This window comes from Bombus vancouverensis, chromosome 18 (assembly GCF_051014615.1).
Source record: "Bombus vancouverensis nearcticus chromosome 18, iyBomVanc1_principal, whole genome shotgun sequence".
Classification (NCBI taxonomy): domain Eukaryota; kingdom Metazoa; phylum Arthropoda; class Insecta; order Hymenoptera; family Apidae; genus Bombus; species Bombus vancouverensis.
Genome location: NC_134928.1, coordinates 3,281,526 through 3,403,421, shown reverse-complemented (window position 1 = coordinate 3,403,421; position 121,896 = coordinate 3,281,526). Strand labels below are relative to the sequence as shown.

Below are 121,896 nucleotides of genomic sequence, written 5' to 3'. Positions count from 1 at the left end.
CATCTATTATTACCTTATGAAAGGAACGAAACTTTCTGGATAACTTAATACTATCGAATCAGTGAATATAACATAATACAAGTGAAAATGTCGTAAAATGCAAGACACAGAATGAAATTTATACCAATCTTCGTTTCAACGTCCTCTAAAAGTTGATATTACAAATAGGAGACATTGTACCGCTATTGAGATATGTATAATTGTATGTGCTAGACTAGGTTAGCTGCGTGGTAGTGATACTTGTATGCGAATATCAGTGTGTGGAAGTATATGTGTGCGTCTCGAAAACAAATGAATGTAAACTGTTCAGTCGGTTAACAGTCGGATATGGAAGAAAGTACTGAGACGTGTGCAAGTGTGTATCGGTGAATATCTTTGGAATCGTTTATCAAATAAATATATAACTATTCTAATATGAATTCTAAGTGTAAATTTAGTGTTCCTATACCATTATTTCGGCTATTAAGATCCAAAACTCTCAACAAATATAAAACAAAAATTGTTGCTCATCTATTACCACCTTATGAAAGGAACGAAACTTTCTGGATAACTTAATACTATCGAATCAGTGAATATAACATAATACAAGTGAAAATGTCGTAAAATGCAAGACACAGAATGAAATTTATACCAATCTTCGTTTCAACGTTCTCTAAAAGTTGATTTTACAAGCAGAAGACATTGTATCGCTATTGAGATATGTATAATTGTATGTGCTAGATTAGGTTAGCTGCGTAATAGTAATACTTGCATGTGAATATCAGTGTGTGGAAGTATATGTGTGCGTCTCGAAAACAAATGAATGTAAACTGTTCAGTCGGTTAACATTCGGATATGGAAGAAAGTACTCACACGTGTTCAAGTGTGTATCGGTGAATATCTTTGGAATCGTTTATCAAATAAATATATAACTATTCTAATATGAATTCTAAGTGTAAATTTAGTGTTCCTATACCATTATTTCGGCTATTAAAATCCAAAATTCTCAACAAATATAAAACAAAAATTGTTGCTCATCTATTATCACCTTATGAAAGGAACGAAACTTTCCGGATAACCTATACTATCGAAGCAATGAATATGACATAACACAAGTAAAAATATCGTAAAATGCAAGACACAGAATGAAATTTGTACCAATCTTCGTTTCAACGTTCTCTAAAAGTTGATATTACAAATAGGAGACATTGTACCGCTATTGAGATATGTATAATTGTATGTGCTAGACTAGGATAGTTGCGTAGTGGTAATACTTGTATGTGAATATCAGTGTACGGAAGTATATGTATGCGTCTCGAAAACAACTGAATGTAAACTGTTCAGTCGGTGAACAGTCGGATATGGAAGAAAGTACTGAGACGCGTGCAAGTGTGTATCGGTGAATATCTTTGAAATCGCTTATCAAATAAATACATAACTATTCTAATATGAATTCTAAGTGTAAATTTAGTGTCCCTATACCATTATTTCGGCTATTAAGATCCAAAACTCTCAACAAATATAAAACAAAAATTGTTGCTCATCTATTATCGCCTTATGAAAGGAACGAAACTTTCCGGACAACCTATACTATCGAAGCAATGAATATGACATAACACAAGTGAAAATATCGTAAAATGCAAGACACAGAATGAAATGTATACCAATCTTCGTTTCAACGTTCTCTAAAAGTTGACATTACAAACAGAAAACATTGTATGACAAATGTAAGGAAACAGAAAACTTACAACATAGAAAATGAAAATTATATTAATTTTTATTTCAATATTCTCGACAAGCTTCAATTTCAAACACAAGACATTATATCGAATGAATGATTACTTTTGACCATACCCCCTTCAATTATCACTGATACGATGATCACAAGATTGCGCATAGGATGCCTGGAGGAACGTCTGAATTTCGAGGATCCCTTAGCTGTGCTGGCGGAAGGAGGAGCAGGCCGAAATGTATGTATTCGGATCGGCGTTTCCTGCGAGCTCCGTGTCAGCGAAGGGAGCGACGATGATGGATGACTCGAAATATCAGAGCAATCGAACTGAAATATTATTTTTAGCGCGGTTCTCTGGAGCGGCGTGCACGATCCATATTTTACCAAGGCGATGCGCCGCATTTATCACCCTATTAAAATTGATTCGCGCGCGCAAATTGCGCGCTGTCTTCGTATATCGTGTTCTTTGGCCAATCGTCTGTAGTTTCCTGACGCGAGACTCGTCTGTTTCCTCGATACGAAAACGTCGGACCAGTGTATACTCTTCGAACATGTGTATTAAAAGTAAATTCCTGTAACGCAGGCTAAAACGAAGGTACAAGTAATTATTTTCTCATAAGAGGAATCGAGCGTGGAATTTTTCTCTTGATCATAACCTATTCGTAACTGCTGCGTTGAGTAGTAAGCGAAATGTATTTACTTTCGAAGCAGTCGCTCTTGTAAGTAATTAATCACTGACATAATATTCTATAGATGGTAATAAAGCATTCGCTTTATTTATATTATCGACAGGATTAAACAAAGACAAGGTGGAAGAAGGAGGGGAGGAATAAAGGAAACGAAAACGAATCCTGTTTAATTTTATAATGATATTTTTTATTATCATCCATTTCCATGTCCACTTATCATCTGCTTTAGTGCTTAATCCGTCGAAAGGGGTTAAACGAAATCGCGAGCGCTCGGAATAGGATGAAACAATTCTCTCTGTTTTATAAGTTTGTATGAACGAATGTACACAATGATCGCCTCCCATTTACAGTTATCTCTTTTTTTTTGTCGCTTTTCCGTTTTTTTTTCTCCATTTCACGTTCAGAAGATGGAATCTTCGGATCGCGTGGTTATTCATACATTCAGAATCGAATAAACAATGTGTATTTCTCATGTATCTATGTATATGCGTGTACGTGTCCGTGTGTACATGTGTCCGTGTGTACGATTATCGTAAGCGCGCTATATACAAAGAAGTCCTCGTGTAAACGATCGTGGCTCCTTAAATGCCATTTGTTATTTACTTTTTCGTTTTTTTTTTCTTTTTATACAAACCAGATACGACGACTGGCGCACTATTAAATATATTCCACTGTCGAGTCGAGGTGAGAATCAAGGTTTCACGCGTCGCTAGCTACGTGATCTAATCTCGTAACCGTTTTATGCTATTGTTTCTCCGATAACGACGCGAGCCCCTTTATTTGGTTCGCTTACATCTGTAGAGTCTAGTAGAAATTACGACGAAATAGATGGATGATCCTGGCGAACAAACGATCAAGTTCTCATCGTAGCGTTCACATCTCGCATAGTCTAAGACCAGAAGCAACGAAAAATCTGTCTTTCCTTGTACAATTGAAAATAAACGTCGAGAGAGTATAACTGCGTGCAATGTGTACGAACTGAAACTTCGTCGACGTTCGACGGATCGTTCAAACTCTTTCGTGACGTTTAATGTGAAAAAAAAAAAAATTCTTGAAAGATGTGTGAACGAACTTCCCATAAAGTTCCGTCATTTTTTTCACGAAACGTTCTCAACCTGCTTGAAAAACTACGAGTACACCTTTCATCATCCTCTAAAGCGTTTACGCTTCCGCGATTACTGTCTTCTGTCCTTAGCTTGTGTCACGACCCCACACTATCGATCTTCTCTTTCTTATTTCATTTTCTGCAAATCTTCTGGTTAACTAGCTTCCTATATGTACACGCGTTATTTCACTAAGAATTATTGCTCGTGAATTGCTAATTCACTTTGCCAAATATTGTATAGTATTTGAAATATTTTTCGTGTTTTCCTTTTAACCGTTAGGCGAACAGGTTAGGTCGATTTAGAAGGAAATGGCGTCATCGATACGGTTGCTGCTTCGTTTACGCAACAATATGGCGTCGCGTGAAGCACACGCGAACTCGAACGATTGGAGACCGGTGCGATCATCATGCAATTATCTATTACACGATAGAAATCGTGTTTGTTTTAAGTTAGAAAGATTGCACTTGCACCTGGTTATTTTTTCTATTTTTCTAAATTTCTAATTTATTTACACACACACACACACACACACTCTGTCACATGAACGTGAAATCGCACTGTTTGAAAATCACTCGTCGGTCTTCTCCACGCGTTTTCAACTTCTTCCAGTCGATGGTCGGTACAGGTGAAGCAATCATTGATACGGACGGAAATGATTAAAGTGCCCGGTACGAAGATCATTGAAAGCGCTCCATTTCCTCTCTATTGAAATTCATTATCGAATTATCCAGTCAAATGCTCTCTCCACGTTTCTATTTGCATCTGTTTAAATCGAGTCCTGTGTTAGAAACTCTGGATCCTTCGTATCTACCAAATATTATTTACATTTTCAAATAATCATGGGTTCATTTATATCTAGAAAGTCCATCACACGTAAACTTCGATTCGAGTCGAAGAAACAAAAGCCCATCTCGCGGCTGCAACAAATTGTTTCCGATCCTGAAACCCTATTTACACGATCATAGCCTATCGACTCTATTTAGGGAAATATTTATAATGAATTAGTCGCTCGGTTTATTCGAGAAAATCTCAGCTTTTAATCAATACCATTCTTAAAATTTCTTTCAACAAAACAAAAAGGAAGAAACAATCTTCATTGCTACTTCTTCGACTATGATAATTTCTAACTCGCAGAAATTCACATCCACCACCCACACGACATTCACATATTCCGCGGCTGCTTTCGTTTCACGTCACTCTAATCCATCTAAATTGAAATCCGAATCTTCCTCGACAACCACTGCCTACTAATCCAACACTTGCAACGGTCACAACGATCACAAGGAGCGCCATCAGTACAACGCGTTCAGGAGACACTGTTCGTCGCTCCAGTCCAGCTGACAAGGGTTCTCGGTCTCGTGAACTCAGCTGAGTTGATAGTATTCCGGCGCAAAATCGTTGGCCAGGTTCGTCAGGAAGTTGAAGTCTGACGAACTGTTGCTATTGTCCGCGGATTGTGGCGGGGCAGATGTGTGCACTGGTTCCGCGTAGAAGTTGCCGTAATTGTAAGAATCGGCGTTGCCCTCCGCTTGGCTGGCGCTTCCTGGCGGAGTGATGACAGCGGCAGTGGCTGCGGCGATCGCGGTTGCCGTAGTGGTCATCCCTGGCGCTGGAAACGGATCTGGCGAAGACACGTAACTGTTGGGAATGTTGGACGCTTCGCCGCCCTGATGGACGTGCAGTTGACTGGTTTGCTCGTAGTAAGCGTTTGGGTGGCACTTGGTGCCTGCTCGATAGTCTGCGGAACTTGGATGCATGGGAGGCTGATGCGTGACGTAACCTTCTGCCGTGTGTTGCTGTTGATGTTGTTGCTGCTGTTGGATGTCGTTGTAATAATGTTGCGCAGTTTGAACAGACACAGCAGCGTGGCCGTGAGAGGCAAGGTTTTCATTAGTTGCGTGATAATTCCCGCTGTTAGGATAGCCGTAATTACCCGGTGTCATGTAGTTTTCTGTTGCCTGGTCGTGTTGAGCAGAATAACCTTGGCTGGTGTTGTAGGCGTTGCTACCTTGCATGGTTCGATGATAAGGCGCATGATAGGGTGGGCCTGCTTGTGTATAGCCGTTGTACTCCCCTGCAGCGTTGGCGTATTGGTTTTGTTGTTGATGAAACTGCATGGTAGAATTGTACATCGTTCTGGAGGCGGCGCCCGTAGTCGCACGGACGTGATGACCCACTCGGGATCCCAGGACTTGGTTTTGCCTGGCGTATAGGGGATGGACGTCACCTGGGTAGGAGATTCGAGGTTGTTGATAGGTATCCCTGGAGCAATAATTGTTCTGCGACTGAGTTTGTTGCGCGGCTGCTGGAACAGCTTGTCTACTAGGTACTCCGTTTCTGTATTCGATGGCAGATGTCGATTGGTACACGCTTTGTTGCGGGAAATGCGTTTGTTGATTGTTGCTGATATTCCTGCCGCCGTGAGGAGACATCGTGCCCGCGTTCGTCGACCCATGCATCATGGGAGTAGCCACGGAGCTGGTAGACGAAGGAGAACTTCTTGGTCTCTGCATGTATGCTGCGTGTGTAGCTTGAATCCCCAGAGGACTTCCCTGCTGCAACTGAACGGATACTGGCGTCCCAGGTGTTGAAGATGGTGTGAGACTTCTGGTAGAATTTTGACCAGGCAGTACAGGCGTACTGACAGTCGAATCGGGCATTGCCAATAAGACACCATTGCTGTTTACCGAGCAGAGTTCCTTGGTATTCGCCGATGGAGACTTCTTGCTGACGGAAATTTGCTGCTTGCCCGGATTCGGACTCTTGTGGCCGCTCTCCACTTTTACTCTGACATCGCTGGACAATTTCTTGGTAGCCACGCTCGGGGATGTCACTTCACTACCGTCTTGTGATCTCGAGTCATCGTCTGCTATCATCTTTTCAAATGAACTGGACACGCTGTTCGTGCTACCAACGCTGCTGGCTCCATTGCTGTTCGCGTTGAAAGCTGGATTACTGTTGTTATTATTCGTTGCTGTGGGCGTGTTATTATTGTTACTGCTGTTTCGCCGACCCGACGAGCTCAGTTCGGTCACGTCACCAGACAGTGTGCTGCCCACGTCGCTCACGCCAGATATATCACAGTTGTGGCAGCTCTTCTTCTCGTCGCTGTCTATGGCCAGCATTTTCTCGCCCTTCGACTTCTCTATACCTTCAGAGGTCGAGCCATCCTTCTCGTCACCGTCTTCTTTACTTAGTGTTTGACGTTTGTGTTTCATTCTTCTGTTTTGAAACCAAACTTTCACCTGCAATCAGTGGAACGAACGGTTTGCTTACGCTAGAAGCCAGTTGATACAGAAAGGCTGTACATCGAGGATTTCTTTTTAATCATTCTTACCTGCCTTTCCGTCAGGTCCAAGGATGCGGCAATCTCGATTCTTCGCGGTCTACACAGGTACTTGTTAAAATGGAATTCTTTTTCTAGCTCGAGCAGCTGTGTGTTCGTGTACGCCGTCCGTAATCTTCTTGGCAGGCCATTTTCTGCAACGTAACAAAATTGTCTCTTTTATTTCTTTTATTCTTCCACAATATTTTTGTGATCGAGAACATTAAATGGGAGAGTACTTAACAGAGCGTAAATATACCGCCGAGTATAAAGCGTGTTATCGAATTGTAAATCTTAGATCGTTTGACAGGTGTACGTCGCGTCGGATAAGTTACAGACATTCGGATTCGCTAATTAATCACCTAATCGCTATGTTAATGGGAATTGCTTAGAAATTGTAATTGCGTTTCATGCTCATCGCGCGTTAACAAATCTACGCGGACCTTTCGGGGAAAATACGATTCTTTCATTGTCATCGTCGATAGGGTTGAGCTTTACATTTCTCGACAATCTGTCATTATCTAATCATTCCTTTTGTCTATGATCAACAGATTTCAATTACTTAACATCACTTACTTTTAGAAGATTGATATGTATCTTCAAATCTATCAGATTATCTTCTTCTTCCCTAACTAATTGTTCGTAGTCGCATGAATATTTTCTTCAATCTCTTTCTCTTCTTTTATAATCGACTGACATAAAAATGAGAAACTCAACAAAAATGGACTTGGTATTATTGAGATATGTATAATTGTATGTGCTAGACTAGGTTAGCTGCGTAGTAGTAATACTTGTATGTGAATATCAATGTGTGGAAGTATATGTGTGCATCTCCAAAACAAAGGAATATAAACTGTTCAATCGGTTAACAGTCGGATATGGAAGAAAGTGCAGAGACGCGTGCAAGTGTGTATCGATGAATATCTTTGGAATCGCTTATCAACTAAATACATAACTATTCTAATATGAATTCTAAGTGTAAATTTAGCGTTCCTATACCATTATTTCGGCTATTAAGATCCAAAACTCTCAACAAATATAAAACAAAAATTGTTGCTCATCTATTATCACCTTATGAAAGGAACGAAACTTTCTGGATAACCTAATACTATCGAAACAGTGAATATAACATAATACAAGTGAAAATGTCGTAAAATGCAAGACACAGAATGAAATTTATACCAATCTTTGTTTCAACATTCTCCAGAAGTTCATATTACAAACAGAAGACATTGTACCACTATTGAGATATGTATAATTGTTGTGCTAGACTAGGTTAGCTGCGTAGTAGTAATACTCGTATGTGAATATCAGCGTGTGGAAGTATGTGTGTGCATCTCCAAAACAAATGAATGTAAACTCTTCAGTCGGTTAACAGTCGGATATGGAAGAAAGTGCAAAGGCGCGTACAAGTATGTATCGATGAATATCTTTGGAATCGCTTATCAACTAAATATATAATTATTCTAATATGAATTCTAAGTGTAGATTTAGTGTTCCTATACCATTATTTCGGCTATTAAGATCCAAAACTCTCAACAAATAGAAAACAAAAATTGTTGCTCATCTATTATCACCTTATGAAAGGAACGAAACTTTCCGGATAACCTAATACTATCAAAACAGTGAATATAACATAATACAAGTGAAAATGTCGTAAAATGCAAGACACAGAATGAAATTTATACCAATCTTTGTTTCAACATTCTCTAGAAGTTCATATTACAAACAGAAGACATTGTACCACTATTGAGATATGTATAATTGTTGTGCTAGACTAGGTTAGTTGCGTAGTGGTAATACTTGTATGTGAATATCAGTGTGTGGAAGTATGTGTGTGCATCTCCAAAACAAATGAACGTAAACTCTTCAGTCGGTTAGCAGTCGGATATGGAAGAAAGTACTGAGACGCGTGCAAATGTGTATCGATGAATATCTTTGAAATCGCTTATCAAATAAATATATAACTATTCTAATATGAATTCTAAGTGTAAATTGAGTGTTCCTATACCATTATTTCGGCTATTAAGATCCAAAATTCTCAACAGTTATATTCTTCCTATGTATTCTTCATGTAACTATATTTACAAGATAAGAAATAAAATATTTCAACACATCCCGATTTGATGAAAGAATGTCAGGTACGATATCTAAAGAAGAAAAGAATTAAAGTAAAGCAAAAAAACACTGTCCTTGTCCCTGTGCTATGTCACACTACTTCTTTCCATCTCCATCTAGTAGAGTCAAAGGATGAAGCTGCAAACGAGCTTCGTAAACATCGTCACCCCTGAACACCCATTGAACGTTAACATTAGCATCGAGTAAAAGCGAACATTCGCTTTTTGCTCGATTACGACACACTCAAACGGCAGCTTAATTAATGATTATTTAGGCGTGTGAGCGAGGGGCGACGTCGGAAACCGATGGCGCGAACAATGCCCCATGTAGTTGAAGATGCCCCATGTAGACGTCGCCACTGTTTCGCTCGACGTTCCATCGAGTTTCATCGTTCCTTGGCAACTTTCGGCTAAGTTCTCAGCCGGCGGTATTCCGTGTCGATGCGAAACATCTCTGGTAATTATTATCTGGTAAGAAACTTGTCGTGAGATAACGAGGGAAGCTTCGCGACGAAGGAAGAGGAAGTCACGTACGGTTGGCGATCATCTGAAAAGGGCTTCAAAGTAAGAAGCAACGTTTATTACGGCTCTGTGTTGCTCTTCCTGGTTAAGGGCGTATAGTAATTTACGTGCTGCAACGATGTAAACAATCATTAATAGTCCGCTATCGTAATTACAGGATTTTACCAGGCGGCTGACACGCGGGTAATATTTCAATCAAAGTCTATATGCTTGCACATTCGCGCGTTCATACAGCCAACCTGGGGAACCTCGCAAAGGAGGGAATATTTAAATGGCCGACGCACGGCTTAATGCAAAATTCAGCTGGGAAAGCGTGTGGCCGATAAAGCAACGGTAATTAACTGAACGCGTTCGCTGAAATCGATTTTTCCACCTCCATCAACGTGATCCACATGATCCACGTTGTAACAGCAACAGGACGATTTTTCTCGCTGTTTTTTTTTTCTCTTCCTGCTTGTGCGCCTCTTTTTCCGTCCTTTTCGTCTGGAATTCCTTTTTCTCTGACGATGACGAAATAGCACTCGCGTAACAGTCGCCGGTACGCTTTGTATGAAAATCGAGCTGGCTAGAAGTGGCTCGCCTTGGACACGACGTTTAGAGCGTTTACGATTGTTCACTGTCGCCACAGTAATTGAATCGTTCCTTTCTCAGAACGCTATTTTTCCCCTTCCTTTTTTCGTCATATCGTGTCCCAGAAGCGACAGGATCTTTGATTGCTACGCCGGATAATTCAAAGGATACGAGATTTTGCGGTATCTCTGACACGATATTGTACACGATAGGTATCTAACGTTCGAGTATTTTACATTCTTCTTCTAAGAATTCCATTCTCAAATGATTATACCTGTCGAAAGGATTCGCGTTAACAAATGGCGCAAGCCAAGATTCTGAGAGTTCGAATTTCCTCAGCTACTTCGAAGTATCATTCCCTTGGTTTCATGATCGATTAAATTATTATACAATTTCATTCTCTGCTACAACCGGAGGAAACGCGACCGTACAGTCTTTTATGAAAACTAATTTCTTCCGATTCTCGTCCTTCCAAACGTCGTATCGGTCATCCTTCGATAGCATTGCTCTTCACCGAGCAACCAAAACCATCATCCTCCTACGATACAAACGAACAGTTCGATCACAGAACGAATTCTCCACCCAGTCGACGCTTCTGTACAAGACATAACCGATCACCTGAACGTCCTAACATCTGGCTGCCACAATCCCAGTATTTCGCAATTATTACGCGAGTTTGTTTTCTCAAAAACGACGCACGTATAATAAAAACAGAATAAAAAAGCAGTAGAAGGGAAAAGGGACGAGGAACTAGCTGTAGCAGGGTGCACGGGGGTGGGGGTGTGTTCCGTTTCGCAGGGCTGAGATGCTAAACTACCCCATGGCGTGCAAGTGGATCGGCGGGCGAAGGGTGGTTCCGCGCCGCGATGAGTCGTCAGGGGTCGAAGGAGAGACCGAGAAAGGGACGAGCCAGATAAAAAAGAAGCGCTTGCGGAGGGTGAAGGATGGACGCGGCGAAGGGGTGGGGGCAGCTAAGTCTGCACGTGGAGTTTTCATAGAGTAACCAAGAGTAGGGGTGGGAGCGTCGCGTGAGTGACACGGCCCTTATCGATATTTCCATCTTGGGATTTGCCGTGGCGAACCGTCGATACTTCTATCTGATCGCTTTCAAGACACTGTTTGTGTTTGCCTTGTATGCACACCTTTTGTGTACGTTTCCAACAGATGGTAATTTTCTAGTTTATTGTATTAGGTTGTCCGAAAAGTTTCTTTCGTTTTACCAGGAAACAATGGACGCACAATGTTTTTTCTTTTATATTATTTTGTCGAATTTTCGTAAGATAACCTAACCGGATAACCTCAAAATTTGTATATGACTTTATCTCATATCATATCTTTGTATATGATTTCTGAACAGTCTATCTATAATGTACAATTTGTTAATTCGTTAATAATATTAGTTAGCAAATTATCGCTTGTGCGTTTCTAGACAATTTATAAAACATTTTATAAAATTGTACAATAGAAGTGCACAAATTAATTGCGAATTTTTATGAACGTAACTGAAGAAATGGAAACTAAATTAATGTTTGTTTCACAGTTTAGATATTGCAACAGGCAATTGTTACTTCGTGAAGGCACTAATTATACGATATTAGTACTTAACCTCTTAGATTTTAGGTTGTCCGAAAAGTTTCTTTCGTTTTACCAGGAAACAATGGACTCACAATGTTTTTTCTTTTATATTATTTTGTCGAATTTTCGTAAGATAACCTAATCGGATAACCTAAAAATTTGTGTATCTTTGTATATGGCGTGATTTCTGAACAGTAATATATTACTAGAATTTTAGGAAGCTAAAAAAGTTATATAAAAGTTAAAACTGAGATAATATACAAATTTATTTGTAAATTCACAAATTTTTCCACGTGTTTACGTAATTCAGAAATTTACTAAATCTGTACGATCCGATCCCTAAAAATTTTTTACACATATTTACGTAATTCGCAAATTGCGATAGAAAGATACTTTCCGGACAACCTAATACCAGATTCTGAAGAAACTAACGTTCCAACGAACAATCAAACGTACAGATTTCTACGAGGGTAGCTGTGTCATTCTTCAAACGTTCCATTCGTCAGAACACGCATCAATTGTAATACGGTGCATGCCATGGTCTAACGATATCCAAGTTGTTACACGAGTAGGTATTTCTCAGTGATATATTACTATCCTGAAGGATGAATTTGTGGGGATGAAGTATAGTGTGTAATGGTTATAAAGGGTATCCATTACCTTCCTCAATTGTGGTTTTAAGGGGTGAATTCAATGTAAGTAGGATTACCTCGTCAGTGTCTCTTTTCCAGCGTATCCATTGTCATCAGCATTTTTTGCTTGCTTTCTATCTTACACTAGGCAGCTTGCATTAATAAGAAATTTCTCGTCGCCTGTATAAACTGGCCGAAATAATTACACCATCGCGTATTACATTCGTTATTTCTACATTTTCTTAATATCATAATAATCTTGGTAGCTACAATGTTGGTAGTTTGTAAGGCTTTCTCGTTTCTGCTGTCTTGGTTGACGCAATAAAATCCTTCATAATACTGTCTCATTTTTCAAATCTGTAATTACCCATTCTAATTATTACTTTTAGCAATATATATATTATCAAATCCGCTAGAAACCATAAATCCTAACTTATGAACGAAAGTACACGTTCGGCTGTTACATGAAAATTCTAATATAGCTAATCACGTGGCAAAATACACAGGCCAGTAAATTAGCAACGAATCGGAGATCCCATCGAGCAACGTGATCCTTCCTCTTCTTTCACAGCGTGTCGCGGATTCGTTAATTACGCTGCTTAAAAGTCAAGGTCGAGCTGCCTATTAACGCGTCACCAGCCGACATTTACGTTCAGCGCCGGAGACGTATCCTTGTTCCATCGGGCCGGTGCAATAACGGAACGCTGCAGCCGACCATAAATCATCCGGGCTCCTATGAAATTAGCAGCACTGTTTTCGTGCGAATTCACTGGCGCAGCCTACGCGCCGCGCGGCCAGAATTTATAGAACTGCGATAAAACGAGCTTTAGGTGAAGTCTGACTTAACGCGGCACGCTTCACTGATTTCTCTGTGCTCTCCATTTCGCTCTTCTCTCTTTTTTCTTCTTTCTATCTTTACCTCCTTCTTCCTCTTCTCGCTTTTCGATGTTCCACAGTCGTGAATCGATCGCGTTTTCTCGTCCCATTAAGTATCACGCGGCATCGTTATCGCGACTCGCATCGGAACGCGGTTCGATATTGCTCGAACGACGATAACGCGCCAGAGATTCCGGGAAACGATCCGTAATAGCGTGGAAATTTTTGTATTCATTGCTAAGTATTAAAGGCGTGGATCGTGGTCACGAAGTAGAATTTGTTTAAAAAACGGGTTTACCTTTTATCGACACAATGTCATTTATCAACCGGCCGATTCGTAACTAAAGCTTCTGCGATTTCAGAATTAACAACAGTCGATAAAGAACGATTAACGCGAGGTGGGCTAATGTTAGATTCTGCGACATACGACTGTGATAGAATTTTTTCTTCGCAGATATAATACAAAGGAAAATAAAGAATTATTTTTCGGTCAAATGAGCTTGAATTTTGTTTTTGATATTCTTCATAGTACTTTGATTTTGCTTTCTAAATACAATGTACGAATTAAGTCTTTGATTATTGTTGACAGGTTTCTGGAAGGTTATGGCCAGTGCTAAGTAAAGAAATACAATCCAAAGGAAAATAAAGAATTATTTTTCGGTCAAATAAGCTTGAATTTTGTTTCTGATATTTCTCAGAGTAATTGATTTTGGTGTCTAAATACAATGTACGAATTAAGTCTTTGATTATTGTTGACAGATTTCTGAAAGGTTATGGACAGTGCTGGGTAAAGAAATATAACCGATTTCTGGAAGGTTATGGACAGTGCTAAGTAAAGAGATATAATACAAAGGAAAATAAAGAATTATTTTTCGGTTAAATAAGCTTGAATTTTGTTTCTGATATTTCTCAAAGTAGTTGATTTTGCTTTCTAAATACAATATACAAATTAAGTCCTTGATTATTGTTGACAGGTTTCTGAAAGGTTATGGACAGTGCTGAGTAAAGAAACATAACCGATTTCTGGAAGGTTATGGCCAGTGCTGAGTAAAGAAATATAATACAAAGGAAAATAAAGAAATATTTTTTGGTTAAATAAGCTTGAATTTTGTTTCTGATATTTCTCAAAGTAGTTGATTTTGCTTTCTAAATACAATGTACAAATTAAGTCCTTGATTATTGTTGACAGGTTTCTGAAAGGTTATGGCCAGTGCTAAGTAAAGAAATATAATACAAAGGAAAATAAAGAAATATTTTTCGGTCAAATAAGCTTGAATTTTGTTTCTGATATTTCTCAGAGTAATTGATTTTGGTGTCTAAATACAATGTACGAATTAAGTCTTTGATTATTGTTGACAGATTTCTGAAAGGTTATGGACAGTGCTGGGTAAAGAAATATAACCGATTTCTGGAAGGTTATGGACAGTGCTGAGTAAAGAGATATAATACAAAGGAAAATAAAGAAATATTTTTCGGTCAAATAAGCTTGAATTTTGTTTCTGATATTTCTCAGAGTAATTGATTTTGGTTTCTAAATACAATGTACAAATTAAGTCTTTGATTATTGTTGACAGGTTTCTGAAAGGTTATGGACAGTGCTGAGTAAAGAAATATAACCGATTTCTGGAAGGTTATGGACAGTGCTGAGTAAACAAATATAATACAAAGGAAAATAAAGAAATATTTTTCGGTCAAATAAGCTTGAATTTTGTTTCTGATATTTCTCAGAGTAATTGATTTTGGTTTCTAAATACAATGTACAAATGAAGTCTTTGATTATTGTTGACAGATTTCTGGAAGGTTATGGACAGTGCTGAGTAAACAAATATAATACAAAGGAAAATGAAGAAATATTTTTCGGTCAAATAAGCTTGAATTTTGTTTCTGATATTTCTCAGAGTAGTTGATTTTGCTTTCTAAATACAATGTACAAATTAAGTCTTTGATTATTGTTGACAGATTTCTGAAAGGTTATGGACAGTGCCGAGTAAAATAAAATTAGGTAGCTTGCAATAATTCTTTTGTAAGCATGATAGGCGTATCTGGGTTAATCGTTGATGATCAGGCGTGAAGGATACCTTTTTTTGGTTAAACACGTTCTTTGTGATATTTTTTTCGAGCAACCTTTTCACGACGAGAAGTGCGGTGGCGTAGTAAATTAACAAGTGCACTGACTTCTTACGGTAAAAAATACCGCTGTATAATTACACTCCTGCCATTACTGGTATAATATTCTTTCTGACAATTGATATTATCAGTGTATCTCGTAATCGTCCTACCGCATGGTTCTCAGAGAACATGAAACTGATAATAATCATTAAACCGTACTACCAGCTCTATAATGTCTTCATTTCCTGTATAAATAATTACAATCTCAATTAACTTGCCCCTACCATCCACTTTAACGCGTTTGTGGCGGATCTGATTTTTATTACCAACACATCTATTTATTCCATTTGTTAGAAAATTTTTACCAATTTTATTTTATTGAAAGTAACATGTTGCAGATTTATAATAAATCCAATATGAATATTAAATAAATATTAGCAGTCGTCATAATATCCATGACCAGCGTTCTATGTGTTAATACTACTAATTAAAATTTCTCAGCAATAGAAAAATAACAAGATCGAGAGTTCAGAATGATCCATAAAACACAGCAGAGCTAAATTCACCTATTCGATCTTCGCTACTGCCTACGTCCAATTCTGTACTTTCGAAGTATTAGGTTGGCAACTAAGTGATGGCGGATTTTATCATTAGATGGTAAACTTTTCTCACAATTTTGTTTTTCACAATTATGAAAGGAGAATTCACTTTTAAGATCGTGTTATTGGCTTGGTAACTAAGTGATTGCAGATTTTGTCATTAGGTGGCATTGACAATCACTTAGTTGCCAACCTAATATGAGACCGCAAAAATGCAAAAGATGCAAACAATATGAAATGGTATATTAAATATCTGATATATGTATAGTATTCACTATGGTATTTAATGGACGCAGAAAATCTCTGCTTATTCACAGTCCAATTACTCGGATTCCATAATGTTTTCAAATTCACCCATAACTGATAAGGTAAAATCTATGAAAACCTAGGAATTTTTATTTTCACAATTAATTTGGAAGATATTATTCATAAGATATTTTATCGTCAATCAATGCATAATTTACCGACTACCAGTGTATGTAAAGCTCACAATGTCAACTTTCGTTAATTTCTGCACATATCTGTCTAGTTTCCAACCCAATAGTTCCATTTGGCTTCGCTTAGTTTTCTTTTACATTTTCGTAGAAGGAATTTTGTAGAATAATTATAGTATTTGGAAATGGTTTACGCAGCTTTTTACTGCAATTCAGTTTCGTTGGTTTCCTTTCTTCATTTTATCCGCAGTTGAATTTTCTACGGTGAGTTTAGTATCTGGGCATTTATTGCTCGTTGAAAATTAAGTTAAGGGGAAGAAACAAGATATGAGATGCCGATGGCTGACAGATTTTTAGATACACAGTGTGTGATAAGAATGGTTTGCAACCAATAACATTGTTTTAAGTGTTCCTTATTGTAATTATTAGGTTGGTAATTAGGTTACCATTAGGTGGTAATGACAAAATCCGCAATCACTTAGTTGGCAACCCAATTCCTCCATCCTCCACTTTATTCTACAAAAGTTCGTCGATAGTAAAGAACAATCTTCGGTCGACATTTTGAACGCGAAATCGCAGCTTGTCTTGGTTGGAACCGCACGAACCATAATTATTGAAACCGAATGGCTGTGGCCGAGGGGTAGAGGGGCGATGGTGGAAGAACGAGAGCGTGCAGAAAAGAGAGGGTGGCGTGCTCGAAACTCGGCAAATCCCGCGCGTGGGCTTTTCAGAGGATAAGGGTGGTTAGAGGGGTGCGTGCCGGGCGAGATGGAAGTATCGCGTGATTGACGTGGGCCTCATCAGCATTTCGGTCTCGCGATTGGCTGGACGAACCTGTCAATCAGCCGATATTCCACGCCTATTGGTTGTGTCTCGTGCTACTCTGTGCTCCCTTTTGCAAACGTTTGTACCACCGTTCAGCCGAATCTTTGTGCCATTTTGGTTGTTTAATTTCGACAAAAATATTTTCCCCCACATTTTCGATATATCGTTACTCTGATCCGATGGTGGGATAATTGACAAAATGTGAACTTCAGAGCAGAGACGTTTTAGAATTTACAAAGAAACGTGTTGGTGAGTCATTGCAAAGACATTATATGGCTGACTTAACGTAAGATATGCGATTATTCGCGAAAGCAGTACGACCTTCCACTTGTGGCGTCGCAAAACGACTGAAGGTGAGCCGGTGTTGTTGTAAAACTAAGGCCAACTTGATAGCCACGTAAATAATAATTTTGCTCTCTAACGCAAAACTGACGCATTTATAAATATGCAAGCAGCGATATGAACAATTTATGGCTTTCTATAGTAGAAATTTTAATATTAACATTTTTATTTTCCTAGGGTATATCATATTATATATGTGGCGGCACTCGACACCACAAATACCGCCGCTCGACATAAACAAATAACGGACGACGGTAGCGCAGTGGTTAGCGCATTAGGTTACGAACGTTCGGAACGCGGGATCGAATCCCAGCGACCGAAGTTCAATTTTTATTCCATGATTCTAAATAGGAAGAAAATATAGCAGTACCCCCACCAGCCACAATCATCACGGACGCGACTTATACACCTCATATACGAAGACTATAGCAAAAGAACACACGTGAAATTTCCTATTTCTTACAAAGCTATTATATTGCCAAAATTGCCTTCGTATTTAGACCTGGAACTTTTCTGCTTCTTTCAAAATTACAAAATATCTCTCGCCATAAACATTATAATTGAGGATCTTTGGAAACTGTGCCAGTTAGATTGAAACTGGCCTAAAGTGCCAGGATATATGGTGGTTTTGCTCAGGTATTGCGCGAACACGTGTGGAAAAGTTCAGAAAGAAACGAGAGGCGGCTCGCGACGAAAGAGGAAACCTGGCGGATAATGACGAAACGATGGACAAGAAATTACTGATATAAACTACCGAGGCGAAAGCTATTAACCTTTCGCACCGAGCGCGCTTTTTCACACACTAGAAATAAATGGCGGTTTGGCGCGGTGTGTGTCCGCGAAACACGACGCCATGCCATCGAGATGTATTAGACGGACAGAAAACGCGTCGCACGCGAACCTTTGTTGCAACCGATGGAACGAAACGCGTCCTAAATCGCGCGATAACAAATAACGTGCGGGGAGAGCCGCCTCACTAAGTGATTCTTTCCTCGCGTACCACCCAGGGAATATATTAGTCATCGATGACGTAAGTGTCCGTAAGGAATGAAAATAAGAAGTCGGCACAAAAGACGTGATTTATCGCTCGTCGCCGTTTCGACGTCTGATTTTTTTCTCCTCGCTAAGACGGTTTCGAATGATTTCTGTCCGACGGCACTTGCTGCCTCTTTTGTTGCTGATGGCATGTCGGAGGTTATTCTGTATTGAACGCGTCTTTTGATTCGCCGGTGATGTAATAGTGGATCTTGAAAGTCGTGTAAATCTCTGGTAATCTCGACTGGATTTTCACTCGAGAGCCGATATATCGGGGCATGGAAATTTTGTCATTTCTGCACTTCGTCAGAGTCTGTGTGCTTCTATTTAATATCCACGATTTTATTTGTTTCGTTGATTTAATGGGAGATTATTTATGGCAAGGATTTTGTAGTTGTTATATGTAGAAGATAAATGGTAGAACTCCAATGTTATTGGTTTGTGGGAGTCAGAAGTTTTGGAAAAATATTCAAATATGCCAAATTAGTGGGTTGGCAACTAAGTAATTGCGGATTTTGTCATTGGGTGGTATTGATAAAATCAGCAATCACTTAGTTGCCAACCCAATATTATAACCTGATATATGTATTTGAAATATTTTACATATTTTTGCATATAACATGTACTCTACGGAATTTTGCATCTTTAAATTGCCACGGTTTGTTCATTAATTTTTTGTCAAATTTCCATCATTCTACTGAACCACGTTGATTCAGAAACCAGTGCTATTAATGGGGTGTCCTGAATTAGAATGTTCTAAGACAGCGTTTTCTTGTGATTTTTTTTTAGAAGGCAAAGAAAGAAATTAAGTTATTGAATTTTGAGGTATGGTTTTATATGAGGGTATTTGAATATTTTTATACATTATGACTCAAATTCTGCATATATTGGGTTGGCAATTAGGTAATTGGGGATTTTGTCAATATAACCTAACAACAAAATCCGCAATCACTTACTTGCCAACCTAACAGATTGAGTGTCATACGTAGAAACGGACATAAAACACAATACCACTAAATATTGCATGAAATTCCAAGGAATATTTCTGCAATCCAAAAACAAAATTCCACTCATCATCGTCGTTACAGCTTGAAATTTATTCATCATTCTCCAATGCCAAATAATAAATATAATACCAAACGAGGATTATTGGTGTGAACTATATATTAGGTTGGCAACTGTGTCAATACCACCCAATGGCAAAATCCTCAATTACTTAATTTCCAACCCAATAATTTAGGATATTTGAATATTTTTATGTATTATAACTCAAATTTTATATTGTAACTCAGATTCTGCATATATTGGGTTGGCAATTAAGTGATTGGGGATTTTGTCAATATAACCTAACAACAAATCCGCAATCACTTACTTGCCAACTTAACAGATTGAGTGTAATACGTAGAAACCGACATAAAACACAATACCACTAAATATTGCATGAAATTCCAAGGAATATTTCTGCAATCCAAAAACAAAATTCCACTCATCATCCTCGTTGCAGCTTGAAATTTATTCATCATTCTCCAATGCCAAATAATAAATATAATACCAAACGAGGATTATTGGTGTGAACTATATATTAGGTTGGCAACTGTGTCAATACCACCCAATGACAAAATCCGCAATTACTTAGTTGCCAAGCCAATATATACAGAATTTGAGTTCTATTTAAAAAATTACATAAAATTTGCAATTCCAAATTTGTCAAGCTTGAAATATCTATAAGAGGAAGAAAATTAAGGAAGTTTCTTGACGATTCGCAAGGAGGCGGGCAAAGTTTTGATAGAGCTTTGACCATTCGTCTGCGTACAGAAATAACAGCCGGAATGGCTACTTTCGGTGGCAGCAAAAATACCATGGTCGATAGCGTCGAGTCTCATTCTCGTCTTGAGTGGCCAAGGGGATGACGGACTGTCAGGTTTTGGCTCTCAGAATGAACAGCGGCGAGTGACGCGTGAACGGTGGAGCGTGGAGCAACACGCGCCACAGAAATAGAATTTATATTTCGAAATACTGTGACACGCTTTCGAAAATGCTTCTCTCTCTCTCTGTGTTTTCCTGCAACACCTTACAGGAAAAATTTCCTGCCTGTGATTTCCCGTGAAAATTGCCCAATTCCTTCGAATATAACATGGAATTTAGAGAAATTGAATTTGCAAAATAAATTGTTCCAAATTCTAAATTTCTAAAGTTGTAGCTAGAATTTTGTTAACTAAGATTGTACTAAATTTATATATTACAATATACCTATTTATGTTATAGTAAATGTTTTGTACATTGAAAAGCTCATAGAGTAGCCCGAATTATAAAATAAAAAAATTATGTAATACAATTTGCAAAGACAGCAGCGTTCTCGAGATGGAAACTTCACGATTGAAAAATAATGACGGTAAATGACATCGAAATGAGTTTCAGACAGTTGCATTAAAATAACTGTGGTCTTGTTAAAGCGGTCTTCGTCATTCATCGAGCGAGTACGGGCCGTCGGCCGTCGCTTCGCATATTCTCCTTTGAGCGGTTGTTTGAGCGGTTCAGTTGCAGTTTCCTTTGAGCAAAACGAAATGACACGCTCCTTCATGAAAATCAGAATTTCTACGTCACCATTCATCGCACCATTTTTATTTCTTCTCTTCGTTCTCTTAGAAGATTTATGTGGAATTTCTTACTGAGCGCTCGGACATTTCGTCTAAATGGGTCAAGAAATTGAAAGCTTTGCGATTATGATACAAAAGAAACTTCATCTTCCTTGAGAAATTAAATTTTCTAAAAAATACAACATATTTTGTAATATCACCTAATGACAAAATCCGCAATCACTTAGTTGCCAACCTAATAATACAGTTCCCTCTAACTGTCCCAAAAAACAATTCTTTACGTCCAAATCTTGAATTTAAAATCCATACGACTATGTTGCAGTCAATGAAAAAACATCCTCCAGGTATTTTGTAACACTGAAACTATCAATTTTTAATATGTATGTTTGTAAATATACTAGTTTGGTTATAATAATATAATGAATATAACCAAGTAAATAACACATTGCGTACGAGTCACGAGATGTGTGGTTTTTAGCAATTTGAACGTTGTGGCCGGGTCACGAGATATCTCATTTTCATGTTTTTTCGTCTGAATCGATGACTTAAGCAACCAGAGACAATTGTTTTTGTTACGTTACCAGGGTAATGAAGCTACGCGCATTCTTCTGACAAATGATTAGCAAAACAACCGAATGTTGACATTCCAAGCATGTAAAAACAAGCAGTCAGTATAGCCAGTACATCGGTAGATCTGTGCCGATCGTCTAGCGCATCTTATAAAGTGTTTTATCGTTGTACATTTTGTTATTTCAAAGTTGGTCTTTTAATTTCTAAGGAAACAGCTTCTTAAAAATCATTTCCATTTTCAATCTGCTACCGACAATTTCTAACAAAAATTATTCTACGAAACAGACCCTAATTCTATAAAAGCATCAAAATGACACAAAGATGTAAAAGAACGAAAGTCAAAGTGAATCGTCGTTCGATGATTTATCCGATGCAGCGAACGACACTTGCGACGAAAACGAATTCAGTGATAGCAGCACCGTTCTTCGATTAAGCGATGCGATCAGACACAGAGGAAGACAGAATAAAAAATATAATAACCAAATACAAATTAAAAATCTGCACATTTGCATGCCAAACACACTCCTACAGCGTTCAAAAAAGCGCAGGAGCGCGCTAAGCGCTCCCAGCGCCATACGCCATTTATTAATTCTGTCAAAAGCGTTTGCAGTTGTAAAAGCGAAAAATTCGAAACTCGTCATACTGGGAAATTTGTTGTTTCGTAGTACCAAAAACTAGATGAAAACAAGAGAAGAATACGAATGGAGAAAGTGGTCCTGCTTGGAATTCTTCGTATCTGGTTCGGCTCGTTGGCCGGGCCAGTTGCCTATAGACAGGTGGGAAGGGTCACATGATGGCCGTCTTTGTAATTTGTCTTTTGTTTCCCCTTGGCCCGCAGGAAGAAAACTTGCGGGCTAGAACAAAGGACGGAAAGAGCCGCTCTATCGACTGACGTGAACAACAGAGCCGCTTCCTTTTCCTCTTGCTTTAGTATATCTCTCTTGTTCTGTTCCTTTCGGCGTCGAGGACCGCGTAAACGCATGAAAAATGAGTGACGAGACTTGGAAACAAACGAGAAGACAGCCGGTTCCGTGTCCGAAACAGGTAGAGAACCGATAGCACGCGGCCCATCCGCAGTTAATCGATAACCCCTCGATCATCTCGACTGCTCGAAATTCTAGACCGCTTCGGGTGAGCGTGAAATCTCGCCATCGCCTGTTCTCCATTAACTCTCACAGTGACCGGTTTATTGAACTCTATAGGTTGATCTTTCGATTTCGTATATGGCGATGAAATTATCTAGAAATTACATTTTTCGTTCACTCGAAACGTGAAAGTTGAAATAAGGTTAGCTGAGAAACTTTCTGTCGTTCTTTCTGATCTTTTGATATTGATGTTTTATAGACGGAGATTTCGAAAAAATTGTAAGTAGTATAGCGTAGCTGGTTGTTGAAAAGAGCATAACTTTCCCCTCGGCATCAAAAGCGCAAATCAGTTACACGGAAGTTGAGTGGACCAGCTTCGTCAAGATTAATCGGTTGGTCTCTCAAGTACTTATTATACAATCAGCCATTTTGATACTAAAATTGAGACGTTTTTAAAAAACAAAGTACAAGTAGGAATATAATTTGAGCTGAAAAGCCCATAACTGAAACCCCATAGCCATCGTCGCCTGTCTACTGTCTATGGTCTACCTTCGTCCCAGTCTATTGTCCATACGCTGTCGATGGCTTCAGTGGTTGAGAAAACTAAAAAGACCAGATGTAGAGTTTTCTTAGAAGCGATGACCACTTCAACAATTCTAATCAGTTTCATTCTAATAATAAAATTCAATAATTCAATAATATTAGTAAAGTGACGTAGATTTTGCATTTACAATTTCAAAGTTCTACGCTCAATCGAATATTGTGACTAATAACCTATAAGATTTCGTTACTTGTAACCAATTTCGTTACTTGTAATTTCTAATTTCCAAAATTCATCGTCGAGCGATTTTGCAAGAGATAATTCTAATTTTCATAAATGTAATTCATTTTTCCAATGATAAAAATCAATAATAAGAAAAAAGAGTAAAAGAGAAAGAAAGGTAGATTAACCTTCAAAGCTCTGTCGATCAAACAGATAATTATCGACTGTGAGACGTATTTGGAGAAACTTGATCTAACGATGGAAAAATTATTCATTGGCTGATGACGGGGTGTACGGGCGATCGGGTAATTTGTGGCGGATAAATCGCCGGAGGAAACGCATGGGGGAGAAAAGGGGAGTGTGGGGGTGGAATCGTCGTAAACTGTGGCTCATTACAGATTTATACGAAGGCGTAGCCTGGAAACGGCAAGGGAAACGAACAAAACTAAACGCGAAGGGTGGCGCTACCCGGAATGGCCGCGATGGTCGCTTTGCTTTTTGGGGTTCACGGCCCGTACGAGCCATAATCAATTAACGGCAAGCCAGGCAAGAACCGCGCTTGGCCACCGCAGTCCGCAAAATATTTCCCACTTTGCTGCTCCAGTTTCCAGCCACTCCGACTGTTTCCCACTTTCGGACCTTCGTATCGCGATTCTTGTCGATGGCAAACGATCTCTGTACAATTTTTCCTGATAGTATTTACATACAGTGTATCAACGACTTCTCTCATTTTTTCCAAACAATTATACTATTATAACAAAATGTTACATTATAACAATTGCATTAATTATAAGTTAGTGGATCAGTGAATTTGAAAAAGAAGTTGGAAGAATTTGAAAAAGATTTGAAATATACTGTTCTAAACAATTACAGGATTAATAAGAGGGTTACTTACCATTGGTTCTATGGAACTGATTATGAGAAGAACACTGGACAACTGTTTTGTAGACAGGTTAGGTTAGTTATACGATATTGTGGTAGAGATTAACTAATCTTCATTTTGAAATTTTAAGATACTACTTTTAGAATATTTGACACATTATTATTAAAACACAGTCGTAAGAAGTATCATAAAAATTAATGTGACACAGGTCCTAATTCTGTAACTTTTTAGCACAGTATATGTCACAACCGTTCGCGGAGAGACGAGGAAAACGTGTCAGCGAGAGGCGTAAATTCTCGCTACGATTCGGATAACCGACGCCGCGAATTAGTCGTTCCCCTGTTTCGATTAAGATAACAAATGAGTTTAACACTGAATTAACAGGGTTAATATGAACTTGCATATTTAACAATATTTAATATTATAATGAGCACGTCACAAATTATTTAATGATAAATACAATTAGTTTGATACCGGAATTCGACCCGACTTTATGATATTTCTCGGTATATTCGTTAGACTAATCGACTTTAATTTTATTCGTCTGGACCTCTCGATGCACAACGTTTGAATCCTCAAATGATACTGATTGCCCTTCGATCTTTTTCTTTGTCTTCTCTCGGAGACGACCCCCCACTACGCTCGGGTCACGCCACCGTTCGCGCCTATGATCACGTATGCTTTCGTATGTTTTCGTATGATTTCGTATATTTCGCCGGTCATGTAAGACGATCTGTCTGCGACACTGTAGTACCATGGTAAGCCTCGTACCGTAACAGTGTAGTGCTTTTTAAAGTGAATAAGACTAACATTGCGAATAGTTAAATATCAACAAAGTTAAAATATTTAACAAAAATTCGCAAGAAGAAAGCGGAAGAAACTCGGTTCATGCTCAACTTCTCTTGTCGAAGTATCTGCATGTTCAAGTGACATCGACATAAAGTTTCCTATGTAGATTCATGACTTCGAGTTTGAATAACCCTGATGGTCCATTCCACGGAACATTCCAGCTTCTCCCACCGCCATCAGCTCTTAACGAAAGCAGGAGATCAGGGAACAGGTCGAGTCGGTGAAAACGATGAAGAAATTGTAGCGCGAGTATCGAGGGGGAAGATACGAATGGCGTTTCGTTTACCCAGCGGAGGTTTACGTGCAGACGGCCGCTTTCATTAGACAGGGTGGGGGAAGTCCTTTCGTTCATTAGAGCAAGTTCAGTGGGAGCACACGCGTGATGTCCTCGCGCTGCTCGTAATCCGCTCTAAACCATATGCAAGAAGCACGTAACGACAGGGCGCACCTTGTTATTACCTGCTTCCTGCGCTCGACTACGGCCGCAACAGCCCTCTCGCGTGTCCGTGTGGCCGTGGCATTTTTCGCGAAACCGAGGCTTCTTCCAAGAACTCGAAGCTCGCATTAGCATAACTTCTCGTCGCTTTGTTCCTTTCGTTCTAGTACGAGTGACGCAAAAACGCGGTTAGTAAGAACGAACCGGTAAGAGGAATCGCGAGATAACAGTAATGAAAGAAGAGAGAAAAATATTCGGAAGAAAGAGCGAGAGGGGGGAGGGGGGAGGAGGAGGAGGGGGGAGAGAAACGAGAGAGACAGAAAGAAGCAACGTTGAAACGCACGCATCGAAACGAGGCAAGAGGAGGGCCGAGAAAGAGGAAAACCGCGACGAAAAATTAATGAAAGGGCAGAAAAGGCGAAAACAGGGAAAAAAGGCGCGGAGCCAGGAGGAGCGCGGCGCTGCAGCTGGCGCTGCCACGCTACGGCGGCCATGTTGGCCGCGTGCAACGTGATTATGGTGGCCGCGGACGAGTACAGGCCCTTCTTCCTGCAAGAAAATTGGATGCACCGAAGAAAGAGAGAGCCGGAGACCGCGAAGGGGACGTGTGTGCGGCCGAGCGCGCGCGCGCGAACCACACTGGCCAAGCCGAGTCCGAAGGCGTGCCGATGCAACCTGCAATCATCGGGGTGGAGCGACCACCTTCGACCCGTGCGTGCATCTCCGTGAGTGCCTCTCTCGGCTCCTTCACCACAACTCTTTCCACCAGCCACCTTCCTCCGAGCTGTCGTCCCTCCTTCTTTTCGAATTTCGTTTCGTGGCCGCGCGATCCTTGTCCTTCGTACCGCGAACCGCATTTTTTTTCCAAGGCAATGCTTTGATACGAGGGATGCGGCAATTGATGATAGGGTTGGAGAGAAGACCATGGATGGGCATTCGGTTTTTCGGATGAGATGTTCTCGGGGCCTCTTCTTCGTTGGGTGGGGCCGGACGTGTTGTTCCAAGGATACCGAGCAGATTGCTTTTCGGATACTGTATTTTGGCAGATCATTTGTTTTCTTACGGGAATGAGCAGAGAGAAACTACGTATTTGTGAGAGATTGGAACACTATGTTTATGTGTACGGCATCTCTTTATGTATAACGTTGGTAGATCTAAGGTTAGGATTTTAAATATACAGGATGGTTCAAAAGTTAATGGTACTTGAACCAAGTACAAGATTCTTAATCGACCAGATGAAAATTTGTGTTATGATTCTATGCTCTGATAATCCGACGCTATACTTTCATCGTTAAGTTTAATATTGTAAAAATGTGTTGCAGGTATTTGAAAAGATTCCTGTGGAAATGACGAAATCCATGGCAATGTTCGGCCAAAAACTAACAAGTACTTGCAATTCGATCAGGCTTCCTCTTGGGCAACGGAGCGAGCAAAGAAATGCAAACGACTGGTGGAAGAAACCACCCTCTTCCGCCTGCAACTCGGTTCATCAACCAACTAACTGTAGGTTCTTATAAAAATGTATGAACGTGTTTCAGAGACCTTGTAGCCGAGGCCGCGCTAATTACGACTAAAGGATATATCGATGTGGATCGCAGGTTTTCAAGCGGACCCAGGGATCGGGGAAAATGCACGCGTCGAGGAAGCGGATCTGAACGCCGCGCCGCGCTGCCACGTCGCTTTGATTCATTGCCGGCAGCTCGGAGAATTGCCGGTTACACGGCGGCCGTTTCATTTTTTCGATTCTATCTGCATCGTCGCGATAACAAATCTGTGCTCGCGGCACCGGCGGCGTCGCAGCCAACGTTATGCACGAGGATCCCTCGGCTGATCACGCGAACCACCACCGGCAAATAGCAACGAAACCGCGACCCAGGACAGCTGCCTGGTTGCACGACCGCTACCAGCCGTGGCTCACGATCGACTCTGCACGCCTCTGAAATTACTATACCACGCCGTGCACCACCGGTCGAGATAAACGTCACGACACCGCAAACGCAGACCACTCACTAATAATTCATCGCTGCTCTTTGATCCTTGATATACCAACGTGTGGGGCAAGTTGTGGCGTGGCGCTGGCTTGAAAGGTTTGCACGCAGTGGTTTGTCGAATCGTTGCAGTGGTTGGTGTTTTGTGACTTGGCCAGGCTTGAGTTTGTTGGATGAGGTTTGGATGCTTGACAACTTTTGCCCCTATTCTTGAAACGGTGGATCGAGTGAGACTGCATAGATACTATTGGGCTGGCAACTAAGTGGTTGCGGATTTTGTCATTAGGTGGTATTGACAAAATCCACAATCACTTAGCTGCCAAGCCAATAAATATTTAAATAAGGTAATTGTACCTCTTGGTACTCTGTTTTGAAAATATTTTGTTAGGGGGAAATTAAAGTGATGCATTCCAATGAGACAAGTTTCAGAAGTGTAAAGGGATGAAGGATAGGTTTGATGTAGTTACTCATTGCTTGATATTGTTTTACTGTTTGTTGTAAAGCAGGTAGAGAAATTGCACGTGGAATTGTTTTTATTCAAGTGACTATTTGTATTGGCTTGGCAAGTAAGTGATTGTGGATTTTGTTATTAGGTGGTGTTGACAAAAACCACAACCACTTAGTTGCTAAGCCAATACTTGATCCCTTTACGCAGATTGATAATGTAATATGTTCTTGGTCAATAGTCATCAATAAAAGTAGATAACAGATATATTTGTGCATTGAAGGAATATACTTCATATACACTTGTGTGTGGTAAATGTTGAGATTAAGGTTAACTGATTGAAGAACGAGTGGATGGATTTGTAATAGAAAAGTATATTGAAATAATCAAAGATATAAGTATAAGTTTATACTGATTCAGATCCTTACTCTCTTAGTGTTACTAGACAATAGAATGATAAGAAGCACGTTCATGTATTTATAGCAAAGGGACATTACCAAAAAAGCTAACCTTTTTACGTCAAGATCAAGGATGTGTTGTTTAACATATTCTTAGGATTCATTCTTGTATCGTGCAACGCGGTAAAGTTTATATTTAGCTTGAAGCTGCTCAAAGATTAGTCAGTGTTAGTTTCATATTCTGTTGAGGTTGACTGATAGAGAAACCAGTGGATGAATTTGTAATAGAAGAATATATTGAAATAAGTAAAAGTGCAGGTATAGTGTATGCTTTTGTGATCCTCTCTCTTTCAGTGTTACAATACAATAAGAACATGATAGGGAGCACGTTCATCTATAGCAAAGGACATTACCAACAAAGTTAACCTTATGGTTTTAGCTAAAGGCTACAAGGAACATAAATAGAAAAATGTTCATCAGTTCCTTTGTTCCTAGACCTTGCAACCCAAGACATAATGTATACTCAAGGGTACAATAATATGCACTGCTCCTCATTTAGAATGTTTCTGTGTAATAGTACTCTCCAGGTCACGGTTATACATACTTGAAGTAGTTACTTCAACAGTAAATAATATTCTTTCTTATATTTAGCCTGACTGGACACTACCTGATATCCTTGCGTGGGTTAGTTTCATTAGTTTGGAATATTCAGATGAGTGGGATCTAAGAGGAGATACAAATTTACCGATGGTTTGTCACGTTACAAAAGGTACTGATCGATGGTGTATCACGTTTTTGGATAGCAAAATCTACTGTAAAGTTCATACCGTTACAATATTACGAGAGTCAATAGAGGGAGCAGGAGAAGAGCAGTCATCAATCGATCAGAGCACGCACAGTCTGCTTACACTGCCTCGTATATTGCTGCTAAACACGATACGAGGTCTAAGATGAGTGCTCCTTCATCAAGTATCAAGCACAGCTACGTCAAACAACAATTCACAAACTATGACTGGAACCGTTACAATGCTCCAACAACTTTCATCAGATTCCCCAACTCAGCCAAACGACATCACACGATCATCGACGAACATGACCCTCCTCAACCAATGCGTACCAACTTATCCACTGAACAAGGAACACTGTCCATCCAAGGAAAGCCAAAATAAAAATCAAACGATCATTAATATTGTGCATGAAGGAACAACACCTGTACGAAGTGAACTGTGAAACAAACTGCGATTCCCAGCAAATAGATTCGTGACGCAAGAAACATTCGCGACACCGGTAGAATAAGCAAATGACCAAGGCACGCTAATAGGAAGGTTCGGCCGGCTGGGAAGAAAGCGTGCGGACGGATGACCGATCGTGGCCATTCGTCAGAATTTTTGCGGTATTTCGAGATAGAGGCGCCGGTTAATACCCGCGGATACACAGCTAGAAACACTGCTCACCCGTAATCCTGGCGATTTGTACGAGTCGTCCTCGAGCTGCTATCTAATTACAGGTACACGCGGCATATTCTAATCGCAGCCGCCAGCAGGGACGTCGGAACGCGCCGCGATCAATTTCGCGTTCGTTTCTTTTATTTTCCCTTCTTTTTTGAAATCGTTCAGTTGACCGCTAGATTCTACGTACACCTTGTACCTTGGAACGTGGTCGACCAGTCGAACACTGTTATTGCTTCCGCGTTGCGAATTCTCCGTTTCGACGGCAGCTCGTAGAAGATCTGTCATCGACGTGGCTGCTGAATATTGAAATTGTTGCCGATTATCGCGGAAGTGGTGGGTTGAGTATGATAGTTTGAAGCGAGTGCAGTGTCGTTTGACCCTCTTATACGAGTGAATCGAGTCCCACGTGGCTGGACGTTAGGAGAGGAGCATGAGAAAAGTCCAGGACTACTGTACTTTTGGATCGGGCTCTTGAATCTGTATTCTACACCGCTGTTCGATAATGTGTCACGTTCTGGGATGATCGTTCTCGGTTTTCGAAGATGATTCACGCAATATTACGTGTATCCTTCAATAGCCATAACAGGCAACCATTTTTGTAGGAGCGCGTAATCTCGAGAAGCCAAAAACTGCGTAGTGAATGAGGTGATTCTGATAACGCGTGTATGCGTCAATAACAGCGATTATGTTCAGCCGTAGAATAAATGTACTCGTGTGTATGTCGAAAATATGTATAGCCGACGTATATCTATGTATAGCTACTTATACTTATTTGTATAGTCACTTATATTATGTACAGCTATTTGGTGAAAAAGACAAATTTCATTTGTCGTTTATAGTAAACGTATACTTTATTACCAACATAAACAAATCCATATTTTTATCAAAATAATTTAAAAAAAAAAATGAAATCTAAATAGAAGAAATACAAGAAAGAAAACATAATTTCCCCTGCATATTTTTCTAGTCGTCCAAAGTTAAGAGAAGCTATTCTAATTGAGAACATTTAGTAGATACCGTTCGAACATTCGGAGATATCGTTGTATCGAGGAAGTAGGGGGTGGTGGAAAACGATTCTGGAGACGAAGGGTAGTCGGTACGCAAAACGGGAGTGGTCTCTGGGGGATGAAAAGCGCCATCTTCCCATTAGACGCGAGATTGATTTTGCGAGAAGCTCCTTACTGTAACAGGCGGATCGGCGTTACCGCGCGGATCGCTAATGTGATTAAAATAATCCGACGATAATCAAAATACAAAGGGCCGGCCAATTTCGGACGAGCTTCATCCCCGTAATACCATTAAGACCGCGCTGCGGCGTCCATAGAAAAATAAGCCTTCCCCTTAGCGAGCGGATAATCGCTCGCACACTTTCCGAACGATTATTAATCAGTCTTCATGCTGTTCGATTTTTTATCCCGTCGTGACATCAACGCGAACATGTTTTTTTTTTATTTTTCTTCCTGTGTTCTTTTCTTTTGTCAGAAGTCTCTGTTGCGTTTGGAGAAAATTGAAAAAAAAGAGTTTGATTGAATTTTAGTGATTTCAAAGATAATAACACTAATCAGATAATATTGGAATGTTATTAATGTTTTTTTGTTATTCCTTGTTGTCTTTCAATTATTTCACTGCTTAGCACAAATGCTATTTGAGGAAATTGTCAAATATAATATACCAGAAATATAGCATAAATTTCATCATATGTAATTGTTGGTTATTCGTGTGATTAATATTTATTTTCCATAAGAAGCTAAAAGCGCATATTTTTTATACCTGGTGTCAGAAGTGTAAGAAATCTTGACAGCAAAGAAATAATTATTTTCTAAATTGTTCATTCCGAATCCTTCATCTGTCAGAGGGCTAGACGTGTTTCATTGAAAAAACAATGATAATTGAACGTTTAAAAGTCGATTTGTAATTTAAGAAATGAAAGAGAACAGGTGAAACAGGTGCGCAAAGAAAGGAGAGCGCTTCGTAAGTTCTTAACCGTCTCAACAACGTTGCATCCAGGTTTCGTTCTGAAAGTTCGTGTCTCGCTCACCACGTCCCCTGTCGTTTCCTTCGCTCCACCCTGAACATCGAAAACTCGTAGTCGGATAAAAAGTTTATTTTAATCTATACAAATTTTAAGTCCTCTGCGGCCCTCCTGGCAACGGTGCAAAGTGTCACGACGGGAAATAAGATCGACCGCCCCTCGAACGCTCCCACCCCTACACTCTCTTCCGTCCCTGCAAATCTCGCGTCTTTTTAGCTTGTACCTCTCCGATATCCCCTTGAAACTTTTTCTCCACCTTGTGGAAAAAACGATTCCTTGTACAATTCCACCACCTGTTTTACTGCAGCAACAACATCAAACATGTCTTTGGTTGTCTTAAATAACAATAAAACTTGTCACTTGAATTTTAGCAATTCCTCTGTCTGTGTTATTGCAGCAACAATATCAAACTTGTCGTTGACAATCTTATAATTCTGCAACTTGTTAGTTGAATTTCGATAATTCTTGCAATTCCTCCACATGTTTTACATCAGCAACAACATCAAACATGTCTTTGGCTGTCTTAAATAAAAACAAAACTTGTCACTTGAATTGTAGCAATTCCTCTGTCTGTGTTACTGTAACAACAATATCAAACTTGTCGTTGACAATCTTACAATTCTGCAACTTGTTAGTTGAATTTCGATAATTCTTCGTACAATTCCTCCACCTGTTTTATACCAGTAACAACATTAAACATGTCTTAAATAACAACAAAACTTGTTACTTGAATTGTAGCAATTTCTCATACAATTCCTCTGTCTGTGTTGTTGCAGCAACAATATCAAATATGTCTTTAACTGTCTCAAATAACAACAAAACTTGTTACTTGAATTATAGCAATTTCTCATACAATTCCTCTGTCTGTGTTATTGTAGCAACAATATCAAACTTCTCGTTGACAATCTTACAATTCTGCAACTTGTTAGTTGAATTTCGACAATTCTTCGTACAATTCCTCCACCTGTTTTATAGCAGCAACAGCATCAAACCGACTGTTGATCATCTTCCAATTCTATTAGGTTGGCAATTAAGTGATTGCGGATTTTTCAATACTACGTAATGACAAAAGCCGCAATCACTTAGTTGCCAACCCAATGTAAATAGCCACTTGAATTAAAAAAATTCCACGTACAATTTCTCTGCCTGCTTCACAGAAAACATTAAAACAATATCAAGCAATGAGTAACTACATCAAACCTACCCTTCATCCTTTTACGCTTCTGAAACTTGTCTCACTCGAATACAACACTTTAATTTTCTTCTAACAAAATATTTTCAAAATGAGGTATCCAAGAGATACCAAGGTTAGTCCTTCCTTTCCTCTCATCTTCTCACGATCTTACTTATTACATCAAACCAACTCCTACGATATTCACGTAATAGCTCACCGCTGCATCATCGATTGATCGAAGATCGAGCAAAGAGCGCCGTTTCGATAGTCATGGCGGTAATCGTCGCTAATCGTCCGAGCGTTTCCCAGCGCCTCGATGAGCAATCGTCCAAGCTGCGTAATCATCGCGCCAACACACTCGTCTCTCCCTGTCGCGACGTTCATCTCGTTGCAAATTACACGCGCGTCTTATTATCTGACAGATTCTCACGTGTCGTCAGCGAGAAAGTGATGTCCCGTGCCGCATAACATCGATCGATATTCACGCAATTAGGCGTTCGTCAGCTGGCCAGCCTTTCGTTGCGACTAACAAAGACCTGACAATCAACGTATTAGTTTCAATGTCTGTGCCAAGTGAACGATGATTATTATCTTGTATTCCAATACGATCATCAAAGTAATATCTGGAGATTGTTATCTGGTTATGTTTACGTAATTTCGATGCTGGAAACATGGTGATGATCATTCGAGAAGGAAGGCTCAGTGTTTATTAAAGTTTCGGTTGTATCGTTACACTTCAGATGGAGCAGGTGCGAGCGCGAGTGAATTGACTGACGTGTAAATATTTTACATAGAAGTTTGTTATTACTGGCAAATGATAAATGGAATTAAGCATTGGTAAGTGTAGGTAACCGCATACCTGCGTCAGTTACAAATTTTCTTAATATAATTTTAATTTTAGGGCACAATTTACATTTTCAAAATAAACAAATTTGTGCATAAAATTTCAAGTATGCATTAGAGTTTCAAGCTATTATTATAGTTTTGCTTATCGATTGTGACACATGGTTCGAAGAAATAGAAAAATGGGGTTAGGTTAGCCCAATTTCATTGGAAAATATTGAAAATTGAAAATTCGAATATCTGCACCTATCGAAATATCGAAGTTAGGGACGATTGCTGAGTTAGGTAGAATGTTACTATATAGAATTCATACTAAGAACGATACACAGAGAAAGGGGAGTATACGTGACAAAACAAGGTTCACGGTATGCTTCATTAATCGCGTTACGCTGAATTATTGCGTTCGCGGTAATAAATCCTTCGGATGATTCCGGCGAGGAAAAGCGGCACTGCGATGTCTATTCTAAGTACGAGTCTATCGTACATCGTGATACATGAACTAATATCGTACTTAACGTTCCCAGACGTAAACTAATTATTTTTAATTGGGTTTCGATCCCCGCACGCCATCTAGCTTTCTCTTCCATGTCCTCATTATTGATTAATAGAATTTCTTTTTACCGAATTATTTGATATATTATAATGACGATAATTAACTCACAAAATTTATAAAATTATAGTCCATTTGAAATCAAGCGGAATTCAAGATTACTTAAAGTACAAATCCTTCCTTCTATTTGTTTTTATTTTCACGAAAGTGTAGGATCTTTTTATTGATCGATAAATCTATTTTCAATGGATTAAACAGAAAAACGATTATTTAACGCGAACTAAATACAATTATGTGCTGTAATTAAGATAACTAAATAGTTAATTCACAACTCTCCTCCTCGACAACGTTGGCAACACTGACTTCTCAACTAACTACTGACTGTTAATTCTTCCTTCTACCGCGGCCATATTTACTAGGTCTTATTCGACTGAAGGACCGATCGGTCTATTGAAGTTTCCTTTTGCAACACTTTTTCTCGCAACATTGTTTATGGTTCACCCGATATTTCTTAAACGATATATCCACGATACTACAAAAGTAATTATAAATCAAGCCAAAAAGAAATTAGTTGCAAGTAATTGGAAAATTATCACAGTAGGTCAAGCAGAAGACCAAACTAACATCCAGCATCCAGTTATGAAACATTTACCAGGATCCGTTTCACTTGTCATCTTCAATTCAGCCTTTGCTTGTAAAGCTGGATCACACTCGGACCAGGACGCACTTGCACGCGTCGTTTCTACCCCTACATCCTCTCCTAAGTCGTATCAGAAAGTAGTAAGCGGCACTTGTTCTTCGAAATTACAGTGGCGATCGTAAGTCTTAAAACGTGACTAGATTCCAAACGACAGAAACTTGAACCTTCGAACAGAGAGGAAGAGTGAAAGAGGAAAAAAGAGAGAGCGGAGGGAAAGGAAAAGAAGGGGAGGGGGAATGGTAGCAGACTTACAGAAGGAGGATGGAAAAGGGTTCCGAGGTTGCAGTTAAATAAAACCGACAAAAATCTTCCCCGGGGAGGGCGCGAAGGGTCGTTTTTGGATGGCAAGGCACGAAGACACCGGCCGATGGCAAGCGGCTCAGACGGTCGCCATGTGTATAATAATGTTAAAGAATGTTAAATGTGCGAGGGTTTCGAGGGCCGCATACATTAGTTGTTAACAATGCTATAAAGGACACTCGGCCCGTGTCTCGCACCCCCACACGCGCCACGACCAGATTTACGATCGCTCCTTTCCGCGCCCGATTCTTATGTAACGCTCCTCAGCGACATGGAGGGTGCAAGCCGCCTGCGGATCGCTTATGAATGAAAATATTATTTGACTCGCCTGCCCTCTCGCAGTTCTCTGCCGAAAATTTGTGATTCTTCGAGAAGAGTTCCTCTGTCGATTCGACTTGCACGAAATTATAGACATTTTTCATAGTGTTGGAGGATAAAGGATTTTAGTTAGCAGAGTTCTATTGGAGTGTTGATGTCATGTGTGAGCGATGCGTTAAGCTAATTGTTGTGAAGAATTTATTTTACAATTTCAGAAAGCTCCTAGCTACTTGCAATTGCGTGTATAATTGCGTGAATTTACATTTACATAATCATTGTGTGAAATGTGTACTCTTTTACGTATTGTTGTGAAGTCTCAATTTCAGGAAGCTTCTAGTGTAGATATTGTAACAGGTGTTTGAATCTGTATATTTTGCATGTTTTCGTACACTGTATGAAATTTGTACACTTTTACGTACGTAAATTAAATGTACATGCATCCGCAGCAATTCATCTTGAAAAGTAGTTCAAACGTTTGTAATTGATGATTGAGGTTAGGTATCGTGGTTTACTTATGGATACAGCTTTGATAATATGCAAGTTTTTGGAAGCATTAGTCGCCCCCAAAACAGTTTATTTTACGTGCATTAGAGCTAAAAAACAATACTTATAAAACAAGATCATTTTCCAACCAGAAAAATTCTGAGCCTTGTTGCCAGCTTTGTCTAGTCTGACTACGATGGATGTTTCTACTGTAGCATGCAGCTGCGCTGACAGTGTCTCTGCTCGCTTTTACATTACAATAATCAAGTTGTATAATAGTGAAGAATCACTTTAATAATAATTTCTCTTAACAATGATATTAATATAATTCCATATTATGAAATCGAAGAAAATGTTAAATTTTATTACCTTCTCTGTACTATCCCTATTTTTCTTCACTTATTCGTTATTTCGTAACAGCCTGTGCAATATAACTTTATTTAAAAAGAAAACTAGCTTCAGTTAAGAAATACAGGAAGCTTCAAATAATTCAAATTATCATGAAAAATGAAGAAATGTTAGATAGCATACTTCAGCTAAAGAGGACAGTATATCTAGCGCGATAATTCAAAGTAACCATAACATGTGTCCTTCACCGTAAATTGTCTAAGAAAGTATGATCGCCCTGTTTCGTGCTCATATCGAGCATAGTCGGCCATAATACACAAAGGCCTTGACGGTTAACTCGCAGTCACTGACGGTATACAGAGATCGGTTCGCGGCTGTTGAACACAGCAAAAGGTTTAGCAAGAAAGAACGAGAGGGGGCGCGGTTTCGCGAGAATTTCATTTTCCAGGCTAATTGGCCACGCCACACCGTGGCCTACAGTAAATTATGCAAGGCGTCATTTCGTTCGGATTAAATGGAAAAGCTCGCATCGAAGACAAGAAAGAAGAGTAGGAAAAAGAGAAAGAGAGTTGCATTACCGTAATAGATGTAATTCATCGTGGCCGGCGGCACTTGACCACGCAGCATTTCCTAAGCAACCCCACACGCGCTATAACTTATCACCCTTGTCAACTCGTGCAAGCTGCAACCCTTGTGATAATTGTTTAAACCGACCACTGGCCACCCCTTTTAGCAGAAAGGACCGAGGCCGGTCGCTCCGGGCGTCGCGCGTTCGTGTATAAACTTTATGTACTTAGAGGCAAGCGTGTAGGTACTTAATTACGATTAAATTACTCCCCTTAAAACCCGTGGCGAACTTCGAAGGCAGGCGCTACGCCCGATAATAAATCGCCGAAAGGTGGACGCTGGTCTTGCTTGTCCCGTCGCGGTTACAGAAATTCTTTCAGAAAACTTTCTTTCCTCTTCCCTACGGTTACGTTTCGTACATTTCTACACATTCATAGTCATATTCAGAGTAAATATGCCTATAGAGACACCACGACGTTTCACAGACTTGGTTTCACGTTTGTATAAAGGTGCACTTTTGTAAAAAAACGCATTTGCGAACGAAAGACACTTTCCGGATAACCTAATGTATCTTGTAAATTATTGCCTAAGTTCTATGTATAAATCTCCCAATAAACCTAACCTTAAATTCTCCATTCGTACTTATTCATTACGTTTAATGCTATTTACTAGCAAATAACTGTCGTACGATGCTTGTTTCTATATTGTAAAACTATACACAGATGTATGTTTGCTGCGAATCGTTATGGAATATTTTTAGACAACTTCATGTGCTTTGGTTAGTGTCCTATATTCACGTCAATATCATACACAATATCACTTAGGATCAAGTCGACCAATAACATCACTCATTACATTGCGATACTCGGCACTGACCATTCTTTTTCTACTAAATATTTTACCTGCTCAGAAATAAAAAAACGAGAGAAAAATATCGTCTCTCATAAACTTGAAACTGAGAAACTACGTAAAAATACCGTCGTAGACTAAATCGAAAAATAATAGAAAGGCAAAAAAAAAAAGAATAAGAGCGCGAGTCTTGTATCTCGTGCTCGAAAGCGAACATGAAACGCGATGAATAGACTTTGGACGGCCTCCAAAAAATATAGCGAGACAAGAACGGGGGCGATAGAGAGCGCGCTAAAAAGAAATGGAATAAGAAAGAAAGAAGAGAGAGAGAGCTTGGCTCTCGTAACGAGAGAAACGAGTCAGCCTGGAACACTCGAACGGTAAAGCGAAACGAGGCCGGACCAGGAAGCCTCGGAGGAGTGAGAACGCGATAGCGAGCAAATAATAGGGAAATGATTTGCTCCTTGTTAGATAAAGGACACTGTGAGGGGACTCGCGAAAAGAAATATTGCCCCGAATGAAAGGAAGTAGGCGAACGAGGAGGATCGAGCGACGCTCGGCCCCCGGGGGAGGAAGCGAATTCTTTTTCCTCGTAACCGCTCTTCTTCTTCGACTAGGTCGTGCCAGGTCATCCGTGTACGCATTCTGCTCGATTAGCAGCTAAATAGTGTTATTAAATAGGATTTGGATTTCGATATTTAATTCATCCACACAGATTCAATTTTGTATATTCTGTATTTCACCACCATGCACAGCCACTGACTAAAACACACTGGATACACTCTGATAATTAACACGTGTCAGACGTCAAAAACAAAAGAGTGTGGTTAGAAGTCGTACCAACTTTGCATGTGGGAACTAGTGATCATGCCAACCTAATATTTTCAACAACAAATAGCGGCCTGCATTTCTCTTTCCGATGGAACTTGTATCTTTCATGTGGGTTCATCGTATGCTGCATTTTATGCGTTCAGTCTTTCTGGATTTCTTAAACCTTATTTCAGTGAAAAATTCAGTCCTCAGAACGAAGGTATTTTACATCCGGTACGTGAATTTGGTAGTTTGTTGGAATAAGAAAATATTTTTAATGAATCGATGATTATGAAAGCAGAAATTGTGGAGTTTACAGTTTTCTTAAGTGGATTTATTGGCTTGACAACTCAGTGATTGCGGATTTTGCCATTAGGTGGTACTGACAAAAGCCGCAATCACTTAGTTGCCAACCTAATATTCAAGAAATAGCATTGCTGCAGAAGAACGTTACGTTTATAGTGAGTTCAGTTTACGAGTTGACTAATTTTCTTCCAGTCGACGAATGAAAACCTTGACTTCTTTACAACTACGGCCAAGACACTTATTTTTGTAGTGTAATTTACCAATTAAAATACTAATAATATAATTACCTTGTTCAAATATTTATTGGCTTGGCAACTAAGTGATTGCGGATTTGTCAATACCACCTAATGACAAAAGCCGCAATCACTTAGTTGCCAAGCCAATAAATTTGGTAAATAACAAACTGCTGAATTTTGTTTTTGAGAAATTTGATATAAAAATGATAAAATATGTGTAAAAAAGTAATGGTTAGAAATATAAATAGATAGCTTTTCGCTCAACTGATTTGTACCGACGGGATTTGAATTTGGTAGATGATAAATCGACATGGTTGGGTGTAGTTTTTTTCAAAACGTGTTTTTAAGTGGTTCAACGTGTAGTATTGTTAAAGAATCGATGGTTACAGTAGAAGTACAGGAGTGGAAATTGTTATATCATGACGTACAGGGCTGTTAGCTGGGAAAACACGATGGAAGTTCGATTTTCGTCCAGTCACGTTTCATCACTACGATATCGTGTCCCATCTTTCGTTGCTTATTCCAATTCATTATTTTAACATCGATCCGATCATATCACAGCATTGCCAACGATAATCAATAATGGACTGTTCACGTAATTATACGAACGTTTAACATTCGTTGCTACCGCGACATTTTTAGAAAGTTTCTTCAATTAAAGTTTCCAATTATTCATTGCGAAAAGAGATTCCAAAGGATTTTAATTTCTTCGTGACAGTGGAGTCTTCGAATCGATTCAACTTTTAATTAATTTTCCCGCAGAATCTTCTGGAATTTTTTTTTTTAACAATAACATTCCACGGAATATCGACTGCTTTCAAACTTTCAATTCTTTCCATGGTTTCTCCCTGATTATACTTTGAAAGAATTATTCCTATTTTATCTCTTCTGGAATAACAAGAAGACAACGAATTTGTTTAAAAACCTGGAAACTCTACTACTTGGATAATTTTATTTTATAAAATATATTCTTCTAATACTTTCAATTATTTGGCATTTTTTTCTCATAGTATACCCATCCTAGAAAAATTGTTCCAATTTCCACATTTTTTAATGATTCACTTTATACTCTAGAAATATCATTTCCATTCCAATTCTTATGGACAAACAAAAAAACTAAGAAACTAGCTGGAAAATCACACAGTTTCAAAGATTTGCAACAAATTATCTCACCAATAAAAATCTCAGCAAACGATTTCCTCCAGATATTTCATATTTCAAATTATTCTCAGACTGCCAATATTTTCTACACTCTCACTATATATACATTGGCTTGGCGACTAAGTGATTGCGGATTTTGTTATTAGGTGGCATTGACAAATCCGCAATCACTTAGTTGCCAACCTAACATATCGTTCACACGAATAATCCTCGTTTGGTATTATATTTATTACTTGGAAAATGATGAATAAATTTCAAGCTGTAACGAGGATGATGAGTGGAATTTTGTTTTTGGATTGCAGAAATATTCCTTGGAATCTCATGCGATATTTAGTGGTATTGTGTTTCATGTCCGTTTCTATGTATTACGTTCAATCTGTTAGGTTGGCGACTAAGTGATTGCGGATTTTGTCGTTAGGTGGCAATGAAAAAGTCCACAATGACTTAGTTGCCAACCGAACATTATACTGTGCTACACTATACAGAAATACCTTCTACGCTTCTCGCGAGCAACGAAAGCGTCGGTAATCTGCCGCAAAGATTTTCTCCCTTTTCCAGCAATTTCACGAAGCTCTCACGAACTGCGATCGTTTTCCAGTAAACTCATGACAGGTGCTTAGTGACGCGTTTCCCAGAACCGGAAAATCCTCGATTAGATTCACGAAACGGCGCGTTTAGTCGGGTTGGAAAACAAGCCTTGAATTCGTGTAACGACGAAAACAACGAAAAACAGAAGAGCGGCGGCAGGGGGTGGAGGTGCGAGATTCTGCGAACGAATCGGCCGGCATTTCTCCGCTTGGCCGAGCGAAGGGTTGACTCGTGGGATGGTGAGCAGCGTAGGTGGAGGTCGAGGATAGGGTATGCATGGCGGCGGAGAGTCCGGTAGCGATCATCAATCAGAAAGGCAGTCAGCCGTCCGTCGGTTGGTCGGCTGGTCAGCCACGTCCAACGCGTACGGAGTTTCGCGCGAGGAACGCATCTACCTACGAATCCGCGAGTCATGCTTCGACTACCGGGGCCCCTGACAATCGATCCGTGCCGCTAACCTACGCTCCTCCGCTTCTTCTTTTCCTATGTGTCGGTGAACAAAGAGGGAGACGGAGATGGGTTAGGGGAAGTTCGAGTTGCGAAGGTTTTACGTTGTTTCAGAGTTGGATTTGTATATTGCTTTCGGTGCAATCGTGTCTTTCATCCTATTGTGTCGTTCAGCTACTCAAATTTCAGGTTTGTGTAGAGGATTGCGGTTTCGTGAAGTTCTATTCGGTTCGTATGTGTTTCACGCTTGTAAAATTGATTAAGATTACTGTTGATCTTTGAATAGTACTTTGTAAATGGTTCATGTTGGTGTTTAGTTGTTTCTAATTTGTGATAGGTATTGGTAGTAGTACATGGATCTACAGATTATGCTTTTGAGAGTATTGGATTTGTCCGAGCTTTTACGTGGTTGTACTATCAATATAAATGAATTATAATCTTCTCAGTCATCAGATATTTCAAAAAATATAAACTTTTATCAATATCCTGAATTGTATATAATACGATTTTACATAAATTAATTTATATTTACAAATCCGAGCTTTTACGTGGTTGAACTACCAATCAAAACGAATTATAATTTTCTCAGTCCTCAGATATTTCAAACAACAGAAAGCTCTATCAATATCCTGATCTGTATATAATATGACTTTACATAAATTAATTTATAATTACAAATCCGAGCTTTTACGTGGTTGCATTACCAATCCAAACAAATTATAATCTTCTCAGTCATCAGATATTTCAAACAATATAAACTTTTATCAATATCCTGATCTGTATATAATACGATTTTACATAAATTAATTTATAATTACAAATCTGAGCTTTTACGTGGTTGAACTACCAATACAAACGAATTATAATTTTTTCAGTCCTCAGATATTCCAAACAACATAAACAATATCATTTATCAATGTCCTGATCCGTATATCATACGACTTTCCTTTACATAAATTAATTCACAATAACAAATCAAAAATTCGATGACTTTAACGCCTTTTCACCACATTTTCTATTTAAAAGAAAAAAAAACACACAATGTCAAATGACACATCTTCCAAGGAAAAAGTAACCTTCCTCTACATTTTATATCATCGTCTCTCATCCTACTCTCAAGCAACTTTACCCTTCGGGAATCCTCTTTCAAAACGCCATCATATCAAACGCAGGGGCCTTCAAGGTGATCACGCTTCGATAATTAAATTACGAAACTCTCTCGCTCCCCTTTTTTATACTCTCTTTGGATGTTTCATGTTGCATGACTTTTTATCGGTGGCCTGACATTTTCTAAACAGAATGGCTCGGTATTCTGGACATGACCCGTCACGACAAGCCGAGCCAGCCGCTGGGAGATCTTTCAACGCAACCATCGGCTAATTACCTCAGACAATCCCCTCTCCTGCCGCTGTCACCCACCCCCATGGCCATGGTGCGCGTCTCCGTTTCTCCCTGGAGGCGGCGGCGTTCGCAGCGTGGCGCAGTTTCCGCGAAAGAAAAGACGCGTAAGAAGGGAGCGCGGCTAATGTTCCTTAAAAGTAAAGTGCTTATAATAGTAGCCGCTTGTAACGTTGCCGACGATCGCTGCTAAGTTGGTTTTAAAGCCACCTATTCCACGCCACGCTCGATTCTTCCTATTGTTCGTTTGCTTTCAGAGGAATCACAAATTGTCTCGGGCTTTTATCAGCCTCTTGTCATTTGTATTTATCTTGAACTGCCTGAAGAGGTCCGAAATAGTTATACATACGGTACTTTCTCATTTAATGACTCCCCTTTATACCGTTCTTTGTATTTTGTAATTTTTTGGTAGTTTCTTTTCTCTGATATTCTTTAGAAAACTTCACCGTTTTTTAGATTAAAAAAAAGTGACAGATGTTACGTGGCCACGTACTTACATAGATGGCGAATATTCGCGCGATTTCTATATTTTTATGAATGCAGTTAAAAAAATGGGATTTAGAGAGAAATTTTTGTCCTACAAAAGCAAAACCGATGGAATTCCTATTTTCTTAAATGCAACTATACAGAAATAGGACTTGAACAGACATTCGTCTGATTCTCTAAATTTTCGACAAATACTTCGTATATTACATAAATTCTGTTATATTGCATTAGATGGTAATGACAAAACCCGCAATCAATTAGTTGCCAACCTAACAGATGGCGCAAGCACCCTCGATCTAGTAATCGCTCACACTCATCCAAAATATCAGTTTATTTCTCGACATATCAATCTATGATTTTCATTGTCAGAGAGAAGCACAGTTTGAGTCACAATTTGAATATATGCCGAACTTTAAATAAAAAACTAACCTATCCGAGAAACAATCTTGCAAGCCAGCTTTCTACATCCACAAAAACTGTCTTCTGCTCTCTTTTGGCTCGACTTCCTGCCTCGCTGCAACCTCTGCATGCCCATTCAGATTTGACAAAAGGAATGGCCGCTATCGCTCGTGGACCTCCGTCCTTTTTCGCTCGTTGTTTCCTCGTGTCAACGTCCTGCGCGCAGAACCAACGACGAATCAAACGACCATCAGAGCAGGCAGGGCCTTTGAAAGCGGCGCTGTCGAGCGAAGGCGGTCAGAGGAAGGGAAGGGGCTTAACACTTTGATCGGCGAATGACTGGCGACTTTACATTATGAAGCTAAACTGTTGGCGTCGAAGAGCGCGCGGACTAAGCTCCCGCGAAGTCAACTTTTTATCGCGTTGTGAGGCCCGTCGCGGGCAACAGGTTTTGCACGATCCTCGGGGACACGCTAGTTTCTCGATTATCCCGCTTTAAGCGCATCTCTAACCAACCTATTGCACTAAAGATTGTTATAGCTTCGAATATAACAGGAACATTGTCTTTATAAACAGCGACGCTTAACGGTTACTTCTCAGTGTGTTTTCAGATGTGCTGCACTTTTGCAAGCAAACTTTGCTTCACGTGTATTGCTACTCTCTCGTTGAGATTCACGCTTGAATAACTGGCAGAGTTCCAATCATGTGCGAATGATGCTATTTGGCTGTTTGGGTTTCAGATAGTTTTGTATTTTGCAAGAAAATGATTTGTTGATTTTCGAAAGTGTACTGTGTACGTCGTCGAGTAATAATATTTCACCTTGTATAAGGTATATTAGGTTTGTTACATTTTAATATACTGCTGGATACAATTAGAGAATTGCAGTTACCAATGGTTCTATTCTATCAATTACGCGAATGAAGGACAGGATGCCCTATAACCTTGATAGATTGTTTAAAGACACGCATTAAAAGTAAAATTAAATTAACATAAGGAACGAGTATAAAAGTCCAGGTTACATGGAAAGCCACTCTCTGATTATTTTGAGTATTAAATATCTTGTAGATTATATAGATATATTCTATTATATAGATTATATAGATTATATAGATATATTATATAGATATATTCTCAGTATATTTCAAACATAACAGTGGAGTTTCATTACAGCGCCAATCAAATTCTTTAACGTTTCCTATAAGACACGCAACGATATAACCAAAAAGAATATTTTCAAATATTCGAATAGTTTCGTGAACAGCTGCAGCTACTCTCCGGCGTATTCGTCGGAACGTTAGCTGGTGAAAAAACCGTTTCTTCCATTGCTGCGTGATTAGCGAAGAAACATCAGAGCCTTGCCACCACGAGACCACCAAAAGTGCAGAGGACATCTTCCATAATCGTCGTTAAAGAAAAACAATACCGTTCATGGTCCAGTATCGACCAAACGAGCCGCGAGCTCGAGAAATCGTCGGGAGTCGTAATCTCCGCTGAGAATCACGGTTTTTTCCTTGAGAAAGTCGCTTGGCGAACATCGGCAACGATATCAGCCCCGGCCTTTTTGCCGTCACGCCGAGGAATCTTCTTTTCTATTCCCGTTCGTTCGCGCGAGTCTCGTTTTATATTAAAAATGAACTGTCGCTTCCAACGACCAACGCAGACGGCCATTCGACTGTAGCGGCACTTTTATTTGATAAATCGCGCTACGATCTTCTCCGTCGGTCATCTGAATTTCTGATGCATTATTTTCCCCCGGTAGCACCGGCTACGTCGAGTCGCGCTCGGGGAGGTCGACCGGAGGGTGGAACACCACGATCCACGCGCGCTGCTCTCTCCGATCTCCCTCGTCGAATCGACGGGGGACGATTTCGAAATCGATAGCCGCTAGTTTAATCGTCGTTATTCCACTGTTTACTATAGGAAGACTACGTGTGTTTTTGTTGTGACGAAGAAAGTGGACGTTAGAATACTAGAACTTCAGCACGATGATTGTTTTGCACGATAATTTGGAAGATGTATTTTCATTTAGCAGCAAAAACGTTACGCCACGAGGCTTACCATAGGCCGTGTCCCTAACCGTCGCTCGTGGTACTACTACAGTGTCGCAGAAGGATCGTCTTACATGACCAGCGAAATATATACAATGTAGCGACAAGCGCATAGTTGTCGTCAAGCAGCGAATTCTAGAAACGTCGATTCGCCTTTGGGCCGTTATTTCATACACACACAGAAGGTGGCATACGTGATCATAGGCGCGAACTGTGGCGTGACCCGAGCGTAGTGGGGGTCGTCTCTCAGAGAAGACAAAGAAAAGATCGAAGGGCAATCAGTATTATTTGAGAATTCAAACGGAATGTATCGAGAGGTTCTGACGAATAAAATTAAAGTCGATTAGTCTAACGGATATATCGAGAAATATCATAAAGTCGGGTCGAATTCCGGTATCAAACTAATTGTATTTATCATTAAATAATTTGTGACGTGCTCATTATAATATTAAATATTGTTAAATATGCAAGTTCATATTAACCCTGTTAATTCAGTGTTAAACTCATTTGTTATCTTAATCGAAACAGGGGAACGACTAATTCGCGGCGTCGGTTATCCGAATCGTAGCGAGATTTTACGCCCCTCGCTCACGCGTTTTCCTCGCGACCGGTCGTAACAAAAGGAAAAATAGGCAAGCAGTGATAAGTTAAAATAAGGTTCAATCGTTTTGTCTGTGCGCTGCGCTTTTGTTGTCACCAAGTGGTGGAATTTGCAAATCAGAGGACAATGTTTATAGCTTTGAATCTCTGTTTTTACTTAAAAAATTAAGAAATAACGAATTCGAAAGACAAAGATGTCTCTCTTTGTGGGAGACAAAATGGAAGAACGGTACACGCAGAGGATCTGTGTATGTTTGAAAAAGAACAGAGTAATCTGAACATAGTGGAAACACAAGGACAATAGGAACAATATGAACAGAGTGTAGTGACAAAAGCATAATTTAAAAGAAAAATATAGAAGTGAGATCATAAAACGAAGATATAATTAGAAACGTCTAATTGTAAATGTATATAATGTGTATAGTGTAATAAATGTAATGACGAAGGGAAATTATTACATCAACGATCGTTTTCTCGCCGACGTGTAACGACGCAACTCTGTCAACACACTGATGCAGGGACCATCGAAGCAGAAGGTATTACGTTGTCCGAAAAGTTTCTTTCGTTTTATAAGCAAACAATAGGCGCACAATGTTTTTCTTTTATACTTGTTTATTGAATTATGCACGAATATATAAACATATAATAACATAAAATAAATAATGTAGTATCGTGGACGAGGGGTCTGCGGGGTGTCGTGCGGATTGTAAACAAGCGGTTGTTCGGCATGTGCGTAGTGAGGTTAAGACGAAAGACAAGCGATTGCTAGGGACAATAAACGAATTAACGGCAGTATGAGTTGAGAAGTCGGAGAGTGCGGATTATGTTGTCGAATTGTAGTGTTGTTAGCGTTGTTAAGAGAGAGTTGAATTTCCGTTGACGAGAATTGTTAATTAATTATCCAGCTGTTTTAATTATTATACGTTTGTTGCAATTAGTTCATGTTGAATAACCATTGTTTTCTGTTTAATTAACATCTGTTTAATCCATTCATCGTTAATAAACTAATTATAATAGTTCACGATACTACTAATAATATAAAATAGAAATAATAATACTAATAATATAAAATAGAAATTGTTGTTCATCTACTATCACCTTATGAGACGAAAGAAACTTTTCAGACAACCCAATATTATAGAATCTACCTTAATCGAAAAATTATCAGATTCGCGGTAATTAACATTGAACCGAGAGTGTAGCTAAGTAAACAATTAATAATTTGTTTCCATTGTCGCGCGAGACCGAGACGAGTTTTGGGCTCGTCGTCCACTCTCATCCATCATAGTTCTCGTTCCCTTTGCTTCGCTGACTTTCCACGCGTTTCTCCCACTTTTTCGCCGCAGCTTTTCCGTGATACTTGGCGAAACCTGCCAACGGTTAAACGGTTTATAAACAGTGGCGGTCCGGCGATTTATTAGCCGCAGGTTGCTCAAAACCAACACGAAAAATGCGCTCGCGTGCCTTATACTCCCCCTCTTCGTCTACTTTTATGTAACTCAGATGAAATAAATGAAATATTTTTCTTGTAGCTATCACATGCTTATATTAGGTTGTCCAAAAGTTTCTTTCGTTTTATAAGGAAACAATAGACGCACAATGTCTTTTTGTTTTATATTAGTTTATTGAATTATGCACGAAATAATATAAAAGAGAAATTGTTGTTCATTTATTATCGCCTTGTGAAACGAAAGAAACTTTTCGGACAACCTAATGATGTGATTTGTGTACATAATTGTGTTTATATATAAATAGTATAATTTGTGTATATATTGGGTTGAAACTAAGTGACTGCGGATTTTGTCATTAGGTGATGACAATATTAAATATTAGGTGACTAAAATATTAAAGATTTAATTTTTATTGAAATTATTAATGAATTTATATATGTATTTATTTACTTAAAAAAATAATTTGTAATTTGTTTTAATTGAATATAATGATTAGATTAGTAATACTTTTTGTTAAATGAATAAGTTTTAATATAAATAAGGAATTAGACAAATTAAATATGTTGACTTGTTTAACAAAAACATGGTTTATTGGTATTAATTTTAAGCCCAATGGTGAAAATTTAATGGCTGTAATATAATTAACTGTACAAAGGTAGCATAATCAATTGTTTTTTAATTAACGACGCTTAGTTGCCAACCCAATACAAATAGTCACTTGAATTTAAACAATTCCACCTACAATTTCTCTACCTGCTTTACAACAAACAATAGAACAATACCAAGCAATGAGTAACTATATCAAACCTATCCTTCATCCCTTTACACTTCTAAAACTTGTCTCAATCGAATGCAACACTTTAATTGTCCCCTAACAAAGTATTGTCAAATGGAGTACCAAGAGGTACAATTACCTTATTTGAATATTTATTAACTTGGCAATTAAGTGATTGCGGATTTTTCAATACCACCTAATGGCAAAATCCGCAATCACTTAGTTGCCAGGCTAATAAATAGAAGAAATCAATAGAAGAGATGGCTTGGCTAAATTTCTTCGCTATTTATTCATCCTCCAAGTACTATACTTTGTATATTGTATATATTTTGGCATATTATATGCAGTCTCTGCATCTTTAAATGTCCCATAAGTGCACCCCTTCCTTATTCTTCTTCCTTTTACACTTCTCAAACTTGTTTCGCTCAAATGCAACACTTTAATTGCCCCCTAACAAAGTATTTTCAAATGGAGTACCAAGAGGTACAATTACCTTATTTGAATATTTATTAACTTGGCAATTAAGTGATTGCGGATTTTTCAATACCACCTAATGGCAAAATCCGCAATCACTTAGTTGCCAGGCTAATAAATAGAAGAAATCAATAGAAGAGATGGCTTGGCTAAATTTCTTCGCTATTTATTCATCCTCCAAGTACTATACTTTGCATATTGTATATATTTTAGCACATTATATGCAGTCTTTGCACCCCTGCATCTTTAAATGTCCCATAAGTGCACCCCTTTCTTATTCTTCTTCCTTTTGTTTCGCTCAGATGCAACACTTTAATTGCCCCCTAACAAAGTATTTTCAAATGGAGTACCAAGAGGTACAATTACCTTATTTGAATATTTATTAACTTGGCAATTAAGTGATTGCGGATTTTTCAATACTATCTAATGACAAAATCCGCATTCACTTAGTTGCCAAGCTAATAAATAGAAGAAATCAATAGAAGAGATGGCTTGGCTAAATTTCTTCGCTATTTATTCATCCTCCAAGTACTATACTTTGCATATTGTATATATTTTAGCACATTCTATGCAGTCTTTACAACTTTAAATGTCCCATAAGTGCATAAACATCCGCAAGTCTATTAATTGCATGCAGATTTCTATTAAATTCCCTTCCGTATATGACAAAATTCTGGCATTGTGTATTCCATTACAATCCAACGATTTCGAATAGATAAATGAAAATTGTATGCAAGTTACCATCGCGAAAGCATAATTCACAGCACTCGTGGAACCTGATCTAATCGGTGAAATTCAGCGAAAGTGTGAATAGCAGCGTGTAATTAAGAGAGAAGCATAGAAAATCAAGCACCGTTTAATATGTCCTCGAATCTGTCGTATTGCAGCCTTTCAAGTTTCTGTTTCTTTTAAAAATTTACACAAAAAGACAAACACAAATTCCTTTTAAGTATAGACAAGAGAAGTTCCCCTCGTTGTGACAATTTTTCTTTAAGGAACATCTATCCTCGATTTACGAATCGCCAGAGTAAAGTCAGAGGAAAAACTCGATGAGTTACTCACCGGGGTGGCCGTTTTCTGCCAACGAAAATATGGCTGTGATGTCCCCATTGCCTTAGAATATTTCTATCAACTTGTTACTAAAGCCAGCGATCGTGGTTTGTCTCAATTTGCAAGCAATTCGCGTATATGTCAAGGAAACTACACTGCTACGGTATAATTCTTCAATTTTTATTTGAGACTCGGATGAAAAATTGAAGAACTTGCAGAATAAAATGTCGTCCACGAGTCATTGGAGGTAAAATCTTGTCAATAGAAAAGTATTGCTGACGTCGTGAGGCTTAGAAATTCGTAATAAAATCTTGCAAACACAGATATTACTATTTCCTGTATTTATCAAGTTCTTTCAACAAAAATGTTCCACTTTTCCATCGAACCCCTAAAATTGCCATCGTTTCACTAATATTGTCACATGGTTCTGACAGCTTCTCGCTTAAACCAGTGTTCCAAAGATCTACAAACTTCAACTTCAACAATTACAAATCATCGCTGTTGAAAATTGTGGGTCTTTGAAACCGAAATAATGTTATAGAAACACTAAATTTATACCGAGGATTAATATTAAAGTAACGATATATTTATTTCATGGACGATTCCTTGTATATTCATCGATACAAATTTGCACGCGTCTCACCACTTTCTTCCATTACCGACGGTTAACCGACTCTTAACCGACTGAGCAGTTTACATTCCACTTGCGCACACTGATATTCGCGTACAAGTATCTCTACCACGCATTCGAGCCAGTCCAGCACAGAAAATTAGCCATATCTCAACAATTACAAATATCACAAAATGTGCAAGAAACGAGCGATTTACACAGCCAACGGTCGAATACTCTTCTCGAAAAACCATTCGCGCGCCATACAGTGTATGCACGCTGCTATTATTTACATCTCACTAGCGGCCATCCCTTGTGATCAGATTTCCGCCACTTTTCCGCCATTCATCAATCTTCGACAGGGCCTGTCGAAACATTTTTATCGAGCAACGTTCATTCGAAAGATCGGAACCGAGCGACGGACAATAAAATGAACAAACTGTGGACGAAGAGGCGAGAATCGTATGCCGGACACTTTGATCCACGCGACGGAAGCAGAAAGCGGCACGAGACGAGGCGGAAACGGAGACGACGAGGGTGAAACGGAATCGGGAAGGAAGAGGGCTGCCATGGGCGCCCCCACGCTTTTATAGCGGCCCATTTGGCGCAACAACGAGCGTGGAAAGTTCTTTTAGTGTCGGTCCACAGATTCCCCGAGCCGAAATATGCGCACGATTATGGGGTTCCGGATTATCAATTTGTTATACCGTGTTTATTATTCAAGCACCGGTTCCACGCAGATGTGCAGTTGCTCGTTGTAACGTGGTATCTATAGGTTGCCGATTCCCGTTTTTACGGACGTTTGCCAAGTGTTGGAACTGCGGTAACTGTTCTCGTAAATTTGTTAGGGTGTTCCTTCTTCTTATAGGGCGTCTGCTGTAATTTTATTTGTTGCAGATTCATGGCACAGCCTGTTATTTTGTCGAGTGGTTTTGTTACTCGATAAAAATTCAGTGTTGCTGTTTTATTTTTCTAGTTATCTTCAGTAATATGATTTTCTTCAATCAGATGAGAATGTCAGGTTGCAAGATTCCATTGAATTCCATGGAAATTATTTTCATATGCTATTTTATGCAATTTGAATTGGTAACAAATTTTGACAAAACTACTTGAAGTTGCATATTTGAAGAAACAGTTCAGTGAATTCTGAAGTGTGAATTAATTTAGAACAGCAGGAATTTAAATGGACGTGTTTGGCAACGAGAACGCGGAAGAAATCTCCCCTCTGATACGAGTCGCTGGAACTTTTCCATTCTACTTTGTACAGCATTGTAGAGCAGCTGATAAGAAGAGCTCACGAGGATTTACGTCGAAGGATTGAAGAACTATCGTTCGATTTTATGACCGAACCAACTACCCTGGCCTTCTGTTTTCGACGATTCAGCCACCCACGGTCTTTGCAAATTTAGAAAAATCGAATTTCACAGAAACCATAGTCTTCTTCCTTTCTTCGGTACAAGGAAACGAAGAGTATCATCATTTTGAGTTAAATCAAATTACTATATCTTCTTGTTTCTTTAATTATGTGTTCAACAACTATTGAAGAAATTCTGAAGAATGTTCTTTTTCAAAAGTGTGCTTTATCCCTCGGTTAAATACGTTCTACGTGATATCATAGTCTTAAGACCACCCCTCTGCTTCCCTTTCATCTTTCTTCTTTTTCTCTTTCGTCGAGCAAACGCAGTGGCTTCTAAGGAGCTTGCTGGCTGGGATTTCCTAGGAGAGTTATCTTTAATTCGCCGCGGATTTACTTGCCAATGAATCTTTAAATTAGATGCTCCTCTCTCTTTCACCAGTGCCTTCCTCTTTCCGAGACTCCTAATCGTTCAATCACCTTTATCACCGAATCGACTGGAACCTCGGCTACCTTCTTTCGGCAATATCTCTTCCCTTCGATTTCACGTGCTTCTTATTTCGATGCTGATTTCCCTGTAAGTCTACTGGTTACGTACAGTGCACTGTCAGTCTCTTAATATATTTATTTTGTATGTGACTTTCAACAAAATTTTGTTCATGAACATTTTTATCTTCATCGATTCAAAAAGAAGAAAAGAATTTCTACTTATTTCGATGCTGATTTGCCTGTAAGTCTACTAGTTACAGTGCACTGTCAGTCCCTAACATATTTATTTTGCATGTGACTTTCAACAAAATTTTGTTTATGAACACTTTTATCTTCATCGATCCTAAAAGAAGAAAAGAATTTCTACCTGTTTCGATGCTGATTTCCCTGTAAGTCTACTGGTTACGTACAGTCCCTTAACATATTTATTTTATATGTAATTTTCAATAAAATTTTGTTGATGAACATTTTTATCTTCATCATTTCAAAAAAGAAGAAAAGAATTTCTACTTGTTTCGATGCTGATTTCCCTGCAAGCCTACTGGTTACGTACAGTGCACTGTTAGTCTCTTAATATATTTATTTTGTATGTGATTTTCAATAAAATTTTGTTGATTAACACCTTTATCTTCATCGATCCCAAAAGAAGAAAAGAATTTCTACCTGTTTCGATGCTGATTTGCCTGTAAGTCTACTAGTTACAGTGCACTGTCAGTCCCTAACATATTTATTTTGCACGTGACTTTCAACAAAATTTTGTTCATGAACACTTTTATCTTCATCGATCCCAAAAGAAGAAAAGAATTTCTACCTGTTTCGATGCTGATTTGCCTGTAAGTCTACTAGTTACAGTGCACTGTCAGTCCCTAACATATTTATTTTGCACGTGACTTTCAACAAAATTTTGTTCATGAACACTTTTATCTTCATCGATCCAAAAAGAAGAAAAGAATTTCTACCTGTTTCGATGCTGATTTGCCTGTAAGTCTACTAGTTACAGTGCACTGTCAGTCCCTAACATATTTATTTTGCACGTGACTTTCAACAAAATTTTGTTCATGAACACTTTTATCTTCATCGATCCAAAAAGAAGAAAAGAATTTCTACCTGTTTCGATGCTGATTTGCCTGTAAGTCTACTAGTTACAGTGCACTGTCAGTCCCTAACATATTTATTTTGCACGTGACTTTCAACAAAATTTTGTTCATGAACACTTTTATCTTCATCGATCCAAAAAGAAGAAAAGAATTTCTACCTGTTTCGATGCTGATTTGCCTGTAAGTCTACTAGTTACAGTGCACTGTCAGTCCCTAACATATTTATTTTGCACGTGACTTTCAACAAAATTTTGTTCATGAACACTTTTATCTTCATCGATCCAAAAAGAAGAAAAGAATTTCTACCTGTTTCGATGCTGATTTGCCTGTAAGTCTACTAGTTACAGTGCACTGTCAGTCCCTAACATATTTATTTTGCACGTGACTTTCAACAAAATTTTGTTCATGAACACTTTTATCTTCATCGATCCAAAAAGAAGAAAAGAATTTCTACATGTTTCGATGCTGATTTGCCTGTAAGTCTACTAGTTACAGTGCACTGTCAGTCCCTAACATATTTATTTTGCATGTGACTTTCAACAAAATTTTGTTGATGAACATTTTTATCTTCATCATTTCAAAAAAGAAGAAAATAATTTCTACTTGTTTCGATGCTGATTTCCCTGTAAGTCTACTGGTTACGTACAGTTTCTTAACATATTTATTTTGCATGTAACTTTCAACAAAATTTTGTTCATGAACACCTTTATCTTCATCAATCCTAACAGAAGAAAAGAATTTCTACTGTTTTAAAATTTCAATACACTGACAATAAGATCGCAGTTCTAAGTATCCTTCATCCTATTCGACTTCAGATTTTCCAGAAATATCCACCATACGTAAAATTCAGACTCTAAAACGATAATCACAACAGCTCTCTCTTTCTGTCTTCGGTATCGCATTTAAAACTAACACTCAATACGTGTAAGATTTAAATACTCAAACTATTGCTTGGCAACTAAGTGATTGCGGAATTTGTCAATACCACCTAATGACAAAATCCGCAATCACTTAGTTGCCAACCCAATACAATAGCACCAGTGCCAAACGTCTTACTTCTTTTCTAATCTCAAGATTTAGACATTAAAACTGACGATTCCAATCTCCCTTTTCAATCTCGAATTTCCTATCATCCTACCTAATCATAGCAACATCCTTCCTCGCTTTCCATCTGAAATCCAAAAACTAAACTTGGACGCTAAACCCACAATCCCAGCTGCTAATAGACATCTGCCCTGCCTTGCAAGCATTTTAAGTTTACAAAAAAGATCTACCTCCATCGCATCTTCAACTATCACAACCGCCATCATCCGGCTGCAAATCTTCATCAGAAAATTTCAATTAGAAGCCTCTCGCCGGCTGTTCCTGGACGACTCTTCCTGGAGGCACGTTCTCTTCTCAAGACAACCCTAGTTTGCTTTCCGTGTGCGTCACCGTGCTCGCATTAAATTCCAATCTGTAACATCGACGTGCGTTCGTTTCCACGCTTTAGGCTACGTTCGAAGAAAATGGGGAGGGTGGACGACGTCTGATTAGACGAGTTACTCGGCTGGGGGCGCGAAAGGAGCCGCCAACCGATGATGGTTTGCTCGGTAATTCTTGGCGGATCCATGGCCAGCAAAAAAGGCCACGGATCCAACGGTGTTTTTCACGATGGCTTGTTCCAGGCGTCTCATCAGTCACGTCGCCGGCTAGCAAAGCGGAGGCGCCAGCCCACAAGACTCTCCTCCGAAACGCCGATGTGTCAATTAATCCCTGCATCCCCCGGGATACGACTAGGCTAGAGGCTGGATTATCATTACCCTCCTTGCTATCTCCTTCCAAGGATGTGCCACCCTGCCGATCAGACACGGTATCTTCCTCCTGCGCCCACGAAGATGTTGTCTTCGTGGCAAGCAGACAAGCTACTCGTCGTCACCCCTTTTGCAATTAATATGGTCGCGATACCCGCAGTGTTCACGCGCTCCTTCCGTGGCTTATTCGAGTGTCGTGTGATAATTTTGAAGAATCTCTTCGAAGAAGAAGAAGAAGAATTTGACAGCAAGTGGCGCGGTTGAAGAGATGCTTTTGCAAGAGGTGGATTTTGATGAATGTGCATATGCTCGCTTAGTTTTTGTATCAAGTGTATAATAGTTGTGAGAAATGATGATTAACGATGGTGATGAAGCTCTCTATGATTCGGTGAATTTGAAATGATATCGGTAAATCTATGGACAGAATTGAAGAAATACACTTGGACGTCTGTTTCGTCTTGGATTGCATATTTTGCGCCTTCAAATTTTCCATAATTGTTTAAAAATTAAACTGTTTAGATGTAAGTTTGTATTATTTCATCGGCAGCGATTATTCGAAGTGTGAATTTTCAAAAGTCTAATTAAACGAACGACAATCGAAGTTGTGGTCCGGTTAACAATGGAAGAAGAAACTGGATATAATTCTTTAGTCAGATTTCCAGGTAGTTGAGAGCCTTAAACGCATTGCTATGACATTTCATCGCATCTTTACGATCTAACATTGTTGTCTAATTACAAAGTCCATGACAATGAAGTACATAGAGACAATGAAAATGTACTAACGAGGGAAAGTGTGGCAGAAAGAAACGGGAAAGTGCGGAGTCAAATGAGCCTCTCTGAAAGGATCAAACAGAGAGCCTTTCCCCTTACAGAAATAACAAATCCTTTTCCATTCAGCTATTTGTCATTATCATAAAATCCTAACAAACTTGCTTCACCTTATTTCATTATTTTTTTCCAATAGATCACTAATCAAAGAATTTTCAAATGTAACTAACCTAACTAACCCAACCTACTTGATTCTGTTTCGTTCGTAAACCACTGGCCACTTCTTTGATTCTTCTAAATATAACTAACCTAAGCTGAGATTCATTTCAAATGTAACTAACCTAAATAGCCCAACCTACTTGATTCTGTTTCGTTCGTAAACCACTGGCCACTTCTTTGATTCTTCTAAATGTAACTAACCTAAGCTGAGATTCATTTCAAATGTAACTAACCTAAATAACCCAACCTACTTGATTCTGTTTCGTTTATAAACCACTGGCCACTTCTTTGATTCTTCTAAATGTAACTAACCTAAGCTGAGATTCATTTCAAATGTAACTAACCTAAGCTGAGATTCATTTCGTTCGCAAAATACTATTACGACTATCTGACAGTTGCAGTGTGAGATATCAAATTCATTCTGCGTCGTAATATTCAAAATATTTATTCATTGATTAAATAGAAGAAATAGCCAAATGTATCTGAAACTTGCAATGAAGAGAGCGTCATAAAAATTATTTAACAGTGTCTTGTAATCAAATTAATAATAAAAAACTACATCAGATAGAAGAAAATCAATCCTCTGACAATATTCTACCTAAAACTTACAATGAAGAGAGTGTCATAAAAATTATTTAACAGTATCTTGTGATCAAATTATTAATAAAAAACTACACCAGCTAAGATAAAATCAATCCTCTAACAATATTCTACCTAAGACTTCCAATGAAGAGAGTGTCATAAAAATTATTTAACAGTGTCTTGTAATCAAATTAATAATAAAAAACTACATCAGATAGAAGAAAATCAATCCTCTGACAATATTCTACCTAAAACTTACAATGAAGAGAGTGTCATAAAAATTATTTTGCAGTATCTTGTAATCAAATTAATAATAAAAAACTACACCAGCTAAGATAAAATCAATCTAACAATATTCTACCTAAGACTTACAATGAAGAGAGTGTCAAAAAATTATTTAACAGTATCTTGTGATCAAATTATTAATAAAGAACTACACCAGCTAAGATAAAATCAATCCTCTGACAATATTCTACCTAAGACTTACAATGAAGAGAGTGTCATAAAAAGTATTTAACAGTATCTTGTGATCAAATTATTAATAAAAAACTACACCAGCTAAGATAAAATCAATCCTCTAACAATATTCTACCTAAAACCTACAATGAAGAGAGTGTCATAAAAATTATTTAACAGTGTCTTGTAATCAAACTAATAATAAAAAACTACATCAGATAGAAGAAAATCAATTCTCTGACAATATTCTACCTAAAACTTACAATGAAGAGAGTGTCATAAAAATTATTTAACAGTATCTTATAATCAAATTAATAATAAAAAACTACATCAGATAGGAGGACACCAACCCTCTAACGATATTATAACAAACACACTACCCTGAACATTTTCTACATTTTTACATCTTACGAGTATTCTTCACACTTTTCCACACCTGAATTTCCCACAAACGCGTCAAAATTCATAATCCACTTGTAATCGACTTCGTCTCTGTTCCAAACATTTTACATCTTAAAATTTCCACATAGAAGGTCGGGTCATCGCGAAGGGGTGTCGTCCAGCGTAACGATAAGGTCCGGCAAGAGAGGGTTGAAAGGCAAAACGCGGCCAGGGGGTGGGAAATAGAGTGACAGAGAAAGGGAGAAGAGGTAGATAGAGACGACGAAGAGAGGATCGGTGGCAGAGTGCAGGCCCCGTGAGTTATGGCCGTCCCGACGCTCTCTCCCGTTGGCCCTGGGCTCAATTTACAGATGATTCCGCGTGTTACCGCCTGGCCAACGACTGGTTAACCTTCCTGCCGAACACTTAATCTTCCGACGTGTCCCGCGACCGAATCGGCCCGCGACTTTCCACGGATAACCGAGCCGACGACAGAGCAATGGCCTCGAGATAAATGGAAACAGAACACGGTGCCTGTTTTGGCTTCGTTTGGCCCATAAACTACTGGCCACCCCTTTGATCGCGCGACCTTGCGTCGAACGACCGCGTCGGGGTCCTCCGCCGTAGATTTATTGGTCCTCGATGGGACGACAATAGCCAACAAGTTGCTGGAAAATGGATCGTGGTCCTACTCTGCCTCCTGTTTACGTTGATGTTACGTCAACGGGACAAAATTTTACTTGTACCAAATCAATTTACGTTATTCAATTCTATCAATCACATGTTGCGATTGGGAAACAGTGATTGCTGTTATATTCTTGTGATAAGAATTTGGAATTTCTTCCGGGACGACTGCATTGTTCAATTCTATCAATTTTCTACCGCGAAGAAGTCACTGTAATTGTGTTGTTTCTTATGAATCTTGGAAATCACGACGTCAATATTACGTCAACTGGATGAAATTTTACTTGTACTAGATCAATTTACGTTTTTCAATTCTATCAATGACATGTTAAGATTGTTGTTATATTCTTGTGATAAGAATTTGGAATTTCTTCCGGGACGACTGCATTGTTCAATTTTATCAATTTTCTACCGCGAAGAAGTCACTGTTGTTATGTTGTTTCTGATGAGTATTGGAAATCAGGACTTTGATATTATGTCAAGGGGACAAAATTTTACTTGTACCAAATCAATTTCCGTTTTTCAATTCTATCAATGACATGTTAAGATTGTTGTTATATTCTTGTGATAAGAATTTGAAATTTCTTCCGGGACGACTGCATTGTTCAATTTTATCAATTTTCTACCGCGAAGAAGTCACTGTTGTTATGTTGTTTCTGATGAGTATTGGAAATCAGGATTTTGATATTACGTCAAGGGGACAAAATTTTACTTGTACCAAATCAATTTACATTATTCAATTCTATCAATCACATGTTAAGATTGGGAAACAGTGATTGCTGTTATATTCTTGTGATAAGAATTTGGAATTTCTTCCGGGACGACTGCATTGTTCAATTCTATCAATTTTCTACCGCGAAGAAGTCACTGTAATTGTGTTGTTTCTTATGAATCTTGGAAATCACGACGTCAATATTACGTCAACTGGATGAAATTTTACTTGTACTAGATCAATTTACGTTTTTCAATTCTATCAATGACATGTTAAGATTGTTGTTATATTCTTGTGATAAGAATTTGGAATTTCTTCCGGGACGACTGCATTGTTCAATTCTATCAATTTTGTACCGTGAAAAAGTCACTGTAATTGTGTTGTTTCTTATAAATATTGGAAATCAGGACTTTGATATTATGTCAAGGGGACAAAATTTTACTCGTTCCAAATCAATTTACGTTTTCAATTCTATCAATGACATGTTAAGATTGTTGTTATATTCTTGTGATAAGAATTTGAAATTTCTTCTGGGACGACTGCATTGTTCAATTCTATCAATTTTGTACCGTGAAGAAGTCACTGTAATTGTGTTGTTTCTTATGAATATTGGAAATCAGAACATGTTCTGATATGGTGCGTATAAATAGGTGCATTTTATGCGTATTTCACGTAGATAAGAGACACCTGGGATTTATTAAAAATAATGCTATATCTCGTGGTATTAATTATTTCAAATAATTAAAGTTTATTGGGAACAGTCGTGAAGATTGACCCATCCAAAACAGCGTTTATCTTTCATTTCCGCTGTAATTTCGTTCGAAGAATTTGAAGAAAGCACAAACATTAACAACTTCGTTCGATATTTCGAGAAGAAAGTTCAGCCAAAAAGTCGCACGTTTCTCAATTCCATGAATTAAGCAGAAGGTCAGGATGACACAAACAGTAAGTGAATTACACCTCTATCGATGCTCATTCGTAACACGATCCTTCGGAATTACAGCGTTTCCTGTTGCACAATTTCAAGACGACGATTGCCAACAACAGAGGAAATTGCGTTAACGTCAAATACAACGTCCTCGATAACAATTTTTCCTCGGGTGTTAAACCTTTCGAACAAAGATGCCAATCAACATGCAACATTGTTAAAAATAAACAAAAAAAAAAAAAAAACACTGCTAATTTTCTAAGAAACTTGTCAACCCTGACCAAGATACACCATACTTCATTATCGACAAACCATCGACAAATGTGGAAGACAACCAAACGAAAAAGCTACTAATCGACGTTGACCAAAAGGTCGAGCAAACCAGAACGAATGACACAATGGTCGAAGACACCGAATTCCAAATTCTGCGCAGCATGTGCACGCGACGATTCTCGTTCCGGAAGGCGATAATTCAGCCTGAATTGAAAGAGTTTTCGGAAGGCCCGCATGTGTTAGCCATCGGTCCATCGATTGTCTGTGCGGCAGGCTCACGTTTCGCCCAACGATACATCATAATTTGCCGGCGAATGTTTACGAATGCTTGGGAAACGCGCGGTTTTCGCACGTGACGAGGTCCAGATGCCGTCCCGTCGAGAAAAGGAGTGGCTGCTGGCTGTCATTAGCCGTCGGACAACGGGCACCCCGTGGCGAGCCGCAACGTGTCGCCGGACAGACGTTCCACATACGCGCGCTACGGGAATCATGGCGTTAATTGACTGGCAGTGCGGTAGCTTCATCAGTGGACTGCGGATATTTATGCAATTTTATATTCTTACCAATGTAATTAAAAAAATAATATCCGAATAGAAATTCGTTTCTACTAATTGCTATAAATTCTCTGTTCAACGTATTACTATATACAGTCGGGTACTGAAGTCAGCGGACAGATACTAAGGTAGTTTTATTAAATATCATTTATTATTAAATGTAAGAGAAATAAGTAAGTAAGCGAATGACTAAAATTCTTAGAAATGGCGTTATAATACCGGAGAAGCATATTTAAATGCATAGAGTGGTATTTCAGTGTTCACGGTATACTTTACTGTTCTTTTCCCTCTGAAATAAAACCCTTAGAGTATACAAATTTCGAAACGTGAACTTGCTAATTTTAAAATCTGGAGAAATATTCTAAATAGCGTTTTAAAGTATACGTACTATTCTATATGTGGCGACACTCGAACACGGAACTTTCTAATGGCTTCGCGACACACAGCGCTGTATCTTCGAAGCGTAAGGTCGACACGCCTAATGTTCCATCGATATCCCTACGGTTCTTTCGCCGAATATTCGGAAGATCGCGTAACGCGGCAACCGTCGCGGACGTCTAATAAACGCGTGCGTAGTGGTCGTATCGAGGGGCAACAAAGAAAAGAATCCGTTTGGTTTCGAATGACAGATTCATTCTGCCTCGAGCTGCGAAGTGCGGAAGGTTAAGCGTCATAGCGAAGCAAACACAATTAGAGATATGTGATTATTGATTCTTGATAGTTTTATTGTTATTTGTTGTTGATAGTTAATCGTTAATCGTTAATTATTGACTGTTAATAGTTTAATAAACTTATTGTTGAACATCAACAGTATTTCTTGTGGCCACCTTCACCAACATACTACCTCAGTACTAATTTTGCTTATTCGCTAAATAATCTATGTACTATAACACTAGTGCTAGTTTGATTAAATTTCATTGACTATATTTCTGTAGATTTTTGTATTCCTAATATCTAAAAGTGTATGAACATTCGCGGTGTATTCATTGTTATTTGGCTAAATAATCTACGTGCTATAAATAAATGAGAACTAAGTATAACACTGGTGCTAATTCGATTAAACTTTATTGACTATACTTCCACTGACTATATTTCTGTATTGTACTCCTAATATCTAAAAGTGTATGGACATTCGCGGTGTATTCATTGTTATTTGGCTAAATAATATACGTACTATAAATAAATCAGAACTAAGTATAACACTAGTGCTAATTAAATTTCACAGATACTTCCACTGACAATATTTCTATAGATTTTTGTATTCCCAATTTCTCTAAAAGTGCATGAAAATTGAAATGAAAGTACATTTGTCGAAGAAGCGTCAGGAATAGTGTTGTGGGCGTTTGCTAGATCTTCATTGGAATTGGCCATCGCTGTGTTATAACGAAGGTACGCGCCGCCTGGTAATACGAGTATCGATACTACCGATTCGACAATCAACCGCTGTGTTTGGGCACTGGCGATACTAGTGACGTTGGTCTTAGGTTCGATAACGAATCCACGGTCAACGAAAGGATAGATATACCTGCTCACACAATACTCACAGATCGTAAGGCGCTACTCTACTCGCAAGAAAGGATGAATTTTTGTCTCGATGATGCCACCGAGGAAAACTATGATGGGGTGTGACTAAGGACACGGAATCATCGGATTCGTCGAGTACAGCCTTCGTTCCAAAAGTAAGGGAAACTAACGTCCCTGTCAGTTGGTCAATTTGGAACAAAGACTGCCTGTCCGTTTGAAAACTCTCAATTACCGAAAAAACCCAGGTTTTATAGCGGGTCCTCGGGCTAACTGGACTTGTGCTATGTAAGTTCCTCGACATTTGGTATTCCATGGTATGGAACCGTTGACCGCGGCTACGTTCGGCGGCCGATGGTCGCCTTGAGCCCAAGTTTTTTATCACAAATCGCAAACAAGTACAATTGGGCAGAATGACGGCGAATTGTTTAATTACAACTGTAATCTTTAATGACATATTCATCGTTATTTGGTCGATGGTTCAATTATCCCGTGAACTATCATGCTGACGTTTGTGGGTGTTGGTAATTGCTCGGTTAAATGGAATAGCTTTTGGTGCGATCGGAGGTCTGTTAGGGGTAGCGAACGTAGCATCTAGAAGACTATTTTCACTCGTGTTTACGAGCTCTCTTCTGTAATTGATTTATACCCTACAATTGCACACCATTAAATGTCCTGTCCGAAGTGAATAGAAGGTTGATAGGTGTTGATGAATGACGGATCGCTGATCTTTCTTCGGTGCACGTTCGTGCTCAACAATGACACGTTCGTTAATGTGTAAAAGGGGTGATTTTACGTTCTAGTGGCCTGATTCCTGACTCAGTCTTTATGGCCAGATTGAAGATTGATATATAACAATTGTAATAACGTTGAGAAGCTGTGGGAATATTAAGGATAATTGTAACGCTTTTTGAGTCACAAATGAGGGATTTCTGAGATTGTAAAGCCGCGTGCAGTAAAAATGGTAATGGAATCCTATGGGCTCGCGTTAATTGACTCGAACGTTCATCGATTCACCGCAACGAGACTTGGGCCAAACGAACCCCTGAAACGTTTGTAGGGTCCTCGTAATTGATATTGTAACTTACATGGTACAGTGTAATCGTGTCTGTCGAATTACAAGTGGGGTGCCTTTTAGGTCCATTCGTCTGCCTCTCAACATGCAACCTTGTATCATCATGTGGAACTCATTTAGAATCGAACTCTGCTCAATTTTATCTGTTTCTCCAAAACACTTCTAAATACTATCAAGTTACGTCTATTTTCGTCCCTTTCCCGAATTTCTTTCCATTAAACAATTGAAAACCGTCGTAACAATAAATACATCAATTTACAAGAGGGTGTCAAATATTATTAACAGTACTGGCACGATGATTCAAAATTTATAATTTCCATTATTCCATTAAAATCTGTTTCCATTATTCCACCTACGCAATGAAATATCCCTACGATCGAACTGCAGCCCCTATTTTCCTACTTTTTCAATTCTTTCTCACGAAAAGCTTCAAAATCTCGCGATGACAAAAGTCCGCTATTTTCCAAGATTATTTCCAATTTTCACTGTTCTCACTTACCTTGTTGGTTGCTTTTCCGTGTAGTCTTTTTCTCTTTCATCCACGGGTACTCGGGCACGTTGACGGACGGATCGGCGACCCCGTGAGGGTCCATCATAGCGTGGTAGCCAGGATGATGGGATCCAGGGCTGATGGATCCTCCGGTTCCTGGAGAGTGTTGAAGGCTCGCGTCGCCAGCCAGCTGGGGCAACGCGGTCATGAACTCCGCCATGGAGGGCTGGCTGTTGATGAAGCCTGTCTCCGCGGAGCCGCATGTCGGATCCATGGCTGGGTGATGTGTCCCGTGCGGGGGCAGCCCGGCTGGGGCACCTGCCCCCGCGGCCACCGTGGCCAGCCAGAAGCCACCCCCTCCGTCGTTCGCCAGGACGGGTGTCGTCGGCCTCGTCTTCACGCTCGCGATCTCCTTACCCGCGTGGACCAACGCCTCGAGCTGCCTTCCGGCTGGCTGCACGCTGCCGCAACCGTCCAGCTGCGTTGGATCCTCACGGTTCTCTTGCTGATGCGACGATAGTTGTTCTTTGCCTCGCATAGACGAGGATACACTGATTTTTATATTCTTCCTTGCTTGCGTAGAGATAACGGGGTAGTTTGATTGCTCAATATTTTTCTAGTATTTGTAGTCTCTATTTTCACTGTAACCGACGAGCTTGGTCTAGCTGTGCCATCAGAAACACGAGAACGATATTACATCCTGAAAGAATCCTTCGCACTGCAGTTTCAGCATACACCACGAGTCATAATCGCGTGTTCACTTAGCACGAGCAATATATCGCCGGCGACGAAAACCGAAGGACCTTGGCCGGGTCCAAACCGTTGTTCACGACAGCTGCTTCCACTTGGTGCATTCACGGGGCCATTTCTCCGTCGAGTTCACCGCAGATCGAAGCACGACGGCACACAGAACACTCGCATGTCCGCGAAAACTCACCCCGCAGCTATCACACCTCGTAGCATCACATAACCTGGTCCGTGCGGCTCAACCACATAACGCGAAAGCACACTTTCACAGAGGAAATCGCTGCATCGGTATACAGACGTTACGCTAAATCGGCAGCACTGAGACTGGCGCGCACTCGATCGCATACACTACGGCTACCAGGAGCGTTCCGATCGGCCGGAACCCAGGCAGGCAGGCAAGCAGGCAGGTAGGCAGGCAGGCTAGCTGGCTGGCTGGCTAGGCAGGCGAGCCAGCGAGCGCAATGTACACTTGCCGAGTGACGTGATGGAGGAGGAGAAAGAAGCGGAGGTGGAGGGGTTCGAGAAGGGCAACGCCGCAGAGGTGAACTGTAATCGACAGAGAAGACAGAAAGAGAGAGAGAGAGAGAGAGAGACGGAGTGGACAGGAGAGGGAGACAGAGAACGGAACAGAGAGCGTAATGGAGGGAGAAAAAGGATGGGTAGGAGTCGCCTTGGAGGATCGAGTTCGATGGTGGCGGAAGCAAAGGGTACACCGGCAGTGTAGAGGGGGCAAGAGGAGAGAGAGACTCTCTCGGTGACTTCCACTCGAGGCTGGCACCCCGACGAATTCCACCGCGGCCTTTTTCGCTTCTCCAATGTTCTCCGTGGCGTGTCTCTGTTGTTACTGCTGTCTCGTTTGCTCCGTGGGGCAGGGGGCCTCGGCGGTTGGTGGCCCAAGGGTTCTTCGCGTCGTCGAGCGTCGACTCTTTCTCGCCGCTGTGTGCCACCGTGCTTGTGGGAGAGACACGTGACCGAGTGCCAGTAGAACGGATCGACCAATGAGGTGGCGGTATCGCGGCAGCGGAGGCACAGCCCTCCGGCGTCGTAGGCGGGCTGGCCGTATCGAGGTCCGAGGGCACGGAACCGCCAGGGTACAACGAACAGACACTGCGTAGCTGTTCCTCTCTGCTCGCCTCGACGCGGCAGTGTGGCCGACCGACTCTCCGCCGTTCGCTGCCACGACCACGAGGCCGACTTGGGCGGTCATGGATTGCGGCGCAACTGTGGGCGGGACGCGCGAGCGCGCCACTTCCGTCGACACGCCACGTGGAGGGGAAATTATCACGTGCTCGACCACGCGGTTCCACTTCCTTCGGGGGAACGGCCGAGGAGAAGGTAAAGATCCGACTGTCGAAGGATGGCCATCGGGCCTTCTTCGTTCCGTGAAATGGATTCTTGGCATGCGGATGAGTATTGTGAGAGTGGTAAAGGTTGTGGAACGTTTTGCAATATGTTTCTCCGAAAGAATTCCATGTGACTTTTCCATATTCGATTTTGTAACTTGCATCCTAAGAATCTGATTCTCGCGTCCAGTGATCCCCGGGGTATTTTCATGCCAATTAATTATCACCTATGAGCTTTTTACTTTGTTTCCAGTTTGTACGTTTCACAGGACACAGTTTGAATAACGGTAAAATTGTTTCGTGAATTCCTGCCGGGATAACTGTTCTACTGCAGTAATAAAGTTGCAAATGAATAGAGGCTTTGACCTAACATAACCTAACCTAAGCAAGCGACGACCGTTTGTATTGTAAAGAGATTTGCTTGGGTCAAAACATTTTTCCTTTCTTAAACGCACAGGTTTATCGTTTTATTGCTCGTGTACCTTTCCACTAATCCGCCAATTGTTATTTTTGCTTCTGGGCTCGAGCGTCCGTCGCTACCTGTAGTACCCTACTTTTGTTTTATTTATGTCCTTCTCTTCCCATTAAGCCTGCTTTCACTGATTACTTATTTTACCTTCCTCTGCGTTTCTGACCATCTAGTGACGTGTTTAACTATTTCTTCATTCGCCTGTAATGCTAATTTATAGCCAGCGGCTTTTGGTAAAATGGTTTTCAACAAGTCCAATATTTTACCCGCCTGTCTTCGTATTTTCCGAAACAAGGACGAGTGATACTTCGCTTGAACCATTTCTCGTACAACGATGAATTTTATTTCGCAATGGTACAATTTGAATAGAAATATAATCACAGGGAAAAATCTATGCAAAACAGTCCATCGAGATTCTGCAATGCGATCGTCTGACGTTTAACGCTGTGAAAACATTGCTGCAATCGCTAAAAGTGGCGAGAAAATCGTTGAGAATTTTACGAGGGTAGTAAATTCGATAGTAGATCGAGGGATGGAACGGTGCGGATTCGACGTTGTCGCCACGGTTTCCGGCCGCTGGGGGCACCGGCTGGTGTTACGGCGACTTGCCATGGGGCAGTTTTGATGACAGATTACCCTGATCCGCTTTGTGGAGAAGCTCTCATTTAGACAGCCGGTTTGATCGAAAACTTTGCCACCGTTTTGCAGGAACAAAAAATTCGTGCCACTACCCTCGTTGCACGATGTAGATGAATTGCTTGCTACTTCCTTTTTTTTCTCTGCTTCTGCTGCGTTAAAGATACCATGGAATAATATGCGTTTTCTCAGGGTGGAGCAGAACACACTGCAAATTCAGGTAGCAACAGAAATCTTTTATTACGTGGGGGAAAAAATGATAGATGATAGCAAGGGAAATTATTTTCGTTTCTACTCTTCCTAACCTAATTTCACCACTTTCTAAACATCTGGTAAATGAATATTCGAAATTTAAATTCCACTAAAATCTACCCTTCCAATTGGTCTTCCAGATATTAGAGAAATTTCATCTTACTTAGATCGTAAATTTATATTTATATTTATTTGTCGTAAATAAGCAGTTGCCCAGAAAATCGTGCGCTCGAAAAATCTAACCTATGAAACGTACGTATGCTTTGAATATGTATCGAGATGTATGCAGCAGCGGGTTAGAATCGGGAATTTTCGCCACGGAGAGAGCGAGAAAGAGTGAGATCGAAAGGGCGACAGCCGAGTCGTAACGCGAACGAGGGCGCGGATGGCTGAGAGCGGGGAAGGAGAGCGAGAGAGCGCGAGAGGGAGGCGAGCAGCGCCACATCTGCCGCCAGATTTAACTATACATTACAGACACACGATATGTCAAAGTCCTATACTTCATATCGACTCCGCCATTTATTAAAAGTTTCATCGCGCGCACCGTGCCGCTCCGCGTCGACCCCTTCTTTCTGCTGCGCACCGAAAGAATATAGCAAGGATGCTCGAAATATACGAACGAAAAGTTCTGCAAAGGAGGAATACGGCGGATGCAAAGGGTGGCAGAGTCCCGGCAGACTCGCAGGATCTCTCTTCTTGCGATCGATTGGAAACTTCGATTCCTTACGTGCGTCGATATCTCGCTTCGTAAAACGGTGCTTCGCCTTTGTATTTTGAACAGCATTTTTAAATTACTGCAATATCGGGAAATTAAGATATAAATTTTGTCCCGATTGCTTACGATTTATTAATATTAAATTGAATATACAAATATAAATTGGACAGAAACGATGTCTGTTTAAAGGAAACTAAATGCGATACTCGTATCTATCTAACACACTCTCTCTATCTCTCTCTCTCTCTCTAGCAACTCGATCAATTCTCTCGACTCTACTCTTCGACGACTCGATTAGCTTCGACTCTCGCAACACACACACTTTTCGACTCGCACACTCGGACCTCCTTGAAACATGAAACCGTCCTTCCGATCTAACGTTGTCCATTGTTTTTCTCATACCTACGTAAGAACTAGGTGACTTTAGTCGCATAGGCGCTCTTAAATGTAAACGAACCACAGACGGACGACGTACACGGTTTTTTCTATTTTCAGCCGATCTCTAGTTCAAACTGCTTTACGATATTACATTACATATTATGTTTTATCGCTTTTTGGAGGTACTAGGTGACGAATGTTCTCTTTTATTTGAATTATCCTGTTTACTAGGGCTTTGTATTTATATCCTTTTCAATCCCTTGCCATATAATATCGAGGCACAGTGGCAGGTCATGGTGGATTATGGTAGGAAGATCGTGAGTGTTTATAGTATTGCGAGTATTAAATTTATATGTGGTATTTTAAAATTTACTCGCATCTGTAATATAATTAATGTTATATATTAGCATATTGTAATAATATAATTAATATTATAGAGTAGTATGAAAAATAGACGCAGAGTTAAATTCTTAGATAGTAGAATAACTGCAAATATTTTCTACCGAGATTCAAGGTCCGTCTTATTGCCGGGGTTCTCCTTTTTCGAAAACGTAGATGGAAAAGAATTTTCATCGACACCGTTCCGCCATTCTATTTCAGCTGAGAAATTTCCTCTTTTTTCGCAGTAACGCCGCGTGCTCGAATCCACGAACGTTCGCGCTTATCTTATCTCGGGCAAGCTTAATACTAGAAAAATGGGAGATTCCAAGCGAGGCCCCTTTTTACGGTACTGGAATTTCTGTCTGTCAGTTCTCTCCGTTTCCTCCGGCTGCCACCGATTGCGAAATGAAGTTTTATATTAAGCTTCGACTTTCCTCTTTCTTCTTCCCTTTTCCTTCCTCCGTCTTCTCCCTTCCTCGGCTCTCGCGCTCGCTCGTCCCCTTCGCCCCTCTTTTTTCCCGACCTCTCCACTCTGCTCCTCGCGCCCCTTATATATTTACGTACCGATAGATCGTTATGTCGGCGTTTGCATATATATTGACACCGCCATACCTTCCGCCAAGACGCCTAATATATAGGCTATCGAGTGGCATAAAGAGACCCATGTACAGTGTTCAAGCAGCTTTTTCAATGGGTTTGCCTAGCGAGAGCCTTGTACTCTGAAACTATTTTGCGTACATGGAATTTCATTTCGATCTTTCGTTTATCTACACATTTTTGAATTTTTCCTAAAAAATTGAATTTTTACTGATTGATATTCTAGTTCACTTTTGCTATAAGATTCTTTCTGGGAAGCTTGAATATTTGAAATTTAGGTTATCATTGTTATTTGATTTTATTTATTTATTGTATCTATTAAATTTGGAATTCTAATTTTAGATTATTTTTTTCTTTACGACAATTAAGCAATTAATTATGAATTATCAAGGACAGGATCGGATGCTTAGTTTCGACATCACGATCGTGGGTCTTAAACACAGTTTCCAATGTGCTTCACATCCGCCATTAAAAATAAACCATCTTTCGTCGCCATTTTAGCATGGTCTGCCAGCGGGGTTCGATCTGTCAATCACCGGATCGCTGAAACGAGTCCTCTCCGCAAGGGAAACTTTCGCCCTTCATGAAACACGACTCCCCGCCATCCTTTCTAACTTTTTCCTCTTCGGCATTCGAGGCAAAAGCGAACTCGTTAAAGACTCCAAATAAAATTGTCCTTTTTTCTCTATTCCTCCTTCCCCGCTCGCACGCCACAGCAAACGTTTCGGTTGCTCTCCACGTCCGAACTTCGTGGAATTGTCATTCCTTTCCCTTTCAGGCTGCACGGCCAATGTGTTTCAATTATCCTATGTGAGCTTGTGAATAAGCGTTAAAAATGTTCGTATTCCATGTTTCTTCTACACTTCATTTTCTAAAATTACGTGGTTTTTATCGTCGATGAGTAATGTTTTAAAAATTGCAAAATTTAAAAATTAGTATACGACTGAAACAACACATCTTAACCCTTCGAGCGCTGCGTTGTCCGACGTTAAGCGTGCGCCATGGATGGCCCACTCTTTACGAACAAGCACACCGTGGGCTGCGTATTTTTTACGAAAGAACGCAAGTTGAGCAGACTGAATTTTCATTGCAAAATATATCGATTGTGACTAAAATAAATTATGTAGTGGCTTGAAAAGCCTTGATAACCATTTATTTCATTAAGCAATAGTAACATGAACGATATCAAAGTTTGAAATTATATCTTTTAAATTGAAAATTTAATAATTTCGTATTGTATGGTAAATCTCGAAGCAGAGTTCCATACATAAGCCAATGTTACATTTTTTGCAATGGTAACGCGAGTCAGTCCTGCGATTATGTTTAGTGCGAACAGCGCATCTTCGTCGCGAAGGATGTTTATTATTTTCTTTAGTTACGCAGGATGCAGGGAAATGCCTCTCCGTTAGCCGAAATGGAAGGTCGTCCGAACGAACTCTTCCTCCTTTAGCCCCCACTCTGCGTGGTGGGTATTTTTGCAAAATATCTTTTACGAGAAGCAGATGAAAATTTTCAAATGTTCCAGTTTTATTATTAGCACTTTCGTAAAGAATATATGCGTTATATATAGCGAGGTGTAAGAGGTGGAAAAAATATTTTTTATACCATTTGGTGCTTTTTCGAACGCAGCGAAGTGAACACAAAATCATATCGATTTTATCGACTGCGCCCATCAAGGTATTGTAGTCCGCTACGCACTTTGCTTTTCGCTTTGGTTTCCCACTTTGATAATTAATTTTGTTCTTCAACGAAATCATCAGAATGTCAGGTGGATAACATCCATACGTCTTCTTTATCACGCCACTTTTAGCCTTAAAATGTTATGGAAAAAATGTTAGGTTATGTGAGAACGCATATATGCGTTCATAACCTAAATTAAATGGTTGTGTGAGAACGTATATACTAAAATATTAGAAAAGAATATGTATAATATTGTAAGATTACAACGTTGTAATATATAACGTAGCAATAGTATTATTTACTATTATTTAATCTTAGTCCGTGCCTTCCGGCTTTGGACGACTTCCGGATCACATCTCTTACAGTGCCTTTACTTATATCTAACGCTTATCCTTCTTTGGCTTTTGTTTCCTTGCTGTGCTCCCTCCCTGTCGCTCTTCCCCCTCTTCTACTACTCTTCTCTTCTCTATTATCGACGTAGCAATAGTAAATTATATTAAACATTTTAGAAAGTATCCACATCGGTAATAAATTATACAACGTAATTTTCCATGTAATTAGCTGGAAATTTCGATTGCAAATTTTCCTAAAATACGGTGCAACGTAGAGCCAGCTACCATGAATCGTCAGGTCACGAGAAATCTTTGTCAGTAGGGTTGCAAGGAGAAACTGTGGCGAAACTCGGGCAGAAACGTCTAGTCGCGCCGCGTATCAGCGGCGGCCAGGATATAAGCAAATTAAACATGCATAATTAAAACGAAATAGCGACGTTCCTTGCGTGGCGCGGTGGCGGGGCACGGAGGACCTAAGGCGAGGAAGGTCCTCGTAGCAACATCTGGCCGCTATGAAGTATAAAGAGGCATGCGATATCATCCGCAGTGAATGCTTAATTAAAACCTCAGACTCTGGCACCGAGCTTCCCCTAGTCGCTCGCTAATCGCAAGAACTGCCACTCCCGTTCAACCGGGGTCCTCCTCTGTCTTTCTGTCTCTCGTCTTCGTCCTTCCATCGCGTGTTTTCCTCTCTTTTCCATGCCAGACTTCGTCGATTGGGTATACGAGCTTCGATTTCCAAGCTGAAATTGAGAAAAACGGTTAGTCGGTGACGTTAGCAGCCTCGTTTACAATGCTGTCTAGAGGCTTTGATTTAGTGACATGAGTTTAAGTTGATTCCAATGCAGAATATATTTGTTCAAGATTCTTAGAATTCTTGTTTCAGATTCGCTGAGAATATTTATAAAATATTTTACGAATATTAATATGAGTTAATATGATGTTTAATCCTGTAATACATTTTTATAGATTACGATATTTTTTAAATTGTAATATAAATCGTAAATATTTTCATAAGTGTAACTAAAGCGATAGAACACAAATAGAAATTCATTTCATTCTCTGAATGCCACAAGTTGATATTTCACTTTATATATTTTCTTTGTATATTTTTACATATTTCAATCTCTCATAACCTCATAAATATCCGCAATCTACTTATATTATCCACGTAATTACCACTCCCAAATAAATCGTCATATTAATGAAGTGGTTAATTAATGTGACCACTTATAAAATAATAATAAAGTAATACACGATTATATTAAAATCACTTTAAGTACAAGTACAGAGACAGTGTTCGACTATACGCTCGCTATTCGATTGTGTGACTGGCTATATTAATTGTACTATGCACGTGCATTTATTAGGTTAGCAACTAAGTGATTGCGGATTTTGACAATACCATCTAACGACAAAATCCGCAATCACTTAGTTGCCAACCTAATATTCAAGAAATGGCATTGCTGCAGAACGTTACGTTTATATTGAGTTCTAATGAATAAATATATTCTATAATCTTCTTCTAATCCACTTTAACTACAATCTTCGTCAAATATATCATTCAATTTTCCTCGTTCCTAAACGAACGTTCTTCCAAACGTCTACGCTGAAAATCTGCGAAATATTAGGTTAGTAACTAGATGATCGCAACTCAGTGATCATTACGTGTATCGACAAAATCCGCAATCACTTAGTTGCCAACCCAATATTTGTATCGAGCGATGGTAAAAGTTCGAATGTAGCTCCGGTTGACGATTACAAATAGCGGCGATAACATTTTGTCCGGAGTTTGTTTACCTTCGAATCCAGCAAATCAAAACAACGTTGCCACTCGAGAGCGCAATAATACGAGTCTCTCGCGACTCGAATCTTCCATTGACTCATGTTACACGACACTAATATACTTGTAAACATTTTCGATCGACGATATAGTCATCGATTCAGCAAGTGTCATGGTTCCTCATTGGAAAGAAAGAAACGGTCCACCGGAGAATCTTCTCAGGGGTGACTGTTACAAAAGAGAGAGGGATCTCCCCGCGAGAACGCCACCCTGGAACAAATCTACCCCGGAGGTATACAGGGCAGGTCTAGGGCCGACACTTGGCGCAAATTGCCCCAGTAAGTGTAGTGCATTAATCTTTGGTTTGGTTTGCTCTCGGCCACCGCGTGTGTTGCGGTGGCCGCGTTCCTCTCGTAAACCCTCGACACGCCGCACATCCCGAAACCTTTTTGGTATTTCTCTTGCCACGCCGCGCGTGTCGCCCCGTTCGTTTCTAACTGTGACCAGCTAGTTCCTCATAAGTGCTACGTGCACACTGATGAGACATCGATGATGGTGTTCCCAGCTCCATCTTCAATTCCCCCGAATCACTTTTATTGTACGAGATTAATGTAGGGGTTCTGGTTGTCGGTAATTGTTGGGAAGCGGTCGAAGGGTGAGACGGAATTGTGTTATTCGTATTTAGATTCGATGATTTACCTTATAAAACGCGAACTTAATTGATAGTTCAATTTTTAAGAATTTTCTTCCAATTAAGTTTTATCCTATTCGGTGTGAATTTAATTTACACTGCAAGTTAATTCCATTCACATTTCGTTCCAATCAAATTTCTATTTTCCTTCGTGAAAAGTTTCAATTTTCTCTCACTTGCATTAACATTTCCAGAAACTTCGAATTAAGATAATTAAAATAACGGATTGACATAATTAACAAATTAAGAATGAAGATAAAACGTTTGCAAAAGTGAACTTATTCAGAAGCAAATGCTGTCACGAGATTGCAGAGTGTTTCCTTGCTACTCAACCCTCTGTACAGTTTTCAAGCCGTTCTTCAGTGGTCACTGAATCCCTCGAAACCCTTTTGTACTTAACCGGCCACCTTAACCGTAACGTGCGCGCACTTGTCGCTCGGAGGAACGTGGCCGGAGGCTGGTGTTGCGTAATGCGAATACCGTGTCGCATTCCCGGAACTCGAGAACCCGAGAAACCCTTCTTTATTCGATTAAATAAATTGCGAGCGATTACGTCGACCAGGCACCGGCTAATGGAACTCGATAGCCGGTGATGAGCAAGGGTAATTAATGGTGTCGATTCGATACCGTTTTGTATTTATTCTTCGCGATTATTTCTTCCTTGTTTTCTTTTTTCTTCGTATTGGGTTGGCAACTAAGTGCGGATTTTGTCAGTGCCACCTAATGACAAAATCCACAATCGCTTAGTTGCCAACCCAATAATACGAATAATTCTTCAATAATCTTCGAGTCGATTCTGATAGAAAACACATGTGGCAACACGGGCCACGGAACTTTCCAACGGCTCTGGATACAAAGCGCTACACCGTCAAAGCGCAACACCGACGTGCCCAATGTGCCATCGATATCTTCCGAATTCTCGGAAGAGCATACACGTACCAGCCACGGCGACACACCTAATGAACGCACGCTAGTGGGGGATATCGATGGGCAACGAAGGGAAGAATCCGTTCGATCCGAAACGAAAGAACAGTCAGTCTGTCTTACGCCGTGAGATAAATAACTCGTCAGTACCATTGCATAGCAACGCGTCCATTGAACTCTCGGTGTCTATCGTTACTTGTTAATCGTTACCGGTTATTTGTTGATCGTATCTGTTAATTGCTATTTGTTGTTAATAAACTATTGTTCGTTAACCTGACACATTTATTCAAGATTTACTGCAGTACAGAAATCGTTGCGTTTCGAAACATAACATAACCTTACTGTCATAAAGACTCGAAACATAGAGATGGTACATATCGTTTCTTGCGTTTATCCTATTGTATTAGGTTATCCGGAAAGTTTTAAAATTACGTACGATCCATTTTGTTTTGTTGAGATAATTCAAGACTTGGTTTTGTATAAAGGTGCACTTTTGTAAAGAACACTTTTGCGGAAGAAAGACACTTAATAGATTACTTTGCATAAAGTCTCTGATGTTGGCAATAACGTCTCTGAAAATTGACGACGATGTACGACAATTTCTGCATTTTGGGAAAATTTCAACCAACGCTCGGAACAGTTCGCAGGTTGTTTAAGAATTCATGCAAGCATAGTTCGAAGCAGTACGATTAGCAAAGTTCCGTCGATTGCAGCGTGCTGTTCGAGACACGAATGCAAGTGGTATACCGGGGTATCAGAAAGTGTGGTGGGGGGTGCTTGATATTAGGCGAAATCACTCGCCGGTCTATCCACGTTGGTGTTCCCAGATTGCAATATAATGACGTCGTAAGTCGACGAATAATTGTGGAAATTTGTATATTCAGCCCGCGGGACTCGCTGTGGCCTCGATAATCCGTTCCTCGAATCCAATGAATCCTTTATGCCGCGACTGAACCAACCCGCACTTGGCTTGCATGATCCTTCCATGGAAATGCATTTCGCGTTCTGCGGGACACTAGCCAATTTCCTTTGCAATCAACGGCTAGAATTGCAAATTTTAGGTTATGGCATATGAAATGACCAATTTTTACAGATTCATGCTTCATTGAAGATCGGATAGGATTAGAAAGCGTGTATGTATATATTAAAAATACTAAAGTAATATCCAAGAAAACGTATTTAGTTTCGACAAAGTGAATGTATGAGTGAATGTATGGTGTGGTGTCTCTCAAAACAGTCGTCTATTTGCGAGTCTGGTTTAACCAAACCAGTAGCACAATGGCACGTTGATCAGCTTCTTTCACATTTGATTTTTCGATTGCAACATACCACACAGTCTTTCTGTATCATCTCGTCGAATGATGTGTAGAAGCCTTTCTACCGTTCCAAAAATTGATGGAGATATAAAATCTTCAACTAATTGATCAACTAGGCGATGTACGTATGGCAAATGCGTTATTTTCTTTTTACTTTGTTTCTCCTGGTTTGCGTTATACAATAGGTTAGAACATATGGTTGATGTTTCCAAGCCCCAAAGAAATAATTTTCCCTATCAGTTTTGCCACTTTCGCATTAGACAGTATGTAGCTGTACGCTGGTCTGTTCTTCCATCTTGTTATTGGGTTGGCAACTATGTGCCAACTTAACTTAACAAATAAGTGCCAAATTAACCAACTTAAGTTGCAAAAAGTACATGTTCAGTAACTATGTTATTGACGACGAATATTATTTTGAATCTATTGGGTTGGCAACTAAGTGCCAACTTAACTTAATAAATAAGTGCCAAATTAACCAACGTAAGTGCCAACCCAATAGATTCAAAATAATATCGTTATTGAACATGTACTTTTTGCATCTTTTAGGCATCATGTGTAAGGTATTACAAAAAATATATAAAATGTATAAAAAGCTTGCTGATTCGTCTGGCAATGTCATTGAAAAACTGAACTTGGTTCTGGCTCGACAATCGAAAGAATTTAGGTTAAACGAAAAATAAGACTTCATCGCTAAAGGTCTCCAATTCTCTTTCATTAGAAACATAATACTGCTTAGTTTACTATAAATAATATAGATATAAATACGTATAAGATTATCGCTCAGAAAAATACTATAAATAAATACAACTGTAAACAAATTTCGCCCTTGTTGATCATTGAAAGTTTTTAAGAGAACCATAAAAAGTTAGCAAGACCATTGAAAGAAAAATAACAAAGAACCATGATAAAATTTTGAAGTAAATTATGACATAGAACAACCTGATATTCATAGGTATTAACAAAAATGTAAATTCCTTTTAACACTACCAAATTACTGTTTATTATTACCAAAGACACTTAGGTAAAAAATGACTTACTTATGGAAGCAAAATGCAAAATTAACTATGGAGAACAGCGAGTGATGCCAACATAGAAATTCTTTAACGATTCCAATGAAAAACACTAGGATCCTTAACAGATGCACTTTGGTATGTTACCAACAGAGAAATGCATCGCGTCACTAAGATATCCACAGTTAAAGAAGAAATATCCAAAACCCACTAATTACTCAATTACTTAAAAGACATTATCCTCTGGATTTAAACATTAGATTCAACCAGAATCAAACAAACTTTGACTCGACTAAACATTTATTATTCACGTTACAATAAGAATTGATTATAAAATTCTCGCAAATAAAAAAGAAAATATCCAAAGTATTAGATTTCTTCTTTGCTTTCGTGCATCGCAGTCGGCCACCCTCGAACAGTCGTTTTCCAAATCGATTGTCAGACACACGCAATCATGATTCGTGTTGGCGCGTTTAGGTGTATCAAGTTATCCATGCGCGGCCCCAGCAGTGCGGCTCTACTTTAGTCGTCTCATCATCCCTTCATGGAGCTCGGTGACTTGCACGCTCGTGACTTGGCATCAGGGCCGGGCGTCCATATATCGCCCCCTGGTCCACGCGTTCACGTTGCTCACCCGATTCGCAGGTCCATTTGTCTATGCTTTGGAAAATAAAATCGTCCATCGTGGAATGTACTTTCCTATTGTTAGTCCTGCTCTGTTCGACTTGAGATTTCGCCAAGTGGATTAAAATTGATGTAAATGAGCGATAGGAGTAGAGAATAAATAAAAATAGACAGAGGATGTAAATAAGGTAATAATAAATAAATGTAAATAAAATGAAGGCTGGGCCAATGGATTAAGACTTACACGTATTTAAGCATCGTTTGCACATAGAATGAAGTTTAACGAGCGGTCTTACGGCTAGTTTCTGAAACAAAACACGTAAAATCGTATAGAAAGCCTATGATACGAGGATAATCCTTATTACATTTAACACGCTTTTTACGTTGATAAATAGAGTATGGATATTTATGCAAATTCATATTTTCATGCGCACAATTAAAAAGATGAAATCTGGATAGAAACTTTATCCGCTAGATATGAGGTTTCATCTTGCTAAAATTGTTAATGAACTTGAATCTTCCAATGGATTTAAAATAACTGTTAATATGCCAGAATTAAATCAAATATAAAAGTCAATATATTTTTATATAAATATATAAATATATAAGTCATAAAGTCAATATATTAGATCTCGAAATGGAAAAAATTATTAATATTAAAAGTAACAATGTTAAATAATAAAATCGATAGTCAAATGTTCATTATTTAAATCCATATATCTAATCCTATGCATTAAAATTATCCAGCAAATTAATATTACCAGAAACATAAATATTACCAACTTAAAACTAATTACTAAAATAAAACTAAACCTTGTTGAATTTAATCTAAAAATTAATCACTCAAATACATATACTTTATTAATTAATAAAATATATAAACCAAAAAACATACAGAAAGTACTATTCTTATATATTTTTACATATAACGTGCATTTCCATACCTTCAGATTTTCCTTTTCATATAACTGCATATAACATTCATATTCATAAACAAAATGCATTTGCATAAGTACATTTGGATACACAGCCAGTCACTGACCAGGTAACGTCTTGGACGAGAAACAAGGTAGAACGAAGGTGTACAAAAGTTTGGCGAAGACGGTCGATCGACGTTGGCACAAATTACCTCTTTAACGAAAGGTTACCAATTCCTCTTGCTGGAGGATCGAACCGGAGGAGGAAAGATGGAGTGGTCCCAGGGGGTGAGGGCGAGCCTCCTGGAGGAAGGTTACGTGGTGTTTGGCCCTCGCCACTGCCGTCTTCCACGTCGTGACGTCCACGAGGCGGGCCAAGTGACAAATAGATGTACGCGGCGACCGCACGATTTACTCCTTGCGAAGGGATAAAAGCTTCCTGACAAAATCCTGCTGTGACAGCGGATCCCGCCGTCCCGACCGTGTTGCTTCTCTCCCGCGACTAATCGTCCCGCAAAAAAGTTTACGACTCGAACTTCCATCTGGGACAAAAACCGCTCTGACTTACCGCCGGGAGTTTCAACTGGCCAAGTTGTCCTTTTCTCTCTACTGTATGGTGAATAGGGAATTTAGTATTTAGTATTATATAGGGAAAAATAGTATTTCAGGCGGAAGTTACGCAGAATGAAACTTTAGTTTAGAGCAGATAAATCGTGGACGTGTATATACAGTGAGACACGGAAGTGTTCGCCACATCTTGCAAAGAAGTGATTTTAGTTCAAATGAAGCAGATATCGATGAACAGTAAGGAAATGTGTAAGGCTTTCTAGGCGCTGTGGTTTTTTGTTAACCTATAAAGACAGAATTGAACTGCTTTTGATTGCTTTGAAATATTGGCTTGGCAACTAAGCGATTGCGGATTTTGCCATTAAGTGGTATTGACAAAGTCCGCAATCACTTAGTTGCCAACCTAACAGAATGCACTAATTTAGCAGTCAAATTCTGCATCATTTTATGCGAACGAAAATGGTTTCCTTATGATATATAAGAAGACTTTTGTAACCAACTTTATGAATATTAATTTACAAAGAATTTTATTTTAGTGCAACATTTAATCGTTCGAGAAAACTTGCGAAACTTGTTTTCAATTTCAGTTTTAGTCCTAATGAAAATTTCAAAACCATCCGTGCACCATGAACGTTTCCGGAAACAATTCTTTATAATTGTCTATAATATTTTTCAACCGATCTCGAGCTCCATTTTAATCTACAAATTCTCGCATTGAACGACTGGTAGGTTTGACGAAGTAACAACGGCGGCCCGATTAACAGCAGCGTTTCCCATTTTCTAAATAAGTCTCGCAGGGTTTCTTCCTGCACGGCGATAAGTTTCCAGCTGTTCTCTCTCCAGCCAACACAGCGGCATGAAGGACCGGGCGTCTCCTTCCGGCACTCCTGCTCGCTCTATCTCGCCTGCTCACCCTTCCCGAATCCACTCTCATTATTCCAAGGAAATTAAATATGTCACCTGATTCTTAAAGTTAATTGAACTTCGGCCGTAGCTCGAATCGGCTCGGCCGGCTTCTAATTCATTAGGATAATGTATTTGGGGCCACATTTAGGATAAACTCTGCTCTGTTTCGCCAAGGACAAGGATGTGTGGTTTAACATAATCTTAGGATCCATTCTTGTATCGTGCAACGCACTGAAGTTTACATTTAACTCCTTCAAGCTGCTCAGAGATTAGTCAGTGTTAGTTTCATATTCTGTTGAGGTTAACTGATGGAGGAACCAGTGGATGAATTTGTAGTAGAAAAATGTATTGAAATAAGTATAGTATCTTAGGTCAAAATCAAATAAATTGTTATCATTATTTATTAATTTGATACATAATATTGTTGAGGTTGACTGATAGAGGAACCAGTGGATGAATTTGTAATAGAAACATATATTGAAATAAGTATAGGTACAGGTATAGTGTCTTAGGTCAAAATCAAATAAATTGTTATCATTATTTATTAATTTAATACATGATATTGTTGAGGTTGACTGATAGAGGAACCAGTGGATGAATTTGTAGTAGAAAAATGTATTGAAATAAGTATAGTATCTTAGGTCAAAATCAAATAAATTGTTTTCATTATTGATTAATTTAATGCATAATATTGTTGAGGTTGACTGATAGAGGAACCAGTGGATGAATTTGTAATAGAAAAATATATTGAAATAAGTATAAGTATAGGTATAGTGTCTTAGGTCAAAATCAAATTAATTTGATACATAATATTGTTGAGGTTGACTGATAGAGGAACCAGTGGAAGCATTTGTAATAGAAACATATATTGAAATAAGTATAGGTACAGGTATAGTGTCTTAGGTCAAAATCAAATAAATTGTTATCATTATTTATTAATTTAATACATGATATTGTTGAGGTTAACTGATAGAGGAACCAGTGGAAGCATTTGTAATAGAAACATATATTGAAATAAGTATAGGTGCAGGTATAGTGTCTTAGGTCAAAATCAAATTAATTTATTATCATTATTTATTAATTTGATACATAATATTGTTGAGGTTGACTGATAGAGGAACCAGTGGATGCATTTAAAAAGAAAAATATATTGAAATAAGTACAAGTACAGGTATAGTGTATCATAGTGCATCATTGTATTTACTATAACAGCCACATACTGATTAATTACATTCAGTTATATTAATTCTTGCATCATTTAGCAGTACTTTCATATCACTATAGAAATTTGATGCCATGAAAATGAAATGAACTTGATGGAGGGATGTTCCACTGGAAATAAGGGTAGCCATAAATTGTATGAAACTTACAGATACGAAATTGAAATCAAAGAGACACTAGTTCCATTCCTTGCGGAAAAAACCTTGCGTAAAGCAAATTTACTAAATTTCAATTATTTACAACAAGAAATTTACAAACTAAATTTCTCAGTATAATACCAGACTTCTGTACACACTATACCAAAATGAACCCTTAATACTTTGCCAACTATTTAATTAATTCTTAAAAAATAAGAAGGTATAGGTTATGTATCTGGTTATTTTTCTGCAGGGTTCGCATAATTTGTTGATCTTCAGGTTAAAAACAATGACAAGGCTGATCCTGATTCATGCCTGGATCATTGCAGACAATTTACCGAAAGCTGATTTATCGTATTCAACCGGCAGACTAAGTTCGAGTAATAAACTCGAGCAGGATCTAAATCCCTATTTTACTTACCAACCGGTCGCAAGGCTACGGTGGAGCAGCGAGCGCCGAGGAGAGGCGGAGGAAGCCAGGCGTGTACTAAATTTAAAAGTAAAACCTCTGCCTTTGTTGCCGAATCCCCGCGCTGAAAGAGAAGGTTGCTCTGCTCCTTCCAGCCATTCAACAGATTTAAATGGGCCCCGGAGCTTCGCGACCGCTTTCCTCTTTTAGTTGTTTTAAAGTACAGACGCTGCGGGTTCAACGATACGTGCCTCGGATTTATTTCGATCGGCCTCGCTCTATCTCTCTCTCTCTCTCTCTCTCGCTCGCTCGCTCGCTCGCTCTCTCTTCGTTCTTTCTAGAGCGCAGTTTTGTACGCAGTTGCTTTCCAGTGCTGGCGCGGAAGTAAGAAAATATATACCGTTATTGGGACAGAGAATATTCTTCTCGTCGTTCATTTTGCCTTCTTCGGATCATTTATAAAAGTTTCATGAAAAAATTCGTTAATAAATAATTACGTAAATAAATAGCTGGGGAAGTCAGAGGAAATTGGAAATGACGTGAAATAGTTGTGAATTCGTTAGTGCTTTTACGATGGAAAGTTTCTTCAAATTCAAATTATAGTCTGACGCTAGAACTAACTATAGTTAACACGAAGCTATTTTTATCAAAAACCAGTCAAAATGACTGGTCTTTAAAAAATACCTAACAATAGAATATTTTTATATTTATTTATATTTTATATTTATTTTATATTTATTTTTATATTTTACATTTATTTTTATATTTTATATTTATTTTTATATTTTATATTTATATTTTATCTCACAGCAGCAATTCCATGTTATGCAGTACATTTTTCGTATTATTAATCCATCTGGAACCATCACACCCTCAACGAGGGTCGACACATTCATGAAACTGAGGAACCAGTCATTTCGACTGGTGTGGTATTTCTAGCGATCTATCTGGAATTTTCCTGATAACTGATATCGTCATATCGAATGATACGCGGTAAAAATCGCAAAACGAGAAAACTGGTTAATCGGGGTTCGATAAACAGATTGCAGCACTCTTTTGCACTTTCACAAGTACCAGTCATTTCGACTGGTATCGGTATAATCACCCTTGATGCAAAATTATTTTCAGTTTGAATACACAAAAAGCAATATAAAATTCGTTATATTATTCTTCTAGTTACACAAAGGTCGTTACATCATTGTGGGAAAAAATATAACATAAAGTAGGAATTTTTTTTCTTTTATTTATTTATTAAAATTACAATCAATTCTCGCATTGAGAATTTTCAGTAATTTTTCTGGCATGGCGCAGTGACATGGCTGATTATTCATAATAAGTTAATACTTATTATAGATAAGTATAATTTATAAAAAGTAGGAATTTAAAAATAAAATTGTAGAACCAGTCACTTTGACTGGTGTGCTAGTTCCAGTGCATTCACCGTTTATTGTGAATATGTATCTAAAACTGTATCTCGGGCTAAATAAACAAATAAATAATAAAAAAAAAGTAGTTCCAGTGCTAACAGATACTGGACATTGCATGAAGAATATGGAATTTTCAAGTGTTACATATAAAATGCAGATACAGGTTATGACAATCAGGACAGATGATATAGGTTAGGAATATCGAAATAAGGTTACAGAATATGAGAAAGCGAATATGGAGTACAGGTAAGAAACAAAAATGAAAAGATCGTCGTAAGGTGTCGTCCATCAATTGCGTCCAGCCGCAAATCAGCCGCTTATGATTATAAATCTACATCCGGTACGGGTGACCGCGCCAGATATTATTCAAAATTAGCGGGCCAGCGCGAAAGTCGGAAGTGGCAATTTGGCGGACGAAGAGGAGGAGAGAGAGCGGCAACGCGAGGCGGCTTCTCGTCTCGGCGTCTCTACCGCGGCAACAAAAGACCGGTTAATTATGATTCTTTTATGATTCGATTTAACCGATCCCCAGAGCCGCCGAGGAATATCGCGCACAATGTACGCCGGGAATTAACGGACTATTAGCGGCGGAACAATGGAGCCTTTTTCTTGCCGGCGAGGGCCGTCTTTCGACGACAATGGGATCGATGTAACGCCAGTTCACTGGAAACCCCCAAGCGATTGTAGCAAACGGACTTTAAGCGGTTAATTTGCCGCCTTGCTTTCGTCTGTTTCGCTTTGAAAGCCAGGAAAAAGTAACTGTTCACCGAGTTTCAGTTAGGGAGTGTACTGCGGACTACGATCCGAGGTGTAGATTGGTTTAAAGCATCGTTGCGAAGGGGTTGAAAGGGCGAGGGTGTAAAAAGTGGCGGAGATTCGTAATTTAATTTTCCTGCAAGCATGTTGCCGATATTTAGAATACAGAAATAACGGTAGAACTGTATTAATTATAGCGGAAGGAGGATAATTAGTTCAGGTATCTGCAGTTCCTCTTAGTAGCAATTCGTTCCTTCTTCTCCCTGGCTACGATTCCTCGTTAAAATCATCGGTTCACATCCGAACGTGAAATTTATTCAACCTAACCTCAATCGAGCATTAACAAACATTGATTGAAATACTGGAAAAACGTAACAACTTTAGTTTAGAAAACTAGTTGTCTCAAAGTTTCTTTAGTTTTATGGGGAAATAACAGGTGCACAACATTCTTTGTTTTGTATTGTTTTATTGAATAATATATGATCCATTTTTATCGTGTTGGCGAGTGATTAAAATTCTATTGGAACGAAAAGGATCGTGCACAATTCAGCAAAATAATACAAAACAAAAAACGTTGTTATTATTATTAAGTATTATTTTATAATTATTATTTTCTTGTAAAACGAAAGAAACTTTTGATAAAATAACTAACTGTAATTTTGAATGCAAATTATGTCATATACAAGATATAAATATTCTATGAAAATATGAATCGCAAGCATAAAATGTAAATGTAAAATACGTTTTGCCTGAATCCTTCAATTTCCTCTTGTCTTAACAATTAACGTGTTCAGAATTTCCTTCGAAATGTCAGCCAACGCGATCTAGAATCAATAAAACGCGAGGATTTTCCAGTGAAACATTTTCGAGAAAAAGCAAACTTACCGGCAAAGTAGTCGTCCTTTCTGGGAGCAGCCCGTGCGGAATTAATCTCAGTAACGAGAACGAGTTCTCGAGCGTGATTTCGGCAAAGACACACGGAAACCATGAGAACAGTTCAAGCAAAAAGCTAACCTCTGACCGCTAAGCACCTGCCACTGCCATAAAAGGCAATGATATTTTTATAATTGAAATTAATTGCAGGTTGACCGCGCGCTTCCATGTGACCTGTAATAAAAGCAAGAACTTGCAGCAACTGGCCTGTTGTGCGGACAAACGTTAAAATAACGTTAAGGCGGCGAAAACCGAAAGGTAACTGACCCTCGACGTCACCGAGGTAAGTGGCATTTTTGCTGGAAATTCTTAGCATTCGATAATTTCGAGGTTCGATGAAAACGTATTGGCATAGTTTCTAAAATTAAAATTTCCGTTTATAAATATTACTTGTTACAATTATAAGTCATAATCACTTTTCACTCAGTCTATTATTTCATAATTACCATACACTTTCTGACAAAACTGCATTGTATATATTATTCTAATTTATTTTCTACGCTTATCTTATGAAATAGGTTTTCGAGTTCGATATTTAATCGATCGATCAAGCCATATGAACACACCGGACACTCTTAGATAATTAAAACATGGCGGACGCCAAAACAATAGAGCGCCGATAGAAGTCGTACCAACCTTGCATGTAGAAACTAATGATCGTACCAACCTAATATTTTTCTCAACAGCTTATGCATGATATGAATTTATCTATTTATCTCCTGATTGCCCTATACAGTTACAGAAATCAGGATTATGATCATTTCTTCGCCATTGTATCAGTGTATTTTCAGTGTATTCGTAAATCGTTTCACTTCGATAGAAACGCTTAAGCGTCGAGTAAATTGAAAGAAAAAAAGCTGAAGTAACGTAAACGACGACAAATGGCAGAGCGAGATCGCGTGTATGTTAGAACGCCGGTTAAAGTTTGAAATATTCCAAAGGAAGAAACTTCTATTCAATGTATCTTTCTATATTCGATCGAAGAAAATAAAAAATTGATTCTCTGTAATAACGATCGTTCCACCAAATTATGACTCAATCGCTCCTCCCACTACCTAATACCACAACAGTTACGTCACAGAGTAAAAAAAACTCGGAGAAAAGTCTACAAACCCATTCCACGCATTTCCCCCCGAAGCTGTGTAATTTCTACTATCTAGCGAGCTCATCAAACAGACGTAGCACTCGTCGAACAAACGCGATCCTCCGGCTCCCTCTGTCAGTCAATGATCCAGCGATTACGTCACGAGGTAAAAAGCATTAAGAAAAATGCCGTACCACCATGGTGGTGAAACAATTCACCGAGAGCCCTCCCACGTCCATCGGGGGAATCATCAACACGGTACCAAAAGAGTAACAGTGAACGACAGCGATCGCCGGTTTGAATCGGCGATAAAGCGTCCGCCATGAAGGGAACACGCGAAGGAGAGGCTCGCACCCAATCATCAAAGTCGCATTTTCAGTGTAATGGGTGTGTTTAGCCGGTCGTGCACGTTTGGAAAGGGACGGTTGGAAGGAACGATCGGCCGAGATCCAAGCTTGCGGAGTCTCTCGATCGTGATCGGAGCCCCTCCGCCACCAATAATCATCGTACGGCCGCAATTACGGGCCTGGGGCATCCAATCGGGGCCTCTCTTCTTTCACGACATAGTTCCACTCTCTCTCTTTTTCCCCCTGTTTTCATCTTTCTCGTTTCTTAGCCACTCTATTATTAGGCTGTATTACTGTAATGCGGCGACCAGCATGTCCGGGGCCAGCGAAATGGCTGCCATAATAGGGACAGACGCCAGATATCCGGCGTTTACCTCGCAGCATCCTGTCCGTGCGATTATCGTGCCACGACCGGGAATTTTACTGAAATTTTAGAAAGAATTCCGTGCCTCGTATACTCGCTTCGTTTAATCGGCCAACTTTTGCTTTGATGGGTCTGTTTGTGAGTTCACGCGATGGGGATCTAAGGTTTCTAGTTGTTTTATTTCATATGGCGATAACAAAAGGTCGAAGAGGCTAAAAATGTCTTTTATCGTATCACGTAGCGTTTTTATGCCTAATGGTTTCAAGGATAGAGAAAATATTTCCGAATATTCGTAGCTGTCTATGCGAACATCGTAATAACAATAGATTAAACCCCAGCTAACCTAAAAAAAAAAAGGATCAAAGAAACAAAGAATTTTATATATAATGATTTGTGGCGCCACTCGACATAAACAACTAACGAACGACGGTAGCGCAGTGGTTAGCGCATTAGGTTACGAACGTTCGGAACGCGAGATCGAATCCCAGCGACCGAAGTCCGATTTTTATTCCACGATTCTAAATAGGAAGAAAATATAGCAGTACCCCCAGCAGCGGACATCTACAGCCATCAGCCACAATCATCACGGATACGACTTATACACCTCAGATTTATTCCAGAATGGAGAGAGAATATTTCTGATATACATATACATGTACATACGTTTTTATGTATATACACAGAAGAGGAACATACGGCGAGTCTCGTAAAAAACGAGCACGAGTCTGTTCAACTGCGACATCTAGATCTCGCAATAAGTAGTCGCGAAGAAGTTCAAAGAGACTTGGTGCGAGATCCTTGCTGGCGTATCCGCGCTTTTCAATATGGAATCGCGCGATAAACGCTCCCCAGGCAAAGAGGAAAGACGTATCTTCTCTGGCAGATAGGGGGAACTTTATAACTTGGCTACGAGCAACAGCGAAACAAATCGTGCGACTGGATCTCGCGAGACATCCGGTTTCCTTGGCCGACACCCTCCACTGCTCTCTCTCTCTTTCTCTCTCTGGTATTCGTCAAACGAGAAAGCATGAAATTTATGGTTTTCTGAAATGTTATATTTAATATCGTTTATATCTCTACGATTTCTAAAAAACAGTCTGTGGATTCTTCAGTGATAAAAGTGAGAATTTTTGGTGTTTAGTGACTTTGGTGTTTAGAGATTGTAACATGGTTTCGTTTCTACTTAGCGTTGGCTAAGTTCGTTAAAAACTAGCGCCCTCCCTATCGATTCTCCAGTAACGACAGGCGATTTCACTGCAGCCGAGATAAGTAAAGACATTGCACAAATATTTCATTCAGCCAAACACGATCAACCGTTCGGGCGAAAAAAGAAATTCGAACGAAATACGCCAATTTTCGAGGGAAGGTAAAAATATAAAATAATTGAGAGTTCTATATTCTTTTTTATCAGCGAAGCTCCAAACAAGAAGCCTAAATCACTGAAAAATACGTGTACATTACGGTACTGTGTATTTCAGAGAAATGAATACCAAATACTTTCAAACTACTATGGAAGCGTCTCTGTCATTCGAAAGTACATCTATTTCTATACCAAAGCCACGTGATAATTTTCAAAGATCCTCGTTATGGTAAATCACTCTTTTCAACAAATTATTATTATTTATTTATGGCTGCAGAATAAATACTGAACATAATATTGAAAACTATATGAAATATTCGCATTTATCAATCATATTAGGTTGTCCGGAAAGTTTCTTTCGTTCTAAAGCAAATAATAGACAATAATATGCAATATACAGGATGGTTGGTAACTGGTGGTGCAAGCGGAAAGGGGGTGATTCTAGGCGAAAAAAGAGGTCGAAAATATAGGATAAAAATTTTTTTTTTTAATTTTTCCATCCAGACAACGATCTACAGTGAGGTCTGTTCTAACGAGACGCGATAAAGTGCAGGCGTACCGAGCGGAAATTCAAAGTGGATTTTCTCGAAAACAAAGCCTCGAACGAAAAATGTTTATTCTATATTTTCGACTTCTTTTTTCGCCCAGAATCACCCCCTTTCCGCTTGTACCGCCAGTTACCAACCACCCCGTCTAATAGCCAATATTCAAATCATAGTTCCTTGTTTTATATTAGTTTAATTATGCACGAACACAATAATAAAAATACAACGAAATGGATAAAATAATATAAGAGAGAAATTGTTGTTCAACTATTACCTAATAAATCTAAAACAATGTTACTTACTTCTTCTACCATCGTCTGTTCTCCGATCCACCGCAAACGAACGCACTTAAAATCACAGTTAAATCCTGCGACTCTGTATCCTTCACAAAAAAAAAAAAAAAAAAAAAAAACAAGGAAATACTAAACGAAACAAGTGCAGCTTCTTCATTACCGAGAGAAAACAAATATACAGAAATAAAATACAGTAGAAGGTAGAGAAATAAATAGAACAATCTAAGGATCGAGAGGATGGCCGTGCATCTGTCAGGCGGACGAAAAGAGAGGCACACGGTTGGGCAGAGGAGCTTGGTCCTGCGGGCGTGGGTGGCGGGACGAAGAGGGAGACTTTGGGGGGTGAGTATCGAGGGCGCTAATGTTCCTCGGGCAGGAAACACCGTCTCCATCCTGCACCCTCTATCTCTCCGCTCACTCGCCTATTTTTATTCGTCTTTATCTGAGACTTGAGTCGGTTCCTCTCCATTTCCTCTTGAGGAGTTCTTCCTCCTTCTCAGCCTCCCTGTTCTTCTTCCTCCTCCTCCTCCTACCCTGCTCTTTCTGTATGCCGCTTCTCTGCGTGTCCCCTCCGGGTACCGATGCGGTGACAACAACATGCAAACATTCTGGTATTTGCAATTCGAATGCCACAAAACGGGGACGGGAAACCGCGGCGAAGAAGCCCCAGCCGGTGCTCGCCCTGCCGCGAGAACGCGTCGATCCCACCCCTTGCGAAAGGTACACAGCTCGCTATTCTATTAGCCCGCGGAGAGATAAGTTGTACTTTGGCCGTACGAGAGCCGTGCACGAGAAACGTATCGTTTCCAAACGGTTTCAGTATTTTTCACCGACCACCCCCGCCAGCCGCCTCCGTGTTATCGTCCTTGCTCCAGGCATTTTCTTTGCTCTTTGTGCCTCTGATTGACCTTTTTTCGCCAATTTTCCCCATTATTTCTGATCCTATTTGCGGGTGGTTTGGCCCGAGTGTGGGGAAATGTAGAGATTTAGGAAATTCTTTTTGCGAGAAATAAAAGAGGTGGTCTCCTATCGTTGAGAAATGTAAGTTTCTTTGGAGGGAATTTTAAATATCAAACAGTTTCTTGGATATTTTTCTTCAATTGAACATTGATTCAATTTGAGGGGAAGATTTGTCTTCTATGGGGCTTCTGTTTGCAATTGTGCTTTTCTAACCTAAGAAAGTTTATTATGCCTGAGAAACAAATTCTCATTTTAATTTGCAAAACTTCGAATCTCTTGCCAATGAAAGAACATTTCTTTAAATTGCATAGGTTTGATGTTGTCTAGGAGTTTAGAGTTCTATCGGCGTGTAATTGACAATCATTGTTCTTGGAAGAGATATCAATTTGAAGGTTTCTCAACCCCAAACGTTATAAAGGGGAATGAATTCGTCGTAATGTTTTTGAGTTACACGCAGCCTGAAATTGTGATGATACGTGCTCGCGGCCGATTTATAACCAGGTGATTATACAATCAAGAGGGCAGATGCGCACATTAAAAGTTCAGCGTCGTTCAGCGACGAAATTCGTGATTATAACGTCGATATAAGAATAGCCTTTGGCCAGAAAAATGAAGACATCTGCCCTGATGAGAGCCGTCCGGAGCACGGCCACGTTGAAAGCATCCAACCCTGCATAAATCGACTGCTTAAGCACGGGTTCTGCAGAAAAAATTGCAAGCAGATGCAAGTCTCACAGTTCAAGCGTGACACGATGCAATATTTTCTTCCATTTAAATTCACCTGTATATCTTTTCATGCATTATCGTTTATGATATAGCTACTCCTTGAATTAATATGTTTCCAAGAAAACTCCACCATCGATTAACTATTATCTTTCCCCATTAAATGTAAATGCGTGATAAATGTAGGCTACAAGCAAAGAACACGATAAGTCGGATTTTCTATTTTTTTTTTTTTTAGAAGCAAACGGTTTTAAAATTCGGTGTATCATCGACCAATCCAATGTTAGTAAAATTGTCTTTATATTTGATTTTGGAGCTGCACATGTGTCTTTTCATTCCCTTCAAAGTTTCAATATTGAGATATGCATAATTTTATGTGCTAGACTAGGTTAGCTGCGTGGTAGTGATACTTGTATGCGAATATCAGTGTGTGGAAGTATGTGTGTGCATTTCCAAAACAAATGAATGTAAACTGTTCAGTCGGTTAACATTCGGATATGGAAGAAAGTACTGAGACGCGTGCCAGTGTGTATCGGTGAATATCTTTGGAATCGTTTATCAAATAAATATATAACTAGTCTAATATTAATTCCAAGTGTAAATTTAGTGTTCCTATACCATTATTTCGGCTATTAAGATCCAAAACTCTCAAGAAATATAAAACAACAATTGTTGCTCATTTATCACTTTATGAAAGGAACGAAACTTTCCGGACGACCTAATACTATCGAAACAGTGAATATAACATAGTACAAGTGAAAATATCGTAAAATGCAAGACACAGAATGAAATTTATACCAGTCTTCGTTTCAACGTTCTCTAAAAGTTGATATTACAAACAGAAGACATTGTACCGCTATTGAGATATGTATAATTGTATGTGACAGACTAGGTTAGATAGATATGCGAATATCAGTGTGTGGAAGTATATATGTGCATCTCCAAAACAAATAAATGTAAACTGTTCAGTCGGTTAACATTCGGATATGGAAGAAAGTACTGAGACGTGTGCAAGTGTGTATCGGTGAATATCTTTGGAATCGCTTATCAAATAAATATATAACTAGTCTAATACGAATTCTAAATGTAAATTTAGTGTTCCTATACCATTATTTCGGCAATTAAGATCCAAAATTCTCAACATTCGAATACATTTTTGCCTCGTTATAACGTTACATGAAGTTTCACCAACTTGTCAGCTAACCTTTAAAAAACTTACATCTTTTAACGTTGCTCAACTATATAAAGTGACATTAATCAGAGAAAATCTACAAAAATGTGCTTATCGTGTTTTCCTCCTGTGATCTTCGAATGAACAAATTTAATAAACAGATAATTGTTCCATCTTCGAATAGAACAAGGAAATTTTACATATCAATATCAAAATGGAAGAAGATTGTTAACGAGAAGCTAGATATATCGGATGAGACAAAGTCGAGCTGTCAACGGTGCTAGCCGGTTATCTGGAATCGCGAGCCAGCCGTTTTTCTAATATCTGTTTTTCGGAATCGCACGCGTAATACATACGCCGGGGTGGGACGTTGGTCGCTATATAATTACGCGTCTATCGTCCCAGGCTTGTTCTATATGTGGAAGACCATTCGGCCACGGAAACGAGCTACGCTGCTTGTTATTCGAGCAATTTCAGCCCATCGAGGACCAACCGACACACACTCGATCACGAGATTGCGATACCAGCTAATAACAAGGTTCGTCGAATATTCGTTGAATACGTTACAGTCGTTGAAAGAGGCGGCGGAGGAATATTTTTAAGGCACTCGGACAGGATAAAGTTACCACTAGAAATACAAACACGGTGCTTCTTTTGCTTTTACAACCTTCTATCAAATTTTTCAACAAGTTTTCTTCACACTTTGGACTTTCTGTTTCTTTCTCTTTCTTATAATTGCTCTCTTGTCTCTTATAATTGCCATTCTTCCTATGATTCTTGTTAAGGCTAATTAATTGCAATGGCTTGTATAATTCAATTTAGCCAGTGTTTCCGCACGAAAGGTTTGTTTGGCATTGGTATCTTCCCTACAGTTGGGATATCGAAGGTGCCTGAATGGTTGGAAAAACGATAGTTTCAATTACTGTTTATTGTTACATTTATAATCTTCGGGCAGGCGTGATCTTCGCAACATAAATAAATATAATGAGAGGGACTCGAAGGTATTTGAATAATTAGTATAGTAGCATTTCTGTAATTCTCAAACTTCTCCAAATAAATGTTTATTCGAAGGTACCCGTTCAGCGACGACTATGTCACTTTCCAGAATTCCATTTCGCCAACCTAACCATCAATTCATAGCGCAATTAATCGCACAAGACGATCACAAGTTCTATCTGTAATTTCTCTGTGGTTAGGAACCTTACGCGTCGAAGTTCATACAGAGAGATCAGACAGAAGAGTAGAGTTGCATCGTTTCGTTTAACACTTTGACTGCCACGCGGAACGGTTGATAGCGACATATTATAACAAGGCTTGGTTTATTTCAACAAACCATTCGCATTCGTTGTTTCGTCGCAAGCAAAACGTGCGGAATATATTGTTGAACGTGTAGAGATATTAGTAAACAATATTTGCTCGTTCTATATATAACAGTAAGGTATTTTCACACTTCTAACCTCAATTATATGATTATAAAGCAGCATTTACGATTATTTTCTAAGGTGTGTTTATAATAATATTAGTAGATTACTCCTCAAAGATATGGATGCAAACACAATGCACCGTAGATGCAAAATTTGTTCTCATTTTCTTTTTCTTGATGTTCTAATAAAAATATTTAATTGTTCAATGGGGCGCTTTTTATGTCAAAGTATCTTCTATTTATCGGTTATATTCAAAATGCCCTAACTGTCAATTTTCATACAATGTTTATAATTGTAAGAAGTTCACCAATGACCACCGTGGCTTCACAGGAGAAACCGTGGATCATAGATGACCCACGTGGCAGACAAAGTGTTAACGAGCATTCGTCATTTCTTATTTCATTGCCGAATGCTTGATAATTTCCAGTAACTTTTAAAATTGACTCCCTCCAAGAAGGTTGCTCATCGTGAAAAAATAAACCGATAAAACCCTGTGTTCGATTCAGGATGATGAAAACATTTGAAATATCGTATGAAAAAGAGAAAAGTAGGAAACCATGTTGCCCAATTTTCAAATGAATTTTGAAATTCAATAATTGTCAAGTTGGAGGGTAAATCGATCGCCCACCCCGTGTAACCATACTTCGAGAGTAGGGGTGTAGGACGTAGCTTGGCTCGCGCGAAACTTTTTACCCCCTTTCCAAGTTGAAACAAAGACGACTCGCGTGACCAGAAGGCGTGCCACGTGATACGCTACGCGAATCGCCGGCTCGACCAATCGGCTTTCAGAGGCAACCCCGATATAAAGTATACACGGCGTGCAGCTTTGATGTTTCCAGTCACGTGACCCGCGACTCGATATCAATTCGTGACGCTAAGTGCGCTTTCGCGTGTGCACGCGCTTCTTTTCTCGCGGTGGAGCTTTAAGGACACCGCTTCCGACTCGCCTTTCCACCCGCCCCCCCCCTTTCCCAGCCTATTTCTCGCGTCAAGATCGTCGAAAATGTCGTTCGTCGGTGTTAACGATCGCGCCTAATCGCCAAACCGACGAATTTTTCCTCGATTCCGGCTCGATAGCAAAATGGGTGTCACCTTGTTCCCTACCGTTATCACCTGGTCTTATCGATGCTTTTAATTTTCTACGGCAAACGAAAGTTGATTCTCCACTGGTATGGTACTAGTGATTAATTCGGTTTGAAATTAATAGGATAATGATAATGCGTTTGGCTGGATATTAGGAAGATAAAGGACGTTTGATTGGTTAGACGGGAATTAGGTGGTTCTTGATAGATATCTATGATTAGAGGACTTTTAAAGAAATTTGTTCCTCCGAGGTCAAAGTACATTATCTTCTCTATTAAAGGTAAAAAATTCTTTCCATTGATACATATATGCAATTAGAGGAATTTTCAGTTCTTTTCTTCGGATGCATAAATTTATAAAGTTATAATGATGTAAGTGAAAAAAGTATTGTTCCATATTTACTTAAATTATATATCTTTATTCTTTAGCTTGATACGTTTTTATGATTCCAACGAAATGCAATAAATTTTTATAGATTAGGTTGTCCCAAAAGTTCCTTTTGTTTTATAAGGAAAGAGTAGAAGCACAACATTCTTTGTTTTATATTATTTTATTGAATTAACGTTTCATCCACTTTATTCTATTACTACACAATGGATCACACGTAAATCAATGAAATAATATAAAATAAAAAATGCTCTGCATCTATTATTTCACTTATGAAACGAAAGAAACTTTTGGGACAACCTAATATTATTCCAGAAGCAGGATATCATTTTCTGAGAAATAACAGTGGATTGACTTATGTTACTATTGTCTCCTATTGAGGTTAGCTGATGGAGAAACCAGTGGATGCATTTGTAATAGAAAAATATATTGAAATAAGTATAGGTACAGGTACAGTGTATGAGGTCAAAATCAAATAAATTGTTATCATTATTTATTAATTTAATACATGATATTGTTGAGGTTGTCTGATAGAGGAACCAGTGGATGAATTTGTAGTAGAAAAATGTATTGAAATAAGTATAGGTAAAAATATAATGTATGCTAATTGAGATCCTTACTCTCTCAATGTTACAATACAATGGAAAAATAGGGAGCACGTTCATATATTTATAATAAAAGGATATTACCAAAAAAGTGTATATATATTGTGTATATATTTATTGTAATATGTTGAAGTTGGCTGATGGAAAAACGAGTGGGTGAATTTGGAATAGAAAGATATATTGAAATAAGAATAAGTGCAGATATAGTGTATGAGGTCAAAATCAAATAAATTGTTATAATCATTTACTAATTTGATGTGTGATATTGTTGATGAGGTTGACTGATAGAGGAACAAGTGGATGAATTTGTAGTAGAAGAATATATTGAAATAAGTAAAGGTACAGGTACAGTGTATGAGATGAAATCAAATAAATTGTTATCATTATTAATTTAATGTATGATATTGTTGAGGTTGACTGATGGAGGAACCAGTGGATGCATTTGTAGTAGAAAAATGTATTGAAATAAGTATAGTATCTTAGGTCAAAATCAAATAAATTGTTATGATTATTTATTAATTTAATACATAATACTGTTGAGGTTAACTGATAGTGGAACCAGTGGATGCATTTGTAGTAGAAAAATGTATTGAAATAAGTACAGTGTATGAGATCAAAATCAAATAAATTGTTATAATCATTTACTAATTTAATGTGTGATATTGTTGAGGTTGGCTGATAGAGGAACCAGTGGATGCATTTGTAATAGAAAAATATATTGAAATAAGTATAGGTACAGGTATAGTATCTTAGGTCAAAATCAAATAAATTGTTGTCATTATTTATTAATTTAATGCATAATATCGTTGAGATTGACTGATAGAGGAACCAGTGGATGCATTTGTAATAGAAAAATATATTGAAATATGTACAAGTACAGACATAGTGTATCAGGTCAAAATCAAATAAATTGTTATCATTATTTATTAATTTAATACATGATATTGTTGAGGTTAACTGATAGAGGAACCAGTGGATGAATTTGTAAAGAAAAATATATTGAAATAAGTATAGGTACAGATATAGTCTATGCTGACCCTATGAGGAACCAGTGGATGAATTTGTAGTAGAAAAATGTATTGAAATAAGTATAGTATCTTAGGTCAAAATCAAATAAATTGTTGTCATTATTTATTAATTTAATACATGATATTGTTGAGGTTAACTGATAGAGGAATCAGTGGATGCATTTGTAATAGAAAAATATATTGAAATAAGTACAAGCACAGACATAGTGTATCAGGTCAAAATCAAATAAATTGTTATCATTATTTATTAATTTAATACATGATATTGTTGAGGTTAACTGATAGAGGAACCAGTGGATGCATTTGTAATAGAAAAATATATTGAAATAAATATAAGTATAGGTATAGTCTATGCTGACCCACGTCCTCACTCTTTCAATGTTACAATACAAAAGAGTATAATAGGGATCATGTTGATGTATTTACAGCAAAGGACATTACCAAAAAGTTAATCTTGGTGTGTAACTCTAGCTGAAGACTACCAGAAACAACAATAGAAATCTACTTATAGCTATTTTGTTCCTACACCTTGTAACCCAAAACAATATTTCTAGTCAAGGCCACAATAATATGGACCTCTGCTTGTTTTGAATTTTCGTTTCATGATATTCTATTCTCTTCCTAACAGCGGTCTCCAGGGCACTGCAATATAAAAGAAAAAGGTGTAGAGCTTTTCTTGAAGCAATTACTTCAACATCTCCTTTGTAACAAGGAAAGTTATTCCAACAATCTTACAAAGTATCAATACATTTAACAATGAGACAACATATAACAATGAAACGAGAAATTCTGCAGATCTGTCGCATCTTTGAAAACTTTCAGTAGTACAAACTTCTCAGGTTTTTATCACAGACTGTGATATCGATCCGAACGAATTTCTTTCGATGCAGACTGACCGCTCCTGTGGACAATCGTGATCAGTCGCGAGATAAATCGTGTATGATGATCCATAAGTGGCTACGCTTTCGATAGTGTCAACAGGAACAAGTTGTTAGCTCGGAAGGGCAGGCTAGCGCGTCAAGCCCACCCCGGGATTCCGGAGCGTTCGTGATGGATGATCGCAGATATACTGAAAAATGGTGATGGATGAAATCTCGCCGGCTATAAACATTGACGGAATCTGTTACGTGAATTGTAATAAGTTATCCCGCTGCGCGTCTTAATAAAACGGACATTTCGTGGCCGATCCGCCCGGCGGATTCTGTCTCGCGCCGCCAGTTCATTCATTTAAAAGCGATTTGTAAGCCTTCCCTTCTACCTTTCCAATGCAAATCCTGCAAATTGCAAGCTTCAACTGTTAATTGATATCGCAAATTGGCGATGCGTGAAAGGAAAGTTAGGTTAGGAATCGGTCACTGGATCTCCCGTATCTTATATCCCCCGTCGCAATTTGTCGATTCTAATTTTTTTAAATGTTAATTAATCTAGTTTAGAACAGTTCAAACCTTACGCTATTCAAATTGTTACATTACAATACGTTTTTATATGTGTCTTGTCCTGGTTGCAATTCTACCTTTCCAATGCAAATCCTGCAAACTGCAAGCTTCAACTGTTAATTGATATCGCAAATTGGCGATGCGTGAAAGGAAAGTTAGGTTAGGAATCGGTCACTGGATCTCCCGTATCTTATATCCCCCGTCGCAATTTGTCGATTCTAATTTTTTTAAATGTTAATTAATCTAGTTTAGAACAATTCAAAAATTACGCTATTCAAATTGTTACATTACAATACGTTTTTATATGTGTCTTGTCAGGAAGACTCGTTGTAACAGTGTCGTAAATTAAAGCGTCAACTAGCGCCACTCGTTTAGGTAATTGTACCTGGTTGCGATTCTACCAAAAGTTGTGTAAATCCTAAACTGCAAATGTATTTCATTGAGGTTAGGTTAGGTTAGGGTTAGGTTATGTATTCGTGTATTTTCAATTCGTCATTCTACGTACCTAAATCTACCAACTGCCTCTCCTTCGCTCAATAAAATATCCACAGCAATTCTGAGAGCCAGAATACGATTTACAACAGCATAATTCCACGATTCCTCAAGGATCTAAACAGAATTCCATCTGGCCAGCAAACGCATGATGCAATCATCATGCACGGCGAATCTGAACGCGATCTCGGCTCACCTAGTGCATTCACTCACGCATCCTCGTCGTCATCGATCACCATTTTTCTCTTACCGATCAAAGGTTGCACGTCGCCATCAGCGTCTCGGTATCAACATTCCACCGCCTCGCCAGGAAAATCTATCCAACGATACGCGGCGGAATCGGGCGCGAGTTAATGGCGATAAGGCGATGGTACTCTCTCGAGGCTAACGAGATCGAACAGTGGCCGAGACTCGATTCTCAAAGGAAGAAAGGAATTCGCGTGGTCGTGGAGCGGAGAGGAAGAAGCGAGATGCTGACCGCGGATGCTGGCAAAAAATCGGCAAGGGCGGACGAGATTTGATTCCCGGTGACGTATTAAATGTGTGGTAGCAGCCAGTGGTGTCAGAGGGATTGCTTTAATCAGTAGATTAATTCGTCATGGCCTCCGCCGCGTAGCAACGTCCTTTGTCGGCCGTTGGTAAAATATGAGCCAACGTACATAATCAACTATTTGTGGTAATGAATATTATGCGGCCGGCGCGCGTGTCATTAATAACGTCCGCGGCACGGCCGCGTAATCTGTTTTTTCCTTCGCATCCAAGCGTACATTATGCGCGCGAGCTACGTCTAAGCAGTGAAACCTTGGGAAAAAAAGAGCCAGCCGCTTTGCATGCGCGCGAGCAGCCGAGTTTATGCGCTCGAGCTCGCCTCGATAAGATACAAGGTGACGCGTGCGATAACGCGTACGCGGCTTGACATTTTTCCCAATGTAAGAGCTTTATAATACATTTAGATATTTTCGATATTTAGTTGCAAGTTTTCTGTATAAAAATTGTATAAAGATATGGAAATATCAAGGTGGAACCTCAAAGCGTAGCTTACTATTGAAATGTATTATAGCTCGCGATACAAAGATATTGTTTCTTGAAATAGAACAATAATTTTTCACACCAATAAGATCAATTATTATGGTGTATTAAAAATATTAAACGTATTGAAATATCAAAGTGCAAGGAGATATTTAATATCAAATATGTAATATAATATATGATGGAAAAATAATTTGTCACAGCAATAAGATTAATTATTATTATTGAATGTGTATTAGAAATATTAAAAATATCAAAATAACAAAGTGCAAGGAGATATTTGGTATTAGATATATAATATAATATAGAATAGAAAAATAATTTGTCACAATAATTAATCTTGTTGGTATGAAAAATTATTTTTCTATTCTATATTATATTATATATTTGATATTAAATATCTCTTTGCACTTTGATATTTAGGTATTTCTAATATTTTAAATACGCGGTAATAATTAATCTTGTTTATGTGAAACATTATTTTTCTACTTCAAGAAATAATATCTTTGTATTGTAAAGTATAAGGAATTTCAATAGTGAGGGACGCTTTGAAGTTGATTTTACTGTTGGCAACCACGAGGCAGACGAGTGATCGGGATTAATTCCAGCTTCGTCTAATCTTCATCTTCGCTTGCTGGTTTAATTGAAGTATTTGTATGATTTGTACATTCTCTCGCTCTTCTAAATTGTCTGCTTTCGATACCATTTCTGTAAAGATGAATTTGAATCAGAGATACAGAAGAGATTATTGAAGAGGATAGTAAGCAAAGAATTTCAATAGCAGATATACGTAGAGGAATAACCTGTGTTCTCTTTGCTGCCACAGAACTCTCACCTCTAGGTTTAACCCCTCTTGGACAACTCCCCGCGGCGAAAAGACAAATGAGCCTGAGGTGAGAACTTACCCGATAAATACCCAAGGCGACACACTGTTTGACCAGAGAGCAAGCAGCCTGGACTGGACAAGAAATACCGCACCTACCCTTCCCACTATCCTCATCCCTCTGTCCACGGCCCGTGGCTGTTTCCATTCTTCACCCTTTGCTATCACTGTCCTGCAATTACAAAACACAAATTATTTAGTCGTATGAGTTTCTTCAATTTTCTTCTCTTGCACAAGGATGCACATAGAATATTTGGTGTTGTTGATTTCTGTAAAATGACAAAAATTTATGTTAAAAAAGGAAGTTTTTATTACAAGAATTATCACAGGTAGATAGTAGTAAATATTAATTAATTATTCAGTCATATGAATTTCTTCAATTTTCTTCTCTTGCACAAGGATGCACATAGAATATTTGGTGTTGTTGATTTCTGTAAAATGACAAAAATTTATGTTAAAAAAGGAAGTTTTTATTACAAGAATTATCACAGGTAGATAGTAGTAAATATTAATTAATTATTCAGTCATATGAATTTCTTCAATTTTCTTCCCTCACACAAGCATAGACATAGAATATTTGGTGTTGTTGATTTCTGTAAAATGACAAAAATTCATGTTAAAAAAGGAAGTTTTTATTACAAGAATTATCACAGGTAGATAATAGTAAATATTAATTAATTATTTAGTCATATGAATTTCTTCAATTTTCTTCTCTTGCACAAGGATGCACATAGAATATTTGGTGTTGTTGATTTCTGTAAAATGACAAAAATTTATGTTAAAAAAGGAAGTTTTTATTACAAGAATTATCACAGGTAGATAGTAGTAAATATTAATTAATTATTCAGTCATATGAATTTCTTCAATTTTCTTCCCTCACACAAGCATGCACATAGAATATTTGGTGTTGTTGATTTCTGTAAAATGACAAAAATTTATGTTAAAAAAGGAAGTTTTCATTATAAGAATTATCGCAGGAAATTAGTAAACAGATTAGTTATTATTAATTAATTAATTATTCAGTCATATGAATTTCTTCAATTTTCTTCCCTCACACAAGCATAGACATAGAATATTTGGGGTTGTTGATTTCTGTAAAATGACAAAAATTTATGTTAAAAAAGGAAGTTTTTATTACAAGAGTTATCGCAGGTTGAAATTACAAACAGAATTTAAAAGTAATTTTGATCTCATTGTCCTGATCACAGTTTTAACATTGCTACGACTATGCCTCAAGGAGAATTAACAATAGAATTATTTAGTCACAAGAGTTTTGCTCTACTTTTCTTCACTTACTAGAAATAATTATAGAATATCAAATTAATTTTTCTAAAATTAGAGGAACTGTAGATAATGTTCGCGAAGAGAAATTTTATCAGAAGAATTTCTATTAGAAGAGAAAGATTCATTCACCCCATCTTTGTGAAAGCTTGCGCGCAGTGCGTGCTACTGGAATCTCTTTTCTTCCGAGTCAAGCCGTGTCCAGGCGCCGCATTAATTTTGTGTATTTAACGAGAGCGAGTTAAATGTCTGTCCGGAAGGGTTCCCCGGTCTCCAGTGCCATTCATGGAATCGCTAGCGAGACAAACTTTAACAGAGAAACGACCCTGTTTGCCTGCTTTCTTTCCCTCGAGATTTCGGGTCAATTTGAAAGCTGCTTAAATTAATAAAAAAGATATTTCATATGGCAAAATCGTCGTTATTTTATTGCCAATAATATTTCATTGAATTTGGCATAAATTTATTCGTTTCTTTCTAAATTTCCCTACGATTCAAGAATAACGATGAGAAAGAAAGGAAGAGGCAGATTCAGGGCCGTCGACGTGGACAAAAAACCGTGTTTTTCCGAGAGTGAAAAACTATTTTGTGCTTTAGCCGAGCCACTGACGGCGCATCATTTTTAACGGCGACCTGTCAGACGATTGGAAAGGGAGAGGAGCACTGTCAGTGGCCGGCGGCCAACGTCAAACGTCAAGCCGATCCTTCTTGCTCTCTCTCAATTTTTCTTTTTTTCTCTAACGCCCTCTTCATTCGATTTTTGTCTATTCAAAATACTCTCTGCATCGCACAAAAAATCATTTATATCGAGAATATTGTAACTGTGCCATATTTTATGTTACATTGAAATATATGAAATATCTAAACCATTCAGACACATTAAGGTTATGTGAAGAAATATGTCACTTTTGCGCGATATGGTTTATTTAAAACTGCACGGCTGGTTTTAAATCTTGCAATAAATTGTGGTCGAAAATTCCCATTTTCTACACGTAACAACGATTACTTATTATACAGATAACATCCTTCAGCGAAATCATATTCAAATATATAGAAACATATACATAAAACAGTAAGAGTGTATTGGGTTGGCAACTAAGTGATTGCAGATCACTTAGTTGCCAACCTAATATTATTTACGACACCGAATCAATGTCAAGCTAATGTATTTTCTACATCTGCATCGTATTTGTCAATCTGTTAATCGAGTTAACTCGACTAGAAAATCGATTATACAACAAGTACATAATTATAATATTACACTTAAGAGATTGGAATTCCGATTAACGAGTTGACTAATTTTCTTCCAGTCGATGAATGCAAACCTTGACTTCTTTACAACCACGGCCACGACACTTATTTTTGTAGTATAATTTAGCAATTACAATACTAATAATACAATTACCTTGTTCAAATGTTTATTGTGTTGACAACTAGGCGATTACGGATTTTGTCAATGCCACCTAATGACAAAATCCGCAATCACTTAATTGCCAACCCAACAGATTGAACGTAATACATAGAAACTGACATAAAACACAATAACACTAAATATCACGTGAAATTCTAAGGAATATTTCTGCAATTCAAAAACAAAATTCCACTCATCATCCTCGTTGCAGCTTGAAATTTATTCGTCAATTTCCAATGCCAAATAATAAATATAATACGAAACGAGAATTATTCGTGTGAACGATATGTCATTAGGTGGTATTTGACAAATCCGCAATCGCTTAGTTGCCAACCTAATATTATGGGATGGTGTGACATCAGGGAAAGACGTAACGTGATCGAGAGAAGTTCGTCGTGTGTTGTGAAACGTATTCGCGAAACGCGATATTGTATTCGATTTCGTGTGAGTGCTACGATATTGTATTTATCATACTGTTTTCTGTTAATTTATAACATAACATTCCTACATATACGATACCGAATTAGTGTCAAACTAATATGTTTTCTACATCTGCATCATGTTTGTCAATCCGTCAACTAGAAAATTGGTTCTGCAACAAGTACGTAATTACAATATTACACTTAAGAGACTGGGATTCCGATTAACGAGTTGACTAATTTTCTCCAAGTCGATGTATGCAAACTTTGACTTCTTTACAACTACGACCAAGACAGGTTATCTTTGTACTATAATTTACCGATTGAAATACTAATAACACATATACCTTATTCGACGACTAAGTGATTGCAGATTTTGTCAATACCATCTAGCGACAAAATCTGCAATCACTTAGTTACCAACCCAATAATATCTCTACTATTACTTCTCACTATCAATTGTAAAACCTGCATCAACGATCTCGTATAGCTTCCGCGAAGTAACCAATCTCTGATATCCAATTCGAACTACTCTCTCGGATCTCCGTCCCGGGAGAGACAGAGGCTCGGAAGACGCCACGTAGAATGGGCATCGACGCTCGCGGCGGCGACTTCGAGGTGATGGATGGGCTTCTGCTCGAACAGTTTCGTCTATACGTGCCACGTAGCGTTTCCCCAATTAAACAATTGCATTCACATCCATCTATCCGTCGGTCTGTCCGGCCGGTGAGATCGTGGCGAATGGGACGTTCTCCCCCTCATCCCTTTGTTCCTTTTCCCCCATCTATCCCGTTCGTCCCGTTTCCGTATTCCTTGCCCTCTTTTTTTCCACGAGGTTTCGCTTCTGTCCACCCTCTATTCGCCGGAGAATGCCACCTCGAAGCGGTTTACAATTAAAAAGCACGGCCGTTGCTTCTGCAATACGGCGGCTACGTGACGCGACCGATTCGCAACCGATTGCGTAATTTCTACTTTACCACGCCTGAATTTCATGGAAATACAAGCCCTTCCGTGATACGATCATTTCGTCAGTATGAAGCTACGAGAAGTTAGCCAACGATTGCTGCCAACTTAGAGAGGATTTCTTTCGAGTTGATTGTATTTTTATTTGTGAGAATTGTGTTTAATTATTTATTGTGAAAAATTATTTATTTGTGAAAAATGATATAGAAAATTGTTGTGAAATTTTTCGTACATTTTCGGTGAAATTCCCTGAAATTTGTCCATTCCCAAGGGCTTTCTTTTCTTATATCTCCAATGAATTCTGTTTCGAATCTTTCTTTACAAGATTTCCAAAGATTGAGCTTGTCTCCTTACACATACAGTATCATATTTTCAATAGGTTTTGGTGGAATAAAACCGGCGTTGAAAAATTTCCGAAAAACATGCAACATTCTTAACTATAATTTCCACTATTTTTGTCCTTACATTTCCAATAAATTTGTCAATTTTTCAATTACTCCTACACTTTAAGAAACATTTTATTCTCAAGGAAACAAAATATTATCCACGAGATAAATATAAATCTCTTGTACGTTAACTAAAGAACGCTGAATTTTTTGCAAAATATGGTTAAATCTGGATGCAGTCGGTGGCGAAATATCGAGGATGCCCCAAATCGACGATAGGGTCGGCGAAGGTGAGCAGGAGGCGGCGAATAGGGTGGCAAAGGGGAAGAAACGGGAAAAAAGGAAGGAAAAGAGCTGGGTTTGGTACGTAGGGCACGTCCGTGGGACCGCCGCCAATGTATGCTGGCCGCATAAACTAACAGCCGCATCGGATTTTACATAAAATTCCGGCGAGAGCCGTGATTTCAGGAGATGGACGGGGAAACGTGACGGACCAGCGAGCAGTCATCGGTTACAACGGAACTGGTAGCACGGAGGCTGGCTTGAATTATGATTACGGATTACGCGTCGTTGCATTCCCTTTCTCCCCTGTATTTCTCGCCCTCTGCCACTGTCCGCGGTTTTTCGCCTGACAACCGCGCCCCTCTCTTTCTTGGACATTATTATTATTATTATTATTATTATTATTATTATTATTATTATTATTATTATGGAATAATTTTGTATTTAATTAAGGGTATTTTATAATAATTATTATGTATATATATGTATATATTGTTTATGTATTTATATGATATTAATTTATTATATTATATTTTTAGGGAGTACATAAGATAAAAATTAAAATATTTAATATCTAAATATTATTATTATTGTTGTTGTTGTTATTTAAAGTTTTTTATTTATAATACATATATATATATATTAGTGTTTTAATTTAATTGTTTTTAAAGAATTAAATTATTGAGTTTGAATTAATTTAATAGACAATTTTACTATATTAATTTTAGAAGTTATAGTAAGATTATATTATTTTTATAAATATTAAAAATGAATGTTTATATTAGTACAAATTTTGTATATGTATATTATTTATGTATTTATATGGTATTAATTTATTATATTATATTCTTAGGGTGTACATAAGATAAAAATGAAAATATTTAATATCTAAATATTGTTAATAATTTATTAATATATTGTTATTATGATATTATTATTTTTATTGTTATTATTGTTGTTATTTAAATTTTTTATTTATAGTATATATATATTGGTATTTTAATTGAATTATTTTTAAAAAATTAAATTATTGAACTCAAATTGACTAGTCAGTTAATTTTAAATTAATAGACAATTGTGTTATATTAATCTTAAAAGATAGAGTAAAATTATATTATTAATAGTTATTATATTGTTATTATTATTATTTTTATAAATATTGAAAATGAACATTTATATTAATATAAATTTTCTATATATACAGGGTGGTTGGTAACTGGTGATACAAGCGGAAAGGGGGTGATTCTACGCGAAAAAAGAAGTCGAAAATATAGAATACAAATTTTTCGTTCGAGGCTTTGTTTTCGAGAAAATCGACTTTGAATTTCCGCTCGGTACGCCTGCACTTTATCACGTCCCATTATAACGGATCTCACTGTAGATTGTCGTCTCGATGGAAAAATTAAAAAAAAAATTAAAAAAAATTGTTAGACATAGAAGAAGACTGAATAAAAAATATAATAGCCAAATACAAATTAAAAATCTACAAATATTTGCATCCAATTGCATGCCAAACACGCTCCCACAGCGTTGAAAAAAGTGCGGGTGCTGGGAGCGCGCTAAGCGCTCCCAGCGCCATACGCAACGTATTAACGTACAAGGGTTAAATCACAGTATTTCCTCCAAACGTTTCTATCTTTCACAACAGCCGTCAAAATATTGCGAAAATATCCTTGAAACCGGACAATGATCCGTTCCACTCTAAAACCTTATCGTACCATGTGAGATCACAATTTTGCCAGCAACCTGTTTCGTACGGTGGTCCATTCAAAATCTTGCGGACTTTGTTCGACGAGGAAAAGAGGAAAAGCGGAAAGAGAGCACGGCAAGCTAACAGAAGACCAGAAGGGAGAAGACAGAGGTATCCGCTCGTGCGACGAGTTATACAGGTTGTAGCGTGGTACCGGTTACACGCGGCCCAACTGTAATAGGGTGAGAGAGCCGGAGGGTGAGCAGCTCGGACTTGACTAATGAGGCGGCGCGTCCTCGACGTTATTAGATCGCCGAAAGAGTTTTTGAGGATGCCTCGGCTCCGGCCAGGGACGAATCCACCGCGAAGGATGGGTAATGATACGGCTGGACCCCGTTTCTTATTTGTCAAACGTCAGCCGCAAAGACGTTGCCCAGTTGTTTTCGAGGCAGAAGGAAGTCTCGGCTCTTTTCGGAATGATAATCTACTTGCAAATGCGACCGACTCTCTCTTTTTCCTTTCCCTTCTTATCCTTTTCTCCTATCTCCCTCTCTTTCCCACTTGTGTTTCTTCACGCTGGCCGACACCAGTTCCCTCTCTCTCCTCTCTGTCACTCTGTCACTCTACCTCTCTCTCTCTCTCTCTCTCTCTCTGTCTGTTGTTTGTTCTGCCGAGCTTTTGTAACGGAATTCCAAGGTGAAACGCTGCTACTTCGCGTTACGTAATTATCAATAATCACCGGGCACGAGAAACACAGAGATAGGAAAAAGAGAGAAGAGAAGGGAAGAGAGGCGAAGGGAAAGGTGGTAATAGCGAGTCGCGTGTTTCTACCAGAGACACGGTTTTCTTTCTCACGCAGATTTTCTGCAAGGCGGGTTTCCTGCTGAAATCACGGCAGGCGTAATTGCGCGTGGCCAGGAAGCCAGCGATTTCGCGCGGCTGCACGATTTCTGCGCTAGCCGCCATCGGTCATTGAGAAATCTAGATTGCCACGTCGAAGGCGACATTTAACAGGCTGATCGGGAAATTTTGCTCGCCAGCAGGAAACCAGTGGTAGGGATAAGTGAACGTTGCGAATGCGGATAATGAGCGCTGGTTATTGATTTTATGCGAATCGAAGTATTCAAGTCGCCTTGCTGTATGATTTATTTCGACACTCGCTTTCCGATGTCTTTGATTTAGTCGCACAGCGTCTTACGAGACCTGGTTTCAGATTCTAACGATTGCAATTTGTAATTAGAGATGCGCGAGAGTTAAGAAGAAAGTTGAGCGTACGTTTCGAAGGTTCTTCGGTTGAATTCGTTTGGGGAATTGTTTATGTGATGTTTATTAATATTCTGGAGGCATTCAGCGAAATTTTTCTTCGCAATGTACAATGTAAATAATTAATTCTCGCGTGTAATGATTGCTTTTATATGGAGAATTATGGAGATTGATTTTATATGGAGAATTAAAAAACGATTAGATTGTTTCATTCTAATTTTGTTCTTGAAGAGGTTAAGAGAATCGTGTTGTGTCAGTGACAGGGATCAAAGTTACACGTTTATCCTGTGTATTTGAATTAGAATGGGTCAATTTGGAGAATCTTTTGATGGTGGAAGAACTAACAAATTTACAACTATTTCCAATTTCCACTGATTTCTCCAGCTATTTATTTACGTAATTATTTATTAACGTATTTATATTATTTATTACGTAATTATATTAAAATTTAAATGTTAAAGTAATTTATATATTAAAATTTTTTATTTATAATGTATATATATTGGTATTTTAATTTAATTATTTTTAGAAAATTAAATTATTGAATTTGAATTAATTTAATGGATAATTTTAAAAGTTATAGTAGAATTATATTATTATTATTATTATGTTTATAAATATTACAAACGAATATTTATATTAATATAAATTTTTTACATATATATATTATTTTTGTATTTATATGGTATTAATTTATGATATTATATTTTTAGGGTATATATAAGTTAAAAATTAAAATAATTAATATTTAAATATTGTTAATAATTTATTAACATATTGTTATTATGATACTATTATTTTTATTGTTATTATTGTTGTTATTTAAATTTTTTATTTATAGTATATATATATTGGTATTTTAGTTGAATTATTTTTAAAGAATTAAATTATTGAATGTGAATTAATTTAATGGATAATTTTAAAAGTTATAGTAGAATTATATTATTATTATTATGTTTATAAATATTACAAATGAATATTTATATTAATATAAATTTTGTACATATATATATTATTTATGTATTTATATGGTATTAATTTATGATATATTTTTAGGGTATATATAAGTTAAAAATTAAAATAATTAATATTTAAATATTGTTAATAATTCATTAACATATTGCTATTATGATACTATTATTTTTATTGTTATTATTGTTGTTATTTAAATTTTTTATTTATAGTATATATATATTGGTATTTTAGTTGAATTATTTTTAAAGAATTAAATTATTGAATTTGAATTAATTTAATGGATAATTTTAAAAGTTATAGAAAAATACATTATTAATAGTTATTATTATTATTGTTATAAATATTAAAAATGAATAGTTATATTAATATAAATTTTGTACATATATATATATTACTTATGTATTTATATGATATTAATTTATTTATTGTATTTATTATATTATTTATTATTAGTATTATATTATTTTTATTACTATTATTATTATTGTTATTTACATTTTTTATTTATAATATATATATATATTAGTATTTTAATTTAATTATTTTTAAAAAATTAAATCACTGAATTTCAATTAATTTAATAGACAATTTTATTCTATTAATTTTAAAAGTTACAGTAAAATTATATTATTATTACTATTATTTTTATAAATATTACAAATGAATATCTATATTGATATAAATTCTGCGATAAGATTCCTCTCCATTTTATAAAATCTTCCATTGCCATTGGCATGATTATAAAAGATATTTGCAAGCGTTGCATATAACTCTCCGCCAAGTTATTTCATTTATTTCATTTATAAATAGAAACTTTCGAACACAGGTCGTTCACTTTTTTCGACACAGTGATAAAGTAGACGAAAGAAAATATTTTCCCTGGTAAGCGCCCGATTCTCAGCGTGAATACTCCATCAGATAGCAACGAATGGTTCGTTCGTTGAGAAGGTAAGGCGCGAACGGCCGAGATCGCGTAAAATAGGCAAGCAGAACGCGTCGCTGCCTACTGCACTCTAATTAGTGCGCTAATTGTATCCTTCATGTATGAACAGCGGCCGTTCCACTCGGGGATGCGCGTTAACAAACCTAATTTCCGTCTAAATCCATTTAATGGAACGCGAGACCGCGTTCTTATCTGCTAACACGCCGCTGAACATGCGTGCACCGGCGTTCCCCGCTTTGTTATTTCGCCCAGAAACCCGCTGCTGTTGCGGAAAGGACCGATTTCTTTTCCGTGAGCGGCCATCGCGCCTCGGAACGCCAACTAAATTGCCTCGTGATCCTTATCTTCGTTGCCACGGAGGTTTCCAGCCCTGTTTTCGTTCCCCCGCCAGCTTCACAAGCTTTCCTTCGAGTAAAACGATGCTTGCGGATTGTTCCATTAAACAAACGGAAGACAACTGAAAAGAATCTTTTTCAAATTTTCATTTGTTCTTTTGGAAGAACGTTTTCAGGTACGTACACATAACCATTCAATGTAGGCTAAAAGTGGCGCGATAGAAGACACGTACGACACGAAGGATGAATATATGTCTACGAGATATTTAATACTCGAAATAATTAGAGGATCGTTGCACTTTTGTACTCGTTCCTTATGTTAATACAATTTTACTTTTAATGTGCGTCTTTACCCTTTAAGTGCTATGAACGTTTATATATACATTCTCACACAACCATTCACTTTAGGTTATAAACGCATATATGCCCTCTCACATAACCTAACATTTTTACCATAACATTTTAAGGCTAAAAGTGGCGTGATAAAGAAGACGTATGGATGTTATCCATCTGACATTCTGATGATTTCGTTGAAGAACAAAATTAATTATCAAAGTGGGAAACCAAAGCGACAAGCAAAGTGCGTAGCGGACTACAATGCCTTGATGGGCGCAGTCGATAAAATCGATATGATTTTGTGTTCACTTCGCTGCGTTCGAAAAAGCACCAAATGGTATAAAAAATATTTTTTCCACCTCTTACACCTCGCTATATATAACGCATATATTCTTTACGAAAGTGCTGATAATAAAACTGGAACATTTGAAAATTTTCATCTGCTTCTCGTAAAAGATATTTTGCAAAAATACCCACCACGCAGAGTGGGGGCTAAAGGAGGAAGAGTTCGTTCGCACGACCTTCCATTTCGGTTAACGGAGAGGCATTTCCCTGCATCCTGCGTAACTAAAGAAAATAATAAACATCCTTCGCGACGAAGATGCGCTGTTCGCACTAAACATAATCGCAGGACTGACTCGCGTTACCAGTGCAAGAAATGTAACATTGGCTTATGTATGGAACTCTGCTTCGAGATTTACCGTACAATACGAAATTATTAAATTTTCAATTTAAAAGATATAATTTCAAACTTTGATATTGTTCATGTTACTATTGCTTAATGAAATAAATGGTTATCAAGGCTTTTCAGGTCACTACATAATTTATTCTAGTCACAATCGATATATTTTGCAATGAAAATTCAGTCTGCTCAACTTGCGCTCTTTCGTCAAAAATACGCAGCCCACGGTGTGCTTGTTCGTAAAGAGTGGGCCATCCATGGCGCACGCTTAACGTCGGACAACGCAGCGTTCAAGGAGTTAGACATTACATACAAGCAATTCTCTCTTCTTTTCCTCAACCTTTGAATTCTATACTTGTCCAGAATTTTTGAATCGTTCTTTAACCAGAGACAATATTTAACGTGTCCACACGACAAATTTTCCAATTTATCTTTTGCATTTTAAACCTCTACATTGTAACTGCCAACCTGGTAACATTGAATCGTATTCGTAACAGAGATCGCAGTATGATTTCCAATTCTACGTTACCGACACAGTAAATTACCGATTTCACGCTGCCAACTTCAGCTGGCACAGTCTTAGAAAATTCTAACCTCAACCACGAGCATTAAAATGTTATGGAATTCAGAAGAAAGCAGAAAGTGGGGGATATGAAACGCGAAAGTCGAAGTTTCCAAGGGGACGAGAGAAGTTGAAAGACAGCGGCGTGGCCAGGTTACCGGTGCATCGGTAGGAAAAGGAGGAAGAAAAAGAGGCGAAGAGAAGCGAGTCCGAAAGGGCAGCCGTGGCAGAGCCGCTTTCGCCTCGGCGAATGAAATTGCCCCGGCAATCGGTGGTTGCTTATTAGCGTTTGACGTTCGATTAGTCAAGTGCACCGGCTAAGATCCGCCGTTTGAAGGCTCCGTGGCTCCTCCCATTACCGGTTCCCGTGGGTTCTCTGCCGGCCAACAACCACGCGTCCACGATTCCACGCCGAGCAACAGGCACGTAGCATCATCATTCTTCTGTCTTCAAAACGGCAAAGACAGAGAATTGAGAGGGGCAGAGAGAGGGAGAGGAAGATACAGAGGAGTTCTGCGTGGTTCTCCAACCTCGTACAGGCATACCTTGTAATTACGTTAACCGTACTACTGCCAGCCGGTAATAGCACGAATTAGTTGCACTTCAATGTTTTCTTCGATGCATTCGAATACTCTCCTCCTATCTGCTAAACTTCTTTGGGATTCTACCTAGCGTTCCGTCGACCTTGATGACTTTCTGCTTAGAAGCGCACATATCCGTAGAGGTTAGGGTGGCTTATGTGATTCGTTCGTTTGCCATTCGCAAATGGTTTGTTGTTTTTTTCTTTTTTTTTTTACGTATCAGTACTTGAAGAGGTACTTGGCTCATGATAGATTAGGTACATGTCGAGTATTTGCAATTGAGAAGCTTTCAAATATATACATAGATATGTGTCAAGCTTTCCTTCTAGTTAAGAAGGTTAGTTATTATCAACTTCTTTTGATCTTGTAGACACAGTCTTTTTGAAAACGACTGTAATTATTAATTGCAACGTAGTCAATGTTAAATAATTACAACCAAATCTCCCGATGCGAGTTACTCGATTCGTATTTCGTTTTGTGGAAGTTTCTCAATTGTTCGGAATAGGAATGTGACTGCCACGCCGAAACACATGTTATAATGACAAAATAATAGTAAATCGATGATGTAAGACAACGTTCTTCCCCAATGGACCGTTTATCTTGTTGGTGGTCACGGGTGACCAGCGTGGCGCCACAGGAGAAACCGTGGGCCATATATGGTCCACGTGGCAGTCAATCCGATGCTGTAGCTTTTTCCTGAACCACTTGTAGACTATCAAAGACCAGCGCTGAGCGATAAACAGAAAAAGACGCTCGAATGGAAATATTTCATTTGAATAGGAATTTCTACATTTATCAATGAACAGACTTAAATGTCACGAATGAAATGTAGAAACTTGTCAACGTCACTTCACGGCCCGCGATAATCCACATCAGACCACGTGTCTATTCCGTGGAATTCGATATCCAAGATACTAGACAAGATTGGCTGGAAAAAAGCCACGCGATCGTAATTTATAGCGTTCGTTAGAGGAAAAAGCTCGGCTCGCCGGAGTACAACGCGTTATTAATACGTTTTAAAGAAATGTCCAAGATTAATTTGCGAAACGAGTCGCTATTGAAGTTCTTGCCCGCGGTCTCATTAATCTTATCCAGCGGCGGGCTAGGAGAGAGGGGAAAAAATTATTTTGTAGAATGTTCGCTGTAATAACAGGGAATTCTGTCGCCGGCACGCCTAGCGGGGAGGAAGAACACCGTCCCACTATTAATTCATGTCTCAAGTTTTCAAGTAAGAAATTAATGTCTCCATACGTGATTCGTGGCTCCGTGGAGCCGGACCCCGTTCCTTTCTCCTTCCAAGGGTGGTTCGCTGGCGAAAACTTCGGCCACGAAATGAAATTAATAAACCACGATTACGTTAGAACCACAGACTTCTTACAGAGTTGAAAGCTTTCTTGTTCGTTCGATCCTTGAAGCATCGTAGCTTGATGACCCAATGAACGCAATTTCACTTCACATGCTTTTCCTTTCATATTCCTCTCGTATTTATTTCTTTTTTTCTTATCCTCCAACGTTTAATCTGATTTTTATAACGGTATCAATATTTTTCTTTATTAGAGCAATTTATTTTATGCGACGTGAAATGTTAGGTTATGCGGAAAGTTTCTTTCGTTTCATAAGCAAATAATCGGCGCACAACATTTTCCGTTTTGTATTATCTTATCGAATTACGTATGATCCATTTTCTTCTATCAAGATGAAGATCACAACGTTTGACAAATTAGGTTTCATGTTTGTATAAAGATGCACCGTTGTGAAAGACGTGTCTGTACAAGAAAGACACTTTTCGGACAACCTAATACTTTCCAAATATTGGTTTAACACTCTGACTGCCACGCTAAAATCACATGTTTCACTCAGCACGCCACAGTGAGTATTTCTATTATTCAAAGCATACAATGGCAAAACAATAATAAATTGATGACGTAGGACAACACACTTCCCCACTGTACCGTTTATCTTATTGGTGGCCACGGGTGACCACCGTGGCGCCTTGGTAACAGTTGATAGCGGCATATTATAACAAGGCTTCGTTTATTTCAACAAACCATTCGCATTCGTTGTTTCGTCGCAAGCAAAACGTGCAGAATATATTGTTGAACGTGTAGAGATATTAGTAAACAGTATTTGCTCGTTCTATATATAACAGTGAGGTATGTTCACACTTCTAACCTCAATTATATGATTATAAAGCGGCATTCGCAATTATTTTCTAAGGTGTGTTTATAATAATATTCGTAGATTGTTGACAATTGGTAGAGTATTGACAAACACAGTGCACAGTTAGATGCAAGATTTGTTCCCATTTTTTTTTTATTGGTGTTCTAATAAAAACATTTAATTGTTCAATGGGGCACTTTTTATTTCTTCTATTTATAGGTTATCTTCTATTTACAACAAGGCTTAGTTATTTCAACAAACCATTCGCATTCGTTGTTTCGTCGTAAGCAAAACGTGCAGAATATATTGTTGAACATTTAGAGATATTAGTAAACAGTATTTGCTCGTTCTATATATAACAGTAAGGTATGTTCACACTTCTAACCTCAATTATATGATTATAAAGCAGCATTTGCAATTATTTTCTGAGGTGTGTTTATAATAATATTCGTAGATTAGCCCTCAAAGATATGGATGCAAACACAGTGCACAGTTAGATGCAAAATTTCTTCTCCTTTTCTTTTTATTGGTGTTCTAATAAAAACGTTTAATCGTTCAACGGGGCACTTTTTATGTCAAAGTATCTTCTATTCATCGGTTATATCCAAAGTGCCCCAAATGTCAATTTTCATTGAATTTTTGCAATCGTAAGACCACCGTGGTGTCACAGGAGAAACCGTGGGCCATATATGATCCACGTGGCAGTCATAGTGTTTACGAAACGTGTCGGACCGATTAAACGAGAAGTGCGCGGTATCGACATCGATTTTCTGCCGTTTAAGAAGCGAAAGACTCTCGATGTCATTAATCACGTTCCGTTGTCTTCTCGAAGACACTGCTCCATTGTCAACTGGACGTATTTATTCCATTGTAAACGAAACGGCGCGGTAGGTAGATGGTGATCTCGCGTAGGCGGATCGCAGGTGGATGAACGCTGAAAATCCCTATGGCACGAGGTCACGTGTAACGGAGAGAACTTTTAATTCCATGGCGGGACGTCGCGGTCGTCACGGGCTTATGTACGGTCCGCTCCGCTGGCGTTCTTTTTGAAAAAGTGAACGCGAGATAATGGAACGTAATGTAGCGTGAGCAGCCAACGCTGCTACCTCGCTTCGGCTTCTAGCCGTCAGATGCTACACTGGGTGTCCCCGAAGTCGCCTTCGAGTCTGACATTTATTTCATAATCACGTCTCAGGCTGGATGATTTCAATGGTTGCTGTTAATTACGTGTTGATGGACGTAGGTTAATAGACATATTTGTAAGTGAATCTGAATATGTTAATAAAAAATTAACACGACACACGAGTACAAATTTGAACTCTAATCTTCAATTGTAGATTATCGATAATTCCTAACAAGCTGGAAATTAAACAAATTAACATATACTTCAAATTACTATAAATCTTCAAATTTGATTTTCTCAAAAACGAAGTTTGCCTTGATCTTCCTTGTATTAGGTTGTCCGGAAAGTGTCTTTCCTTCGCGAACGTGTTTCTTACAACAATGCACCTTCGTACAAACGTGAAACCAAGTTTGTGAAATGTCACCATGTGTTTATCTCACCATAACAAACTGAATCGTACGTAATTCGACAACATAATATAAAACAAAAAACATCGTGCGTCTATTATTTCCTCGTAAAACGAAAGGAACTTCTCGGATAACCTAACATTTTCCTAACCTCATTTGTACCATGAATTCAATAATTTTGACCAGCCGTAATTAATATTATTTTAAATAGAATCTATCTGTTCATATAAAAATTTGAAGTTCCCTTGTTAATTTGTTAGAATTTTCTCGATATATTGTTCTTACAATAAAATCGCCTTGCCGCAAAGTTTCGCTCTAGTCAAATTGTTTCTTGTCAAGCTTAATCCCATGGAGCACCACGGCAGCGGTTCTTTTAGTCGGGTAATTGCAAAAAATCTTCCAGCTTCTGCACCGTACACCCGGTAGGAAAGTTTCACGTGTGGGGTACCTTAATGATGCACCCGGTCGGATCTCACGAAAACTCCACTCTCATCGTGCATGGTGACCAGCCATTGACCGACGTTTTTTTGCGTGTCTCAAAGCAGACGAACGTATCACGAACGACCACGATCCTCTGTGTTACTCGTACATTCTAATTCCATAAAATTTCCAAGCTAAGAATTCTAACGAAAGAATCGTACGATTTCGACGACAAGGTGTATCCCTTTTCATCTTTTCATCGCGTAAAGCGAGACGAGACGAACCGAAACGTTTCTCTGGGCCGCAGAAACAGAGTTCTAACGATGGATCAGGTCATTTTTCGTGGAAAATTTTAATTGCATTTCCCTTACCTTCTCATCCTATAAAATTACCATCCCAAACGTTCTAATCGGAATCGCGCAACTTTGAAACAGACTGTATGCCTCGGCCATACCGTTACGAAAAACGGGCAGAACGAAACGTTCAACGAAATGAGATGTTTCTCAGCCGAAGAAACAGAATCCTAGCCGTGGACCGAGCCATTTCTCGCCGGGTGAAGACTCGCGGCCACCGAATCGAAATCATAATTTTAATGAAACCGCTAGGCGAGCCCCGAAAATAATGGTCAACATTTCCTGCTCGTATTATTTTCCGCCGCGGGGGCACGGGGATTTACGAGAAGCGAATGGAAGCAGAAAATTAACGATTCTACCCAGAGAGGGTGGATCGTGAGGGGGTGGCAGCGGCACGGTGGAAGTTTTTCTTAGTATTTTAATATAAATGCGGCTGCGTCGGCCGACTTGGCCCCGCGCGAGGACGGCCCGGTTGTTTGCGGCAGTTTGTGCCAAGCTAAATGAAGAATGAAGCTGAAATTATTTGGTGGAAAACAGTGAAACAGGATGTGGAAACGACACCGCGTAGATTTACAGGGGCTGGTGCACGCGTCGCGCCACCGCGGCAGGCCAAAAGGCAGGCGAGGGGAGGGGGTTGGAAACTGGACGACAAGAACATTTTTAAACGCATCCCCCCCATCCTCCTCCACTGGCAATTATAATTCTTCGCGAGATTCTGATAGATTCATGAGAATCCTTAATTTCGCATCTTCCTGCGCATACCATTGGGGTTAGGTTAGGTTAGGTACTAAGAAATTTTGTTTTAATATGTATTTTTATAATTACAATAAGTATAGTAATATTGCATTTTGCAATTGCATTTTTAATATCAAATACGAGAGGTAGGTATTTGTTAATAAGAAATATTAATTTGTATTTGGCGCCTTGCCCGCATCTTTTCTGAACTGTAAGATTAATTTTCACTTTTCAAACCTACACAGATGTTTATCCTTGATTTAAAGACTATTAAGATGACGATTAAGAAGATTGGATTAGGCATTCTCATGGCCCTAGAAGAAAGTCGACAAAATTCTTAAATATAGGTTATCCTTATTAACGGAATTGACGGTTATTAACGGAAAATGTCTTTCTTTCGCGAACGTGTTGTTTACGACAGTGCACCTTCGTACGAACGTAAAACCAAGTTTATGAAATGTCGCGGTGTTTATCTCGACATAGCAAAATGGATCGTACGAAATTTGACAAAATAATATAAAACAAAAAACGTTGTGCGTCTATTGTTTCCTCGTAAAACGAAAGAAACTTTCCGGACAACCTAATATCTAAGAGGTTAAGTGCTAATATCGTATAATTAGTGCCTTCACGAAGTAACAATTGCCTGGTGCAATATCTAAACTGTGAAACAAACATTAATTTAGTTTCCATTTCTTCGGTTACGTTCATAAAAATTCGCAATTAATTTGTGCACTTCTATTGTACAATTTTATAAAATGTTTCATAAATTGTCCAGAAACGCACAAACGATAATTTGCTAACTAATATTATTAACGAATTAACAAATTGTACAGTATAGATAGACTGTTCAGAAATCATATACAAAGATATGATATGAGATAAAGTCATATACAAATTTTTAGGTTATCCGGTTAGGTTATCTTACGAAAATTCGACAAAATAATATAAAAGAAAAAACATTGTGCGTCTATTGTTTCCTGGTAAAACGAAAGGAACTTTTCGGACAACCTATGATTAATTCTTTTTAAAAATGTTTCAAACGAAACATCGATACGGCTGGCGCTCATTATAGCCTTTCTATGACGTTTTCTGTAGGTATGGTTCATTTGACCGAAACTCAAACGAGGTATCCGTTATCAGCGGTGACGAGAAGAATTGACGAGAGAGAACGCTCGGGACCGTCCCCTTTTCCCTTGCTTCATATTCGCGCCGGAAGCATCCCCATCCTCCAACGTAGAGGGGGAGAAAGGCTTCTTTACCCCACGGTGGATTCGTGGCTTTTTACGGGGAACCAATAATGAACTTTTTTTTCTCCTCCGGTATAAAAGTTGATTTGTAACAGCCTCTCTTTCTCGCCACCCTGTGGACTCTGTCGGTTTCGCAACTTTTCCTCGTAGCCTCTTAAAAGCGGCGAGAAGCGTCTCATTCTCGGTCGCTGATATCACTCGTGGCATTGCTCATTACTCACGCCGTCTTATCGTCCTTACCCCCCATCGAGGCAGCGTTGCGTCGGCTTTCGCTACACCCTTGCTTCGTCCACCACCCCTATTCCTCTCTGGTTCCTCCTTTTTTTCGATGCCGCGGAATCTTATTTCAAATGCTCTTGAAAAAAATGTTTTATCATCCGCTTTATCATCGTGCTATAATCTGCTATTTTATTTTTTATCTCTCTACCTTTTATCTCTATATTTGTATATTCTATGGTTGTTTATTTTGCGATACGAGATCGAGAAAATATCAATTTTAAATGCTTAGTTTCGTCATGTGTTGCTCGACTGTCTTGTATAAAGGATTAATTTATTTATCATTTTTAAGTAAAAAATATCGAGGTTAGGTTAAGACGAGAAATACGTACCAAATGGACTACTCCTTCCAATAATCACGCACGCCCTTCCTCAAACCTATAGCACCTTTTATCGTCGCCATTACTAGATTTCGTGAATTTTACCCCTCTCCGTTGTCGATCGGTCGATAGATCAATTGACAGTGTTGGTCGAGCATTATCCAAGCAACCGTTTGCTCCTCTCTCCTTTCACCGCTTTCAGCCCTATCGCGGTGTACCGCGTTAAATTTACTGCGGCCTTGATAGGAAAGTGGAGCGCACGCTCCCACGATTATCTGTCCTGTCGAATACTTGTCCTCCTACGACAAATTCTTTACATCTCTTGCTATACAGATTCCTTTTTTCTTTTATTTCTTCCAGAAGAGGGGCGAGTGGAAATACTTTTGAGAACATCGCTATTTGTATTTTGCTGAAAGAACTTGTGATCGTATTGCAGTGATCTATTGGACTGGCAACTAAGTGATTGCGACTTCTGTCAGTACTACCAACTGACAAAATCTGCAATCACTTAGTTGCCAACCCAATAAATATTTTAATAAGGTGATTGTATTGTTAGTATTCCAATTGGTAAATTATACTACAAAAACAGGTATCCTGGCCGTAGTTGTAAAGAAGTCAAGGTTTTCATTCATCGACTGGGAGAAAATTAGTCAACTCGTTAATCGGAATCCCAATCTCTTAAAAGTAATATTATAATTAAGTACTTGTTGTAGAACTGATTTTCTAGTTAGGAGTTAACTCGATTAACAGATTGACAAACAGGATGCAGATGTAGAAAATACATTTTAGCTTGACATTAATTTGGTATCGCATATAATATTAAGTTGGCAATTAAGTGATCGCGGCTTTCGTCAATACTACCAACTGACAAAATCCGCAATCACGTAATTGCCAACTTAATATTATATGTACTACCAACAAAATCACTTAGTTGCCAACCCAATACCATAGTGTGGAGTAGAAATAAAAATTGCTGTATCATATTAAATATTCTATCATAGGTTACGTTATATAACTGCATTGTAGCTTATACAGTACATGCAGGATCATTAGTAGTGTACAATAATATACGATACTAATATACACGAACATTTGCATCATTAATTCATGTCATTATCATGTGTATTCCACACATTATTCATATGTAACCTTGATCATCGCGTGGTATATTCTTATTATACACATTTAGTTAGATTAGTATTCTAGTAGATTACTATCATTCTAACCTTACAACGTCGCTAAAAGTTCATCATCAGAAAATACGTATATTGGGTTGGCAACAAAATGGCTGCGGATTTTCTCATTATCACCTAATGACAAAATCCGCAATCACTTAGTTGCCAACCCAATAATTGTCAAATATTATTCAACGTTTCCTGGATACAGCACTATTGCAAGCTACTGTTATCATCGTAAGACATTCGATTTACAATTATTGCTTGAAAAAATGACAAACTTGGACCTCCATATTGTACTATAGACAGGCAAAGATACGAACCAATGGGTATATTTGTACCGAGTATTGGTGAAAACGATCAAGTTGCACGGTGAATGTTTCTTATCAGTAAATTAGCAGTCTAGTTGGCCTTCGTCGATACTGATGAGGGAAAGCAAGGCAGGAAGTGACAGGTATCAATCACCGGCGCATCTAGCGCAATGCTGCGGATGAGTTTCTGATACAGAAACTGCAGTCCTTTCTCGGCTGCTCGATAAGCACAATGAAGTAATTCCGAGGGTTCGATATCGGTTTCGTACGTGGCACAGAATATTACATTTTCGGTTTTCTCCCACTCGTTATCTCGCTTACGGGGAACACGAAGAGGTTAGAGATGTGATCTGTGATGATTTGAGGAATTAGGGAGTGCTGCAAGTTTCTAAATATTTATACGTCAAGAAGATTTTGAAAATAGTGCAGAATCTTTTATCATTTTTGTTTCTTCGTGTTTTAAGACTCGATTTCTTGAAATGTGAGTATAGTAACATATTCGTCAATGTTCTTGAATTCCTCTTTTCTATCACTACAAAATAACCCAAAATCGAAGAAAAATATAAAATAATCATTTTTAGTATCA

The 121,896-nt window shown here is 38.6% G+C and overlaps 1 protein-coding gene and 1 long non-coding RNA gene across 2 annotated transcripts; both read right to left on the bottom strand.

Annotated features, from left to right (window-relative positions):
- Positions 1-2,565: 2,565 nt before the first annotated feature.
- LOC117160380 (uncharacterized) lies at positions 2,566-65,307 on the bottom strand. The gene is made up of 3 exons (XM_076626326.1): positions 64,318-65,307; positions 6,844-7,006; positions 2,566-6,751 (listed from the first exon to the last, which is right to left on the bottom strand). The coding sequence occupies exons 1-3, from the start codon at positions 64,848-64,850 to the stop codon at positions 4,871-4,873; spliced, it is 2,577 nt and encodes an 858-aa protein (XP_076482441.1). The 5' UTR covers positions 64,851-65,307; the 3' UTR covers positions 2,566-4,870.
- A 35,069-nt stretch (positions 65,308-100,376) lies between these two features.
- Positions 100,377-100,845, bottom strand: LOC143304003 (uncharacterized). The gene is made up of 2 exons (XR_013060682.1): positions 100,700-100,845; positions 100,377-100,502 (listed from the first exon to the last, which is right to left on the bottom strand). It is a non-coding gene; the product is annotated as an uncharacterized LOC143304003 (long non-coding RNA).
- Positions 100,846-121,896: the final 21,051 nt, after the last annotated feature.

Excerpts from the sequence above, each read along its gene's own strand:
- LOC117160380 (XM_076626326.1), bottom strand. The coding sequence starts at position 64,850 with ATGCGAGGCAAAGAACAACTATCGTCGCATCAGCAAGAGAACCGTGAG. Across the intron at positions 7,007-64,317 it reads AAAAGCAACCAACAAGGTAA|ACAATTTTGTTACGTTGCAG; the intron begins GTGAGAACAGTG and ends GAAATAAAAGAG. Across the intron at positions 6,752-6,843 it reads TGGACCTGACGGAAAGGCAG|GTGAAAGTTTGGTTTCAAAA; the intron begins GTAAGAATGATT and ends CACTGATTGCAG.